The sequence below is a fragment of the Pezoporus wallicus genome, unplaced genomic scaffold, assembly GCF_028554395.1.
Source record: "Pezoporus wallicus isolate ANWC-B61680 ecotype Strahan unplaced genomic scaffold, APGP_CSIRO_Pwel_v1 contig_3952, whole genome shotgun sequence".
NCBI lineage: Eukaryota > Metazoa > Chordata > Aves > Psittaciformes > Psittacidae > Pezoporus > Pezoporus wallicus.
Window position 1 is genome coordinate 9,933,041 of NW_026635034.1, and position 112,804 is coordinate 10,045,844.

Sequence of the window (112,804 nt, forward strand, 5' to 3'; positions counted from 1 at the left end):
AGAACAACTATATGTCCTCTTGAGATTCCTGCGGTGCCCACCAGTATTAAGCATATGATCTACCATGCTGAGAATGTGAAGATCATAAATGTAAGACCAGCTTTTGAAGATCACACAATGAGCTGATCCATTGTTGTGTGTAGATACACCTTATTAAAAATATTAACACAAAAAAATAAAGGAGAAAGATTTTAAAAGTCTTCAGTTACAGCTGCTTGTATCCTCCTCACAGCTTTATAACCCAGTTACGTATCAGCCAGGGACACAGCTGGAACACAGCTGTGCATCATGCAAAACTTGCTGCTACCACGTCCTAGATGAAGAGTTCAGTTAATTTTTTATATAGGACTTGAGAAGGCAACCATTTAGTCTTGATGATAATGAGACCCACATATCTAACTCACATACCCAGGGTTTTTTAGTCCATTGTTGCTGCAACAGTAGCAAGGAAAGGAAAAAATATTTCTCCTACTTTTCACCAGGAAGTTTTGTGCAATCATGAGTGTTTTCTATAAAGTCTGTTTTATATTTTATTTATATTCAATCATTTTCAGAGATCATTTCCCCTATCACAACAAGTAACTTTTTAAGTAAAAAAGAATATTGTGAACATGAAACAGACACAAAACCAGAAAACATGCAAAGTATCTGGAAATAAAAGATAATACTACATGGAATTTTGTAACTGATTTAGGACTATTTCCTGATCTATTAGTTGTCCTCTGAACACACATGAGGTCTCAGTAAAGTCATCAGGACTCCAGCAGAGCTCAAACGTTTGCCCAAATGGCCCCCACAACAATGAAGCCACCAGGCTTTAATCTTCACATAACCATAAAGGCAAGGCTGCTTCAGTGGGTAGTCTGCAGCCTCCACAGATACCAGCATATTTTTACTTGGGGAAAGAAAAATAATTTCAAACATTCTTTTTTATATACATCTTACAGAGATACAGAAAATGCAGCAGATGTAATTTCAAATCAGAGTTGATCTCGGAGAGGATTCTTATCTAAGCAATACTCATATTGTGACAATCCCACACACTTAACTTCCCTCCCTTTCCTCTGTTATCCTCAGCCCTCTCCAAATTATCCAAGTAAATATGCCAGCATAGTTTTACACTAAAAAGGGATGAGAGAAGGGGACTCTGGTAGTAAGCCACCTAATAAATGAAATTGGTGTCATACTGGAAGGGAGCAAACATAGCAAGGTTGACTGAAGAAAATGAGCAGCATGCCTAGAATGGGAAGGGCAAGGGTAGCTATTGCAAGGAGATGAAAACAAAAGGAAATTATGGTACCAGAGGAAAGGGGACTACTTTGATATGGAGACTGTAGAAATGCAGGTAGGGAGGGAGAGAAGCTTCTTGCAATATGCTCGAGCCCAGTGAGCTCTGGCGAGCAGTCTCTCTAAGGAGTAGACTGGGGACACACAAACCATACCACAGTTATTAAAATCTAGCAAACTCATGACCACAAAGCAACACAGCAGTAAAGGATGTCACATGCATCTTAATCACTAGTGAATATGGACATTATGGAATATTAGTTAAACTAAATCTGTCTTAAAATCTATACAACTCTAAGGCAGAGCTGGATCCCACATCTACAATCTCCCAAGAAAAGGAAAATACAGGCTGAAGTCTGGAACTTTTGAAATTTTTTTGTGTACGTGGAGAATTTGCTGCCTCACACGTGTTTCTGAATCTGGATTTGGATAGGGACAACCATAAGAAGCTGATCTCTGAAATTACACTTCTAAGTTTCTTCACAGTTTCTTTCCCATGTCAGAATGCAACAGGCAGTCAGACAGCAGCTGGCAAGCAAATACAAAAAACAAATCACAGGAACTCAGACAAGTGAGACAAAATAAAAGACAGCTTCCTTGTGTCTATAGCTCTAAGGAGACAGAAAATAGATAACTCACTCCCAGAATCCTGTTCTACCACTCTGGTGGCTCATTTGCCACAATTATTCAAGGATCCAAGAGTGGAATGTCTCCAGGCACCCAGTAGCTGAAATACAGGAATCCCAGCATAAAGCAACTCCTGCAGTTTCCAACCAAAATGAGTGGACTCTTCTTCAGTCTATGTTTATGCTTTCCTTTGGGTACACTAAACACCATATTTTGAAGTCTGACTTTGCAGGTGATAGGAAAGCAAATCCAAGTGCCCTCTTGTGAAGCACCGTTTTTGTAGTTACTGATGAAAATCTGGTTTGCCCTGACACAAAGTAGTATTTTGCATGTACTGCTCACCAGTAACCGTCTCTGAGTCTAGGTATGACCGATTATTCAGGCTAATGGCTTGTCCACAAAGTGAATCACACTGTTCTAAAGTAAGAGTAATTATTTTAAAACCAAGTTAATTATTTCAGTATAGAAGGTTAAAAGGAGCTGAGTTTAATTCAGATGCAATTTTATTTTAGAAGTCAGTTAGGAATATGTTGATGCTAACCTGAAAAATCAGAGTGATGAACAAAGGAGTTGCAACCAAACAAAATCAATCAAATCAAGTTTACACATAGGTAGGCCTATAAAGGCCATACTGAGGGTAATAATTTACTTCACTTATTTTAGCAAGTGTAGCAATTTCACATTTAAAACTCGCTCTAGTTTTAGAGATGCTTTAGAGGATCACTGTTTATATTCAAGTGGTTTTTTATCCTGCCTGAGGCCTGAAGGTCAGTAGAGTGATTCATGAAATCATTTAAGTATCTTTTTTTCAGAAACTCATAATATTTTCTCATATACAAAACTTCATTTAATCTAAAAAACTCAGATTTCCTTTTGCTGCTTTAATTACAAATTAAACACAAGTTGCAAGGCAAGGCAAATTTTTAGGGCTGCGATCAGCAGGAGGCAGAAGAGCCACTTGCCTGTCTTCCCCAGGCAGTTGCACACAATTTATACTCTGCTTGTAAAAAGTTGTTTCCTAAAGTCTCATTTTTTAATGGAATATGTTCCAATTTACACAGTCTCCCAACTTAATGAGAGCAACATTTAGAATTTAAATAAATCACTCTTTAGTGTGCTATCATGGACAAAACTGCTGCAACACCAAAGAGAAAAAAAGCAACAAACCGAGGACTCAGCCTGAATGCAGGCTCCTAGCTCTTTGAATGAGAAAACAGCTACAAAATACAGATCTGAATACTTCCCAGATGAAAATACAAACATCTGCATCAAGTCTTTGCATCTAACTAAAACCATTTATTTTATATTTTTTACCATTTAATTTTAAATGCCACAGCTAATCTTCAGGGGTTTTCAACAGATTAAAAAGTGAGACCAGTCAGGTTACTTGAATCTGAAAAAGGGCAAATGAAAATTGCATGTTCTCTTCACAGAATTAAAAACAAACCAACAAACAAACAATCAGGCAAATAATTCCCTCTGCAGACTCCTGGTGTACTATCTGGCAAGAAGGAACACATATATCTTAATTGTTAATGGCTTCTGTATAACAACTTCCAAATTTACATTTCACAAAGTAGGAGAACTTTAATCTTGAAAAGCCTAAGTCTTGCATCATAATGTTATCGCTTGTGGTGACAATCGTCAGGATCTGATGGGACTCTTGATGATTTACTCAGCTTTCAGTAGAAAACTGATCTAGTTCCTGTGTTAGTCCTGTCAATTTTGCATGATATTAAATGTAGTCATTTTCACATGATATTAAAAGTCATCAGAAATTAAAGGAAGCTTGAATTCTGAATACCAGCTTCAAAGTAGATAGCTTGACCTCTGGTATCCAGTGAGCATTTAATAAACATCAGCAAAAAAACTGTGCAAGGAAAATAAAATGTTGATTTGACAAGGAAACAAGTCAGAAAATTAAAATTTGCAAGACAGAAGATAGAGACTTGATCAAATGATTAAAACCAGAAGTGACGCAAGCAGGAAGAGTTAGGTATTATTACCATGCTGATGGTCTGTAGTAGCCTCACGTGCTTGATTCTATTGCCCAGTCATGAGAAAATGAAAGACTTGAGCATAGACAGCTTAGAGAGTGACTATTTTTCTACCAATAGTTCTAAGAATGTCACAGCGGGCTGCTATTAAAGCAATTACAGCAAAATGTCTTCTCTCCTTCCCAGAGCAATTTTAGCTGCTGTGGCAACAGCATTTTAATGTTGCCTCTTTATTAAGAATGGTCATAAGCGTGACACATAGAATCATAGAATCATAGAATAGTTAGGGTTGGAAAGGACCTTAAGATCATCTAGTTCCACCCCCCTGTCATGGGCAGGGACACCTCACACCAAACCATGTCACTCAAGGCTCTGTCCAGCCTGGCTTTGAACACCACCAGGGATGGAGCATTCACCACTTCCCTGGGCAACTCATTCCAGTGCCTCACCACCCTTATAGTAAAGAATTTTCTTCTTATATCCAATCCCTGTGCCCAGAGATTGCAGGAGGACAGGTACCCCTTGGTTGGAAAAGGGGTTTTTTGTGACTTTAGCCAGTCATGGTTTGCAGTGTGACCAAACAGCATCTAAAGATGAACTTTTTTTCTCAGCTGTTTGTGTTATTGCTCAGCTGTTCAGCCAGATCATCTCTATTTTCCAATACAGTCTGCATATTTATCAGTTAATTCAGATGATCTGAATAACTGACTTTCACACAGCCTCACAAAGCATCACAAATTCAGAACAGAAAATTGGAAATGTTTCTATATTCTTTAATAATATTCTAATTTTGAAGTTCATCTTTAAGAAGGTGTTCAACTTCTCTCCCTGGATTTTTTTCTATATTCACTACATCATCAAGAAAAGTCATTACACTACCAGTGGTCTTTCATGGTTACTTGTTATTTCCTTCTCTCTAATATTATGTTTATTCAGTCTGACCTCACAAAAATGACCCTGAATAATTTGCAAATGAAGTAAATCTTGTAAAACTTTCCCTGGAGTTTGCTCTTTAGGCATATATATACATACGAACACATCCATTCTCAGGTTTTGCTTTTCTCAGCCAACCAAGGCTTCCTCACAATATATATTCTCTGCTCCCTGATGAGCCTCACAATTCCTCTGCACCTGCCTGAGCCTGAACCAAAAGGGCTGCACATACTTGCACTATTAAGGGCTTAGCAGGGCCTTAAGCAATGGCCCTTAGAGTCACTTGCCTGCACCCAAGGTGAGAGGAGAAGCAGCAGGAGGCTTGAGCAGCACAGGAGAAGCAGGTGAAGCCCCACTAGTTTTGCAAACCTACTGCAGCACAGCTGCAGCATTGACATCAGCAGGGTCTTGCTGATGCTCTGGGCTGTTACAGCATCCTCCCCATACCAACGTGTCCATCTGGCACCAGCTGGGCACTGAGCTGGGCTGCATGCAGCAGGGCTGACACCAGGAATAAGACTAAATCACTCACGTCGGACCAGTTCATGTAGCTCAAACTTGCCATAGGAGCTGTACAGCCAGATCTCAGCAACACAGGGCCACAGCTGACACATGTTGCCAGAGCCAAGTGGGATCCATGCAGTGCAAAGCCTCTGATAGTGTGACCCCATCCACCTGCAGCTGAGGTTATTCGTCCATGAATAACAGAGGGTCAGCTCTATGCCCCTTCAGAAATATCTCTGTAGACCTTCATGACCCCATCACACTGATGTCTCACACCCACCCTGGGCTGCTACAGTGCAGAAATCAAAACCAGTATATTCTGAAATTTTGTATGGGGGTTGGCCACTGGTTCATTTCTTCATTGGGTTATCAACGGAAAAAATAAATTTGTCTGGATTACAATAATAAATTCCTTTCTAATCAACTATTGATTTTTCAAGATGGCTGTTTCGGGACAGTAGCCAACCCTACATGACAGTAGTCAGAAATGTCTGAGGTGGGTGCCAGCAGGTACATCTTCCATGTCATCCCAACACTGGAAATGCAAGACCAACACAGCTGAGCTAGAAGGAGACCTTCTCTCTTCAACCCAATTCTGCTAGACCCCAAAAGTCTTATATAGTTCTTTCACTTACGTTCTTATGCTGTATCCGTCACTGTCATTTGCACTTTCATAAATACAGATGATACGTTTTATAAGCTGCAGTCTGCATGCTGGAGTTTGAAATCCTTTAGCAGCTGTTTCAATTGACAATAATGCCATAATGCATCAGGGTGTTGAAACAGTGGTGTGTACCTATATGTCCCTCTGGCAACACCCATCTGGTGTGACATTTGCCTTCTGCATCTTTCAGTCTAGTAGAAAAGCCATCCTCTCAGTCACTCTGTGTTCAGTAAAAAGCTATGCTGCAGGAACTAAACCATCAGGCAAAAGGAAGAAGCTGAGACTAGCTACATGCTGCCCATAGCTGCTGGCCTAAATTAAAGTCACAAATAGTCTACCACTCTGCAGGGACAGAGCAGTAGAAGGTACCCTAGATAAAGGAAGGGTATATTCAGTGCTGGAAGAGATAAGAGAATAAATAGGGGAAGAATGCAAAAAGAAAACAGAAGAATGGGATTTGTTCAAATAAAAATGGGGGGGGGGGGGGGGGGGGTGGGGAATGAGGGGGAGGAAAGCAACAGAAGAGTAACAAAAAAAAAACCATGTAAGACTAGGATGGGGATTTGAAAAGAAAGACAAGTGGCTTCATAAACAAAGAGGATGAGTCAGGAAAGATTCCTGATCTCATTTGCAGAATAATTCCTTACAAAGCTGAACTAGCTTTGGCAGCCACATAGCTTGAGATTGCAGGCCTCCCAGGTGCAAAGGGAACAGGAAACTTTGCATGCTATTGAAACAAGCTGAGGGGGAATTGCAAAAGGAGAGCCGAGACTCCTTCATTCCACAGTTATATGCACACTAATTTCCTTCATTCCTGTGAGCAGCGGGAAGAGATCCTTTGCAGTGGCTGCAGAACAAGGCAATCTCTTTTGCAGGAAGAAAGTTGTATTTTAGGAGGTCTCAAAATTCAGAAAACAGAAGCCTGTTTTGCAAGACTTTACCAGTTTAGTTGTCATTTCAAAAGGAACAAAAGGGAAGGTCCTATTACTGCCTAGGTGCTGAGCATGACAACATTCCTTTCAGTGGCAGCTCCAGCATTAGCAGCTCCTACCAGCATTCTGGCTGCTGCTCATCCCTCTCATGCCAGGCTCCCTCTCCTGATCTTTTGGGACAGCAGTCAGCAGGACCCGTGTGAAACTGGCCTAGAGAACTAACCTGCCTTCAAAATCCTCACTGCTGTCAAAAGAAATACGCAGACATGCACCTTTGAATTCAGTTCAAACTCCAAAATCATTCAAGAATAAATTTAAAATGTTACTATAAAAATTAAGGATTTAATCCTTGATGCAGTGGGAAGAATGGCTTCATGACTAAAACGCAACTCAGTTCCTAGTTCTGCCCATTAATACTCTACGACCTTGCCACTCTCCTCTGTGCTTCTGTTCATCATTTGTACACTACAAGCTTCGCAAGAACACATTCAGGATTGTTTAGGCATTCACACTTTAACCATGACAGCCAAAGGCAAGTGCACCAAGCTTTCAAACAGGAGGAAAAATTCTGGGAATGAAAAAAAACAACTGCCAAGTGCACAGACAGAAGTGGGTTTTTTTGTTTTTTTTTTTTTTTTGAGCAGGAAACCAAGAGTATGATGAGGAAAAGGAGGAAAAAGAAGGAAGAAGAATGAACGCATCAGAAGTGCTGATTATTCAACCCTGACAGGGGCCACCCTACAGAAGAACTGCACACTGTGAAGAAGCAGTGCACGTGTTTAGGAGCCAGTTTTTCCAGATCAGCACTCTTATTGCAGTGTTAGCTGAGATAACAGACACACAGGTGAAACGGCAAGTTGGATTAAGATTAAATAACAAGGTCTAATAACAGAATGTTTGCCAGTGTGGTGGATAACATGGGAAACACTAAAAGTGTTGCTATTTTCACTCACAAGAAGAACAAGCAGTTTTTTCTCCAAATCACTGGCTGCTAACAGTGTATAAGATTAACACAACTAAAGCCTACAACTACAGACTAAATTATGTAGAATACAGTTTACATCAGCTGAGGAACTATAAAATTATTACAAGTCTAGAAATAACGGCACATATCCTTGGTGGTGTCAATGAGTACAGTTCCCTTTGTTTCAAAACCAGTTTACACCAATTAGCTCCTGTGAATGACACCACCAAACATGCGTGCTAACAGTAATACCAGGCACACAGAATCATAGAATAGTTAAGGGCTGACAGCAGGCATGCTAATCAATGAGCCATTTGTTCTAATAACAGTGGAGAACCTGAAAAACAGGGAAACATGGAGAACATTCATCTTTATAGAAGTCTGCATGAGAAACATGGAATGGTACGAGTGTATAGGCATAGTCTGGAGAAGGGGAAATTAAGTCTAGTGCTTTTTTTCACTTCTGTTGGGGTGTCTGTTCAGGGCTGGAGTGTGAACCCTTGAGGAGACATCCAAGAATTGATCTGTGAAGTGAGATGCAGGTGCCTCACTGGAGGTTTCACCTGCCTGACTTTTTCTATCACAAACAAGTTGAGCACTGACAAGAGGCTGTCTCTTGGCACCAAGGCAAACCTTTCCATTTTTCCTATTGCTGGCATTTATCCTCTTGCTCTAATAAGATTTGCAAACCAGTAAAGGAATTCTACTAAGAAGTATCTTAACTTCAATATGGGAAAAAGCAAAACAAAAGCATGTGATGAAGTATATATTTGCTTCAACAAAGCTGCATCACTGCACAAAAGATGCAAACATCTTCCTCACAACCCCAAGTTCTGCTCTGCAAGCAAACTCACTTTAAAACTATATTTCAATTATACATGAGAACAAGACAGTCTATAGTAGAAATTGCCCATAGAACTGCAGTTTTAATCACTTTCACACCCCTTTCCATGAAAAGACACATTCCTCTCCCTTTATATTCTTCTGGTTGTGCTTTTAATGTTACTCTTCCTCCAACAAGATTATTGACATCTTTTTCTAAGGGAAGATAAACGGGAAGGATTTCCCTGTCCTAGAGAAGATCCACCAGCAATAACACTATCTTTTTAATCACAATCACCACTCAACCAATGTGTGCTTCTAATGAAATTGCACTTCCCTTTGATAAACTTTTCTATTATTTTTATCGAGGTTTTTCCCACAGCTGATCTTGGCTGATACGCTTGTAATTGACAACTTGACAAAAGTCAGGACCTTTTCTGAATAGTAATCATATAGTCTGCTCCCTAGTCCTTAGAAATGTAATGCTAAAAACTAAAAATTTTATTTTTCTCCTCTCAAAACACAAGAGATATGGTGTCAAGATTTTTAGGCCTGATCTGCAGCTGCAGCAATATTTAAACTAAAGGAGCTTTGCTAAGCCTCACCTTTAGGTTGGCAAATCACTCACCAATATAGTCAGGAGGGGGTAACACTGGATAGTTTGGGACAGCAGAATCAAGCTCTCAAGGACTACTCCCTCACATTTTCCATACTTACCATCAAGTTACATCAGTATTTTCCCCTCAAGACACAGGAAAAATTGCTTTTTTCTCTAGCTACTTGCCTCCTCGGCAGTGAGATCACTCCTTAAATGGGCAAAATTCCCAGGGTCAGAGGAAGATTCTGCAGAGTTCATGAAACCAGGCATCATGAAATACAAAATATCAGTATGAGTAGTATTTCTTTATTACTCATTCCCAGTTCCCATTTATCAGAGGACTGGTTATCTCTTCTGACGCCCTAGGTGCAATATACTTTCAGCAGTGTATTGTAAACAACCAGCCAAGGCTTTTTTTAGCTCTGTAATTAGAAGCCATTGTTTCTCTTTTGAATTTCTCCTCTGCAAGTACAGCTCCCAGTCATTACCAGATGGCTATTGTTAGTCTTATTACTGACCCTGCTGTCTAACTACCTACTTACACTTATTATCCACTCTTATTTTTCTAAGTAAGGACCTTAATGAGGACAAGCACAGTTATTATCTCTACAATTGTTTATTAAATATTTCAACTTTAAAATTCAGATTGCAAGAAGGGAGAGAGCACATGTTCAGGAATTTTTTTAAAGACCTCCTTTATTACAGTGTCAAATGATTCAGTACTGACGATATTTTTGCAGTCACTAGAATGCTGATGTTCTATAACCTCAAACTTATTTATTGTACAAGGTTTATTTCCTTGGATTTGCTTCAAAATAGCTTTTGGCTGTTCAACAAATTTAAAAGATGCTGAAAAAAAAAAAAGAAAGAAATGAATCCTCTCTTGTCTCTAGAAATGTGTTCACATCCTAAGCTTCTTTTCTTAAAGGTTGCTATTCCCTTTGACTAATTATAATTAAAATTCAATACAAACTGTATTTTATTTCTCCTACAAGCTCCTCTTAATTATAAAGATTTCCTGATCTTCTTTCTGTCACTATCATGGGGATATAGAGGAGCCCAAACAAAAAGAAATATCACCTCATTACTTTCAGTGACCATGACTTCCACCCAAGCTGTCCCTGCTGTGTCAGCCAAAAGAAATGCAACATTTCTCCCCATGCGCCAGCACTATCCATCACTGCCCTTTCTGCCACGCTAAATTCATTTGCCTATCCCTTTGCACTTCAGAATTGAACATCTGATGGCAGCTCTGAACAGCTTGGTACTGAGCTAACCTACCTGACTTCATGGTAGAAGAGCAGGGAGAAGAAACACCCAAGGGCACCCAGCTGAACTGGCCCCTGCACTGGGATGGTGCCTGGAGGTGAGCCACTAGCTGCATACACACATACCTGATGAACAGAAGCATGTGATCTTCCAGGGAACAAACACTTTATCTAAGTGGATAATCTGCATTTGTCAGCAACTCACTATCAGCTGTGATTTAACAATGTGCCAACATGAGCTGAAAGCTGTAATTCTATTTGTATTCTTGAAGTTTGGAATACAAAGCTCAAGATTACATAGCAAGAATTTGAAAGATTCAGAGGGAGCATACTCGCAAGCATAGGCAAGTTTTAGCGATATATAAAAGCATATTTTGACTATGCTCATAGCTTGGCTATGTTTGTTGTGCCAGTTATACTGGATGCTTCTAGGGAGGGGATTGAATATTTTTCTTCATTTTTTTAAATCAGATCTTCCTGGCAAAAAAACTTTTCACCACATGCTGCCTTTCATATACAGGGGAATATAACAGTAATACATGAAAAGAACCAAGTTACATTTGTTACAGATTTTATGCAGTAAATACTAACAAGCACCATTTTCTGCTTTAAACACGGCCTTCCCTCAGTATTGGCCTGGGAAACTTAAGGGACAATTGAATTTATTGCCCACAAGAACCCACACTGAGAAGATGCTAATCTTCTAATTACAAAGGTGCAAATGTTGAAGCCCTAGTATCATCTTGTACAGGCCACTGTACAAGACAGTGAAACCTGTTGAAGACTTTTGAAACCTATCCACATTAGCAAAACAGAGGAAAGTACAGACAAGACTGTCAATACATATATTGTATATATGTATACCTGTGGGGGTTGGAATGTATCGAAACTGTCAGAGACCATGGGAAGAGGAACTACAGCAGGCAATTAAGTGACCCATACCTGACTGGTACCTGGAAGATGTTGGAACTGGCAAGGAACAAGCACATCAGAACTGGAAAGAGGATGTCGATAAGAAAATCAGATAGACCTTTCACCTGATGTAACCGCAAGGCAAACACAGATGTGCTTAGCTAATTGCTTGGAAGCATAAAAATATTGTGTAACCTTTGCAATAAATGATCCAGCTTGCACTCTGCCTCTGGGTCCGTGCCATTCCATCCTCACATATACCTGACATATTATCCCATGAAATTTATACATCTCCACTTCTAGAAGTGCATAATTTGTCTACAAGTCACAATTCATCAGAGCTACAAATTATTTCAGGACAGCCTTAAATTCTCCTCCCCCACCCTCATTTAACCTAAGCTGTTCATACTGCACATCACTAGCAGTTACACAAATTCTCCTCTGTTTTTGTTTCAATCACAAAGGTACTTGCTAGCGTCACACCAGGACATAGCATGAATACTTACAAAAAGATTTATTAGCTTAAACAGGTACATTTATAGATTCATTTGTTTTTGTCAAAACAATTAGTACTGTTCCTTCTAATTCCTAACCTGGCTAGCTCTTGCTGACTCAGAAGCTTGCATTTGCAATGCCTTTCCAACTGGTTCCATGCTGAAATATCCCCGCCCTGCATTAAAACCAACCAAACAAAAAAATGTCCTCCAAAAACTTGACTCTCCCAATTTTATTGAAATTTCTCCTACCCTTGAATCAGCCAAGAACAGTGCTTTCACTGGGAAGCAGAAAGAAAATTCCCCTCTCAGTAACATTACGAAGATGTGCTCACCTATTCAGCAGTGACCTTGGAATTAGAAGAACGTAAAGCCTGGCTCTGACAACAGTGTGAATTAGGTGATCTTTAAGGTGCCTTCCAACCCAAACCATTCTATGATACTATGAATCAAGCAAGATTAGAGATCTGATGATTCAGTAAACTAAATTTCCATAAGGTTCTAATTTCATTGACTACATTTACATCACCAGAAGAGAAAATCTCAGCAGTCATAATGCAGATTAATGCAGTCTAATGAAGTGCACAGCAGAGGAGGAATAAAGTCAATTTCCTTTATTTTAACCAGTCATTTGATTTACCAGCAAGTCAACAGAGTTCTTGGTCAAAACCTCTGGGTTAAGTATTTTGCCATGGGTGCAGACACAGGAACTGCCATTGAGCAGGAAGCCCCACAACACGGAAGGCAACATGTGGGCAATATACAAGCCCTTTATAGGTTGCACTGAGAAATGCAGGGCATCAATCATGCACTGAGACCAGGGCCTATTCCCACACCTCCAGCAGCTGCCTCAGTGTGTGAGATAGCAAGCTTCTCCCCACTCTTTGTGGGAGGCCCCAGGCAGTCAGAACCCACGAAGTATGCAGAGAGCACCTGCAGCTATCGCACAGCCCAGGCAATGGAGAAAGTTAATACACAGCTTAATTCAGTACCAGAGGTGGCAGAAAGGCAGAACTAAGATGAAAGGGAAACACCAACTCAAATTTTCTTGCTATTTTAATTTTTTTTTACATGTCAGGGTAAAAGCACAAGTTCTTTATGAAATGAAACCTCTGTTTAAAATCACTCCAGTTAGGAGAGCCAGGGCTGAAATAAAAACCACTAACCAGGACAATTTAGGACTCATGAAAGGCTCCAGCCTGTAAATCTAATCTCTAGCTGTAACGTCAGACCCAAGTAACAGTCATAATTCAAAAGCCAGAAGCAGAGAATTTCCTCTTTCTCAACCCCAATGTATGGTGGTGGGTATGTATCACCTTCCTGCAATTAAGGCCTCTGGTCCTACCCCAGACCTAGAGTCCTGACAACAGAGTTAGCAGCACTCTCAAGAGGACCCAGACCCATCATGGCTGCTTGCAGTCAGCCTTGTTGCCTGGAAATGGCATCTCCTCCTTCTTATATCCTAAATTCATTCTATGCCCAGTTTGTGCACAGTAATTCTAAGGGAACAATAAGTCTCCTGTAGTCCACCTGCCTTTAATTACAAAGTCACAACCCCTGCAAACAGGCTGTGCTCTTTTATCTTCAGTTTACTGCTGCCATAGTTGTTCTTAATCCCTTTTTCTTTCCAAGTACACTTGTAAAGGCATGGAAAAGAGAATAAAGCAGAACAAGTTCCTGTTAAAGCTTAGGATATTTTTTGTCCTAACCAATAGGTCAAATAGCAGACCTGCTTTGAACTGCTGGGGCCTCCTCCCTCCTTATCCTTTGATGAAATGGAGATCTGCATGTGGAGACTGGCTGAGTGAGCACCCAGCAACCTGTTGGTGCAAAATGATTGCAGGCAGAGGTTACGTACGCCTTATCTCTTCATTTTCCGTTCCAAGTGGCCTACCTTTAATACTGATCAATGAAAAACAGAGGAAGCAATTATTCATACAGGTCTTCTCATTTATCAAAGCAAGAAGCTATAGGTTCAAAGCGCATTAGATCAGAAGGCAGACTACAGGGAGCTTTCAGCTTCTCCCAGCTACCAAACCTGTGATTAAATTAATTGTACCCACTTTTCTCACACAGCTGGGCACCCATCAATCACAGTGTGTCGTGTCCCCCCCCCCCCTCAGTAAGTCCAGTTCCCTCAGTTTATCTCCAAAGAGCTGTTATGCATGCACATTAGCATGTGGTAGTTAGTTCTGGTAGACTGCATGCTGTTAGCACTCTGTTGAGAGACACAACCACTGTCCGAGCAATAATCACTCATTGTTCAGACCCCCACCACTCCCATCCTGTCAGCATAATTAAAAATCTGTTACCTGCTCTGCCTTGGCTAGCAATGGGCAGCTCCTCACAACAGTGCTCAGCAGACACAGAGCTTTAACAGATGGCAAGACAATGACACAGTTCAAAATCTAAACGTGATGCCACAAGATCAGAGTGGTGCAGACTTGGTAACAAAATGAAAAGCCTGAAAATTGTGGGATCAATAAGACATAGATGAAAAAAATAAATTAAATGAATCTCTCATACATTAGGGAGTGGGTGTAATTCATTAAAGGACAAAAGTAATAAGCTTAGTTCTCTGGTATGTTGCAGTACCTGCAGAACCTCTTTATATGTTTCCCATTTCCCTACTAATGATGCTACAAAGCAGTATTATTCAATAAGATAGCTCTTCATACTAAACACCCAGACACTAAGAGTTAAAACACATAGTACATAGACTTAATTCAAGCAGTTACAGCATACATGCCGTCAGCTCTTTCTTATGGAAATCATGTACGACAATGGAAAATGAGGATTGCAGCCGTCTTAAACACACTGATTTTTGATTTTGCACCTTGCTGCTTCGCTAGAAGTGAAAGCATGTGTAAAAAGATGAATTGGACCTTCTGTTTTCATCTCTCACTACCAATATTAGAGAAGGCTAAAACAAAGACTAGAGAACATGTGAGATCAAATCAGGATAACTCAAAAGAAATGCTCCAAAATGGATGTGAAAAACAATGTTAAGAATTTCTTCTCTTATTTATGAGGTTGTTAAGTTTTAATCAAAACCATTTAAAATACCAGCAACTCACACTGTGCTTTCTTCATATCAACCTACAGGAAATTATGCCTTTGGTTCTTGAGCTTTTTGATAAACAACCAATATTCCACATGATGGATGAGTACCTAAACACGATGTGAAAGATTCCCATAAAAACACTAAAAATACATTACATTTCAGCACTTTAAGCACGTACCAGGTCTACCCTCATCTAGAATTAGAGGGAAAGAGCTCCACAGCAATTATTTCACATCTAGCTCTTAGGACCTAGTGATTTCTCCTGCTGTCTTTCACCACCTGAGAGTGGCATTAAATAACCCAAATCATGCAACAACAGTAAGAAAGTTACCATGCAGAATTTATTACCCCTATAAAGATTTCTGGGCTGTCAATGTGTGAGGTTACTGAGTAAGATGGAAGATGTAGAGATACAGACAAGTAGAGCACTGTGCCCTTGCCCCAAGGGAAAACCGCATCATACTGTTACTGTGTTCTGTTACTGTGTTCTGCTGAGACCCACCTGGGGTCAGCTCTGGGGCCGCAACACAAGAGGGATGTGGACCTGCTTGAGTGAGTCCAGAGGAGACCATGAACATGATCAGAGGACTGGAGCACCTCTGCTATGGAAAGAGGCTGAGTTGGGCTTGTTCAGCCTGGAGAAGAGACGGCTCTGAGGAGACCTTAAAGCTCCCTTGAGTAAGGGAGACTCCCTTGAGTAAGGGATACTCTCAGATCCAGTTTGCTTCCTTCTAGCTTCAGGAACGACACATCCAAGACAGGCTAGATGTGATCCTTTCAAAATATTTATCTTTAATTTTACAGGTATAATAATGACAGTAGAAAGGAATCCCTGTTGCACAAAACCCCTGCAGCTGTAGTGCTCAGGCTATCAGTGCTTCCTCCCTTCTCCATGGCTCAGCCTCCACATGTTCCACCCAAGACTACTACTGATGCTCAGGATCTTGAATTTGTTTTCTGAAAATTGATGGTGCCTCTAAGGATTAACCAGGCCACTCTGCCTCTCACCTCAGGGCCACGCGCTCTGAAGGATTTGAGTAAATTATATTTTATCTTCCCTGATCTCTGTGACCACATGTACTTTGTGCTCCCAGGGGACTCAAACACCCAGACTCCCTCCATTCCCTCCCCAGGAAAGCCAACCTGCCCCAAGGGATCCTTCTAGAGTACTGTAAAATCAGTTAAGCTGCCTGAAAACAAGCAATTGAAACAGATTCCACACAGCATTCAAAAATCAATCCTTAATTACAAATTGGCAACCTCAGAAAGGTCAGACTGAGGTGGGTGAAACAGCCTCACCAAAGAGCCATCAAAATTGATTTAAAAAGATTAGAGGGTAAAAAAAAAAATACCAAGAAAGAGAAAAAAGAAAAAATAAAGTTAGGTTTGTTTTGACAGGACTTCTTCCTTCCACTCACCCATTGCATAAAATGTAGGACTGGGAGAGTTGATGCTGTAACTGTCTCAAGCTCATCAAGTATTGACACTTACTTTTTGGAGCTCTTCATCTTTACATCCACCCACACTGTCTCCAGAATTAAAAATTCTAAAAAAAATTCTGCAAACTCTAAATCCACAGAACAAAAGGTTTTTCCGGGCATTATTCCCAATATATCATACAGGTATTGTGCGTCCTCTGCCCAGCAGAAGTTTCAGAATATTACAGTGGAAAAGCTGCAGCAAAAAAACTAAATGGGCACCTGACAAAACCAAACAAACAAGGAGTAGAGCTCTTTGTTAATACACAAATTCAGCAAAGCAACTTCAAGGAAGAAGAAGAACTTGAGTAGTTTAATTTAAAGTCTTTGCTGAACTGAGGTCCCACACACAGAGATTTCCTCCTTTTACCTTTCAGAAATATATGCGATTTTTCTGAAGTTACATGAGCACCTTTAAGTATTCAGCAGAAAAGATTCCGATCGCAAGACAAGCTGAAATACCATCAGTAAATTCAAGTTTTTGATAATGTTTACCTCATTTTCAATTTCAAAGTACACAGAATGCCATATCCTGCTCGCTTTTCATACGTAATTAATCCCACCAAAATCCTTTGGGACTACTTCTGAAAGTAAAAACGAGCAGGATTTAGTTTACAATCCAATACCAACAGAAAGGGAAAATATGATACAGTGTTTTATCCCTAGCAAAGACCCCTGCCACTAAATCCTCATGAGTACAGTGTCAGTGTGTATTCTGCAGCTAATCTGGCAACAGGGCAATTTCCTGTTTGTATTTTATATTTTTGCCCAAATGACTCTATAGAGACAGATGGTTACAACAAAGGAGACAGTTTTGGAACGATACCACCTTCCCTCACGAGTATTTCACAAGATCAGTTCAGAGACTGCCGAAGTAAGACTTTTTGCCAGGCAGCTGAATACCCTGAACACCTTCTTCAGTTCTGGCTTCTTTATCAAATTCTTAACATCTAATAAATATAACACTGAGGAAAGAAGAGCAAAAACACATTTCTGTGACTGGACAATGCTTTGAATGTCAGTGACTGGATGTTGAGATTCATTTCAAGTTTTTATTGCCCAAGAAAGCAAAGCTTTCCTGACTGCATTTTCTGCATCCTTAGAAGTATGCCCTAGGTTACTGATTATCTGGGATCCCATCATCAAGTTTTCAAGAAAGATACTTGTTTCCTTCAGGCAGCAATGGCTCAAGCAGATCAAGTTTCTAAAATGCAGGCCACACAAATCTGATTTCAGCCAAGGGCTTTATTCTCCCTCATAATTTTCCACTGTTTTCTGCCACTGATTAACAGGCCTTCTTTGTTTTGTTTTAAACCGGAAATGAGGAATTTTTAGAGTTATCTACAAAAAACACATGCTAGAGTTAGTACAGCAACCAATACATTCTTTATTTGAATGCTGAATTTGACTTTCAACACCTTCAGCTTAAAATCCTTCAGGGTTATCAGGTAGTAAGAGTGATTTTTGGACAATGAGATGAAATCAAATCAGATGCTGCTGTGATCGACAAACCGGAAAACTGCCAGTTTTGATTTTGGTTCACCCAAGTTTCAGAATTAAAACTGCACTTAGAATAGTGGAAATCTATCTCACCTTCTATCTATCTGTTTTGCCTGTCTGCAGACTGAATAAGACATCACTTCTTCAAGGAATCATACCTGGCCGAGATACATTCCTCATAAGCTCAAGGGCGAAGGGAAAAGTTCGTAATTACATTTTAAAATGCTGGATTACATTTCATGCTATAAATCATAAAATCTGCAATGCTGGAATCAGGAAATACATGTGACTATGTCATCAAGTGACTAGTTTGGGAATATTTCAGCTCTTTTTTCCCGTCTCCCTGGTGAAAATAGATATTTCAGTGCTAAATTTGGTTGCTTATTGCCTTATGCTGGTCAATTAGGATTTCTAAATTACATAAGCAGAGAGTTTCTGAAACATTGCTAAAGGGGAAAATCATACAGAATACAAAGTGTTGCTAGATATAACAACTGCTAGAATTCCCAATCATTTAACTTCAGCAAAAGCAGAAATAGGTAAGATGTCCCACACGTTAAGTATTCACCTAGTAAAACAACAGCCAACTTCTTGTTTGCATAGAAGCTTCTTTATTCCCAGTCAGGTGCTTGGGGTCAGACTAACAGTGATTACTGAATGGCATCATATTAATATGATTCATATTATACTGATTTCTATCAGGCACACACATTAACAGTCAAGTAAGACTGCCTCATGACTGAGCCTGGCCCTAGAGGTCCCAGTTAGCAACACAAACCTATCAGAGCTGAGAAAGTAAGATTGACATTAGATTAACAATGTCCTGTAGGCTTCCAAGATAAAATTAATTGCTGGGGTAAGTCTCACTTTAGTCCCTTACTATGCTTGGCAAAATTGGAAGAGAAGGAATGCACTCCTTGGGATTAGGTAGAACATTTTAGACAGGACTCAGAAAAGCTAAACAACTTGAATAAAATCACTGAGGAAAGCAGACACAGGAATAAAATTCAGGTCTGCTATCTTGTAGCTGTCTACTCATCGCTCAGCTATTGCATGTAATGAGTAGAAATAAAAACTGCATTCTATGTAAGATGTCAGAATTTCCTTCTAAAAAGGTAGATGAATTATAAAACTCCATACCAGTGAACACTTTCCTGCATCTATCATCAACTATGCTTAATCATTTAAGAAAACAGCACCAAATTTCTCATGAATGAAGTGCTTTTAAGGTGATATTCTAGGGTTGTTAAGAGCAGCAGATGCCCATCTGTTGAGATCTGTTTTGACAGAATTTAAGCCCTTTGCAGTTCTTTTTTTGCATGTCTATTTTTTTATAATGTTGTCTCTTAAAAGCAAACCGTTACCTATGACACCGATGCGTTCAGCTAGTCATGGACCTGTATGTTAACTAAAGATTTAGAAAGAGAAAACATAGCAAATGACCTGGGAAGTTATAAATCAGAAGAAATGTGAACAGTGAAAGTTATTTTCTGCCTGCAAAACATGCAGGAAAAAGCAAGGGGTATCAGTTGAAAAGAAACAAAGAACAAAGGAGAAACAGTGTAGATACCCAGGGCACATCCATATCTTGAATATTGCAAGAATTTCTCATCATTCTATCCCAACATACCATACAAGAAGAGTGGATGTAAGAAAGAGCAACAAAAATGCTAGAGGAGTATGTTTTCCTACAGACAGGTACAGATTAGGACCCTTTGATTTCAAAAATATGTAACTGGAGGTCCACAACACTGCAAACACTGCAGGGGGTGACAAGAATGATTATTCAGCTTCTTGCAAGACCAGAACTACAAAAACCCTAATGGTATCAAACCCAAATCGTAAGTTCATTCTTCTTCACAATAAGCAATTAAGCAGAGTATTCCTCACCACATTACATTTGAGAAACTAAAGTATAGAGGGGTTAAAAATTGTTAGATACAGTCACAGTAAACTGTAATTGCTGGTTCACCAGCAATTTCCAAAGAAATCCCTAAATGACTGTTTGAATTTATAAGAAAACCATGGAAAAGGTCACTCAGACGCATGCGCTGTTGCACTTCTCTGAAAGGATCTGTCATACTGGCCACCGCTGGTAGTACAAGGTTAAATGAACTCTAGATGCGAATCATCACAAAAGTTCTCCTATTTTCAGTTTAAAGGCTTTAAAGGTTTCTAAACTGGATTCAATATGACTGTCATAAAAAAGTGAAAAAACTATTAGCAAATTTTGGACAAACAGATGAAACTCATACAATTAAGGGAGATATAAATGAATGCCAAAAAACTCCACACTCTGGAAGAAGTAGTTCAGCAGAAGTTGGCATATCCTTAGAAAACAGAGAGTACTTTTAGATGTTCCGTATATGACCAGGTTCATGTAGATCATTACACATGATACAATAAGAAAGTAAACTGAACTGAGTGAAATGCAGACCCTGATGATCACTGGAAAAGCTTGCAATATTGCTGCCTGCAGATACTATTTTCCTTTAATCAGAGGAAGTGGATAAATTTGTTGTTAGAGGCCTACAGGATTTTACCCTGCTCAGTCATCTTTAGTTTGAACTAAGAATGTGTCCTGTGTTCACAGCAGTGTTTTTAAGCAGAACCTGAATTCTATATATCTGCTGTAGAAAGCCTTCGACAGCCAGCAAAAGCAATTTTCAGAGGGCAATCTCCTTCCCTTTCAAAACAAATGAATCTACATCAGCTGTGAAAATTGAAGAATGCCTCCTGTCACCTTTGTATCACCACTTTCTAACAGCACCAGTGACAAAATGTGGCACACAATCTCCCCCCAGGTCAACACAAGACTTGGAGGTAGACATCTATGGACAAAAAGCATAAGTTCTTAAAAAGCAGCATAGCAACATTCCCCAGATATCCCAGGGATCCTCTCTGTGAGGCAGCTCAAGCAGTAGCAAGGACATGCCCTAAAGAAATCTGGATTACAGCATGTTTTGTGCACAGATCATTCTAAATTTATTCCTAGCTTAAGGATAAATACTATTTCTTTCTAAATATCACACAGGAATTAGGATCACATTATGATATATGGTTCTTCTGTTTCAAAGGAAAGATTTTCCCCAGAGATCATTCACAAACTGGGTAGAGCTAATCAAATTAGCCTTGAATGGCTTCCCATCTGTACCCAGGCACAACTGACCAGAGAAGGCAGAAGCAGCCCAGAGGGGCAGCCTCATTGGTTCTTTCTGATTCCAAACCATCACCAGTTTGTTAGGCTTGTTAGAAGAAAAAGCTGTCTTCACACAGCTGAGTTTTAAGACTGCTGCGTTCAGGTCTGCCACCTTTATGAATAAAGCTAAATCTGTATGCCCTCTACTACTCTGTCCCTGAGTGTTGTGTCTAAAATGCATAAAGCGTGAATACATGGGATTTGAAGTCTAATCTGAACTTGCTTAATGCTGGGAATGTCAGGCAATAGTCCCTGTATGAAAAAAACCTATTTGGTCTTTCCACATCTTACCTTACCCAGTCCTAGAGACAATTTCCGCAGCCAGGCTAAAAGAATTACATTACCTTAGGAACCATCTTGCATAAACAGAGATACTGTAACCAATGTTAGCTTCAACACAGGAAAGAATTTCAGACAGCTTTTTATTTTCTCAAGTACTGAGAAATCTCTCAAATTCTCCACTCAGCAATCACTTCAGTCAAAGAGGATTACACCAGAGCAATTCTCTTAATCAGCAAGCCTGGTGCACAGTGGAGTCTTACAGAAAACAGCTCATGTAACTGTAAACAAGAATTTCTTGTCAATTACACAGAGAGCCCTGCCTTGATTCTAGGTGGTAAGTTGTGGGTGCACAATATTCTTGCTTGTAAATATCACGTCTATTTCCATTCAGGAGTCAGTTCCCTGTACTGAAACAACGTCACTAATAAATCGCAATGATTGTAGAGCTAGAGCTGATGTCCCCCTTCACCCATTACATACCTTTACTACCATGTATATATGTGTGCAAGATAAAATGGTCTCTTGAGTACTTTCTGAAGGTGAAACAACAGCAGTTTAAGAAACAAGCGTCTTTACCAAACCAAATGTAATATGAAATACAAGAGATGTTGTATTATTTCATTTGTGAGAAAAAACAAAAAGGGGAAAAAAAAACAAACAAACAAAACAAACCAACCCCAAATCCAAAATAAACCAAAAAAACCCCACCAAACAACTAAAACCAGCAAAAAACGTCTTCCAACTCAGCTACCTCCACAGATCCTTATTTCTCCTTCTGTTCCTACCTGGTCTCAAGTCATGCTGCTTGTTCGAAACACTATGGCTAAAATCAGGCCAATTAGGTCACTGTTAGGAAAAAAAAAAACCCACCTTCCTTGTATTTAGCAAAAACCACCAAAGACTAATTATTAGTTATACTAATGTTAAAAATCATAAAACCAAACAAACTTAGGCATTTCTCTGCATACAGCCTTTAAAATTGAGATCTAAAAATACATAGACAACAAGCAGACCTCAACAATTTTATCAGCGGTTGATTTATTTTGGCTTTCTGCTCTCCCTGGTCGCAGTTCAGTGCAACCCATAAATAATTTAGGCCAGTGAAGGAGATTGAATTTTTGAGCCCAGAACAGTAATTGAGGAATTGAACAGCCTGGAGACTGCAATACCGTCTCCAGGGACATAAGCCTTTGGACCTATTAGCAGCTGTCTATATTGCTTTTCCAGCCATTGACACATATGACCATGTCAACATACTGATTTATATTTCTTTGTGTCGCAAAAGGACAGATCTTGTACGTGTTCTGGGCTCCATCATGCTGTTACTTAAAGAGTACCTCAAGAATATCTCAGACTGAAAAGTCAGATCTTTCAAAACTATGGGAAGGCCCAGCTTCCTGTGAAGAAAACAAACCTGCACCAGTTCAGCACAACTTCATTACACAGAAAGCAGTAATTTTCACCTTTTCCACAGAGTATTAGTCAGCACTTGCAAAGGGAAGACTGAAAGGGAAGCCTGGGAAGGTTGTTGCTTTTTTCTTGAAACAAACCCAAGCAAAACAACAGCCCCTACCACCACCCACCACTTCACTGTTCTCAGGATCAAAAACTGACAAGAAAACAAGAGACTCCGCAGACAACTGAAGCAACAAGTGGAAGATTACAAAACCAACCCATAACCAAAGGCAAAAATAAGTATCTCCAGCTCTTACTCTGTCTGAGGACACGGAAACGGCCTGAGCACAACCGCGAGCCTGTGAGGTCCATGAGCTCTCGTGGGCACAGCTCCTCCCAGCGCAGCCTCAGGGCCTCTTCCCCTCAGGAGCGAGGCCCTGCCCTGCCCTGCCTGCCCTGCCACCAGCCTTTGGTGGCAGCTCCCTGGGCGCTCCCACCACATAGCTGCTGCTCCACCTTCGGTACACACACACACACACACACACACCCCTGATCCACAGCTCCATACACACAAATAAACACTTCTTTCCCTCCCTAACTCGCCATCCCACAAAACGTAAACCAAATGCTCTAAAATGGCGCCATTCGGCACGGCCCACACGCTTTCCGGGCGTGACAAATGGTTCCGCACACACCACCCCGAGCAGTCAGGTTTTGGAGAGTTACGATGACAATCACATACCAAAAAAAAGAGTAAAACTTGATAAAAGATCCCAAAGGCACCTCTGAGGGCTCAGGGCAGTGCTGCAACCTCTCAGGGCCACAGGCCTGCTCAGAGCCCTGCAGTCAGAGGCAGTGAGGCAGTAGGCACCAGGTTACTGTGCCTACTACAAGGTTAAGCTTCTTCTGAAAACAAAGCCAGCACTTAACTTGAAATCATAAAAGTGATGGATTAAAAAGGAAAAGGGGAAATATGAGAAAAAGCCAGTTAATAAATCACCATTAAAATCCACATTTCCACGTTTTGCACAGTCAGAAAAACACATCTGTTTTTGTTTTGCAAGAAAAGATGATGGCAACTGAAACTAAACAGCATTTCTTAAAACTAGGGTATCACATTTGTACTGATTGAGCCCATGATACTTTGTTTTGAAGGGCTCCCAATGGCATCAAGTACAAACACGAAACAGCATTTGTTGGATCTAGTAAATGCCAAGCAAGACAGACTGTATACTAGGATTAAGCACTACCTGTTATTCATACATGATTTCTCTGATTAAATGGTGACTCAAATGGACACATCATCATCATCAGTCTTGTAACAGACTGTACTCACAGCGTCTTGTGCTCCATTCCTACAAGATCTCAATACACACAGGATCAGTGACGGGGACATATGTCACCAATAGAGATCTCTATGAATAATGATGTGCTGCTCATAAAATACCATCTCTCTGATGTGCTCTGGGGGGAACTGATGGAAGGTCCTGCTTCCCCAGACGACTGGGCACTGATCAGCCCCACGGGCAGGCAATGGACAGAGGCTCCCTGTTTGCACATCACCTGCACATCACCCACTCCTTCGCAAGGCAGCATCTGAGCTAAAGCTGTTCAAGTGGAATGAGAAATGTGTTTACTTCCTGATATTTGGCAGTGTTTTTCCATGACCACCAGAATACCGCTCAGCTGGGACATTTTCTCTCCAAGCCTTATAAACAAAATGCAAAACCTGAAAGAATTTTCAGCTTTGGCTTAGTTGAAAGTTTTCATCCTCAGGACGCTAAGAAAACAACAGTTCTCCATCAAAACGTCTCTGAAGAACAATTCCCGTTAGAAATGTGGTTGGACAGCTAAAAAGAAAAACCCTGACTCTTTCTCAGCTCAGCAGCTCCTCAGGAAGATCTCTGCAGCTGGTTATGCAGGGACGGGCAGGATGGAGGGTAACTAGCCCCATGTTGCTCAGATGCAGTTCTTCCCCCTCTCACCATGTGCTGCCTCAGCAGCATCCTGCTCCAGCTGACACAGACAAGAGGACATCATAGCAATCAAATTAACATACTAACACTCCCACAAAACACAAGGGTGCCTTCAGAGCAGGTGCTGTAAGCATGTTGCTCATGACAGATTTTTAATCTCAACTACCTATGTACTCACAAGGTATACCCAGCAGGCTGCAAGTCTCTGCTGCTCAGGAGAATAGCACACATGCTATTCTTCAGTATTAATTTTCAAAGCCCATACTTACAATTATACTACTATGCAGGCTGTAATGAGGTACACAGGTTAAGCAATTCATACAACTGGCAGGATGCTTAGGATTTATGGCTGTACTCCCCAAACAGCTCTTCTCAGCTGCCGCACAAAGACTGCTTCAGTTACAAACCTTCCAAGGAAAGCGTTAACAATCTCACAGAGACACTTTTAGAGAGCACACAAACAAATTAAATATTGCAGCTCATTTAAAGATACATGGTCAGAAGAACTACAGATATTATGTACAATAAATAATTTAATGCTAAAAAAACTTCCTATGAAGATTGTATATAAATATGACACAATATCCAATGGGATTCACTGCCTTTCTCTGCAGATTTACTTTACTATTTTTGGAGAAAATTAAAACTTGGCACTCAATGAACATCACATCTTAAAAGCTCATTAAAAAAAAACTATAATAATATTTTTAAATAAATTACCAAGCTGAAATATTGAGTTCATTTGTATAGTCACACATAAACACACTAATTAACATTTTGTGAAAGTCACCCTTCACTATTTGCAAGCATCTTAGTGTATATATAGCATGCATATATATATATATATACACACTGTATTTATACTGTAGCATCTTAGTGATTTCACCCCACTGACGTATGTCTTCTGGCCAACTTACCGTACGCTTTTCAGATGTTACTTATATTACAGTTTACAGGAGAGATACTAATATTACAGATTCAAAATACTTCTCGGCTATCACATTATCAGCCAAGTTGAAATGACAGCAAAACTTTTAATTTTATGAAAATATGAATTATATTTTTATTACTAGAATTCAATTATTTTAGCTCACTAAAATGTATCATTCTAAACATAATTCATAAACCAAGAGATGAAAAACTGAGTACAATCACTGTTTCTTTCACACGTACCCGTTGCCTTTTTTCCTACGTTCAAATATGACTCTCTTCTGAATAACACAATACACATGTAGGTGGTAGTAAGAAGTTTTCCAGTGCTTGAGATAGCACATATTCAAGCTTGGAACAGAACTACAGATTACTGTTTTTCAGGATAACTAGCACTCACAAGAAAGTAAATACTATCTTTAATGCCTTTGAAAGGCTTCTCTGATCACACCGTTGTAAATAAACTGCTGACAGTTGAAAAAAGCAAGCGTATTTATCTCAGTACTGATGACACACTGAATAAAGATAAATACCACCAAAATACTTTAACATCATCATCTTTTCTATCAAAATAAGCTCGACTGCTAGATAAAACAGTCAAAAGTGTGATTTACTGATCATCACAATCAGTCCGATTACACATCACATTTGAATTTTGGTATATCACGAGGATGGCAGGTCCAACTTCACACCGAATGTTATCACCATGACTGTTTTCCAAACAGCCCTAAGTCCTATGCCAATGTTAGCCTTGCCAGGCTTAAGTGTCAACTGCAATGCAATCCTGGGGAAACTGACTAAAAAAGGAAATAAAACAAACACTATATGCATTCATAACAAAGCAAAAAAACATCAGAATGACAAGAATGCAAAGAAGTCCGGACTGCACTGAACTGAAGAAAACAATACATCCTGCCCTACCCTGTAACCATTAAGATGGATTTTTACCTACTTTTACCACTTTGAAAGAACAGATAAAATAAGACAAAATACGAAAAGCTCAGGGCCAACATCTTTTATTCCTGGAATTATAATGGAAAAGTTATGCAGAAAGTGTAACTTTCCAAGGAGCACACAGTATCTCAAACAATATGCTTTATTCTCCATCCTGCTGATATGTTCTCAAGTTACAGAACTGCAAGCACTGCCCAAAAAGGCATCCCTCTTACAATTTTTTTTTATAAAACCAAACTGCAAATTCCAGCTACTCACTAAAAAGTGTTTTTCTTCAACCAGAAGGATAGTTTTGAATGATACTATGAGAGGCAATAAAGAACTGTTAACTGCTGTAGAGATATAAATAGAAAATAAAAGTCTTTTAAGAGTCTTCTTCCATAGCCACATCCTCTTGTAGCTGCTGCACCATTTTGTCCTCCAGCTGTTTTGGTGTGCCTTCAAAGCAAAGAAAAAAGTTAAATTCAACATGTCTCTCTAAACACAAGTAACTGTTGTTCTCTGGACAATGTCTATTCTAGGAGTTTAGGAGTAACCCATCAAGCTTACAAATATTTATGGCTAACCTCTATCACCACCTAAAATTACTCAAGGTTTCAACAGAAGAGCTGATGCTGGTTTTATGCAAAATCTAAAAGCATATATTTTCATGTACTATGATGAACTTTGATAGAGCTCTTAGCAGAATCTTACAAAGGACTATAAAAATGCATTACTTTTAACAGATCAATGGCCTTCATCCATTAGTTTTCATACCAAGATTTAAGCCTTCCTGAATGCTGTTTTGGATGACAATTGTGTTAGCTCCCCATAATACTATCAAAAATAATAAAATCCAGGGCTGACATTTGATTCTGCTCTCCTGAAGGCCCAGCGGGAATTGCAAAGCACTGAAAATGTAGCTGTAATTTGACAGATGTGCTGCACACTATTGTGCATCATTCAGTTACCATAAGCAAAGGCAAACAACCAGGTTTATTCTTCTGAATTCAGATCTTTTTACATTTTCTCCTTCTTCCCTCAAACCAAAGTTTAAATTTATCCTAACAAAAGCTTGTTTGACACAAAAAACCACGGAGACAAAACCACTGGTTATTTTTATAAAACAGTAACTAATGGAAACTTCCCTCCATTACACTACTTCATTACCTGTATTTTATAAAAGACATCATCTTTACAATCCATTTTATCAACATCCTCTAACACAAGGCAGTGCTTGTAATAGTTTAGAAACCAAAAAATTATTTAGGAGAAAGAGATTTCTCCATCTGAAAAACTCAGTTCACTAACAAAGCATACACATTATTATACCTGAAATAGGCACAGATTTTGGTGAAAGTTTGCAAAATTTCCATGATATTTTAAATACTGCTAGGCTTACACTGAAGAAACAGTATTTTCATGCAAGTTTCACTATACACAGTGAACTACAATAAAACCTACTCTCAAAATTAGCTAAGAAATTCAAAAAGCAGTTTAACCACTGAATTTTGTATCAATCAATGGTATAGTCTGTTGAGTTCAAATAACCAGTTCAAAGGAAAGACTTAAATAGATGTATTGGGTTAACAAACACACAGTACATACAGTATCAGATGTTGAGTGCAATTTAAAATACTCAAATAAGGAAAAGCCCAGCATGCAGAACTGGCTAAGTAAAATGCTACATGTGACTCAGACCAAAGGCACTGCTTATGTTTAGTGGCAAGAGCTATTCTTATATTCAATAGACATATTAATTATAAGAAAAATGCACAGGATTTTGATCTGTAGAATTAGTTATATAAAAAAAAATCATCATTAAATTGTATACATAAATTAACCTAAGATAACGAGGTAAAGCAAGTTCTTACCTGCATGTGGAGCACGAAGAAGGTGGATATTCTGTTTGACTTCTTTGATGTCTTCTGCCTTCTGCAACTCTTTGCTCTTCTTTAATCTGGGGAGGGGAGAAATTAAATTCCATTACCTTCAAAGAGAAGATGTGTATTTTTGTTCCACTGCAAGACACATCTTTAGCTAAAGGTACGAAACTGTAAATAACTATAATTATAAGGAAATAAAGTATTTGAAAATGAATTCAAGCATATACTGGACACAAAAGAAAACAAACAAACAAAAAAAAATCAACAAAAACCCAACAAAAGCCACTACTACACCAACTTTTACCAGAAATTTGTTTAAATCTAAGACTGTTTTACAAACAAGGAAATATAACTATTATCAGGTGTACAAAACTACATTTCACTGAATAGCCAATGAAGCATAGTGGTTTGGTAGCATAGTAGAGCCCACTCAAACTATTCCACCCCATTGCTTGGATGACTGTGTCTGTACAAAGCAAATAACCATTTACAACTTTCAATAATCGTTTCTCTGGAAAGACTGACTGACTAAACAGGTTTGTAAGAGCTCCCATAATATAAATAGTTCTCCTCACCTGTTCATAATAAATCTAGCTTGACGTTTTTGCTTTATTTCCTCCACTCTCTTCATTGCATCAACTGAAATAAAGCAGAAGTTGTTTTAAGTATGCTTACATACCTACAGTTGAAAACACATGCCAGTTTGCGGAGCAACAGACACAGTATTCCATAATACCTCTATAGCAGAAGCAACTGTCATAGCATAGAGGAAGTTATTCCTTTCTCTGAAGAGCAGTGCAGAGAATATTCCATGTAGCAACTATGGTAGATTGTATTTTCAAACTTATTTATACTTCCACTTTTGTGTCTACATATATTTTCTACAATTAACCATCAATACAAAAGACTCTTACTCTCCTTGAGGTCAGATGCAAGCTACCACTTTCTCCTATGTGGCATTTGTTCATGACATAAGTAATTCTTCTACTTTATAGCAATTGATTTATTAAACCAACTGAAGTGGAATGAGTGGGAAGAAAGAAACAAGTGCATCAGTATAACGGTGTACACTGGAAGCCTCTTAAAAAGCTGGAGAACCACTAAGGTTTTTTGAAGATCATTCAAAAAAAACAGTTTTGGGGGAAAACAAAAAAAACACAAAGAAACAAAGAAAAAAAAAAAGCCCAAGAAACCAAATCCCCACCCCCAAAAAAGCCCCAAACAAGGGCAACTCCACATCTGTTCACAACTCAAACCTCCTCCACATATAAGAATCTGGTCATTATCCCAATAATTTCACATACAATTAATACAAAGTGTATCTATGAAGTCTTCTGAAAACATTTTTATATACAGTGAGTGTTCACTCCCCAAAGTTCACCTCTTGTCTTTTTCTACAGTGACTCACCAGTCTTGTTCCATAACTCTCTCTGGTATTTCACTGGTTCATTCCTACGTTTTTCAAACTCAAATGAATTATCCTGTATTAAGAAAAAGTAAATACAGATCATATACAAAGCATATTTAGATCAATACATTCTTCCTATAGCACTCACTCACATAACTTGTATTTCACGTGGTATTTTTCCTCTCTTTCAGAATCTCAATTTCTGTACTCTATTTCCTTCTATTTTATAGTAATCCCTAAAGGTTGTTAGAGTAGAGAGTTTGACCTCAAAGTGTCAGAAGCCACAGTGATTTGTCTGAAGAGAAACATTCCCTCAGCTATTTTCCTTTTAGCGAGTCAAAAGGAACAGAGAAGACCAATGTGAAGTGGGAAATACAGAGTAGACTAGACAGGTGGAAGGCAAAATTGGAAGCATGTAGAGTAAGAAGCATTTAATCCAGGTCAAGTAAGTTCTGCTCAAGAGCCTGTATTTTGAAAAGGGTAAAAAAACCCAAAAAATCCAAACCCCAAAACTATTTCATTTTAAGAATATTGACACAATACAAATTAATTTGAAATTGTTGAATATTTCCTTCGAGGACAGTGGAGTTGGGACAGCTGGAGGTTTTTCTTTTTGCTGTTTAGGATTTTTTCCCCCAAGAGCTTAAGATGGAAAAATAATTTCCTCACTTTTTTTTTGTTAGGCATGCTTAGCTTTAATCCAAATTTATCTGAAGACTTTTCCCTCCCCAAAGGTTCTTTCTTGTAGTGGAGAAGCAGAGTTATCAGACCAGCTGCTGACCTTTACTTGAGCAGTTCCAAAGACAGAAACTACACAGAACAGCAAGAAATGGCACAAACGCACTCACAAGCCATGCTTTATTGGCAGATGAATGCTAGTTTTCACTAGGGGATAGCATTAAGCACATACGAGCTGCAGAGCACACCGTACACTAACATCTACATGCCACTCTACCTCTTACCAAAAAAATAGTCAAAAAGAACCTAAAATTCATTTTCAGCCAAGCATGACACAGCACCACATCAATTCACCGCAGTTTATCCCAAGTCAGCTTCTACATATTTATAACATATTGTTCTGTATCCTGAGAACACACCACAAACAGCAAAAACAAGTCCCACAAGAGTACAGATGTTCAAAGTGCCAGCGTCTTCTAACCTACACCCACAGAGATAAACTACAGCTACCTCATACTGGCCAGTGAATCTTTTCAATTCCAAGTATGAGGGGACAGACTGACCAACTCTGCCTCATTCTGAGTGACAGAATAAGACAGTCTTCCAAAAATACCTGATAGGATTATATCCTCCTTCAATTTTTTTAATAAATGTATATATATAAAAACAACAAAAAGGCATAAAACACTTGAAACCCATGAAAACAAGTATGTATTTAACCCCTTCCAATGTACCCGCTTAAAGCTGCAAGAACTGTCACCTTCCTACAAACTACAGTACTTCCCATTGTCACAAGCCTATTTAGACAGTTTCCCCAAAGCTGCCTCCTGAAAGAACAGATACCATCTGAACTACAACAAAGCACTGTGTTTCTATATTGATTTAACTCTTAGCATATAATCTCAAAACTGGAGCATACTGTCACCTATTTAGACATGTATAAAAGAATTTTTAATTACGTTATTTTCAAAAAAGGTAACTTAACTCAGCCCAAAACAGCTTGAAAGCAAGAAATATAATTACAGAAGGTTCCAATTAATCATGGCTTCTCAGAGTCACATTACAAAATAAAATCGTATTCTTCCCCTTGGAAGACCCACAGAAGGCAGCAAATCAGTGTCAAAATACTTACTAAATTGTTGATTATCTGTTTTTTGACAGAACACTCAGTCACAGTAATTCTTGAATTGTTTAAGAACTGCCCCATGAAATATGAGTATTCAGTATTTTTACCACTGAAGTAATTTTTGTTTTGATATTGTTTCTAAGATCTCACATGCTGGTTTTGAAACATGCCTACCTCTGCAAGGACTTTCTCTATATGCTGATTATTTTAAAGATACTTCAGAAGGTAACCATCTTACTGTGTCTACACAGAGAGACTTCCTGGAGTACCCAGTAACCCAGATTATCTGATTGTGCAGAAATACAACTACCAAATAGGTATATACAGAGGGTAGAGCATTTATATAGAGAAAAAAAATGCCTCTGATGTGGGAAGCACCATGTGTTACTGATACACCTGATACACTGGCTTCCACACCAAAGCTGAAACAGGAAGTTCCATGTTACAGTCAAGACGAATGAACAGCTCACTCGAGAAAACTCTCAGGTCACTGCCACAATCCCTCTTTTCTCCACTTACTGTCTGTCACATTCAGCCGACTGACCTAACCTGTTTGCAACTGAAGAGGCTGGATTTCTGCCATTTTAGTGAGTTAAGTGTAAACCACGACAACTTCTTACCACTGTCAGTTCTTTGCCAGCTGCCTTCCGGAATGCTTTGGTCCACCTCATCTTTCTGGGATTTCGCTTCCTTTTAAAGTTTCTGTGGCACTTTGATTTGCAGAATCTAAATATCTTCAAGAAGATGCGGAGGAAGAGGAACAAAACAAAACAAATGCTTACATTCAAATCGTAGAATCTTTGAATAGTTTGGGTTGGAAGGGACCCTCACCGGTCGTCTAGTTCCAACCCACCTCAATGGGCAGGGACATCTTCACCTAGGTCATGTTATATCTGCCCCACTGCAAGCATGATATCAAACGCTGAAGTTTCTCTAACAACATTGCTCATAAAAAATTACATTCATCCCACAAATGTCAATACTTTTAGTTCAAATACCGCTATTAACAAGAGGTTTCAAGCATATCCTCGTTCTTTCATTTACAGCCATTTTCACAGTTCTCAAATATTTACAATTAAGCTGATTATAAATAAAATATAGCAGACTTGTGAGAATCAACTGCAAAAATAACTATAAAGCCAAACCTGTACTATGAATAAACAATTGTCTATACCTGTCAGCACTTTCTAGACACAGCACCATCCTGACAACAAAAAATCCTCATACCTCTCACATAATATTTTTGAATGCAATACACACACACACACACAAAGTCTATCTTCTGGAGTGTAGCTTTAAGCCTTAAAGATTACCCTGCAGCAGGACTCCTAAGCACATCAGTTAAGTCCTGGATTGAATTTAGTGAAAGCTATTTTAAAGCATATACCAAACCATTCTAACTGACCTTTTTTCTCACACACGCCCTTTCCATTTTTCTACAGATTCTAGACTGATTTTAGGTACCTGTCACTGCCTGCCATCAAAGCACCTTATGCTCATCTGGGTGATGTTTTCAGGCCCATTAAAGATGCATTAAAAACTTCACTACTCATAATTTAAATTTCCCCTTTGCTGGTACTGCAATGATGTAATTAACAGCCAAGCTGGAGAACAGCCTCTACTGCAAACTGTGCACATCCAACAGAGATTTTCCAGTCAAAAACAGTACGCGGCAAGGTGCCAGTTAGGGCATGGGGGGAGGAGGGAACAGGCAATACACATAATCATACCCCTATCTGCAGTTCTTAATATTCCTTAAATCTGCGCATCCCTTGAACTATCCTGGCCTGGCTGGTATCCAAAGCAGAGCTGGAACTTGACTTCAGAATACTAAAAATTAAATTCGTTATTAATGAGGTTTTGAAAACCCTATTTTCTTCAATCACACACTCCTTCCCATCTAAAGTCATTTCTAGAGAAAATGAATAGAAAATATGAAACTTATAGAGAAGAGAACCAGCTTCGAGTAACTGTATTTTATTAAATGCTTCTACCATGTTTTTTCAGCTTACCCCAATCAAACCTGCCGTTGCATTCAGCTCTTTCATATGTTATCAGTTCACAACTCTCCTGCCATTGTGCTACTTTTTCCAACACACATCTTGTGGCCATTTTCTAGTAAATGGGACTGTGCCAGCCTACATATACCTCTAAACTCCCAGAAACTGTACCTCAGAAGCTGACCCAGGCTTTGTTTTGACACCCAAGCACGGGAAGGAAGCTATCCGTAAGCTTCGCTGCACCCTGGGGCCTGCAGTGCCCTGTAATGAGCTCAGCAGCGGCCGGGAGACCACTCACAGTTTTACACAGGACTGTCGCCGCCTCGCAAAGCCCTCAGTGCAGCGCTCGTCCCGCCGGCGGCCCCAGCTGGGTGAGTCCCACCAGGTACCCGCTGAGGTATCGGTCACCACAGCACGCGTAACGGCCAGCGCGGGCCGCGCGGTGGGTGAGGCCGCCCCATACACCTCGAGACCCCGGCACGGCTGCGCTGGGCGGAGACACCGCGGCTCCGGCAGCACGAGGGAAGCGCTGCGCCCCCGGCCGGGGACCCCGGCAACACGGGGGGGTGTAACCGAGCCGCGAGAGAAGCGCACACGGGGGACGGGGATAAGGCCGCTGCCCGCTTCCGCAGCGCGGCTGCCTTCGGGGCCCCACGTGTGACAGGGGAGGCCTCCCCGCAGCTCCCGGGCCAGGCCCAGCCGGGCAGGCGGTGAGAGGCAGCGGGAGCCGGCGCTGCCGGGCGGTCAGTACCTTGCAGTCGTTGCGCACGAACATGACGCCGTGCCCCGGGTAGATGGGCCCCGAGCAGAAGTAGCACTTCTCGATCCGCATCGCGCCGCGCGCCCCGCCGGAACCGCGCGCTCAGCTGACCGGAGGCGGAGCGGCGCCGCCCGGCAGAGAGGCCACAGCACCCCCTGCCGGCCGCGGGGCGCCAAGCGGCGGTGGAAGCGTGCCCGGGCGGGCGGTTGGGTTTGAGCTGGGAGGGGTGCACGGCTGTGCAAGGAGGGAGACCTACAGCGGGATCGCTACGGAAAGTAAAGCAGGGCAGGCATACGGGGAAGGGGGAAGGCATTACTGCTCCGAAAGCGAGAGAAGGGGCCACAGGGCCAGCCCCTGCACAATGCTGGGGCCAGGTTGTAGGAAGTTCTCACTGCTGTGCTCTGGGGGAAGCTATAGGAAAGTCCCACGCGTTGGCTGACTGGAGCCACAGTTGCTAAGTCACTGCACAGAGGTACTGGGGGCAGGGCTGAGAAAAGCAGTAAAAACGCCAAAAAGCACGGACGTGTTATGTTGACTCACCGGATAGACCCATCAGCCCCAGACATGCCAGGTGCAGTCATGACACCGAGAGCATGGTCCAGCCTTTGAATGCACTAGAGAGAATCCTGTTGAGAGCTGGGAAATACTCATGCCCCTGGAAGCATTATAAAACCTCAGAACCCCCGGAAAACAGAAATGAACCCCATACACAGAAATGAAGCTGGGGTAAACTCTCAGACAATACTGCATCTCCAAATCTAAGCTGACTTTTCTCTTTCCCAAGTGACCCTCTGCTTCCCTGAAACACGTTTGTATCTTAGTATGGAAATCAAATACAAATGAAAAGATTTTGTGATCAGCTTGTGTTTGATCCCTTCTGGCTTCTCATTATGAATGCTATGTTACAAATTAATGAAGCTGAAATAGCTCAGTATTAATATAAGGATAAAGACGGTAGCCCATGGAAAGGGAGTCAGACACAGATTTTTAAACCTGTAATTGATTTACTCTGGAATTCAGACAAATCAGTTTCTGCTCCATTTCCATATTTGTAAGATCCAAGCTTCCTACAGGGGAATTAACTTTTAAAGCAAAATTTGAAGTACTGTCTAAAAGTGATGGCTCTGCATGCATTACCCTAAGGAACCCGTTGCTCCTTCTGGTCCCCTCCTACAAAGTTACCTGTTTATCATGAAAGGTTCTAAATCCTAGGCCCTGTACCTTCCTAAACTGTTTGCAGTTGGAGCTCTGCAGTTTTAGAGTCTGACATCTTCCTCACCACATAAGGCTTTAAAACCATAATTCCTGTTTCTCCATTTAAAAGAAATTACCTGAGTATTTGGTAAAAAAAAAATCCACGTGTTGAATTGCATGTTCCCTAAGGGCAGTTTTAGCTTTCTGGTTTCTAGAACGACAGAAAAAGGCAGTTAGCTTGGGGCTATATGAAGAAAAGATGGAAGAAAATAAAAGAATAGCCTTAGCTCAGTCATTAACCTTATCAGCACAGAACTTGTCTCCAATCTATTTGCAAACCAGACCTCAGCCACATCCTATTGCAGGAGACAGAGGCTAGAGCATATGACTTGTGACTAGCACTCACCCCCAGCCCTGAGGAACAACAGCTCTGAACTGACTCAGAGCCAGAAAGCAAGATAGGACTGTACAGGATATTAGCTAGGCTCACGCTGCACGCCGGAGGGAAGGCTCTGTGGCTGTGACAGAAGATGGCAACCTGGCTGATAAGAGGCAATAGTAGACACACATACACAAAGCAACTTTATGAGGGAAACTACGAAGACACTGAGTTTACAGCTAGAGGCAAAACCAAACAGTAAACAAGTTTGCTTAGGTCTAGGGCTGCTGTGCTTTGGCATATGCAATTGCAATCCTCTTTTTCAGTTTGATTACTTTGAGTTTCCTGTTCATGTGACTTTATTTTCCCCTATGGGCTGTATTTATTTCACTGAAAACAGCTTTTTCTGGCGGAGTACTGTATTGTGAAGTCTTTGGTGGCTTCTACAATTTAAGCACTGCCAATTACAGACTGTCACCAACGCCTCCAGCAGACAGATGGGATGTGAGAGCACAGTGATACTACAAGCATTTGTAACTAGACTCCCCTCAACACCTTTCTTCACACCAAGGCGCTAACCTCCTCTTCAAGTACAAACCATTGTGCTGTGGATTGCAAGTGCTTATTCCTGATCTAAAAGCAATTTATACTGAAGGTTGCTGGAGCCAGAATCCAGTTTAATTATAAAAAATGAACAAGTACTTCTACTCAATTAAGTTACTCACAGACAGAATTAGGTATCCAGCTGACAAACAGCTTCACTGTAAGAGATTCTGCAGCAAACTGAGCTTGTTTAATTTCTGACACAGATTACCACAGCAAGAATTGTTTCACCAAACATCTCAGCTTCATACGTTAAACTCATAGCAAAGGTCTGGTCTGCAAATATTTAGGTACTTGTCCAAGTTTCTTAATGTAAGTAAACATTCATATAAACTGTTGTGTACAACCGTATATAAGAACTGACAACTGTCAGGCATGTGCACTTGTAGGACAAAGCATACAATCATGTCAGTTGAAAGACACTTCTCAGGTCATCTAGACCAAAATCCTGCTCAAAGCAGGGCAAATTAACATCAGGTGGCTCAGGGCCACATCCAGTTGAGATTTTGGTGTCTTCAAGGATGCAGATTCCATAACTTTCCTTAGCTTCTGCTCCAGATTCTAACTACTTGTATAGTTACATTCTTTTCCTAACAAGAACTTTTCTCTGCTGCCTCTCTCCTATCCCTATTCTATGCCCTCTGAGATGGGTCTGGCTCCAACTTCTGTATACCCTCCCATTGGATAGTTCAAGACAGAGGAAAGGTCTCCCTTAGTTTCCTCTTCTAAAGCTAAGCAAACCCAGTTCCCTCTCCTCTTATCCCTTGTTCTCCAATTCTCTGATCCCACAGGCATCCACTGCACTCGCACCGGTGTGAGTACATTGGGGTGTCCAAAACAGAATGCCAGATGTGGTCTTACAATTACTGGAATACCCAGTCATACCTGCCCTTGTTAAAATTAATGAGGTTTGGTTCAGCTCATTTCTCTCACCTGTCAAGGAACCTCTGAATAGCAGCTGTGTCCTCCAGCATATCATAACCTACTTAGTAATACATGCTGCTCTTGATTGTGAAAACTCAGGCTCCTTACCTTTGTGGAAGCTACAGATTTTACAAGATGTACCGTGTGATTCCCTTTGCTCTGAACATGCTACATGCTCACATTAGCAGCTTTTTGAATGTTTTATGAATACAGAAGTGTTGCCTTTATTTTCTTCTATGGGTCCGAGCTCCTTCTGGCACCACCCAGGATGCATCAGGGCCCCATCTGACTGGTTTGGTCAGTGCATCAAGAAGTACCAAGGCCACAGAAGAGAACTGAAAAACCCACAACACATAGGGACAATGCAGAAAGACACAGACTGATACTGAATTGAGACAACAGGAAATGTTACAATTCAATTCAACAAATGCCGACAAGATTCAGGTCAAGAATGTTTAACTATTTTATATTGGGAAGAAAACCTGGGACAATGCATCATAATCATTTCCAAAACTTTGTTCCATTACAGATCCATGTTTTGGTCTGATACTGAATAGAGACAGCTTTTCTAGAAATAACAGTTTCTCATCACATGAGAATTCTTATTTGTTTGTTTTGTAAAACCAGGACTAGACCAGCAACAGTAGCATAACTCACTGTTAAGGAACATCTACCAGGATCTCTCATGAGAGTTAAAAAGGGAACAAAAGTTTTAACACAAAATAATTCAAACAGATAAATCTTATGGCACATTTCAAAGGCTGACATCGAAGCAATTTTATGTAGACTCTTTTTATATAGTAAATAGTTACATATAATATCCATGACAAAAATATTACAGCTTTTGTATTTAATATCCAATCTAAGTATTCAAAAGAAAATATTTTTACAACATTTCAGTAGTCACTTAGCTCAGTAGTTGGTTGTAATAATCCTTAATGTTTTCAGGAACTGGATGGAGCTATAAGCACAAAAACTCCTATTAAAGTTAATACATGACAAAGTTCCACTGCAACCCTCTGAAAAGCAAAGAGTTACATTAGAAGAAATTCAGACACAGAAGTACACTGAAATATGTTGTGTCCTACGCAGAGCCGGATACTCTACTGGTAAGAAACATGATGGTAACTTCACAAGGCACTCTGAATTAAACTACAGTAACTCCAGTCCACAAGCATTTTAGAATCTTGGTATTGTGCAGTATAAAAAACCCAGACCAACCCCACACCTATATTTATTCAGTATAAATTGGTTTAATCTCTGTCCTAGCCCCAGAGCAGTCAAATTATATTGCACTTATAAAATATTCTGTGTAGGCTGTGATAAAATCTAGTATTTACACACTGTGTTTGTTAAAGAACAATGCAATGTAAAATATTTTAAGAACCAAGATTTAACACTAATTCTTGTATTACTGATATAACCAGAGGCTACATTAAAAAAAAAAAAAAAGTATATTTTATTAACTCCTATTCTAGAAACATTTTTGGTCCTTCAGAAAACTTGTGCTGCAATTCATGTTCACAACTGGTATCAATGCCAGCCTGAAACTGCAATAGTCAGAATATTTAAATAAATAAAAACATGATTTCTGAAGACGTAATAGCTTCGGAGTTCTGTAAACTGGCTGCTGAGGAAAGTCTGTAACAAGACTCAATTTGGCATATGTTACTTTAATTGGCAATACCTTACAGTTATACAACCTCTGCCAGGGTAGAAAACAGTTTGGTAGGCACATCTTATAAATCTGTCTGGAAAAAAGACCCAAAAAATACTGACTGTTCCTTAGTTATATGAACAATTAAAATGATCAAAGAGTAACATGATCCACTGAAACCAAAACTGACATTTATGTGATTTGGGGGTGGCGAGGTGGGGGAAAGGGGGGAGAAAATTCTGTCTGTTCTTTTTTAAATACAACCTAAAGGAAATGAACAAACCATAAATGAATATATGATAAACATGAAGTACAGGACACAAAGGTTGGCAGAATAAAATGGGCATAATAAATTTATAGAAATACTGATCTAGACAGAACTGGTGTCGCAGCTGCAGCTCACCAGCAGACAATCATAATTTTTCAATTGAAATTTGAAGAAACTTCCTAAATCTGTGTTTGGTAAAACAAATTCAGTGCAACGCACTAGCTCTGATGAAACTTTGCTGACATCTAAGTTGCCCTACATTCCCGTTAAAACATAAGTGGTAACAAAAGAAAAGTAACAACAGCTGTAGCATTATACCTTTTATATATAAACATATGGATATGCATGTTTTAGAAATTCAAATGATGTCACGAGGCCTCATAATCTGTGCTGGGTATATTTTATATAGTACAGTTGTAGTTTACATGTTCAATTTCATGACATACCCAAAGTGCTCTACACATGCACCTCTGTGCTTCTCTGTAATTTTTATTCAATATAGAATAGCTTTCCTTTGGTTTTCATCACTGAAAACTGGTGGTTTGAGAGAGCAAGGAAAAGCTATTTGCAGGATTTTATGGAAAACACAGGATTTGCTCTTTCAGATTGTTACTGACTGATGAAATGACTAAATGTTTCTGTTCAAAACCATGAACCATGTTGGTAAGCTTTCTGTTAGAGACTAAGAGCTGTCACGGTACCTAATTTAAATGCCTCCTCTGTGTAGTTCATGAAGGCTTCAAAGGGCAACTGAAAATCCTTCAGTTCAGAAGCCTACCCTTTCTCATTGCCAATACAGAAAGATGTTTCTGCAAGTGGCAATGAAAATTCCTCTCCCTTTCCACAGTACAGAATTAGAGGAATATCCAGTGCTACACCTAATTAAACCTCTGTCCCATCACTAATAAACTGCAAGCAAAGATGAATGTTGAGAGGAAAAAACCAAATACTAATATCAAGGACTAACATAGCTCATTAAATAACTACAGTGTGATTTGTCCATAAGTTAAACAGTTAAGCTGCAACTGTACTATACTTGATATAAACTTAATTGTAACTGAGTTAACAGCCACATTTGCCTTTTTCTTGCTCCTCATTCAGTTGTTCTGTAGAGCTGTGCCCATTGGAGCGTACCACCCCTTCTGGGATCCAGGATTTATCCACACACCGTTCCATGCGCTTCATAATGAGGTCAAGCAGAGTTTCAATAGCTTTGCTTACATTATTCCCGTTAGCTGCACTGGTTTCAAAATACGGTATTCTGCAGAAGAAAAAAACCACAAACTTGCATCATACAATTTGTATTCATAGGAGAAAATACATGATTACTGCCATATACCAAGAAATCACATAAACACTGTCATTGCATAGCAGAAACACATAAAATGATCAGTGGTCTGCAACCCAAAATAAGTTAATGAAATGATCAACTCTGTAGGTAAGACAGAAGGAAAAGCTTTAATTTACATCCTGGAGTCCACAATCTAGAGAGGCATTGGTCAGTATGAGTTCCCAAAGTTATGCTCCTGATGTCTGCTTTTTTCAGCCCTGTTCCCCACAAGAGATACAATTACTTTATGTGACCTTGTGTGCATAAGCGTTCTCCTTACCAACTTCTACCTACATCAGGTAGGGAGTCATTGCAAGAGAGTAACGCTGTAATGCACATTCCCCTGCAGGCAAGGCAGTAAAGGCTCCTAATGCAATATTCTTACTACAAAAGGTGACTGTTTCTTCTGTTGACACCTTAACTATAAACTCTCTTACCTTAAAAAAAAAAAAAAAACAACAAAACTCAGTGCTCATACCACTTATTTCTTTGTTAATCAAAGAACTGAAAATACACTGCTACTTTTCATGATTGTGGAACAGGGAATTTCAATGGCTTTGACCCTCTGCGCTCAGAGGGTGCAGAGGCTAGCACCACATGGTGGTGCTAGAGCGGCTGCATTAGTGTTCCTCCCCAAGGGACCAATACAATCACTTCAGTTTTAACTATTTCTTACTTAACTTGCAAGATTCGATGAATGGTGAAAATATTATCTTACTGTTGCAGGGTGAAGGCCTCCTGCAGCCATTTTCAGAATACATCACTTACCAGTACAAGACTTTTCCACAGAAAGAGGGTAATCACTATCTCCCACTTTAGTTACCAGAAAACTGGTTTTGCTGCAACAGGATTTACCTTGCTTCCCCTCAGGAATAAATGACTCTTAGCAACTATCCCTTCTTACCTTTACAGGGCAGAGAACTTTGTAACTGTCTACAGATTGGACATGATCTGTACCTCTGATTTTATTCCTAAATTAAGTTGGCATTTTCAGTCACAAAGAGAAGCATTTCAGAAATTATTTCAAAGTCACACACAATGATCTCTTTCAAATCTTTAAGAAATGGCCACATGCAATCTGCTACTGTTTAAAAGTTTTTGCTCTTTCACAAGCAGCTGCTTAAAGTACCATATACACTTGCTGCTGTTTGTGTGACATCGACATCAAACAAACATTTTCACAGGGGAAGGAAAAAGAAAAGAGTGTAATATTGCACTAAACCTATTTGTCTCTAATAGATAGATTGCTTCTGATCTGCCTCCCATGAGTTTTCAAGGTCAAGGAAAACTAATTTGTGGCTATGTAATAAGAAATAGCATGGCACAACAGGACTAGACCTGAAGAGCAAGCCAGTTAGCACTGAGGACTAGTATTCACACAATGCATGTTTTGCGGGCTTTACTTTGGATCAGCTCTGATCTACTCCTCCAGACAGGATGCAGATTACAAGTCGGAGCACATTGTCTAGTTTAGTTTTCACTTGAGAAGGAATCCAGTTCACATGCTAGAAACCTGCTCCACTGTGTGAATTAAATCACAGTAAATGCATCAGAAGACTTGCTTCAAAAGTGCACTTCTGATCCACACTGAAATGCAAACATAATCCAGAGAAAAATCCCATGGAAGAGTTAAGTGCGTATAAAAGTACTATGGGATTAATTAGTATTCGATAGGAACAAAGATTTCAAGTAGTCCCTTTAAGGACATGGGGAAGGGCAAGGTTACCCTGTCTTCCTGCTGTCTGACTTGGTTTTCAGTCAGGGAGTCTGTGAGAATGCAGATGGCCTGTAAGAAACCATGACTGACCCCTCTGAAGATAAGTCACCAGGCATGTACCTAAGGTACAGTCCTAACAAAATTGCTTGAACAGTTGAGGGAAGATTGATTGGGCAGAGGAAACAGTGGTCTAGACCAGAACTGCTCTTCTGTGGGAGCCATCCAAACACTGGTGAATGTGCCCCAAGGCTCTCAAAGACACTCCATGGCCATGCCAGACAATGGCTGCCTTAGAATGAACTTCTGTAAAAAAACTCACCTCGTCAATCATTGCTTGGTATTATTTTTGCTTTCCCTACAATCTGATACGACACTGATCACATCACCAAATACTCTTTTGGATTTCACTTTGTAAGAGACAAGGGTTTTCTGTGCCTCACAGAAAGCCTCAGCACATGCAAGATCAAACAATTAGACACACACCCCCCCCCTTCTTTCAACTGCATCTCCAGCTAAATGATATATCTCTTTTCCAGAATGTTTGTGAAAATTCACTTTTTTCACTGACAAGGAGATTAACCCATCTCCAGTGCAAGACTGCTGCAACACTAAGTATGAACTTTTAGGCAGTGCAGAAAACATTAATCTCTTGACAGAAAAAAAGCTACCGTACTGGCCAGTTAAGCACTCTAAAATGCCTATTCTCACAATAACGTTTGAGTATACAGAAAAGGCATTTAAAAAGGTTCATTCTGCTTTAAACGCAGCAATAACTGGAAGGAAGTCAGTTACCCATATTTTCCTGCAAGTTCCTTCGCTTCTTCTTCTTTCACCACTCTTTGGTCTTCCAGATCACTCTTGTTTCCACATAATACAATGTCAGGGTTTTCACAATATGCATGCATTTGTAGCTGACCTAACAGCAACAACATGAATAGGGGTCACAATTTGCAATCACACACGAAGCTCACTAAGAACACTACCATATTTCAGGGAACACAAAGTCCTTCAGGAAAATGACTCTTTGAAAGACAGAAAACAGTGTGTTCTCTGGTACCTCACAGGACTTCTGCTATTGCTCTGAGGAGCCAGAAAACAGGCGGCCATCCACTATCACATACCCAGTGAAAAAGTCGGAGGAGCAGAAGCCTGACAAAGCTAGCATGAAGCTGTGTATTTGTAACTTTAGGAGTTATGCTCACCAAGCATCTTCAGTGAGCTGCCAGGAAAGGATATACTTCCCTCTCCTGAAGGATGATGGAGTCTGGGAACTCCTCTGTCTAGGTGCACCAGCCTAGTAACATTCGCCTTCCATTAAGTTTAGCTGACAAAGCTTAAGTTGAGTCAAAACAGAGTTTTGCATAGGCTTTCCACACACTAAAATTACTGAATATCATCAGAGCCAGGGATATGATTTTCTCTCAGCTTGCTTTCATCTAGGTTAAGATTCAAGTTCAGCTGGCAAGGCTGAATTTCAGGTAAGCACTAGAAGCCACTGCTAGCAGCTACTATAATTATGAATGCAACATTTTCTTTCTTCTACTGAGAAAGCTATAAGAAACAGTATTTCCAGCTCTATTTCTCAGTGAGACTCTGTATTTATAAAAACACAACCCTCTCCCCACCCATGCTAAGAAAGAAAGAAAAAAGAAATGCCATACTTATCCAGTTCCTGACATTCAGAAAGCTTTGCTCATTTGTCAGATCAAAGAGCAGAAGAAACCCCATGGCATCTCTGAAGAAAGCCGTTGTCAGGCTACGAAACCTAGACCAGTGAAAGTAAATTCGTTGGTTCATCTGACAACTTACTTTGAAAATATAATAGCATAGAGGCATAAAACTGAGGTAATTTAAGACTGAGTTAACTGGAATGAAGTATTAATCATAATTGTTCTGCTGATGTAGGGACGGCATAACAAGAACTTCTAACATTACTATGGTCTAATCAAGGCCTGAGGAAGTCAAGGAGACACTTCGCTCTCACATGAGAATGACTTTAGACAAAGTCTTCTACTATAAAGCATGACTTGATCAAGATTCAGGAATTTGGTCCCTAATCACATCAGTTCTTGATTTTAAGACTACCAACCACTACACTGCTAGTCTTTTGATAGACAAATAGAAAAGAATCTTTTGAGGCCATTTCATCTGTCTGACTTTCCCAAGACCTCAACATACTTGCATAAATTTAAGGAAAACTGATAGAAAAAAAAGCTTTAAAAGCATCTCTATGTATTGATTATGAAAAAATAAACTGAAAGTTTCCAAAAGCCAAAAAGCAACAATTACAGTTTTAATGTTCTGCAGTTGGAAATTACAATTGTAATTTAATGGGTATTCATAGGAAACTTTCTATTGCTGTTAAAATGAAAGTAAGCACACTTCCCCATCCCAAGTCATACAATTAAAATGTAACAATCAATAAAGAGAATTCATGCACTCTGTCCCATTCACAACTAGCTTGATGACCCGTGCCTTACTTGCTAGATGTGGGATGGAACATACCTTTCCTGCCCTGCAGTATCCCAGAGCTGAAGATGTATCCTCTGTCCTCTGCCACCAATGCCATCTGGCCCGTTGGGTCTATATACCTGTAAAAGGTAAATTTGCAAGACTGAATGTTAGAGGTCCAACCCCTATAGAACACAAAATAACTGACATTTTAAGTCGCTAAATGCAGCAAAACTAGCACTGTCAATGCAAAGATCCCAAGTGCAACTCAATCCATCTGCTTTATAAGACAAAAGTAATATGGGATGCACTTTATTCTGCATCCAACTGAATATTTAAAAATAAGGGTAAAAGTGAAATTGGCAGTTTCATTACACAAGCTTAATTTTACTATTTTTGTTTTCTATTTAACTGTTATCTTGTATCAAATTGCTTTACTTCCATCTTGTGTTGAAATTAAAATATAAGAAAGCAACAATGGGATCCTGCAACCAGGCAATATACTTGTACCACTACAGAACTTCATTAGCAAACAGAATTTACTGACAATGACATCTTATCTTAGCTGCCAAAAAATTGCTGAGAAAGAGCTGAGGGTCGATCTTATCATATCATAGCTTAAAAAGCAGAAAATGGATAATAATAATAAAAGCTGAAGTGTTTACTCAGCATGAAAATATAAATAAGGGCATCTGTTAGCTTTGGAAGGATCAGATAAGAACTGAGTAATTTCTTGTTTAGAACACCTCATTGTTAGGTCTTCTTTACTTTCAACTGCTGTTGTACCCATGTTTGTAACTCTTGTTATCTTATCTTTAGAGACATATAAACTTGCTGAATTTGTGGATTATATGATTCAGGTTGTGAAACCTAAGTCTTAGCCTGAGTTATCAAATACGCTGATCAAGTAAACACACCATGTTCAGTATCCCACAAAAGGAGCACTAACTTCTTCAAGAGATTAGTTTTGCATTTCACTGAGATGGTTACTGCTTGCACTACTGTGGTGCATGTCATCCATCAAAAGCCAGCCTGCACAATGCTCTTTACAGGTTTCTGGACACTTAGTAAATCATCAGACTACACTGAAAGGCATTTAATACTTCCACATACAAATGAAAACCACTTATGCTGAATCAATTTCTCAGTGCAGTAAGGACTCACAGCCAGTTAGTTATCTCAATGCAGTGCTCAATTTATAATCAAAAGTACACTTCCCTAGTTTGAAAAATTCTGAAGTTTTAAAAGAAAAAACAAACTACCTACTACCTGATTTTTCACAATTCTTCTCTGGTAGCTGCTTAGAAACCCGGTTCAGCTCCATGTATCGTGACATGCCATTTCATTCATGTTTTAAAACTGTTTTAAAAAGCAACACTGCAGTGTTTGTTCACTAGCTATTCGAGTTCACAAGCAGCAAAACCACTTTTACTACAGTTCAATCCTTCCTCATAGAGGTCAACAATAAAAGTGCTACTCCAGGTACTATAAGCACAACTCAGAGAGTAGGTACACTCATTGACACTTGCTGAGCACTAAGAAATTGCTGCTTAGCATCAGCTCTTCTTATTTCAACTTTGGGGGAAATGGGAGGGACAACACATGGTAACAAAAATAACCAGGTAAAATGAAATCATTTCCTTGTCACAAGATTAAGTCCACAGTAACTACTGACTGCATGACTACATGTAAGGATTGGCAGGTTAGATTTAAAAACAAACAGATTCTACCCATCACCAGACCAAATACTACTTGAAAGCAGCACAGCATTTGTGAAAACTCACCACTCTCTTTTCCCGAAAGTCAATGCCCACCGTTGTGATAAATTTGGAATTGAACTTGCCATCTGTATATTGGTAAAGAAGGCTGGTCTTTCCTACTCCAGAATCACCGAGTGCTAGGAATTTTATGAGGTAATCATAGTCCCCATCAGACATAGTGAGAATTCAGGATACACCTTAAAAAGCAAACCAAAAAGGATTAGTCAGTCAACAACTCCGCCGAGGCTTATTTCGGCAAATGTTTAAAATACAAATCACTACTTGAGGTACCAAGCATCCAGCAGTGAATTCAGTTCTGTACTCTTTTACACTGATTTCACCTTAAACTCCCAGTTATGCCCATTATCAATATCAAATTCAGCTGTGGCTGAAAAAGTGCACAGTTAATTTTATTATATTCCTCTTACTAGAAAGAGAAAGCAACACACAATTTTAACTTCTTCAGAAAGAATGAAAAATCAAGGTCAAAGTACTCAAGCCATCTAGAACACAAACTGCAGAACTGCCTTTAATCTGTGTGGAAGCTGACAAAAGCTACTTAAACATAACAGCAGTGCAACTCTGAGCTCACTTTCACTGTGACATTATTAAATAAAAATGACAATGATTTTCTATTAATAGTTACTTTTCAGTCTTGAAAATGGTTTTCATTTTTTCATACAAAGAGGGAAATTAACCCTGCTAGATTTTGGTTTTGTTGTTGGTTTTGTGGGGTATTTATGTTGTTTTAAAACTGTGGAAATTGCTCCTGTAAAGTTTTAATCATTATGCTAGCTAATCATTTAAGCTAAGTCTTCATCATCAATCGTCATAAAACAACACACACATTTTCCTGTGGCCTACACACATTTTCTCTCTATTCTTTTTGTGCCTTTGAAAAATAACCATATTAAATACAGCCTGATTGAAGAGCAATAACAGCTAGAATGTGTAACAAAAATCACTGGCAAATATCCCATATGCTAGAAAGAATGATGTAAATGCACTAGTACTTTCCTGTTGAGTAGCTACCCAAAATAAACAGCAGACAGCTGCCTTATGTTGTGTTCAAAGACATGAACATGAAAAGATAACCCTAAAACAACCATTTTAGAAGCAACATAAAATTGGCATTCTCTTATCAAGGAGGGAAACAGATTTAAAAGATACGATAGATGATGAAAAAAAAAAGAATTTAAAAAAGTAAAATATGGTGGTTTAACTGTTTGTAAGTATTACTGGAACTATTTGTAGCTGGAAATAGCTTTGACTTTATTCAAATCAAACATTGCGGTAGTCTGCATCAATGGCAAAAACACCAATAAATTTCTTAAATACAAACTCACAGCTTGAGGTTTGGAACAAACTCAGTAGCTCAAGTGTGTGGGTGGCAATCACCACCACTAAGCTAAAAACCATAACTATCTTCAAAGCTTCAACTTTATGTTAGTAATGCTCCTGGTTACACGACATAACTGTGCTTAGTTGATTTAGCCATGACTAGATTTACCACAACCAACTGCACACAGTGGTCAGATTTATGCCCAGATACCTCCAACTGAAGTCAGTGGAAAGCATCTGATGCTTTTTTGCAATTTCCAGTTTTGAGTCTCCCTTTCCCACATTTTGCATTATGACTTCCATGACAGTAAAACCTTGCAGGAAAGGAGTTTTAGGTGACAGAGTTCACACCACCTTACCACAGATTGCTAATTTACTTTTTTCCACTGGTATGTTTTAATACCAAGTTTTCAGTAATGGTGTCCTCAACATAAAAGTGTGTCTTCACTTCGTTAGAAGGACAGGGACCTGCTGCAGTAAATCCAGAGGCGGGCCGCAACTATGATCGGGGCTGGAGCACCTCCCATATGAAGACAGGCAAAGAAAATTGGGGCTGTTCAGCCTGGAGAAAAGCTGCAGAGACCTCATAGCAGCCTTCCAATGTCGAAAGGGGGCCTACAAGGATACTGGAGAGGCAGTCTTCGTCAGGGACTGTAGTGATAGGACAAGGGGTAATGGGTTCAAACTTAAACAGGGGAAGTTCAGGTTAGCTATCAGGAAGAAGTTCTTTACTGTGAAGGTGGTGAAGCACTGGAACAGGTTGCCCAAAGGACTGGTAAATGCCCCATCCCTGGCAGCCTTGAAGGTCAGGTTGGACAGAGGCTTTGGGTGACATGGTCTGGGGTGACGTGTCTCTGCCCATGGCAAGGGGGGTTGGAACTAGATGATCTTAAGGTCCTTTCCAACCCAAACCATTCTATGATTCTATGAATAGAATAAAAGATTGAAACAAAAAAGCCTGCAGTAGTAATTATCAGTGAGTGTTTCATATAAATACACCACAACCGCATGCTTGCATCAACCAGAAGGTCTGAAAGAGCAGAATATTCAAGTAAGCAAGTTGAAAAGGCAGCCACATGCTGACATAAGAGTATTTTTAGAACAAACTAAAAGCCCTGATCCATTAGACACACTCACACATACCAGCAAAAGGTTTTTTGGGGGTTTTGTTTTGTTTTTTAAATCAAACCCCCTGTTGGGGAAGGAAAAAACCCAGGTATAATCTGACTGTCTACCTTGTAGCTCTACAAAGTCTTTTCATTGAAATGCACTAGTAGAAAGGAAAAAGTATTTTAAATAGCAAACAAGGAGGATTTGACTAAAGACTGGATTTGATTTAGACTTCCATCTCGTGTATGGTGGGTTTTTTTCTATCATGTTCTCCAAGAGTAAGAGGCTGTGTAAGCTCCCACTCAAGTACATGTTCTTTCAGTTTCAATACCCCTAATTAACTGTTGCTTAAAAAGGTTCTAATGGAAATCTTAGGGCGAGTATATCATACAAACACAAGCTACCTTTGCTTCTTTTACTGTGTCATCCCACCTATACAAAAGTATTTGTCTTGTCTTGGTGGTACTTTGTTAGCTAGCTATAGGTATATAGAACATACTTTTGATATATAGAACTTACTTTTATAATAACAGAAACCAATTACAGTGCTGCCTAATCACCGCTTATCTATGTTGTAATAAAACTAATTTATCATGCACCCTGTGCAAAGGCCTTACAGAGGAAGAAAGGGTGCTACAGCTTACTTGGAGCTGTAAGAAACTGTTACAGTTCAGCTGCACCCTTCCACTGGCCAGAGCTGGGTGAAAGCTCCAGTTTAAACAGAAAGGTCGCACCTTGGGGAAGCAAAGCCTAAAGGCATTCCTACTGTCATGTCTGATTTGTAGAGTTATCAGTTTGCACAAACACACCACATCATTCGGACCACCTGAACCTCAGTTCTCCCTATGGCTGGTAACAAATACAACTTGCAAATGACTGATGGAGGACTAGGAGCCCTCCACAGGAAGGACATAAAACGTCTTCTAAAGGATTTGCTCGAGAAGGAAATTTTCTTCTCTGGCTTTGGAAATGCACACACTTTTCACTGCACCCCACAGGGTCAATCTATTATTCAGGTATCTCCAGGGAGTGGTTCTTATGAAACCCTGTGCATTTAACCTATCCTTGGAGACATGCAAAGAGCTGTTTTCAGAGCAGTTTCAAGCCTTGTCCTCCTCCCTGTACAAATATTTAGAAAGTGATCTCCACCCTCTACTTCCGAGACCTGCAGTTTTAAGTGCCCAGATACATCCAGCTCCACATAGCAAATAAGAAAATATTCACAACAAAGTGAAAACATAGCAAAAATTGTTGTAGAGTTTTTAAGTCATGGTCCCATTACTTCATAGCTTCACACCTTCCAGTCTTTCCTTCCATATTTCTATAATTCATGTATCAGGGAAGTGGGAGGTAGAAAAGAATCAGAGGACATTTATGATACAATTAAACTTCATGAGGTCACCAAAAGAAAAAATGTGAATTAATTTTAGAATGATCCTCCCCAAATCTTGCTTCTAGGAGCAACTGATGGACACAGTTTTAGGCTCCACATCAAGCCCTCCACAGGGTTTTGCCTTTTGTAGACCCCTCCTTAAATCACATTCAGCTCTGGCTTTGCACTTGCCTAGCATGCAGATAAACAGGGGTCATGAGCAAGCGCTGGGAAAATTCCTCTGGTCTTTTCCACTGCTGACAGGACGCCCACAGCCATCACTTAAGCTGTGCCTGTACACCTGCCTCTCTGGAGGCTCCACATACACACACACAGCCAGACTGTGCCTTGCCAAGAAGGAATGCTCTGCAAAGCAAGCAGTCCTCTTGTTCACTGGATTTCCTAGTCCAAGGTACTTTCACATTAACACGCATCACCATTAGAAGGTTCATATTTTTGCCTCCAGGACACTACTATCACATCCCTATTGTGTGATGAAGCATTTAAGACTATGGCAGTATTGTTGCTGTATAAATGAAGGAAATTGACTTGGCATGCAGGATTTCCCCTGTGCAGCATGGGGACAGGGAATATGCTTTCTGAACTGGCCTTGCACAAAACATGCAACTCCTGTGCTGCTGCAGAGCTGATGAAGGGGAGAAGGAAAAAGGAAGCAGGCACAAAGAGTTGAGTAAATGAAAACACAAGCCAAAAAAAAGAAATCAAAACAAACCAAAAGACTCAACAAGCACTGAGCTGCAAATGAAAATGTGTACACACGTACAGGGAAAAATCCTGTAAAACTGAACATGCTCCTAATCAGACAGTCCTCAAGCACATCAATTTAAAGCAAAGCACACCACTTACCCCAAACTCTGCTAAAGGAGTAGTTAGGGCACAGTGGAGAGAGCACTTCCAGTAGGAGTATTTTTCTAGCACCACCTCTTTAGCACACAGCCAAGAGGCCTACGTGTCACCTGTTTGCATTCGTGTTGATGGGTGCTCAGAGATAGAGAGGTGTGCCTCACATCTCCATGTCTAAGGAGGGCGCTGCTTGACAGCATGGCTGGGAAGCAATTACACAGTTCACATGTCCCATTTATTCCTAGAGGCAAACAGCATTTCAGAAGAGATTTGTGCATGACATACCTAAAAGCAGATCTACTCAATCACCCACATGCCTTAGTAAAATTACATTGTTCCTAACAAGTGGTTTCATATAAAGACGTATTAATGATGGAATATATGGATCAGTTCCGTTCACAGCTTTACATCCTTCTCCCTCAGGTGTGAGGAGGATACACTAGTGTCTAATGCAAACTGCTGGTTGCTTTCTCTTGTACAGGCTAAAGGACACAGTGCTGCTCAGTGGGTACCATGGTGAAAGCTATGTTTACCATAGACTTCTAAAGAAGGGAAATATTAGTCTTTGGCAAAGACTTGAACATAAGGTATTATGGCTGACAGAACTTCAGATCACACTTGCAACACCACCCCATTTCACACAGAAGCAATACATGCTTAACAGAGGAAGCTTTTGGGGGGTGGAGTTGTCCTCCCCATACTACACCACCCAGCCAACCCTCCCAAGAGCAAAAAAGCCACTATTCTGTATGAAACTACTCAAATAAAAACATTTGTATGACTCAGCCCACTTTTCCCCCTCATACAAAGTGAAATGACTCACATCACCCCAGCTCTCAGTCTGCTGTGTAGCCAGCCATAAAGCCAGTGACTAACAAGGCAGGAGATACCACACAACTCTAAAGAGACATCCTAATTCAAATTTGCCAAAACACAGATATTAGACCAATAATTCATATTTTAAGATACCAAAGTATTTCATCACGTTGTCCTTTTGGGGATGGACAGCAGACACTCAAGGTTTATAGTTAACTTTTAATAGTGTCCACCTTCTGCAAGTATCAGCTTTCAGACAGATCTTACAAACTGTCTTGGCCTTGCCTTTTTTGCTCAGGAAAACCAGACCCCAGTGGCACAGTGGGACAGTCAGCCAGGCTGTATCCTATGGGTAGAAGCCAAACCACAGTGAAGTCTGCATATTCCCCCTGCAACAGAGATCCAGTCCTCAGTGGACAGAGGGACATGCTGAAGGGGCTACATCCTTTGGCATCTAACATAGCAAGAGGAGCACACAGTAGGTGAAAAAGCTGGGAGTCAGCTTAAGAAGGTTCCACTGTATTCATACATAATTGAGCCGTATTTGTAAATATACCATGAAAAAGTCAGTGCTACTTAGGGTTCAAAAAATGCTTTGCAAATGAAGGTTTCCCTAAATAGGGCTTTACTCTTAAAAAGCAGTTGAGGCTGCATGCTTATGACTGAAGTGTTGACATGGCCATTGGGGAAAGAGGAGTCCAAACCCCAAACAGGCAGAAAGGGAAGGTACTCCAGGTTTCTTGATGGCCACTGTGTCAATACAAGTACATGGTAATAACATATTTGTAAAGGTAATAACATATTTGTACGCTCTGAAAGTGCAAGTAAACGCATACTAAAAAAGCTTCTCACCTGGGCACTACACAGGCTTAAACAACTTCAATAGCTGTTTAATACATCTCCTGATCTGTTACAGCAGAAGCATCAGGAAAGCGATATGGACCTCAAAGGTGTAAGTTCACTTATCCTGTCATACCAGCACTCCCTCCACGCTACAGCAATGCAATAGCCACATTCTTGCCTAGCGTGGGTGAAGTGTAGCAAACAGCCTCACCCTGCTCTAAGGCTTCAGTAGCACCTCAGTGCTTGCAGAACTGGTCACCATCAGACACTTGCCAGCTCTGTCGAAACAAAGGACTGAGTTAAACTCATTAGAAGTGCCTTTGGCTAAGAGCTGCCAAATATGCACGTATGCAACAGAAACAAATTGTGACAACTATTCTTTATAAACTCAAGTAACTGTTACACAGGGAGAAGAGTGTTAATAAAGAAATAATGAAATATTCTGAGCTGCACTATTTTTTATTTTTTTTAGAAAATACCTGACCTGGCTTGCTTTAAATTTGGCCAAAATGACACTTTCTGCAATCTCTGGGACTTTACTGGAACATAAATAATAAGAAGGAAAATATCCCTTCCTCTGACCAGTGAGAGGAAGAACTTCCCTTGCTCTGACCTGGTTACTCTCAATTGCTTTACTTGACATCTTACCATTATGACCTTTTTAGTTTCAACTACAGACGAATTCTAAGGAATTGTAGGATCAATGTCTAAGGATTGTCTCTTTCTTGGAAAGAGCTCAGTGATTTTAAAGGTGCTCAGGAAACAGAAAGGAGCCTGCCAAAATAAATGCAGAAACAAAATAGGTTGCAAGGCTTTAGCTTCCAAATGCTGATGTCACTTCTGTCCCAGCTGAAGGTGCTGTAGAACACTTCACCAGCTGTCAGCTTTGCTAGAACAGCAGAATTTTGGCAGAGCAAGAACTGACAAGCACACAAAGCACTCTGAGAATGAGCTATAATGGAAGATGCCAGGCATAAAATTGTCATCCTACCCAGAACGGGACACAAAAAGGGTAAGTGAAGCAACAGGTTTGCAGATGTGGCAAGAGTCTTGCACAACGGGCCAGGCAAGGAAACAGCAGATTCTGGATTTTGTTTCCAGAAAGCCATGGGAAACTGGGAATGGAGAAGCCAGGAAAGAAAACAATTTAGTTTTGCAACTACATCTGCATTTCAGCATAAATAAACCAATGAAAAGGAGGCAGAATTTCAAAGCGTGACCTGGTTACATAAAGGAATGAAAGACAGCATGGAACTGGAAAAAAAAATGGAAAATAAACCCAGTAATGTTGCGGGTGATACTCCAACATCGCCCATACAGAAGGCTCTCCGTGCAGTTTCAGCTTCTCTGCAAAAGCACCAGGCCATTTCTATTCCCTCACCAGTTTCCAACATTTTTATGCTTCATCATAAGAAAATACCATAGATAAATAAAGATTCACAATGTTCTCTGATGTAAACAGTTGAACACTCTCAGAGGATCTGTCCCCCTCCTGAGAGAGCTTTTGCCTCCCAAGTTACCTCTTTGTACTTGCATCAGAAGTTGCTTTCAAGCTGTAGCACTGAAGCAAACATCTGTGCCATGTCAATGAACTCCAGAGGAGACTGAGAAAAATAAAGAATTTTTTTTTAAACAGCTCCATACTACTTACTGCTCCCTCAACCATTCAACTGTTCCTCTAATAAATGCTTTAAGCCACAACGCCTTACAAGTTAACATGCCATGCTCTTTCACTAACTTATAAACAGGAAATTCAGAGCAATGCCCAGCATTCTTCCTTGATGTGACAATTCTGACCCCTTTGGAACCCACCTCAGAGTTTAGGAATTATAAATGACAGTCTCACATAGATTAACAGTTTCCAACTCTTTCAAGCCAACACAGGACCACCAGAATTTCACCTCCACAGCTGGTCATACTCACAGAGGTTTGCCTACCCACTCATTCAGCAACACTTCCAACTGCAGAAGGGTAAAGGAAAAAGAGTACACTTCTATTTCTGCTCTCAGAAATAACCTCTGAAAGATAAAGGAGAAGATAACAAGAATCACAGAGGATCATCAGAGTTGAGCATTTCTTTAACGAATGGTTTGGTTTTCTCAAGATAAAAATCTCCAGAATACAGCTAGAATAAGCAGACACATGAAAGAATAGAGTAAAAGGAAGAAGAAAGGGTAAAAAACCCTAAAAACTGAAAAAGGAATCAATTTCCTAGTTGCAGTTAGAGTAAGTGAAGCGACACCTCAGGGAAAGCATGTGCATGCACTCATAATAAAGAAAGTATTGTACTTTATGCTCTGCTAATACGGGTGATTCAGTAGGCTGTGATACACATTAGTCAGGCCAGGTTCTTTGTTTAAGCCCGGTTAAGCACTCACTGTAAACAGCCAGAGGAAAATATCTGCAGCTTCTTTAAAAACTTTAATTTTTTTAATCTCCTCCAGGGCAGGAAAGTTCTCGGCTGCCTCCCACCTTGTTCTGTAGGACACACACAGATAGAGTCTCCAAAAGGTCACACCACCAAGCTTAGGAACATACGTGCTGCATTAGAGGGAAACAGTCTGGAAGAATAAATTATCATGATTAGGTCAATTAAAAGTCTACAGAGAAGGTCAGGCAACTGACAACCTCAAGGTCCTCGTAGTCACTGTTAGATAAAAGCGAAACCCACACAAGTATGATACAAATAGGACTGTAAAACTGCATCATTTATCTAACATGATGTGGACAAGCATACAAAGGGATGAGGCAGGAAAGAACTTCCATGCAGAATTTACTGCACCTTTTCATCCTTTGGATTGGGAAATACCTGCTTCCTGTTTACTACAGGAAGTTAACTCTGTTCCTTGTTAACTCTGGTTTTTGACTGGAAGATGCAACAGAAGTCACTAGTTTTTTGGTCGTTTTTTTTTCCCAGCTGCTACCATTCTTTAGCATTATTGCTTTTCTAGAATATTGTGACCTGTCCTTATTTTTGGTGCAAGTTACTTGATCAAGTTCAACAATAACTCATAAGGGACATAGTATACAGCATTTCCTACATTTTGTTTTGGCTATTCATTCCTCAGGAAGTTAAAGGTTTTCTCATTAGTTAGATGACATGCATATAGCCAAAGATTAAGTCCATCAGAAGTTAGTTTGTCTACACCTGCTGAATAGTAACAGGTAACCACAAGGCATCCTGGCCTTTTGGAGCAGGACTGATGTGTCAGATCACACTTCCAGCCACCAGTCAAACATCCTGCTCCTCAGAAATTTTACTGGTTATCAAAGTTATTGACTGAACTACTAATCAATATCCATTTCTAATGAGCTGGGAAATCCCTATTATCTATAAATATTGGTCATGACATTAGGAATAATAAGAAGTTACTTGTGGATATATTTCATCAGAATAGTTTCTTAAACGGATCTAGCAAAAAGAGCAAAATAAATTTATAGTTACCTGCGGGAAAGCAAGAGAAACCACCAGCTAAGAAAAACCCTATCCAGTAACTAGAAAAGGTTATTCTATTCCTTTTACTCCTTAATCTCAAATCCAAAGCGACTGGATGTGAAACCCAGAGGTGCTAAGCAGGGAAGTGATGCACATGGACAGAGATAGAAGGACGTATGCAGACTGATAAAACTGAGGCTCACAGCTAGCATTCAATTCTCCCAAACTTTAAAAGAACCTTGACAGAAGCATCCTTGCAGGTGCTGAATTCACTGGGCCTACGTTCGATCGTGCTGGCAACCACTGCAGTGTAGTCAGAGCACTGCAGGCTGGCAGCATGACACTTTGAAGAAATTGAGATAGGTCAGTCACGAAAAATCTGCTCTTACGAGGTCTCAAAAAGGAACTGAGCCTTTGATTTCAGAGTATGTAACACATACAGTCCAAGAAAGAGATCTTCAACAGTACTGGGCAGGATAAGTGTATGTGATGCTTCCATGTTCCATAACTGCTTTGAAAAGGGTAGAAATAACTTGCTGAGAATACTCTAAGCATAATTTAACTTGTCTATTACATAACAGATTACCACTTCTGCCTGAAATAGAGCCAGGCAGTATTCAACAGGCAATGACCTAAAAGTCCCTTCCAACCCAAGCTACGATTGTGCTGTGGTTCAAAAATACCACTTTCAAACTCTTCTAACAAAGCAAAGCTAAAACCACAGGTCTTTTGGGGGGTTATTTTTATTTTTTTCCCTCACCAGAATTGAAAATAAGCCTGTAAATTTCAACAAGCCAATGAATCTTCCCCTTGAACAGCTCCAGAGCTGCAGCATGTATTAACACTGTCCAAGCCGAGGCTCTGCAGTCTGCCAAAATATTCAGACAGTGCTTTGGCCAAATGTTTGCTTCAATTTATATCCTTGCACAGCTTCCTTTTTAGAGCCTCAGGGAAGGAATAGTTCAAAAGAAGCACCAATTAAGCAGGCTGAACTGCACAACACTTCCATTCAAAAAAGCCTGCTGGTTTTCAACCTGACTTGCCAGCACTATTTATCTTACTGCTCTAATCAGAATCCCATACTACATCATGAATTATGGTTAAATCCTGATATAAGTGACAACTGCTCAGGTAAACAGCACAGCAAACTAGAATTTCTTACACTAATTCTTGTCATTGGGGTATGCATGAGCCCTGCAAGGAAAGCTAAAATAATCACAAACCTAATGCCAGTTTGCCAATATTATTCTTTTTAGTTATTCCCAGATTGAGGGAGGGTACCAAGATGGCTGTAGCGTAACACCCCTGGCTGAAATCTGCCAGCTTTTCATGCTGTAGACGCCTTCCTGCAGAATTCTTTCATAACATTTTATGCAGACATAGTGCCTTCAAGTTTCACTTTAGCTGACCTACAGTAACAGGTAATCTGCTACCTCTCCCCATAGAAGAGTCTTCAATTTAAATTATTATTCAGAATGCTTTTGCTATAGGTAATAAATGGCTTAGCAGCAGTGAGCTTACAGAACAACCACCTCTACAGCCCAAGTTTCAGGGAAAAATATACAAAGTTCTTCCAAGAAAATAAATCACCAGTCAGACTGCTCCAATTGATCCAAGCAGTGCAAGTTCCCTGTAGAAAACTGTGTCAAGGAAACATATGTGTAGTTTTCATACCACAGTGGATTCAGACTGTGCTTTCTTAACACTAAGTCTGAAACTCTGCATACTTACAGAAAGCCTCATGCAAACTGACAAACCCACTTCACAGAACAATCTGCATTTTTTAAAGTCCTACATTACGATTGAGAAAGGCAGCAAACCTCTGAAATGAAAAATGGGATATAAAGGGTAAGTAGATATGAAAGAATCTATTCAGCTACACACTTCTGTACACAAGTCACAAGAAACTCGGAGTATGCAATGGTACTGTCCAACAAGAGTTTATATTTGATAAGACTCATTAAAGTAGCTGCTGGTGTTTCATCTTTTAGTAAGAGACTAACTTTGGCTCACAGTCTTTGGTTTGATTTTGAACCAATGCATATGATTTCCTGTAGAAGGAAATAAAAATCTGGTAATGAGATTTCAGTAAAACCAAATTCAGTATGTGAAAAAAGAAAATCTCAGCATTAATCAATACAGCCACAGTGCCTTTAGCGGAGCTATGCTAACATATGCCAACCTACTCACTCACAGAGAATTCCCACCTCACCAAGATCCCAGTTCTGCTTCTCTTTACACCAACAGTTGTACTATAATACATCAAAACTCAATTTTTTAAAAGAAACCTTATTCCCATGACACAGTTTTTAAACAGAATTCAGAAGCAGGAGCTGTATCGTTTCCTAGTTACAAAGTCAAACATTTAGACCAAAGAAAAGTTACTCTAAACTTTTTCTCTTTAAAGTTCTTTCCACTTAGACTAGAGTTTATTTCCCTCATTGTACTACGATCTGTACCATGTCTTTTTCCATTAACTGCTTTTAAGGGTTTGGTTTGGTTTTAGTTCATTCTTCAAATTTTGCATAGTTTCAGAATTTTTTATCTTTATTTTCTTCATTGTATGTTTTTAAAGGCAAATAAAATCACAATTTCTCTTTGATGCCATTCTTAGCATGTTTAAAGAATCACACCTAAAACAGATTCCTAGTTTTTCTTTACCATGTTTAATTACTAAGGATGTTTTGTATAAGATAGTGCTGTGAACAAAAGACATGCTGGAAAAAAAGCAAATATACTGAAACCTATTATATGGTGAGGGAAAGGAGGGCAGTACCACACGCTAGAATACTGGTTTGCTGTATACAACAAAATCCCAACATTATCAAAATTTAATCCTCAAATAACTTAGGCTATTAGAAATCAGTACCCTAAAATGTGCTAGAAATCGTTTCTGGAACACACAGTCAAAATGCACATGTAATGCCGTAATTGAAAATCATTATATAATAGTAAATTACCATGAAGCAATTTTAACAACCAATCCATCCATCACAGCACAGAAAGAAAACTACGAAGTCAAGCATCAGTGTTTACAAAATCCTTCCTCCCAGTTATTTTGTGCAAGTATTTTCATACACTTAGAATGTCTATAAGGAAACAGCAAGAACACATATTTACTTAACTACATTTATGAATTTGCCACTACTTTCTCACAAACACGTCAGGAGTGTTGATCAGGACTAGAAAACATCATCTTATGATACTCTATGGTAGATATTAATTAAAACTCTGGGAAAGCCTTGTGACCTTCCACAGAAGTGGAAGAGAATACTGTTCTTTGTTCTCTAAACAACCACCCCTTGATTATTTACAGTCTACAAAAACTGGAGATTTGGTCTACGAGCACCAGCAAAGACACAGGCTAGAAAGGATGCCTGATTACAGATTCATGCTTGGGGTGGCAAGGAATGACCCAGTCGGATGGGTACATACATTTTGAGTTTCTTCCAAAGGCAATACAAAACACAGTAATAACATCCCACCTCATATTGCCTTCACCATCATTAATTGTAAGATTGAAAGCATTGCTACATGATTGAATAAGGAATGTGAACTAGATGAGCTCTCATGGTTCCTTGCAGTCCAATTTCTTTTGCTAATTAAAAATAACAGACTGTGAAACGCCCTTTTTATGCCTTTGATCGATACATTTAGTACACATGAGAATAAACACATTGGTGTGTAACCAGTTAAAAACCCCTACCATTCTAAAGGAGTGTTTATTAAGTATGACTTATTTTTATACGTTAATGAGAACACATGACTAAATAGAGGGGGGAAAAGTTCAAGAAGTATAACATTTAAAAATACTGAGTTACTTTGTTCTGTATTATGAAATGTTATTTATGCAGTACACTTTATTATCAAAGGTCTAATTCAACCTTCTAATGGTAAACCAAGTTTGACTTAACACAGAAGGAAATGTCGGCTGATGATGTGGGACCAGAAAGGGCATCTCTGTCCCCTGATCACAGGTCACTGCAGTCATTTATTTTCATCTTATTTTACCCAGGTTTCTCTTTAAATCTGACTGATTTCTTTGTGAAAAGCAATGACCAAAGATGTACCCAAAAGCTGCAGTTATGCCATTTAAACCCAAAACATTTGGGTTTTACGTAAGCCAGTATTATTTCCCAGTCTTAAGTTTACTTTTCCCCCTAGAACATGAGGATGCAGCAATGCTGAACCGTCTCTCCAAATCAAAGTATTTCAGGCATTTTGTCAAAAGTACAGCAACATTGTTTCAAAACTCTTAGCAGAGGAACAGCTGGGACACAACAACTGTCAGCTCAATGAAAACAGTGTAAGAAATGTTATGACAATAAATAAAAAGTAGAAAGTGTTTCATACCTATGCTTAAGAACTGCAAACAGATCTCTAGCTTTCCAAGGGTACTTCAGTGACAAATTTCCTGTTCAGATTTCTTGAATGCCAGAGTCATGCAAAAGGAGCCATTTCTTATCTGCAGGTAGCATCCGCAGAGGAAAAATAATAAACCCAGAACAGTGTAGTTGAGACTGAGAGCTTTGACATTCACACTCACATGCAAAGCTCTGAGCCCCACACCACCACCCTACCCACCTAATTACATTCAGCTGCTTGTCATGTGGTCTTGTTGATGGATCAAGTGATCTCTTTTCCTCCTTCTGGCACTAAGCAACATACCTAACTAGATCTTCCTGAACCAGGTAACAGACACTGAGCCTGCGTGCAAATCCTCCTCCTTCTTGTCACAGGGAGAAGAAGTTGCAGGATGTTCCATTACAAAAAAATAAAGTAAAATACAGCAAGCACATACTGAAACACAGCAAACACCAAAACCTCCCCAAACCTAATGGAGAATTTCAGGTTTGAGCATGGTTTTATTTTACATTTTTACAGATGGTGGAAAAAGGCACAGATGCCCGAATGAAACCACGCGAGAAGGAGCTGGAAGGATTTGGGAGGAAGTGGCCCTACAGGGCTTTGTGGGCATCCACATCCAGCCCCTTCTGCTGAACCGCTTCTGATGGCAACAAGCTCCAGCAAAAGACCAGAGCCAAGATGTTGCCAGAAAGTTTCTGAACCACTGCAGCTGAATCTGCACGGCTGTGTCCCTGTGTGTGTGTCCCAATCCTAAGAGATACATGCAGACATTTTACACATTTAAATAATCTGAAGGAAATAAAGTTACTGATTTAACATGTAAACCAACTCTCCTCAGCAGGGAAGTCCATTCATCAAGGCCTCTTAACACCAGCACTCAGTGGGCAAGAGTCACGTGCCTGGCCACATTACAACGCTGATGTCTGCAGCAAGGCACTTGCTGGACAAAAGACCTTGTGCTGGGTCCAAGGAACCACAGAGCTGCCTTCAGTCACCATGAGGCCTCGTCCCTCTCACAAACCCCCTTCACGTTGCAGATGCTAACAGCAGAGGACTGGAAGGTGTGGACAAAGCATTTTGCACTCACCATGTAAGACTTAGCAGATGCACGCTTTTACAGAAGAAAGGCTCCCTTGCACAACCATTACTTGTCTCAGTTTATTTCCTCACAGTGTTTCAAGAGCAGACAAATAAAAGAAGGAAATTAAGGTTTCTAAGACTACTCTCCAGTCTTACCACTTAAGAAGTGCTGCAGACAGCCTGTTACAACACTTAACGTATCCTTAAACTCCACAAGCTCCTTCATTCACTTGTTTCAGTGCTCAACTCTCCCACCACCTTTCCTGCAAATCAAGGCAATTTTTATTGCCCTTTCTCCAGTGAACATCCAAGTTCTGTTATGTAGAGCTGGAACACCTTTTCATGCCCTAACTTAAACATTAATCCAGATTTTACTAAAACCAACTTCGACGATTTTTTACCAGTTATAATGTTTAAAACTCTACCAACTCCAATTATCTATAAATTTCACCAGTTTCAGAAGAATACAGAAGTCTCTTTTTTGCTCTCACATGCAATTAAAAAGTTTGTGTTCTATTGTCAGCAGTGTAAACATTTCTAAACTTTAACTGCTCCTCTGATCGATACCAGCACATCTGCTTACTGTGAAGAAATATTCAGACCACAAGTCTGTTAGTTCTGGTAAGTGCTACAGAGAGCAGGAGGAACAGGGTAAAAAGTGTTGACAGATAAAGCAACAACTCTTGTGCCACGTTGCAAACAGCCCTGAAGGGCGGCTACACGCACTGAGCACAAACTGCCTGTCTTAAAGTCTCAACCAGCAATGGAAATGGAGTTCAAACTCTTCCACATGGTAAGATTTCCAACTTCCCGAAGGGGAAAAGAATTCATAAATAATTCCCAGACTTCAGCTTTTTATTTTGGAACAAAAATAAAGCTGCTTAACTTGTCTCTTACCAATTGGTAGGAGGAATACCAACTATTTTCCCCTTCCTCTTCCAACAAAAGGTTTTATCCCAAAGAGTAAGAATTTGCTAGGAAGGTACAGCTGAAACAAAGTTTATTTTCTGAGGGTGAAGTTATATTGATTTCAGACTGCAGAGTTAGTACCAAAACACAGGGCCTCAGTTTACAAACTGGGAGAACATCAATGTTCGGTTACTTAAAGTTTCTGACTTTAAACAAACACATTTGCAGCTTCCCAGCAAACAAACAGCTGAGCCAACCCTACTGCAGTGGCAGGAAGCCAATGGTAGAGCAGCAGCTGAAGCAGGAATCACTGCAGCCAGCCCAAGGTAAGCCTTCCTCTCGCTGCTACCCAAATCTTAGGGGTTCAGAAGAGCTTGGACATCTTCTAAGTTTATGGAGGGGATCAAAATAACACCAGTGAAATCCTGACACTGAAATGTAGTTCTGAAGCTAGAGGTCTACAAAGGAATGGCCACCTCTTTAGTTATTAAATCTTCCTGACGTTTTCACAAGCAAGTTTTATGAACAGATTGTATGAACAAGATGACCTGCATGCATGGAATTTATGGCTTTCTTGTAAAAATGATCTAACTTATAGAGGCCTAGGAATGTAGGAGGAAATTTGAGAAGAGGTAAATACAGTGGGCAGTGTGGAGCATTCTTCATCACTAGCATCAGAATATTTGCCTTCACACATTCCATGCTCTTGAGTGTTTGCAAGTGTGCAAACTGTCCTGTAGCAGGTGTTTCCTCTAAGAAAATGCTGCAGTGTTACCTGTTTGACCATGACTCTTGAAGGAATTAAGACATCTGGCACTGGAGACAGAAACAGGGGAACAAGAGCAGCAAGCAAGTGTCCATTTCAGATAATGCTACACAACTCATCTGTTTTCAAGGCATCAGTGCCAAGTGCCTCCATTCTCCCCACTCCCCAGTTACCCAACTCTGCTGCAGTCTCCTCTTCAGCACTCAGCAGTTAATGGCATTTTCCAACACACACTAAAAACTCAGCATGCTCTTACCAACAGCCATAATTTTCACACATGCATTCAACAGATGACCTTCAGGTCTACAGAATGAAAATCAGCCAGCAGGCAGCCAAGGTCAGTGTTGTTAGCATCCACAAATCTTATCTGTGCCACAAAACCTCTGCTGGCAGTCAAAGAGTTCTTAAAAAATGCCAGAGGGGGAAAAGCAACCACTGGGACACACTGCCTATGAACTGATGCACATATATGGTGGTAAAACTCAAGAGGAGCCAGACTACATACTATACAGCCATTATTTCTCAGTGAGAAAAATACCCTACAAAATACAAAGAGATGAATAAAGTAATTGGGAAAAATATTAACATATTAACTGTTACAGGCAGATTCCAGAACTGTAAAAAAGAATAATAGTTGTTTCCTTGGAAAAAAGGCAGCTTCTTACAAAAAGACACTGGAAAAAATTAGAGGGACTGATTGCACTGCAAAGGAAAAGTGGCTGTCATGTGAATGAGCTTGCTACTTACTGCTGCAGTAGCCCACAAATGCAGTAATACACCAATACTTTAAGACAGAACTAAAAAGACCTGAAAAGAGGAGACAAAATTCTTTATATTCTTTTTTTTTTCTGCTATCCTCTCACCAATATTCTTCCAAGAAAAAACGAAAGACAACTCACACTCAGATAAGCTTTTACACCAGAAATGTAACAGCTGATATTTGCCAGCATCAAATCATGAAATACCCCTTCAGTGATTAATATGAAAGTAGGTCAGGCATGCCTTCCTGCTGCCCAGAAGGCACATCTGCTAAATATTTTGTAACACTATAGATTAAAGGAAAGCTTTCATGTTTTGGGGTTTTTTCTTCTTTTTCAACTACAATCCTATCTAGGAAGTTTCTAGTGATGGTGACAGAGCTTTTATTAACACTGCAAGAGATACAGTATTGGTACATTGGCCAAAGAAGTGGTGAATGCTCCATCCCTGACAGTGTTCAAGGCCAGGCTAGACAGAATCTTAGGCTACACGGTCTAGTGTGAGGTGTCCCTGCACATGGCAGGGGGTTGGAACTGGATGGTCCTTTCCAACCCAAACCATTCTGTGATTCTATGTTTAAGGTCAGTAGTGTTTTACACAGAAAAGAGCCTAAAAATAGCCCCCGTCCCATCCCGTTCCCCCACCCCCCAGAGGTTCTAGATGATTAACTTCCAAGAATTACCAGGATCTGTTCAAGAATAAAAAGTTAACACTAAAATAATTGATATATTAAAAGCATCAATTTTGTTTTCATGAACCATACCTACCTAAAGAAATTCTTCTGAGCAACTGAACACTCAACATCAGCACTTTGGAAAACTTCAGACCAAACTGTCACCTTTTCCATAGGAAAAACATCAAAAATCTGCTTCCTGAAATAAAATGTGCTTATATTTGAACCTGGGAGCATCTCAGAAAATACTAGTAAAATTATCACAAACAAGCAGATCTAACAGATTTGTCAGTTCTGTGGAACTACAAGTTTCCTGCCTCCACATCACTTTCTATTCATGTCAGTATAGGCACAGTTTATCCTAAGGGAAAGCTAAGAATGTAGGTGCTTGCTCAGGCTCTGAATGAAAAAGGGAGTGGAGGGGATTAGTTCCTGAACCAGGTTCTCCCTCTCTCTTATTCTAGTTCTGAAATATTAGAAAGAAAATAATAGAAAAAAAATACAGTATCCATATACAATGCATAGACATGGTGAATAAAAAGTTATGTATTTAACATGGCAATAAAATATGTTAGTGTAACAACAAACATGATTATTCATTTTGCCTGAAATGAATAAATTTGATCCTTTTGTGTGAATTATTCGACATGCTACAGCTCTTCTACAAGGCTTATGCTGGTCCCATGTTTTGTAAAACATAAGTGAGTGCCTGCATGAAAAGAGCACCTAGAACAGCAATGCCTGCAGATAGAAGTGTCCCTGCGTTCTGGTAATATGCTGTAGAAGGATGCTAATAATGTGATGTCTCTATCTACAGTCTGAAGAGTTACAAATCTCATTTCAGATCAACGATCTTTATCTATGCATTAAAAGGGTTGATGAGTAAGTGTATTTCTTTAATTAAAAAAAACTGTAGCTTTACAGAAAGCTGTGGCACCAATGTAAAGGAGCATATGCACTATCCTAGAAAGGATTTTCAATGGTTTACAATCCCTTAATACTAATACAGTTTTGAAAGTTGTTTTCATATTTTTATTCATGCTTAAGCTTTAGTAATATGCATCTGTTCTTTGCACTACGTGATCCAGTATCTCACTGCCAAGTAAAAGACTGCTTTTCAAACATGATCTCAAAAGAGTTACAATTTGGACACAGCTGGGTTTTCTTTCCAGCACAAGATGACCCTGTTCACATCTTCTGTAAACCTACTTACCCAGGCAAGTGGTCCTTCATTCTGCTCATAAGCTGACAACAGCATTTTTTACACATTGCATTTGCTCTCAGGAGGAAAATGGTAAGGGTAGTTATTAGCACTATTTGACAGATACAGAAGTATGCCTCTTATATTATTGTTTGATCTTCCCTGCAATGAAGCATATGAAACCTAACTAACCAATTGTGATGCCTATTTTTCTCCTCTACCATCTCTTAAACCATCAACATCATTACCATCAGAACTCCTTCATTTTCACATTTATTCAGTGACTCCCCACATTAAGTATAACTAACCCAACTGGCTGATCTCATTTCCTTCAGAGTGTGCAAAAGGCATGTATGGGTGGTGATACTGGAGTATGTTCCCAAAGCAAGTCTTTCAGTTTCACTGGCGCTATTCCACTCCCCGTGTAACTCCCAGTTAAAAAAAAAAAAAAATATCTTACTGCTCCCATTCCTCATTATCCCTCGGGATGTTAGGCTGAAGAAAAATTCCCTAAGGCTCTACACACCACACTGAAGATTATGAATACAATGAGGTCTTCTTGGAGCAAAGCTCCAAATTTGCAATGCAAAAATAAAACAAAGCTGAAATGAGGACATGCCTCTTAGCCTGGTTTCCTAAGGAAACAAAGCTTATTAGAGAGAGGGGGGCAGAGACATACAATTTTTGTCATTTCTGCCTTCTCCCCAGCATGTCTGTTGATCAGTTTTAACACTCCTTCACAAAAGGGGAAGAAGTTCCTATATGAAGTTCCTATACACTTTGGTGAAAAATTAGCCGTTGGATAAAGGAGAGAGTCAGAAGCCTGCCTCCACTGAAAGTTGGCTCTTAACAGTTCCTCAGGCGTGTAAGAGGCACCCATGAGCTGGCCAATTGTACATGCACTGCTCCAGACTAGCCACAGCACATTCTGCGGCAATCATTCAATTTTACATTTACCTCAGTCTGCATTTAAAGACATTTTCTATTTAAAAGCAAATTAAGTACATTATTATTAAAAATAAAAAATTAGCAATAAAAATCAGTTGAGTTTCACTTTATTAACAGTACCAATTTGGAGGGTTTGTGTTTTGTTTTAAAACCTAATAGCCAAATTCTACTTTTGCAGCACATTCTTTCTATAGGTCTTCCAAAGTCTGCCCTTCAGCTTCTGCTAACACACAGCAGGATCTCAGGCCCTGTCCTGTGCAAACTAACAATTCTAGAAAACTATCAAGTAAAGATTTACAGTCACCTCTTCTACTTCACAACCAAACACCATTAAAAAAACTACTACTTTAATAACACCAACTTACGGCTACATTTATCCAAATTGACATTATGGGAGCTTTGCTATCAAATTCAGTAGAAATAATCAAATTCAGACAGTACTGTCTTCAAACGTGGATGGCACCATCTCTGTAAGGAGATGTCTATCCTGACACCATTCTAATGCAAGAAAGGATATGGAAAAATTAAGTACAGCCAGACAGTTCATGCGCCAGCAGAAAAGACTTGTCAAGTTGAATCACTGTTAGGAGAAGAAAGTCAGTGGAGCATGTGCTGTTACGTGCCCAGGATCTTGAAGTGCTGGGTAAGAAACACTGTATTGCAAATGGATGATACCAGCAGGGATAGAACCTAACCTGATACCTGTATTTTGGGTCCCATTCAGTCATGCATAAAGTTTGGAACCAAATGGAGGGTGGATTATGATAAATATTTGCAATTTAAAGAACAACAAAACCCTATCCTAGTTTTTGTTCTAATTCTGAATGGTAGTTAGACTTCAAAGTAGACTTGGAAAGCACCATCCATTGGCGGTAACTATAACAGCAATTCTCATCTTTCATGCAAACATTGCATAAACAGTTTCAGAGCACAGGCAACTCCCACGGCTGCTACCTCTGAGTGATAACCTGAAGTTTTCAAAATGTACCACACTCCATGCTAGTCATGCAATTAGCAACAGGTATTTCCAGGAGGAACGTAATTTTCCTCAGGAGCTACTAATTTGAAACACTACATTAACAAAACTGGCAGACACACACAACAAAACCAGAAATCTTGCATTTTTTTATCATAAAAAGAGATTCAACTTTTCTTTTCCTCCTACGCAACATACATGTTTTATTAGTCCTTATCATTACTTGCAACCTTCAGTCTAGTTCAAATAATCCTGTTCCCCAAGGATGTTATTGAAAGAATTTTCTTCCTTTTCAGTTCACAGAGCAACCTTTTTCCTCATAGCTCTTTGACTGAGCAGCCAAGAGGACTAAATTAAATATCCAACACTTACAGAAATAATGAGATAGGTCCTCCAAGTGAAACTTGGTTGACTTTGAAGAGCACATGCTGCTCACTTTCAGGCCTGCAGAGCAGCACTGCCACTTTGAAATGTTTAAATTAGAAAATGCCTTTAGAACAGTAATACTTCTGTGAGAGCGCCTTCATCGCCTTCTAATGACATATGTATGCTGCCTGGTGGGTTAATATGAACAGAAGTACTATAAAAATCCTTGATCAATTGTTTTCAATTTTGTTTTGTATTCTGTTGTTTATAATTCAAACCTGAAAGGGGCTCACCTACCTGAAAGCTCACCTACCCCTTCCAAAAACACAAGCTGGTCTAATAGAAGGCATTACTTCTGCCCATAGAACCCACCTTAAGTGAAAGGATTAAAAAAACCCAAACCTGAATTTTGAGCAATGCTTAACTATTTTGCTATTTATTCCTTTATCCTTTTATCACCTTTTCAACCAATAGGTGCACACACAAGTAGTAATATGGCCAGTTGCAAAACTGAAATCAAACTCTGAAGTTAATCTGGAATCACCTACTTGATTTGTGCAGCAGCTGTTCTTATACCCATCGGGCATTTTATTTGCATATAAAATATTTCAACTTGGGTACAATCCTTACAGTCTGTTCATTCACAGAACTCTTTTACACAAAAATCACTGCAGAAGCATAGCATGATTTTCAAAATACTTTACAAGAGCTCACAAATTTAACTTTTAATTCAAAAACACTGCTCATATATCTACCAACTCCTTTTTTCAACTGAAAACCACAGATTTCTACAAAAACTGTACTCCTCCTCCTAAGCTTCTATCTTCATTGCTTTCTGCCACTCTTCTACCTTACTTCCAGCCATCATCTTCCAGACGTGCCTTTATCTAATATGGGGTTTTTTTACCAATTTCTCATCACTAAAAGGATCAGACAGAGAAAGGGAACAGCAATGGGAAATGGGTTTGCTAACTCAGGAAAATAACACTGTATTGGTTTACACTTCTATATTATCTTCAGAGCCATAAAAATCAAGGATATTTGCCTTTTCTTTTTCCCCTGCAGGAGTTTTAAATACTGAAGAACTTGTCATGTCAACTCCAAAGTGTTGGCCAGTACGTGAAAAGGATTCCAACACCCAGTACCCAAAACTATCATATATACATCACAGTATTTTCAACTCATTGAAGCCACAACATCATCACAGGAAAAAATTCTGGTTATATGTCATATTTTAATCTATATTGCATAAATTAATCTTCAAAGCTTACTAGACTGGAAACTAAATCACAGATGTTGAGACTACTAATTACAATCATAAAATCATAGACTAGTTAGGGTTGGAAAGGACCTTAAGATCATCAAGTTCCAAGCCCCCTGCCATGGGCAGAGACATGTCACCCTAGACCATGTCACCCAAGGCTCTGACCAACCTGGCCTTCAAGACTGCCAGGGATGAAGCATTCACAACTTCCCTAGGCAGCCATTCCAGTGCCTCACCACCCTCACAGTAAAGAACTTCCTCCTTATATCCTATCTAAACTTCCCCTGCTAAAGTTTGAACCTGTTACCCCTTGTCCTGTCACTATAGTCCCTAATGAAGAGTCCATCCCCAGCATCCCTATAGCCCCCCTTCAGATACTGGAAGGCTGCTATGAGGTCTCCACGCAGCCTTCTCTTCTACAGGCTCAACAGCCCCAACTTTCTCAGCCTATCTTCATACGGGAGGTGCTCCAGTCCCCTGATCATCCTCGTGGATCTCCTCTGGACTTGTTCCGACAGTTCCATGTCCTTTCTATGTTGAGGACACCAGAACTGTGCACAATACTCCAAGTGAGGTCTCACGAGAGGAGAGCAGAAGGGCAGGATCAATAATCAAAAGTAAGTTCTGCTGTATTATGTGTGAAAACAAAACAATATAAGGATGTTACAGGAAAGAAAGCGGGGCTAGAATTTCTCATTCACTATAGTTTTACCTCCACTGGAGATAAAAGGATATGATCTCAGCTAATTTAGCATGGTTCAAGTTAGCCCTGATTCCTAACAGGGATGCAGTTTTCAGACTAAGACCAAAAAGAAAATGATGCTGTTCCCAGAGGAAGACTGGGGGGAAGAGGGGGAAGGGATGGAGGGAGGGAAGGGAGGAGGGGAAGAAAAGAAAAACAAAGTGTTTCTGCTATAAAAAGCTGCCTTTGGGTTAAGTACTTGCTAAACCACACTGTATTTCGACATCATGCTATGTGTGAAGTCAGTTCTGTAAACATGACTGTATTTCCACCATGAGTGGCATCGGCAAGACATGAGGAGCGAAAGCAAGTCCTTGAGCACTCAACATGCCCAGCCCAGCAAGTGCTTACCTATCAATATGTAATCTTTTGAAATTACTGAAGAACAAAGTTGACTATCTGCAGGACCTGATCACATGTGCAGTTGAGTACAGTAACACAGCTTTACTACAGAAAAACATATCTGATGATTAACTATTTAAATCATAAGTTTAATACATTTTAAATGCACTTTTTTATAATTATTTGCTGAGACATTAACAGGGGAGAGTTGTCATTCTTTATATTCCATCTCTAGTGCCAGTGTTGCCTATTTCTAAATCCAATCTTTACTAGCCCTCTGCTCACTAAGACTGTGCTTAGTAAAGGCATTGACCTGCAAGCTCAGGGTTATGCTGAAAACTGAAAGACTCACCAATGGTCATTATGCTAGCACAGCAGGTACCTGGCAGAACAACCAAGAATCCAAAGAAGACACAAAAAGATTACTGCTCATAATACTTATTTCTGTAAATGCCAAAAGCTACTTGAAGATATTTTTGTCTGACCAATCTTCTCTTTGAAAGAAAAGGAAATGTGTAGTCAAGTGATAAAACAATGTGTTCCCATGTTTAACGATAGTCATGAAAACAAACTTACAGTCTGGTTTTCAATATCTGGTTGCAGATGAGAAATTTTATTAGCTGCAAAAACAACAGTGTAAGTTGTAGCATATTCTCCCCACCCAGAGCTCCTTTGTTAAAGAGATTAAGCAGACATAAAACTAGAACCCTGAACTAGAAACACAGGAACACGTTGTTCTCTTTTCCATCCTTTTAACCATGCTTTTGAGACATCCATTTAGCATCACAAATACTATTCCTACAATTATGCATCAGCATTTGAAATGCATATTGTATTCTATGCCTTTCCCTGGCTGGAAAATACTTGAAACAGTCACATAGAACAGCAGTCTATGAAAAGAAGGGCTGAGAAGACAAGTCTATGTAAGAATAAACTTCCAGGAAAAGGCAGGCAGAATAGACCGAGTAGTGCCACTAACACATTTTATGTGTGGAAATCAATAAACATTTTCTAGAGTTTCAGCAAAAACTCTAAGTATAGAGAAAAATCAGCTTGTCAGTAACACCTAGCAGAACTCCTATATCCAAACATGTGTATGTGTTATCCTGATGAAAAACTCATAAGCACTAATCATTAGGGAAAGTGTTTGAGGAGTCACAGGATCAGAAAGCTCAAAATACATCTGATGCATCTCTAAGGAGAGATAAAAATTGAAGTTGGGTGATCCTTCATGCTTTGCTAGCACCATTAAAAATACCACTTACATATTAATATAATGTAGTTACTTACAGGGCTAGAAGAAACAAGACGTATTTCTGATGAATTTAGCTTTCTTTAGATCCAAGATCATCAAAGCGTTACTTTATCCCAAGCACTGCAACTCAGGCTGAAGAGACGTCCTGAACCCTCTCAGCAAGCAGACTCTGTCAGACAAAACATGCAGTGTTCAGAAAGAAGCAACAGATCTGTTGACACTCAAATACAAGCTTTAAGCTCTGGGTAAACACATAAAATACACTTGCACAGCTCCCTTAGCAATTCAGCTTTTTAAAAGGCTTTGTTGGTTTTTAAATCAGACCTGCTATCCACTTTTTTACATCAGAAATGCACGTCTCGAGCCGTGGGAAACTTGCAGGTGCCACAGCTGCTACCTGCGGCGGCCTCAGAGGGGTTCTTGGTGCACCCGTGCTCATGGCAGCAGTTGCCAAGTTAAGCACTCGCACGGGCAGCCGAAAAGCGAGGCTTAAGGCTTCTTCCCCTAATATCACAAACGAGGGCCCACTGTTCCAACCCCCACGCCGCTGGTTCCCACTGCCGCCGGACCCTGCCACACTGTCCCGCTCCCCTGCACGCCCTGCAGCGCCGGGAAACCCCCTTTTCCCCCAGTATTTCGGGCTTCCTACCCGAGCCACTTATCCCGACATTATTAACCCGTTTCGCAGCGATGTTTCTCTGAAGCCACCCCCAACCCGCGCCTCCTGCAGCGGCCCCCACGGAGGGTGACTGGGCGGCGAGACCCTGCGCTCCGCTCCGCTCGCCGCCCTCCTACCTGATCCCCTGCCCGGGCACCGGGGCTGCGCAGCGCCGCGTCCCACCGCACCTGCCCTTTTTTGGACTGCAAGCGTGACTTTTCCGTCAAGGCAACATCACTTCCCGTGAGGCCCAGGGCGAGCACGGCCCCTCCCGGCCGCGGGCAGCTCCGGCAGCACCGCCCCGGCCCGGCCCCTCCGCCCCGAGGAAGCGGAGCGAGCTACCTCTGAGCGTCAAGGCCGGCGCTGCACGCCGCTTGCCTTGCGCCAAGGCCGGTTTACGTTAAGGAGGCTGCTCGCCAGCCGCACTGCCCCCGCTTTTCTGAAAGGTCAAGCGCCGCTAAGAAAAACTCAGGAGGAAAAGCAGGTTTAGAAAGGAAAACGGGAGCTGCCAGGCTCCCGTCCCTCACCGTGGATCCAGCGAGTTCTTCCTGCCACCTGCTGGCTGCCTGCCCTCGGAAGAGGAAAGCGCCTCCTCGACTCCATTAGCACACTTTACATCCGGCAGTCTCCAGAACCCGGCAAGCAGAGCCTGCAGCTCGCTGCAGCAATAACCCTTTCTGTCTGCAGCAGTTCGGGCAGCCCGTTTGTTGGGACTTTTCAAAATCAACTGCCATCCAGCAATTACGGTTACAAAGAAAGTGCCTCCTGAGCTTCAGTTACACCTTCTTTAAAACAGCCTTCTCAATACGTACTGGTCTGGTAAACAGAGGAAGCTGCTGGAGTCACCACTGCAGTTGTGTGTTTCCATTCACCACAGACTTCTGACATTTCCTTGTGTCCAAACAGGATTTATCACACACTCAACTGTACCTCCCAGTCCACCTTCTGCTGCTGCCCTCTCACCTCAGCTTCTGTAAAGTCTGCCTACAGCTGTTGCATCTTTCCTGGCTTTAAATGAAAGCACATCCTGGAAAGGATTTCTTACCTCATGCTGCCCGAAACAAGATTCTGTGTTAAAAACCATAATCTAAGAGAAGTTCCTCCCAAGATCGGCAGTTTGTTTCTTTTTAGATAGACTATAAAGTCTTCTCGTATCTACTGATCTCAGTAGTCTGAGTTGCAGATTCTGTTGTCAGACTGATCCAAACCTATTGCAAGATGAGCAGTGTCCTACTGAGCTACACGCTGAAATACCTCTCCACGAGCAACCTTTCAGGCAACCTTAGCTACAAAATAGCCACCCTAACCTCATTCTGTCAGAAATGAAAGATACGTGCGTGGTACATGTGCGTATGTGCGTGTGTACAGGTACCAGCTAAAGACACCAAAGCTGGGTGCAGTTCCCTCTTCAGTCACAACTGCATTTTCAAAGGAGATGAAGTATTAAGAACTGAAACTGTGACAAGGAGGTAAATCATTTGGAGGATCAGATCAGAGGCAATCCCAGAACCCCGTGAAGTGTAACTGAACAACAGTCAGTTTCTTTTTCCAGTTCCCCGGCGGTTATTTAAACTTAGACGTGAAGACATACCTTTGAACACTCAGAATTTTATGTGTATTTCGACATTCACGTCCCTATAGGCTGGTACCAAACGCACACGTACGCAGCGACACATTCAAAGGGCGGATCGCCTCAGAGCGGGGCCGAGCCCGGAGGAAGCCACCCGCAGAAGCAGGGCCGCTCCCCTGCAGGCGACGAACACTCCCAGTTGCTGGGGGGCGTGGGCGCCATTTCCTTCAGCGGGAGGCGCGGGCCTGCGCTGGAGGCGGTACCGGGGAGCGGCGCCAGGGCAGCGGCACGGTTCACACGAGTCCCTCAGGGCCTCTTCTCCGGCGCGGCGACCGCCGGCGACCGCGCAGTGCCGTCAGGGGACTGCTCCGGCCCGGGCGGCTGGAAGATGGGCCGGTAGATGTAGAGCCCGCTGACTACGCCGAGAGCCACGGCCAGGGCCACCTGCGGCAGCGGCAGCCGGCCCCACATGTCGCCAGGCGGCGCTGAGGCACCCACACACGCGCGCGCGACGCCTCTCCGGGCCCTTCGCCCCCAGGCGGAGACAGGCGAGGCGGGAAGCGCGGCAGGGAGCGCGGCGAGCCCCGGCCCGGTAGCGCTTCGGTCCACGGCCCCAAGCAGCGCCGTGGCAGCCCCGGCGCCCCTCACCTGGAGGCAGGGAGACCACAGAGCCGAGGCCTCCCGCTCGCTAGAGTGACCGGAAGGAAGTGGCGGCGGTGCGGAGGCGGTGCATGCGCAGCTGCCGCAGCCCCGCTCCGCCCATGGCTGCTGCTGGCGGGCTGCTGGACCGGGGACGGCGAAAGGAAGCGGTGCGGCTCCGCAAGCGGCGGTCGGTGCTGTACAGCGACCCCGGCGCAGCCGCCGGGCGGGCGGGAGCAGGTAAGCGGGGCGAGGCGGCGGAGCGGTGGCCCCAGCGGGACCCGTGACTGACAGCCTTTCCCCTTGCAGGCGCTGCGGGCGGGCCGGCGCGGCTGCTGGCTCTCGCGGTGGCGCTGCGGACGCTCAACTGCTTCCTTGTGCAGACCAGCTTCGTTCCGGACGAGTACTGGCAGGCGCTGGAGGTGGCGCATCGCGTGGTCTTCAGATATCCTTCCCCGCTCCCCGCTCCTCACACCGCCTGAGCGCGGCAGGAGCGCTCGGGACCCCGCAGCTCTTAGGCACAGAGGTAGACGCCTCCACCCGGGCAGGTCTGAGAAGAGCGCTGCTCGAATGAAGCTTAACTGTAGTTGTGCGTGTCTGTCCTTAACATTAACAATTATGGCCACCTCACTTGGGAATGGGCACATGGCTTAAGGAGCTACTCGTACCCACTTATCTTTGCAGGCATCTACAAAGCTTTGCAGCTGCTGGCTCGCGATGATGTTCAGCTGCTGGTGAGTGCATCTGCTACTGCAATTAAATTTAAAAGCATTGCATTTAAAATTCAGTGTGTGTTTATCATTGCCCAGGTAAAAGACAAAGCCTTGAATCTGGCAGTTAGAGATGTCTGAGCACAGAGACCTCACAGAAGCATTTCATATGAGTAAACAATGCTTTCATAGGTCTCCCATCACAGCAGTCATGCCTGTGACTGCAGAGCATCATTCTTGGTCTCCATCTCTCCCTGAATTTCATACTGATACTGTTTGTCACTGCATCATAATTAGTGGCTCAGTTTTCTGAAGTGTTTAATAATACATATTTCTACTAAGCTCACTAAAAACAGCCCCTTTTGATTACATTAGAGATAAATGGCAAAAATTTTTATTTCTAATTTCTAAACACTTTCAGTTGAACTGTACCTTTGTTTTAGCAGAAATGCTACTCTAACCAAAGGATCTTACTATTAAAATAAATGGGAAAAAGCTATAGTGAATATTCACTGATTGACCATTTTCATATCTGAACAGTCAGTCACTAATTCAGTAGCCCTCTCTTCAGACTTGGAAGTGAACAGGTTTTTTGCAAGTGAAACTTTCTCTCTGATGACACAGATCTGGGTCCCTAGACTTGCACAGGCAGTGCTGGCAGCTTTTGCTGATGTGAAGCTTTACTCACTAGCACGACACCTTGAAAATGCAGAAACAGCCAAGTGGGTGGTGAGTCTCAGCTTTTAAAAACAATTATGCATGTTAATAAACACTGTTTGCTGCAGTGTGAACAACAGCAAAATGACAGTCATTTATCATTATCTCCAGAACAAGCATTATCACCTTCATTTAAACAACAGTATTTAACTTTTCTCCCTGTGCATAAGTTTGTTCATCATTATTTTCAGTACTTCTGCCAGCTGTGTTCCTGGTTTACATGGTATTCCTGTACCAGAACTCTAACAAACACCATGGAAACTCTTCTTACCATTTTTGCACTTTCATACTATCCAATAAGAGGTTCGAAGATGGGGAGCAGGTGAGCAGCTTTCTACTAACAGTACTGATAATTTTTTGGCTTGGAATAACACTAATCTGCTGACACTGTTTAAAATGCCAACTTTTATCTTAAAATGTAAGGCAATCAAAATCACCTGATTCCTGTAGCAAGAGCTGTAGATCACTGGGGGGAAGAGCAGTTGTATTTCCTCTAAATTGAAGCCATGATAGAGCTGGTATTTAAAATAACTATTATCCAGTTCCCTTGTGCAAATTACTACTTTATGGAAAACTTTAAAGTGGACTTTAAAGGATTGGAATTTGTGGTAACTCAGGAAAAGATAGCTAGAGCTTGCTTGGGTTCAGATACAGGTGAATTCATAGCGATTACTTTCCTTACCAGCTATCTATTTTAAGCAAGTATGTGCTTCTAGTTAGCAAATCCACTGCAAATAAAGCAGTTATGTAGTTGGAAGCCTTCCAAGGAAAAGTTATCTTTTTTTCTCTTGTATCTGCAAGATACAAGAGTATTTGCACTGAGAGAATCAAGAGGTATTTGCAGCATGAAAAACTTTGGTGAGAGACATGATGATATTTAAGTTGTTGAGACTTCACCGTCTGTAAAAGAACTGTCTTTTGGTAAAGGTATGTTTTTCTTATGTTCCCTCATTCTAGCTGCAAATATTTAGCTTTGATAGCACTTGCAATTATTATTCGTCCCACTGCTGTTATCCCGTGGATACCTTTGGTCTTCAGTCATTTTTTGCAAGAACAGAGGAAAGCAGACTTTATCCTACACAGCTGCATTCCAGTAGGGTAAGTTCTTTCTGAATTTAAACTTGGACTGTGCACAGCTGTATTTTAAGACTAATTTCACTACTGCAAAGGCAGACAACCAAAAAAATCTGATTCAATAAACAAGGACAAAAATAGGATCCTTTGCAAAAGCTGAAAGAAGGAGCACGCTTCCTTTCAATTAATGTATACATTGCAAAACAGCACTAGAAGAGATTTCATGAGGGCAAGCCACGAACACCATTCCAGCTTTATCTGGGATTGTGCCAAGGATACCAGGTGATGGCCAATGGCCACAAGTATGGATAATCACAAAAAGGATTAGGAATGAGGGAGTTTTGACAGCTATTTGGAGAAGAGTAGAATCTGGTGCAAAAGCAATCCAACCAATATCAGTGCAACCAACTTTCCATTTTTGCAGATTGGTCACAATAGGAACCTCTTTAATAATTGACCGTGTGTTTTTTGGTGAGGTAAGTTGTTTTAAATTTGATTTACACGGAGAAGGTTGGGTTTTAGCATTTTAACACAGGCAGATTTTTCAGACTTCTCTAACTTGTTACTTCTCTGAATATTTGGCCTATCGCCTCTAAATACATCTTAAGCCATAAACCTCCTTAAACACTGACTATTCAGTTATTTTAAATGATGGACTGTTACTTAAAGTTGGTATATGCTCAGCTCTCAATAAATCAACAGTTACCCACAAATTACAAAACTTACACATGCCTGTGTTTAACTGCTAAATGTAGGAAATCTGTGTGACAAGTCCTAGTAGAAAGTAAGTATGAATGAAAATACTGTATCATTTAAGGCCAGTGATAACTGTAATTCAATTTAGCTGCTGGTTTTCATTCTGGATTTGTATTTAACTTCTCCCCTTCCCCCAAATCTCCCAGTGGGTACTGGTTCAGCTGAACTTCTTGAAATTCAACGTGCTGCAAAATTTTGGAACATTTTATGGATCTCATCCTTGGCACTGGTACTTCACTCAGGGACTACCAGTCATCTTGGGTACCCATCTGCCTTTTTTTATTCATGGCTGTGTGTTGGCACCAAAAAGGTATCGCATCTTCCTAGTGGCAGTGATTTGGACAGTGTTGGTGTACAGGTAATTTCTCCTAAATCTGTAACTATTGTCTTTCACTGGTTGTGTTCTTTTCAAAGCTAATGTCACCCCTAGAACACAAAAAGCACGGCATTCAGGTTAAGTGATAGAAAACTTTGAACTATTCAAACACTCCAAGAAATGCAGCCAGTTATTCAATAGTGTCTAGAATTTTACGTAATCCTATTTCTTGTATTGCTACCAAGCATGCATTTTTAGAATTGATTAGACCCTTACAGAATCAAGTACTTCTGCATCAGATACAGTGGAGGGGGGGGACACACGACCCAAACCCTAACAAACACAACCAAGCACTTAACAGGTGTTTAAGCAATAATAGAACTAGTTAGGAAACTGTATTTACTAGATAACTATATATTTACTGTTAACAAAAATACCATTGCATTTGGTTCTTTAATACTTCCCCAGTAAGATGAGGTGTTCTTAGGCCTCTAAAACTTACTCTATTCAGAAGTCTACACACAGCTGCTAAAATCTGTCATATGACTGACTGTAGATCTCATTTTAAGGTGAGAAGTACAGAAAAGGTAAACTGTTTCTAAGCATCTGAATTAAATGAGAGACACTAAGACAAGAAAAGATACAGCAAATTAATAAATACCAAATAATACAAAGTGATAAATGATATTAGATTACATATTAGCAGAATACAGCAAAACAGCAGGAAGGCCGCAAATGCCATCTCTTCTTACTGTCTGACTCAGAACTGGGTGTAGCTGTATTGGATTTAGGCCTTTTTTACTCCCTCAGTTTTACAAGAACCTGTTCAGTTACCTGACATGAGTCTTGCAGTAATCCCCAAAGTATCTCCTAAGTTGGCTTGGGAAATTGTGTCAAGTTGTATTAGCAGAGGTGAATTTTACTTTGTTAGATATGTGTACTTGAATCTTAGCTTCTCACCCACACTTTTTATTGTGTTTTATTACAGAAAGCAAATTGGTGAAGTGCTAGCTAAGTTGCATCTTGCAGTCATAGATTCAGCCCACTTAATTGCTAGAGTAGTAGCCAGGTAATTTTATTAGTGCTTGGTTTAAAGTAACACTTTAACTGAATGTACTCATTATGTTCTTAAAAAGTGACAATTTGGATTTTTACTCTAAACTGCTGCCATACCAAAAGCTTTTTAGTACATGCAGGTGCTTTTTCATCAAGCCCTCCATGCTCTAAAAAACACATTTTGTCAACAGAACTGACGCATGTAACTTTCTCACTGTAGTGTTGGTATGTTTTATTACAGCACACTGAGCCACAAAGAATTCAGGTTCATCTACCCAGTACTGCCATTTTGCATATTTTTTTGTGGTAAGCATCCTTTCAAATATCTTGCAACCTTCCCTGTATAGAATTTTTACCTAAAGAGAGACCATTAATAGTCAATGTAGGTATTTGACAAGGATTCTTAAAACTAGCCCAACCTTTTCTTACAGCTAGGAAAAGAAAGTTAAAAAAAATTAGGAACAGTGTGACAGAAGCACAGATGGAGAATCCTTAGCACGGATAAAATAATACAGAAATTGCCTCAGTGACTTCTAACTTTGTAGCAATGACACCCTCGCAGTGAATTTTGTTCCCTGTCTCCTTTGTAGTATTTTTCCACCCAAGTCTCTCAAATACACTCAACAAATGCCTTTGAGTATTGATTAAAACCAAGTATTCAAAACTTAAAATTATCACTGATAGATCCAGATGTGTTAGTAGATGGTGCCAGAAGTATTTTATATTTAAGAAAACTAGGTATTAACTACAGTAATGTATCTATAGGAAAAGTAAAGACGTAAAGTCTAGGATGCTGAAAAGTTACAAAGGAAAGATTAAAACTTCTGAAACATGAAGCTGCATTGCTGTAGTTTAAATACAAGTTCAAAACAGATGAACCAATGAAATCTGTAGTTTTCTTTAACCTGCTTGGCTAGTCTAAACAAAAGTAAATCTTACTTCAATAATCCTGCTCTCTGATGAGCTCAGATACGTAATATGTCTTGGCTTAGTTCAAGAGCAGATTTAAGATGAACCATTTCTACCTCACATGCGGAAAAAATTCCAATCAGACCACATTTGTTTGTTAATATCCCTCAACTTTCATGTCTATAGGGCACTGATCTGCACAATTTCTCAAGAGCTAATTAATCACATTTGGATCCTGTAGTAAAGAAAAAAGTAACTAAAGTTATTTCTGGTAACTCAGTGGTTACAAAGCAGTCTTTAAAGTGCTCAAAACATTATAAATAAAAGCAGGAAAAAAAACAACCCACATGAATTTTGGAGTCTTTTCCAAGCACAATTAAATTAAGAGTGTTTCACAGAAGTAGTAAAAAAACTGCCTATAATACAATATTTCCACTTGAGCTTAAATCACAGACTAAATAGGGGACTTTGTTTTCACCTGAGATTAAGATCTGCAATTTGTCAGAACAGACCAGCTGAAGGCTAACTTAACTTACTTGTTACTGCCTTCTGAAACAGGCCTATTCTAACTTGTTTCTGTGATTCATTAAAGGTGGTCACGGGGCTAGGCTGCATACAATATTTTTATCTCCTAATACTGACAAGCACATGACTTGATGAGTGTTTCCACACTGGCTGCAACATGAAGCTGCCTTCTGTGCCAGATTCATCTAAGTTGTGGTTGTGAAAAACAGGTTTATACAGCTATCTCCCACCAGAAGAAATGTCTCACCCTGGTATTGGCTCCTTCAAGAAAAGCGGGGAGGAAAGGGCAGGGATGAAAGATGGGAAAAGATAGAGGGGTAAGCCTAAGGATAGTAGCCTAAAACCAAGTAACAAAGGAAGACCACCACAGCCATACCAAAGCACGTGTAGTTGCCATTTATTCTGGCTCTACTTGCACAAGAGTGAATCAGAACACATCAATAAGTCAACACATATCATTCATCCAAACTACTGAATGGACTATTTTTCCCTACAAGAAATTTAAGCTCTAAAGAGACAAAGCACTGGCTTTGAGATCATACCTCTGTACTTCAAAAAACAGGTATGGGCTTAACATTTACACTGTTAAATACAGTAGTTAATAAAGGCAAAGTCTAACCTTTGAATTCCCATTCAAAGAGCAAAGACCAAGAACACTATTAAATTACCTCAAAGCAAGGTATTTTGTTACCAACCAAGTAATGGGGTTTTAATAAGTCATGATACTTTCAAAAATATTGTGTGGAACTGTCTTTCTTTCTAAAACCTTCTCAAATGTTTCTATAGGATATTCCTTGAAACACTTGAAAGCATGGAAGAAATCTGCAGCAAGTTTCCTGCTTTTATCAAACTTAGTCCCAGCCCTGTACACAGGCTTGATTCACCAGCGAGGCCCTCTTGATGTTATGAGCCACATACAGCAACTTTGTAATAACTCTTACCAGTCCCAAGCTTTTGTCTTCTTCATGATGCCGTGCCACTCTACTCCATTTTACAGGTATTAAAATAGTTAACGGTGTACTATATTAAAATCCATACATTTAAGCAGAAATTTAGGTGGTTTTTTTTTCCTAAGGATAGACCTATACAGGAAGTTTTAATTTTTCATACAGCTAATATAGAATGAATAGGGGAAATAGGCCAAATGCTTATACCACAGAATAAAATTTAGTATCTAAGCTTTATTCAGCTTTTGTAAAATAGCTTTGTATGAGGATATACAGTTAGTCTTATGACTTCTGAAAGTAATTCATACTTCTTTTATCTGTAGCAAAGCTAAAGAGTAATTGTTAGAATCAGTCTGTTAATTTTAACTTCTGCTGCTAGAGAGTAATGTAATTACAACATGCAATGACCAAGGTCATTATTCCAAAAAGTTTGTAATAGATCTTGGCAAGTAAACAAATGTTAAAGCAGATACAAACAGTGAAGTTGGTTGGAAAAGTACCTTTTCAAGAAACTGATGTTATGCAGATGGTATTTTTATTAAGATAAATCTGCTTTCTGTGAACTTCTAATAACATAGTCACAACAGTTTGGAGGTGAATCCACTTGTTCTACTTTTGCTTTCATATGAAGTACAGAGGGAAGAAAATGGGACTCGGGGGTAAAAAAAAAAAACAACAACCAAAACTAAGTATTTGATTTTGGCTTTGACTGAGGTATCTTTAAGTGATGAGTCACTTCAAATCTTAGATACTGGTCAGTTTATTCCGAAATGTTTGTTTTGTTTGTCTCTCTAGTCATGTTCACTGTCCTCTAAAAATGAGATTCCTTCAGTGTCCCCCAGACCTAACTGGAAATGAGAGCTATATTGATGAAGCAGATGTATTTTACTCTGATCCACTTGGTTGGCTTAATAAGGAGTTTTACAATGATACGTTATTGCCCAGTCACTTGATCTTCTTCAGTGTGCTAGAACAGGTATGGAAACTGCAAAATCAAACAAACTAGTTTTAAGGTGAAGATACAAAATAAATTAAGGAGGAGTTATAGTTTGGAAATTGCTGTCCATAACTTTTTATAACAGCTTAAATTAAAACTAAACCGTCTAGTCTGTAATACAGATACCATTCCAGCGATATATATACTTCACATTCGTGTATGCAATCTCCTCTGTGCTGTGTCTAGATGCCATAATGTTTTACAGAATTCTTCTCAAGTCATATTAAACCAAATATGCAGTCTGTTCCCAGAACCATGCACTTTTAAGTAAGCAACAGTGGCAAGCAAAAATGCCTGCAGTTAGACTACCTTTTTGCCTCAGTTCAATGGTGTCTAAATTTCCACACTGGATAGGATCAATCAGGATTCGTACCTCTTTTTTCTAGTAGTCTTTCTTAAAATAAAGATAAAACTTCCAGGGGACAGTTGAATTGATAATTTCAGAGGAGTCTGGAATACTATTCTGATGCTTCCAGCTGTGCTTTCTGACTGTGGAAACCAATGTGTCTTCATTTACAGGAAATATCATCATTTCTAGCTTTAAAGGGCTATGAGAAAACAGCCACTGTCTTTCACACTCACATTCCTCAAGGACGAACTGGAAGCCACATCTACATCTACAGGAAAAATACTGAAGTGAATCACACCTGAAGATCTGTTTCTAGACTTAAGACCAAATGAGATCAGTTTTGTGTAGCAGTACTATGCTTAGAAGATGTTGTACTTCAGAACGGAGCGCGTAGTGAGTCTGAAACTGGGTAAGTCAAATGGGGAAGTCTGATCAGGCAGCCATTGCCTGTCCGGAAACACATAAACGTGTTCTTGAAGGCAACTACAGTAGTAGTGTGGCAGGGTGGGGCTACTGACCTACATTATAACACTGGAAAACATTAGGAAGACCGAAATTGCCATATGACTATTTAAGCAATAAAAAAATCAGACAAGACTGGACCATTTTTATAGCACTGTACAGCTATGCTAGGTTGTTTTATAAATAAACACTTCTACCCACAATGTCTCTTTATTTTGTTCTACAATATGCAGATAGGCAAGACATTTCAAGTGCTTAAATCAGCAAGCTGATTAGGATGCAGCAGAGCAAATTCTTCACAATTCAACAGGCTCTTGAACACCCCCCCCCAAAGACAAGAAGCAAGTGTAAGATTACAAAACACTAACAAATACATTACCGTAATGTAGCCATAATGAAGACCTATTTTTTGAAGGATGAGATGAAGTTAGTATATCAAACATTGGAGTTAATTATTGGTACATTATGCATGACTCAAGCTTGAACTACACTAATGGAATGCAATTAAGCGTATTTTTCACACACAAGTCACTGCATGCCTAACTTCTGGAACAATGCTGCTGGCACCCAACTATCGCTTCCAAAGAACAGTTAAAGCAACAGTACAGAATATGCAAACTGGAAAGCTTGACTTCAGCCTTTTAACAAAAATTTGTAAAAATCAAATTATTTAGAGAAAAGAACTTGCATCTTGCTGCTTTGTTTAAAAACAATTAGTTGCTGGAGAGGATGTGAATTCTGATTTCATTTTTACCATAAATTACTCAGTATTTGGGATCAAAGGGTAATTGCCCCAATTCTATTTCAAGATTTGCCATGTGTCTTCCATTAGTGCGACCATGTTTTTGCCATTTACCTTCTCTTTTATTACGGTGGTGGTACTTCTGAGCTTGTCTTTCATGTCTGGAATTTTCAGTTTGTGTATAAGAAGGCCTTTTAGGTCGACTGCAAGGAGTAAACAAAAGCTTATTACCAGTCTTACAAAAGGCATCTCTAAAAGCATTTTCAAACACAGTTACATTGCCAAGAACAGCTTTTAACATGCTGAGTATGACTGAAAACCCCCTAAAATTAGTATCAAAGTAGTCCTTTCTCTTGTAAGCAAAATGGGGGGTGGGGGTGGTATTTGTTTGTTGAAATCATCAATAAGGTGGTACATTTAAAAAAATCCTTTCTTGAAAGAAAAATGCTTTGCAGCTGCTTGCCCAAAGTTCTTTTTAGAATAAAGCCAGGTAAGCAGCTGTTTGATTACCCCTTCTGTGATGCTTGAGTAAGGTCTCAATCTGTTTTTCAGTTGCTCTATTCTATTCTGCTCTATAAAAATAATGAAAAACTTCACAAACCCTCAGGGAAGCATGCTTTATGCACCATGGGCCCTTCAGGGATTTTCATATACAATAACTACATTTATGCAGAGAGAGGGGGCACTGACAAAATACTGATGCTCACTGTTGCAGTTTTTGATGTAAACAGTGCAATTATACTACATGCTGTTACCATATGACCAGTATCTCTAGCCTTCTGCTAAACTAAATCAAGACTATTTTCATCCTCAGTATCACACAAACATCTGTATAATGCTATAAGGAAATGAGTAAGTTCTGTTTTTCTGCAAACTGAATTAAAATGCTTAAAATTTAAGTATTAATTAAAAACAAACTTCATTTTAGTGATAAAATATTCAGACTATAAATAAAAAGAAAACTTACACCATATGTTTGCCAAAACCGCATATTAAAAAGGCTCTTTGGTAGCTGATATTAGGAGTATCATCCTCATGGTTGAACTTTTGACAAGTACTACCTGACAATCACTTAGTGACCCCAAAGTGGCTAAATGTTCATTTTATGCTGCAATAAACACATGAAGTAATAAGTCCAGAAGAGAAACCTGACTCAGGAGCTGCACCTCGATCTAAATACTAAATACGCTTTGCACTGAATGCCAGCACAGGGAAAAGTCCTATTATGTCTACAAGGACAACTTCTTGTGTATTATACATTAGTTACCTGATCAGAATAAACAGTAGCACAAGAGACTATATAGCCAATTTTGTAATAGCAATGATATTAAAAGCCACATAAAACATACGCAGGTGTTCTAGAAAGAGCAAGTTCTACACAGTATGCATGCTTAATTTTCTTTCAGCAAAGTCGATGCAGTAGAAAGAGTCTACCACATCTAGCTCCATTGGGCCAGTCAGGCAGCACATCACAACTGCTCTGTAGAAGCCCTGAGAATACCATTAAATATGGCAAAGTAATGTAGGAACCAATTCATGCAAGGACCTTTGTAAGCAAGTCTGAACAAAATTTAGTTAGGGTCAGAATCTGAACAAAAGTCTACCATTTGAGTAGCTCTGCTCTGAGCACACAGATTCACTATTACAGTAAGCTAGAACAGAGTAGCAAAATTCCTCAAAAGCCAGCAAGGAACATCCCTGCTAGAATGGGACTTTGAGACCACTCAAATATATCCCAAAACCTTGTCATTCAATGAAGGACAACAAGGAAGTCCTAGTTAATGCTTCTCCTGAGATAGTTATTCAATCCATCAGACAAGCAATCATAGCTGTTCAATCTAAAGTAATCCCACTTGCAGTTACAAGGTTTTCTGAAAACCTCAATAGAAATACTAGCTTGTGTTGCATACAGTGAATCTGTAGTGCCTCCCAGACTAACATCCCACACACAAGATTTACAGGGTACTACAGATCCACTTAACACAATCTAGTATTCCTACTGAGCCCTTCAGAAAATCTTCTAGCGTGTGTATGCACACAGACACACATGCAACCTACAAGATACATACACACCAGAAGACTGCCTATTAGGAAAGAGACACTAGTTGACTTTACAAAGGCTACTTGTGTTAAGTTCAGGAAACATGGAAACAAACCTGGGTCCATACTGAGGTGAATTATCATAATGAAAGTAGTATCTGTAGATGTATTTGTCCAAATCCTCAAAAACCTTTTCATTATTATTTTGGTATTCCTTCATATCTTCCAGGTAATCCTTGACATCATTAACAAAATCAGTGAAGAGCATCTGGTCATGTATAAATACCCCATTATGAAAAAACTTATCAATGAAGTTTTCTAGTTCTCTCCAGTGATGGAAGTTATGTACAACTTGTTGCAAATACTTTTTCATTAGCCGATTAAATTCATCCACCCTGATAGGATCCGATACTCTGTTAAAGAGACTAATGAATTCTTGATGAGCACATTCAAAAATACCGGAGCAGCCCTTTAGGCCAAACTGTTGTTTTCTATTGCACAAAGGATCATTGAGACATCTCTGTGAATCTGCATCTTTTTCAAATGTTGTAAACTGATGTTTTCTTCCATCTCTGAATTCTTTTGCCACGTTAGGTCCCCTGTAATGCACGTGCTTCGGATTCTCATAAGAGGTATGTTCTCGATAAAAAGTTCGAGCTTTCTTGTTTGCCTCGTATCTTCTATCATTTGACTTCTTCTCTTTTTCATCAAAGATGTTTTTTGTGCTATCTTTGAAGTGTCTGAATGTAGACTTGACGGAATCAGAGAATTTTTTTAGGTTTTCTTTCACTGCTTCTTTAGCCTGCTTAATCTTTTCTTTATGGTGTCTTACAAACTCTTTAGTGGAATTTTTCATAGCATCAAAAGTTTCCTTGACTGAACCAAAAAATGATTCCTTTGATTTCTTTTTAGCCTTACTTTGCCCCTTAGCACCTTTCTTTTGTCCCTTTTCATACATTTCTTGTTTTTCAGTTTGGTCTTTGGCTTCAACATACAGCTTCTCCCATAAGTCAGAGCGTTGCTGCTCGAAGTTTAGTTTTTTTTCTAGTTCTACTAGTCGTCCTCGCAGAGCTTCTATTTCTTGATTTTCTCTTAATGTATCGTCATCTTCATTAGCATTGTCAGGTGTTTGACGAGAACTTAACTGTTCCAGTTCTTTTTTTAGAGCTTCCGTAACATGACGTTCTTTGTCCAGTTCTCTCCTTAACATCTGTGCCTCTGCAAACAGAGTTTCCTTTTGCCTAAGAAAGTTGTGGTTTCTTTGCTTTTCCTCTTCTAAATGTTCCCTTAGTTTTTGATTTTCCATTACAATAGACTCCGTGCTAGTACCTTTATCTTCCAAGTTTCTAATTTGTTGTCTTAGCTTCCTTAATTCTTCCTGAAGTGAGGCCAAAGCTTTTTCTTCCTTCTCTAGAGATTCTCTTAAGTGCTGATTTTCTGCAGCAAGACTTTTTTTTTGAGATTCAAAGGATTTCTTCTCCACTTCAGTAGAGGACAAACATGTGGCAAAATCTCCCTTGAGTGACTAATACAAGCGAAAAGAAACAAGCAAAAATACTCCAATTAGAATTACTACAATTTCAGGTAGAAAGATGAAAGACCAAGTGTCCTGGTTTCAGCTGTAACAGGTATTTTTCTCCTCCCTAGTAGCTGGTGCAGTGCTGTGTTTTGGCTTTAATGCTGATAACACACCAATGTTTTAGTTGTTGCTTACAGTAATGCTTACTCTGATCAAGGACTTTTCAGTCTCTCATGCTCTGCCATTAAAAAGGGGTACAAAGAAGCTGGGAGGAAGCAGACAGGACACCTGACCCAAACTAGCCAAAGGGATATTCCATATCACACCACATCATGCCCAGTATATAAACTGGGGGGGGGGGGGGGGGGAGTTATCTGGGGGAAGGGCAGATAACTGCTCTGGTCAGGCTGTGTATCAGTCAGCAGGTGGTGAGCAATTGTACTGTGCATCACTCGTGTTTATTGTTGTTTTCCTTTTCCCTTACAGTTTCATATTCTCTTCCCTTGTTATTTCCCTTATCATCATTAGTAGTAGTAGTAGTAGTTTTGTATTATACTTTCGTTATTAGACTGTTCTTATCTCAACCTGTGGGGTTTACATTCCTTTGATTTTCTCCTCGCCATCCTGCCTGAATGGGGAAGGGGTGGGGATGTGGAACTGCATGGTGCTGAATTCTGGTTTCGTTTAAACCATGACACCAAGCTAGCCCAGGCAGAGTTTACTCATCATTTTGGATGCAGTGACACATGTTGCAGCAAGATGCAAAAACAGAGCTAGCTTGTTTATCTTGGATATGCACACAAACACTTCCTTGGCAACAAAGACCGTGTGAGAGGCTTCCCCTTCTAACCAGGGGTCATCATCCCTCGCTTGTATTGATTTAACTAGGTAAAGGATAGTAAAGTAGGTATATGAATGGTAACATTTTAAAAGGAACTGAAAATGTGCCTGTTTGATTTTTGTTGATTTATGTTCAGCAAACTGGGTTTACAGATTACAAACCAAATTATATTAGCAGAAGCAAGGGCGTTGAGCAATTGGGACAGAAATTCAGGAACCGATTTTGAATCAAATTTGTTGTTGAAGATAGAATATTGTTACATGAACACCTAACTCAAAAAGTTCTCCCCAGACTCTTTGACATCCTTGACAAACTCTCAAACTAAACAGATTGAATTATATATGGATGCTGCTATCAACAACATAAACGAAAAAACACTCGAACCGCACACACACACACACACACACACACACACACACACACAAAGCACTCCCTAATCTTCTCTTTGGGTAATCTAATAGTAAAAATCTAAGAGAGTACAGGTCAAGTATTAAAAAAAATAAATAAACTTTGACAATTAAAAAACAAATTACAAACTTGTAATAGTTTTTACCAGCCTGTTCTACTTCAGCTGTCTTCATTAATGACAACCTGGCATTATGTCATTGGAAAAGAGACAACCTCTGTGTCTGAATAGCTCCCAGACTACATACATAAACCCAGTATGTTTAAACACATTCCAACAACAAATTTGAAAAAAACAAAAAAATCTTTGTCAAGATTTCAGGGGAAAGGAAAATTACATTGTCAGAAAGAACTTGCTATAGAAAAATATGTAATGGATTTGTGTGACAAATTAATTTCACTTAGTGTAAGATACAGACATGACAGAATAACCCTGCAGCTTTCAGTTAAACTCATACCTACCCCCACTTTATGATACCCGTTATCTCCTTGCTCTTGTTGGCACTGGTAAAGGTCCTCTTTCATATCTTTTAATTCACGTGTCTTTGTCACCAGCTGCTGACGTTTCTGGACCTGTATTGTACCTACAAAGATAAAAAAGCTTTTCTTGATAGTCTGACTTGCATTAAGCAGTTAAAAGAAACCACTGAACCCAAACTTCATTTTCTCTGCAAGTTCAAAAGCATTCTTACTTTGCAATTTCTGCCCATTTACTTACTAGCAACTGTTTAGCTGCAAGAAAATAAAGACTATAAACCCAGATTGTTAAACAGATTGTTACGTATTGATTCTATTTCTCCCAGAGATAAACGATTTCTCAAACAGACCCAAAAAATCCACTATTACAGTGTCTTTTCTTCGATGACAGCAAATGAAGGAATTTTGGAACACTACATAGAAATAAGTTAGATATAACACAACAGAAGTTATTGTAGGAAAGGATACATGCAACTTTTCTGTCAGTTTTTAGTAACGTGCAAGCCAACCAGGATAAAAGGGAGACCATTAGTCCATGCATTACCCACTTCAGGACTACAACATTTACTGTTAAGTTACGTGAATGAGAGGATATTAGCACAGTATTTAAATTTCCATGCAGAAACACAGTTACTACACACTGCTTACAAGGCAGGAAGTATTTGCAGGCCCTGTTTTGTCATTCTTGTAATGAGTGAAGGCTAAAGAGTAAGTAAATATTTTTCAATTGTCAGATAGAGGCTGAGACACACTGTTTTTTGGAAAAGATCTCTTCATTGTACTAGCCTCCAATTTTTTCCATCAAGTAAAACTTATTTACTGGTACTTTTTTACCTATCAGTTTTTAACACTGATGCAGTTTCTATTTCTTTGCTTTAAAAATTCTCTTGAATTGACCCTACAGAGCAGATGGCAACAGCAAGTTTTAGGTATTTCTTTCAAAACCAGTGCAGCATATGCAGAGTTCTATTTCTGTATTTAAAGGCAGGGGCGTGTATTATTAAACAGAAGAAATTCTGTAATTACTATTACGCCAAGGAATTTTTTGTGTTCTAAATTTCAATTTAATGTATTGTCAAGTATGACCTTAAAAATAGACAATGCTCTACTAAACCAGCTGAACCTTGGTTCAGCTAAGGGAAAGCAATGTTTTTAAGTTTACACAGTCCTAATAAACTCTGTGAGCACAGATCTTTGTGTAAGTGAATTTGAGTATACCGACAGTAAATTTGATTTCCGAATTCATGTTTTATAGATAACTCTGAAGAATTCCATAGATCCTAAGAACCTGAAGACTGCATCTGAAGAATCCTTTAGTGTAAAGAGTTCATGTTAACAGGAGCCTGAATTACAGAAAAACACTTGAAACTGTTTCTCTCCTTATCAATAATCATAACTGGTAGATACAGTAAGACATTAAAGCAAAGAAGACATTAGGCAACACAGAAAGAGTATCAAAGACACTGAAAATGCATGTAATGAGGTACCATCCTTCACTAATTGGTTTGTGTTCCCAGCTGGTACTCCAAGTCACAGTACCCTTTAGGTTTTGTAAGTAATCTATCCAAATCCCCAGCAATACAGCAATGTTCCCTTTTTCAGATCTTGGTTAAACAGAAAAAGAAGTACCTTATTGTCCACAGGGAGAAATTTTTCTGGCAAGGGCTTCCTAACTTTAGCTTTTCCATTTACCTCTGCTTCTAGCATGTCAATAGACATTAGTGTTTACATCAGCTACTAGCTGCAGCTGCTACATAGTATTTTACATGACTGGATTAGTCATTCCTACAATCCTGCATATACTTGTAATTACTAGGACTTTATTTATTTATTTTTTTAATATAAGTATGCATACGTACATGGATGCATGTGTACACATACACACTATTTATAAAGTAACTCTGAACGCAAACACAGCATCCACTCATGACTTACCTTCAGGTTTACCTAAGGAAAAAAGTGCCAAGTGAAAATTAGTATAAATCTCAAATGTCAAAATTTAGACCCCTAACAATCAGCCATAATCAAATGCAGTTACAATCATATTCCCAGTTTCAAACGGAATCACAAGTCTTAGGAAGGCACACTTCCATATAAAAATAAATCTACTTAGGAAAAAATACTGTTGAAAATAAATGCCCTCTAAAATTTTTATCATTGCAGATGCATCTTAGAAGATCAGGATTCCACTACATAGATTTAGGTCTGGAACGAGTTCTGTTGTTTTGTTAAATGTAGTAACAATCTGTGTAATGCTTAACTTTAGGCAACGCACCGAACACAGAAAAATTGCTGCTCTCCAGAATTCCCTAAACCACTCTGGAACTGCAAAGACAACTACAGCATATTTTTCCCCAACAGAGAGAGAAAAACAGTGATACTATGGACTCTCGTAAAAAATATGCCTTGCTTTTTATGGTACATTTACCAATGAGTACATATGGGGCAGAAGCCTGAAATAACTCTCTGAATGCTGTTACAAATGGTAAAGCACTACCCCAAATTTATTTCAAAAGGAAAGATGGAAAAATGAAGGGTACACACTGCAACATGAGACAGTAAGGAATTTCCATCTGGAAGGCAACCAAAATTGACTTATTTACTTTAATTTTAAATTAGCATATATTAAATACAATTGCATTGCTGAAGGGCCTCTATATTACCCATACATTGGCAGTTGCTTTTTCTCTTTTTTAGGCTTAGACCGTTAACAGAGAACACTGAAAAAACAGAGTCACAATAAAATGGTATTTTTTACGTTAGATGTTAATTCTGTGTATTTTGTTGTCTATAAACTCACCATAGAAGTGTCCAAAGCCCATGCTGATTGCAATCACCAAAGCCAGTATGATGCATCTGTTAAGGCCACTACTGAACTGGCGTTTGTGCTGCTCTTCCCCAGGAGGCTCAGACTCTGGCTCAGCAGGTGACCCCCCCTCACCCTCGGAGCTGGGGATCAGCCTCTTCTTAGCCCGACGTTTTCGTACTGTGGGACCGGACTGATTGCTTGGTTCATCACTACTTGATTCATCATTGCTAGCCTGAGATGAAAAAACTGAAAACCAGCACAAAACACTCGTCAAAATTCATTAATTGTTGCTTTAAAAATCAGAGTACCAAAACCCATCATATTTATGCAACATCAATTTGGAATTTATCTTGGCAAACGCTAATGAAACAAAAATTGTCCATGTAATATTTTACGCTGGATATTATGCAAGGAATGCTTGATGTCCACCATTAAAGATTCATTTTTTCAAAGGAAAAGAGAATCAAGAAATCATGAGCAAAAACCTGTGTGGTACTTCCCCATACTGTACCATTCACTCATTAGAAAATGTTTCTTTCAGATAATGCTGCCTCGTACGCTGTCTCTGCAAATTCTCGTGAAGTAAAAAGGTTAAGAATTCTGATTTCCTTTTCTTACAGATATTGCGACTGAACTATTTAATAATGAAAGAGCAACATAAGGGCTTGCTAAAAGAAAGCCTCCTAAGAAGCTATAGACATGGTTTTCTTATAGTCTCTCAAAAAAACTCCTTCTGTGATCTACATGCAGCTGCAGACAAAATTCCATTAAAGTTCCATTAATGCAGATATTATAAATACCCAAAGGTTTGTATTGCACATTTATTTAAATATGTAAATTTGTTTACTTTAATATCTACCATATACTACCTATAAACAGGTGCTTCTGTGTCTGTCCCTTCCTAAGGGGGGAGCTCACCAAGCCACTCTCCATCATTTATCAGCAGTCCTGGTCTAGTGGGCAGGTCCCAGGGGACTGGAGGTTGGCCAGCGTGAGATCTCTCTACAAAAAGGGCAGGAGGGAAGACCCCAAAAACTTCAGGCCTGTCAGCCTGACCTAAGCGCTGAGGAAGGTCATGGGGAAGATCATCCTAAATGAGATCACACAGCATGTGAGGTTTGAAAACCAGGAAATCAGGCCCAGTCAGTACGGGTTCATGAAGGGCTGGACCAACTTGTTCTCCTTCTACAACAAGGTGTCCCACCTGGTTAATGAGGGAAAGGCTGTGGACATTGTCTATTTGGACTTCAGTAAGGCATTTGACACTGTCTCCTACAACATTCTCCAGGAGAAAGTGGCTGCTCATGGCCTCAGCATAGTTGTGTTCTTTGCTAGGTTAAAAACTGGCTGGATAGCAGAGCCCAAAGAGTGGTAATAAATGGTGTCACATCTAGTTGGCACCCAGTCACTAGTGGTGTCCCTCAGGGATCAGCGTTAATGCCAGTGTTGTTTAATGTATTTACTGATGATCTGGACAAGGGGATCAAATGCACCCCAGTAAATTTGCAGATGACACTAATTAGATCAGGAGTGTTGACCTGCTGGAGGATACGAAGGCTCTGTAAAGCCAGACAGGCTGGATCCATGGGCTGTGGCCAATGGCATGAGGTTCAACGAGGCAAAGTGCTGGGTCCTGCACCTGGACTACAATTACCCCTTGCAATGCTACAGGCTTGGGGAAGAGTAGCTGGAAAGCTGCTCATGGAAAAGGACCTGTGAGTGCTGACTGACAGAGCTGAACATGAGCCAGCTTGTGCCCAGGCAACCAAGATGGACAATGACACTCTGGCCTGTATCAGCAATAGTGTGCCCAGCAGGGCCAAGGAAGCGATCATCCCTGTTTACTTGGCACTGGTGAGGCCGCACCTCAGAACCTGAGTCTAGTTCTGACCTCCTCACTACAAGAGAGACATTGAGGTGCTGTAGCAGGTCCAGAGAAGGACAAAGAAGCTGGAGAAGGATCTGGAGCAAAAGTCTGATAAGGAACGGCTCAAGTAACAGGGGCTGTTTAGCCTGGAGAAGAGAAGGCTCAGGGGGACTTTGTATCACTCTCTACAACTACCTGAAAAGAACAAGGAGAAAGGAGGTGGCTGGTCTCTTTTCACCAAGTAAAAAGTGATGGGACAAAAGGTAACAGCCTCAAGCTGCACCAGGGGAGATTTAGACTGGATATTCAGAAAAATGGTGGAATCACTGACCTTAAAGTATTCAAAAACCATGTAGAGATGAGGCACTTAGTGACATGGTTTAGTGGTGATAGCAGGAGTGACATGGTTTAGTGGTGACTTGGCAGTCTTGGGGTAAAGGTTGGACTTCATGATCTTAAAGGTCTTCTCCAACCTAGCTGATGCTATGATATGATTCTAACAGTCTGAATCCAAAACACTTCCATTACCTACCAATTTTGGAAGACTGAACTGGCCAAGATTTAAGATAAGACCCAATTCTAACCATAAGAAAACCCTTTTATATTATTTTTCTAAAATGTTGTTTATGATACCATTTGTATGATCACATTCCTATAGCCCAAAAGCCATATATTCTAGCTGGGAAAATAATAACAGAGCTGTAATTGCTTCTTGTTTAGTGATACAAATGCATGCTGCATGTACTGTAAATAAATGTATATAATCCAGTAGGTAAGTAATGATTATTTAACCTCTCTCCTTTGAAAGCATTACTTTCAAGAGTAAGGCAAATACCAAGGGAAAGCAGTAGCAGGGTGAAAAAGCAGCTTTCAAATATCTATGTTCAGGAACCTAATTCACATGCCCAAAATAGATTCAGTGTGATCAATGAAGCCTCCAGCACACGACAAAGTGCTCGTGCTCAGACACTAAATTTGATGCCCACAATTACACAATGCTAATGCCCCTTCTAGATGTATGGCTGTTCATCCTCATACCAGAGATCATAACTCAAATGCAGAAATATAAATACAGAGTTACTGTCCTTGAACATTTCACAACTGAAAATCATTTGTTTGAGTGAAGCCATGCACATACCACTGAACAGACAAGAATGCCAAACAGTGCTGGCCATTATCTATAAAAAGCATTACCATCTCAGATCCTTCACTTAAAATAAATTCCAACTTAATTGATGTGATTGCATCAACCCCAGAAAAGATTACCGATTAGTATCTGGAATACACATCAGATTTCTGACTCCATGGACAAGAAACATGTCACATAACAAAAGATAACTTCCCCTCCTAAGAAAATAATCCACTTCAGTCAATTAGTCAAACCACACTGACCAAGCAGACATTGCAATAAAGACAGATCACTTTAACTACTAATTGACATGCAGATTATTTAAATGAATTTATATAGCTTGGCAGAAAAGGACAGTATTTTAGAATCAGTCATTGAAGCAGATGCATACTTCCTCAACCCTGCACAATGAAGACAAGCATTCTGAAATTAGTCAGGAGAGCAGCATTCAGAATTTACTAGAATGCAGAGGTCAGACATTATAAAAGATTATGCAGGACATACTTAATAAGTGAAGATGTTACCATCACTTATTTGGGTTTTTCAGGGTTTTTTCAACAACCACAGAAGCTTACACATATGGAATACAAAAGTGGTTAAGGAACAAGCTGCTTCTAGCCAAATGGAAAAATCTTTTGATATACACTGGACAGCAAAGAATAGGAAAGGAGGAAAAAAAAAAAACAGACAATCAGAAAGCAAAGAAAAAAAAGCTGTAAGACACTTAGGGCCATTCAGAAGCACTTACTGGCAAGTTGTCAACACCATTACACTTTCAGGCAAGAATGACACTGCCTTACAGGTGCTGTAAGAATTCAGTACAAAGCTGTACCCTCTAACATTCACAGGATGAAAAGGGGTATAAATGAAACAAAGTGTGACCAAAAATTCTAGTTTCTGCTATGACTTTGCAGTGTCAGAGCTACACTAGAAACCACATGAAGTAACAATGTCAGTGATCTGTTTGTCTTTCTGACATTTCCGCACAGACACAACTCAAGCCTAGATGCAGTTTATTTCAGCATATGAAAGCTTCTTCTAGTTAACTTTATTCACGAAGCAATATTACAACATTTCTGTCTGCACGGTGAAGACAGCCTGACCAGGAATTGGTTTGCAATTAAAAGTTTTAGTATCTATATAAGGAAAATCTGAAGCTCATCCTTTTCCAACTCAACAGAAAACTCAACAAGCAGTGAATGGCAAAGATTCCCATCACCAAAAAAGTGGCATGAAAACTTTGACTGCTAAAACTCTGACATTTAAAATAAATGCAAAAGTACTCCAGACATTTTCTGTGATACATGGTCAATCAAATGCACAGCACAGAAGACCATGCTGAAATCAGCTTCAGTGAGGAGGAAGAAATTCTTTTTGCCAGTCACACAGATTTGGAATCCAACAAGAACGATTCATTTAAAACAGTCAAGCACACATATTAAAATGTATTACAAAGCTTACTGATGCCCATTCCAAATCTACATGTAAGTTTAACAATTTTCAAAAAAGCAAATAAAACACTGGCAGCTTAGCCAAATTCTTCAATGAGGACTGGCTTTTAGCATCTGTTTGGAATATCACTACTACAAGATCAAGTCAGATCGCTACTGTTAATTTTAAGAACACTTCATGCAAGCCATAAGCAATCAGCTTTACAAAAGCTGATCTGATTTAATCACACCACCTTGGAAAGGAAGACTGCGAGACACATGCTCTTTCACCTCATTTCCCCATCCCCTTACACAATCAGGAATCTTCCTCAGCTCCTCCAGCCAACTGACTTTTGTGTACAAGAACATGGGGGGGAAAGTAAAAAAAAAAACAATTTTAGAACTCTGCTCTAAAAGAAAAGTCAATAAATTTTATATTTAAAATTAAGTCATGCAGAAGACTTTAAGAAGGTGACAGCTTTGCTGTGAATCATCACTCATCGTATTTAGATGCTAAGCTGTCATTTTCTGATCCAAATGGATACTATACAGACAGATAAATGTTTAACAATGCTCTATTCTACTTCTAAAATAAAACAGTATTTTAAGAAGAGTCCTGCTCTTGTAATAAACTCACTTTGAAAACCGAAGATCACTAACACAAAAGTATTATAGAGAATAAAGAGAACAGAAAAGACTACAAATAAGCAGCAAAACAGAATTAAAAAGGAAGACTAGAGAAGGGTAACACAAGAGTAAGTATTTTTGTTTAGGTTTGTTGGGTTTTTTCTTGGGTTTAATTGGCCAAATATTCTTATCATTCCTCCTGAACACAATGCATTGTGTATTTCTGCCAAGTACTGTGAGAATCTTAAAAAATATATATACACTCTTCGTAGCTATGAAGGTAAGAAAAAGTTTTTGTAGTCATGCTGCTATTAGTCCTCATGGCCCCAAAAAGTCAATTCTCTCTCAGCTGCTAGTTATTTATGTCAGTTCTGTAGAAGCCTTTAAAATTGCCAAGAGAAAACCTACAATTACTCTATGAACTAAAAGTAATTTTAATTCTCAAAAATATGCTAGCAATTTACTTTCTATTTAAAATAGCAAGCACTTATCGGGAGAGAATGCTTTCAAACAGACTGCAGACATACCTTTGGACAAAGGTTAAGATTTAAGGTACCTAAAGTTCTTCTAGACACTGCAAATACTTGGACATGTACTCAACAAGACTGATTATCTTTCCACCTCTCCACACACAGAAGGTTCCCTAAGCAAAAACTGCTTTATTTTGGTTTGTTTTTTTCCTGGTGACATTTTTTGCACACAGTTGCTTAGTAATTTATTGTCCTTACCAGTTTCTAGATGGGAAAATGCATACTGACTGCTAGAGGAGGAACCCATGTTAAAATCATCTGTACTTCGAGCTTCTTCACCATCAGCAGGAGCTTCCTCCTGACTTTGAGTTTCTTCTGATTTTGGAGCTTCAAGTGTAACAATGTCAGAATCATCGCTAATAGTTCCAATGCCAGAGCCATCATCAGGGATTTTTTCTTTATTTCCCTAGGGAAATGGGCAATGTAAAAAATATTCAGATACATCCAACAAAATAATCTTGAAACATAGCAAGAATTCTCAATGCTTTAAAAAAAAAGGAAAATCTGTATCTTCATTTTAATGTCTTCAAAACATTGCTTGGCATTGTCACATGGGGCTTACAGAAGCTTTTTGAACAACATAATGCAATTTACCTCTGGAACTATTTGAGTTTCCTCAAAAGCAGAAAGAGTGTTATCTACCACTGGTATCTCTTCATCATTGCTGCACTGAGCTATATGAAAAGGAAAAAAACAAGCAAACATGGGATTAAAACCAGTAACCACAAATTATGCTCACTCATATATAATATAAAAACGTGTGTAATTGTGGCAGATTTCTATTATCAGTGAAGTTTTTTCTACAAATACACTAAATCTCATTTTTAATAACTCTCTTAACAAAAATCAGAGTCCAATTTGTTATTACACAGTACAGTGGTTTGGAGGATACTTGAATTCAAATGCTCATCCTGATCATAATGCAACTAACCTCTAAATGAAATGCAGAGTTAGGTAAAAACCAACACTGTATCTAAGCGGCACCACAGTACATCCATATGCTAGGATAATAAAAATATTTTCCAGACAGTCACTGGAGTTTGAGTGTCTAGTCCTATTTGTACAAGGAGAGATTATGAATCTGGAAACATGGCCAAGCTCAAATTTAGTCAACTGCACATTGAACCTGTCACGTCTGTGTTCTCATGCCAACGTTAAAAAATTTAGTATCAAATTTAGTAATTAAAGTGGAAGGATTTTCACTTTATTAATACGCACCAGGGTTAGACTTCCAACTCAATAAACGCTAACACAACACATTTTTTTTAGGTGTAAAAACATTGACGGCTCCTTCCAAATTACTCTTATTTGACATTATACTCTATGACATTATTAAGGAATATTTCTTTTATCAACAGCACTTCTATAAACTATCTTCCAGCAACACCAGTGCATACTGTTCTATAACACATCTAAAGTATTGACAAAATGAAAGACATTCTACTAATTTCATCTATTTCAAGAAAAAAAATACTTTTATAGAGCTGATGACTGATTATTTTCCATACCTCCGATGAAGCAAGTGCTCTGACAGAGGCCTATAAACCCTATTAAAAATGCCAGGTTTTTGCCAATGCTACAACAGATACTTAACTATATTTTGGAACTACTCCTCTTTTGTATCTCACCTTGCAAGTCAGTCGGTTGCTCCTCTTCTTGCAAAGAAACGTATTCTTCTGAAACAAACTCATGGTTATCATTTGTGCTTCCATTTTCTGAAGTCACTGTCTCTATGTCAGAACCCTGGAGTTGAAGAGTTTTAAACAAACATCACAGATTTCCATCAGTAAAGCAGAAGGAAAGGCTTACAAAGAAAACAGAACTCTAATAATAAAAACAGAAGAGTAATATCTTTTAAAACTGAAGACTTTGAGCAAAGAAAACAAGAGAAATACCAAGTAATTAGCTAGAGGGAAACAACTGTTGGTGTGTTACGACCATGACTGTAAAAAGGTGGAGAAGAACAATTGGGGGGGGGAGGGGGGGAGGAATGAGGAAAATTAGCCATCAGTTAATAACTATGCTGAGTATTTTAAATAACTATTTCCCAGTAGCTTTATTAGATCTATTTATTAAATAGAACTTAGAGAAATGGGAGATTTTGAATATGGGATCTAATTCTTGCACACATGTCCATGTATTGTACGGAAACACACACACCTTCCCCAAAATGGGGCTTCCAAGAGTGCCACCATGTACTCTACTAAGTACCACTACCAGGAAAAATCATCTCAGTTCCTGTTGGCAAATTTGAATGGCTGTTTTAACAGGACATCTCTGACACCAGGAAAACAAATATTTATAGAATCTCCAAGTTGGATTTCTGTCTTTAATCCAGAAAGGAGCCATAGCTATTAGTCAGCTGCTAGTCAGCAACAACCTCAGAGCAAAACAGGCACTGAAGATACACAATGCTTGGAGACTGCAGGGTACTAAAGGTAACCAGTATGGCTGGCAACTCCAAATATTTAATTTTCATATTGTAATTTTTGTTTAAGAGAACTGATGGAAGGCAAGCAAGTTAGTAGGAAAGTACAAACGTGCAAAATGTAACTGAAAAATACAAAGTCATTCTGATCCATAAATAACTAGAGCTGTTTCTGTAAACAGAGGGAGTTATTTTTGCCACAGCAGGTGTGAAATTACAGTAGTAGTAATACTTCCAGATCAGTTTCGGGACTCAAGTAAACATGTATGATTTTAAGAGGAGACTGTACTTGAGGAAGAACAGATACCTCAAAAAGCTACATAAGATATATTCTACGACCACATTAAAGCCTTTTTAAAAGGCTTCAGAAGCTAATTGCTTTAGCAATCTGAAATACACTTTGTATCGTTTGGCTATATATCACAATTTTATTTGCAAATGTTCTGCAGAAATTCGCCACTCAATAATAAGTAACATATTAAAATCTGACTGAGATCTCAGGAAAGAAAATGTAAAGTTAAATACTAAATGCTAAATACCTGAAAGAAAAAAAAAAAGAAAAAAAAGAAAAAAAAAAATTTTACTACACCCACACCTCAGCCCAGATCTGTAGAGATGCAAGAATCCTCAGGACTACAGGGGAAAAGTATATTGGAGGTCCGCACTAAGAGGTGGGGCCTCTCAGAGCTCCTGAGCAACTTCAGCCTGACTTGCTCACTGCTAGGGGAAAGTAAGATAAAACATTAATCTTATCTAACTTCAAGGGTGAACACCTGAGCAAATTGTTGAAGGCACCTTTACAATCAATACAGTGAGTAAAGTCAAGACAGCAAGTCATTTCATCAAATGGAAGTGTTGATCTTAGCGGAAGAATTACTGCTCTCTAGACTCCATGGGCTGTATTGATTTAATCTGTACAATGCAAACTTAGAGACCACCATCAGATTCACATACCTCGCCTGTAGACATCTATGCAACAACAGAGCCCATCCCAACAGACCTTTAATTGTTCACTTTTTTCTCTTGTCTCAAGCTTTATTCTACTAGGAATTAAAAGTTACTTTTGTTTTAATAAAGCCATTGTCACTTTATACAACTAGTCAAACTTCAGAAGGTAGGAAACACAAACACTCAAATTAAATTAGGGCTATACAGAAACAACAGTGACTTTATAAAAGTATGCTTAATAAATGAAGCTATGGCAGAGCTCAAAAGATGGACAGAAACACAAGTGAAGTCATACAAATCTGACAGAGGTCCACACATGAATTGAACAGGTCTTAAAAAGACAAGAATTTTGAACCAAGAACAGATTTTTGCCTTTCAGAGTCTGTTCGCTCTTTCCACTTGCTGCCACGCAATCTACCATCACAACTTCTTTACACAGTAATCAGATTGCTTTTGTATGTTTCATTATGAAAGATACCTCTTCAGTGACCGTTTGCCCAATGGGGAAAAAAACCTCCAGAACATTCCCTTAGCTGCTGCCACTAGCTCACTCCTGCACTGCCACATCAATTCCTCCTCCACAAGGTGCCAACATCCAGGTTATTTCTACATATTTTATGCCTTGCGCTCTCCTGCCTGAATAACAGGGCCAAGGAAACCCAGAATTCCAACATGAATTGCAAAGAACTTGTGCGAAAAGCTGCTGTGAGTCCCTGGAAAACACAAAAGAAAGTCACTTCAAAACTCAGTCCTTCTTAAAAAAAATTTCTTACCACCTCCAAGCCTTCCAGGCTGTTACAGTTTTCAAGACCCTTCAAGCATAAGTATGGCAAACCCTCAGCAACCAGCATTTGAAGCTCTGAGAAGGCTCATTCCTGACCTTACAGTACAGATGTGAGCAGAGTTGCCCTGCCCTCCCACCACCTTCATTTCTCAATAAATCTAATGAAACGTTGGCATTCCTTCACTCACTGTAGCTTCCACCAGACTCCACCTAAGGCAAGAAAGCCTGGGAAAACCAGTATTGTGGGTATGGAATATATAATTACATACTCTCTGTAACATAACCTTCTCTAAGGGATTGCCAACCAGTTTTTGCAATGCCATTAATTCCTGGAGACCCCAGACCCTCTAAACTCCCCATATCTTTCTTTCTCAATGCAGAAGAGCATTCCACACATGGAAGTGCTTGAAATCATGCAAGTAAGACCCAGTAGGTCTGTGTGCATATTTCTCCAGACTGCATAAGCATTCTGCAAGCAGAGTAAGGCAACACAAAAGATTAGAGGCAGCACATCTCACAGTTGTCTTTATGCCAGTCCTCAGTCTCCTGACCTCAGACACTCAACTTAAAAGACGGAGAATGTTGCAGTCAGGAACAAAAGCAGTTGGTTATGTGCAAACTATAGCATTCACATGAGCCTTCAAAATGCTGCCTTCTAATATTCTAGCCCTTGTGCATAAACTTGTCCTTATCCTATTTTTAACTAATAGGACAGATGGAATGTAAAGACAGAGGCCTGCTGTTAAACAGCAGCTGTTGAAGCTAGGACTAGATATGTCAGTGGTAGAAAAGACTTGAAGAAACCATAGAATCAGTTCCCTTCTGCACAAGATATTTTTCCTGCGCGCTATTCCCAATACTTCTGGGTTTTTTTTTGGGGGGGTAAGGTGGATGGAAAAGAAATATATTAGCAGCAACAGACAAGCTACACAGAACAACAGTGTTTTCAGGAAAGATGGAACAGAGGAGATCATCTCACTAAAATTCTATCAGTTCTTTAAAGTAAAATCTTTGTAGAAAAAAATTCTTTTCAATAACACAATTTACAGCAGCTATATAAAGGATACACATTATTGAACAGTCGTTTTCTTATTTATAAACCTCTCTTCTATACTCTCTCTTAATATGTAAAATCTATATAGTTGAAATATTTTACTGCATACGGCTAGTCTTAAACTGACAGAACTTATTAATTAATGTCAAATCAGGTACCTCATGGTTGATGACAGTCCAGCCACAAGACGAATCACTGTCACTCGAATTTTCAGACATTTTCAAAGCACACTGCAAGTAAAAGTAGATTTTTTTAACATGCAACACATAGAATGTCACTGCTTTCAAGGAAAAAAGAGAAACAGAAGAATCCAAATCATGACATTACAGCAGGACCACACTGATTCACAAACTGTTACTCTGGAATTGAAAAAAAAAAAGAAAGGTAAGAAAGAAAAATATATTTTTTTGTACATGTTTCCTGTTACCTTTTTTATATTGGGAGCAATTATGGCTTTGCTAGGTACATGCCTATTCTGGCCAGCCAAAAGAGCTCTTAGACCAGCTGAAACCACACATACAAGGCTAGCCAAAAAAATCTATAATCAAATTTAAAATGTGTCTGTAGCATCATTGTTTAAGACATGTTTCAGTAGGTGCAGTTATTTCTGAACTGTTACGTGCACAAAAACTACAGCTTAGTCAAGAAAACCATAGTGGGGTTTTTTGAGGAGACACAAAATAGGATTTTTGGAACCAATTCTCTTCAACTACTGGGCAAAACAATGTTTCATGTTTCTTTCACTTCTTTCAAGTACTCTCAAACATAGTTACTGATTCTGAAGGAAATTCAGAGAGTACCTTGGGAGTACAAAAACAGAACAAAAAGTAATGAAGAACCAATTTCACTTGTTACAATACTACTGCATGACTTGGCTAGTTACTTTCAGAAGAGAGCTGTCTGGCTGCAGCTGCTTGTTTATTCTTTTCTCCTGTACCAGGAATACAGAGTATTCACTATTGGTATATGTTCTGATCATTTTTTAAAGTTCTTAAATAACAGAAAGACTTTAAAAAGAAACTTAATGCATTTCCTATAATTAAAATTAAAATATATTGAACTGTTAAATAAAATTTACTATGGATTTGTCTTGGGGAAAAAGAAATTCTCAAAAATAGAACAATTTCCAGTCCATTGTGTGTTATGCTATACATCCTATTTCAAAAAACAGCAAAAGAAATTGTGGTTCAATAAAGCTTCTATAAAATGATGATTATATTGACAAAGCAGATTGTTCTGAGATCTTCAGACATCTGCTTTATTTCCCACATCACGTTACTTCTAGCGAGGACACAGAGAAAAGCACCTATTTGTTTAAATTTATGTACTCTCTACTTCATTATCAATCTTGTTTGTTAACACACAAAACATACACAACCCTTGGATAAGAACACCTACATATGCTGACGTGGCTAGAAACCTGCACAACAAAATATAAAACTTCCAATTCCATTTAGGTTTCTTACAAAACACAGTAAATATTTGTCTCATGCCTTTACATTATGTTACTTAATTGTATGTTTTCCTAACATGACACTTTTTCCCCATCAACTTCAACTAATATATTTGGGGTTCCTCTGTAAAAAAAGGCAAATGACAATCATAACAGTTTATAAAGCAAAAATATTCACTAATAATCAACACAGGTACCAATATCAGAGAAACTACATTTCCATTCATTATAAAGGCCTACTTCGAATTTGGTTGTCATTTTCCTTTAGATCTTTTTCTTCCTTCATTAGTGCTTTTCCTGGAATCTCAGCTGGGGAACACCAGGAAGGGGGTGTCACTTTGCTCTGGGTTTTTTTAAAAAGCTACTGTACTCAATCATCGATTTTTATTTTTTTTTTTTAATCATACTTCTTCAATCTTCAAAATAACAAGTGCCCAAACGGCAAAGACTGCATTCCAGAGCTCCCATGAGATGATAACATCTGCTTGCTGTCATTAAATGATGTTGCATTTGACTAGGTGTTCAGCAGCAGCATTCCTTTCAGAGGAAGGCAACAACCAGTACCAGCATTTGCTACCTATCAGAAACATGGCTCGCTGTATTGCCAAAACTGCACTGCTGATCTGAAATTAGCTTGGCAGAATTCTCTTTGGTATAAAAACATTCCCATTTAATTATTCTACAGTTCACTGAACACAGCAATCATAAAAGCACCAAATTTATTGTCACTGAAAACCAAGTCTTTTGCATAACCACAGAAAACACAGCTTGGGGCAAACACAGTACAGGCAGTCCCCCCCAGCCCTTACTAGCGAGTCTGATCTCCACTGGGGAAGAAATTCAGGCTGCGGCTTCATAACATGGCAATTCCAGTTTTGGTGCATCTCAGTGCTAGATGAAAAGCAACGAAGTCACATAATGCAAATCCTTTAACAGAAAATAAATAAATGAATCTGCTGATACAACTGCATTTGCAAATCTTGGAAGGGCAAGTTTCACCAGCAGAGCCTTCACTGGAGACTGCACTGTCAGTCTTCCTCCAGCTAATTCAGCATTTCATCACGGGCCCTGGCTAACTCAACATAAATGCTATCGTGTTCTCCCTCTCCATCCAGATCACAGCCTGACAGACAAGTAACCTAGCACTGCTTAAAACCAATTCTACTCAATATACAACCTTGGCCTCAGGCTTCATGAAGCATTGCACATTTGTCTTCCCTTCCCAAACAAAAGCTTCAGGACCTCACTATGTGGGCATCAGCATAACGAAAATAAAAAAAACCCAGAGGAACACACAAACAATGATAATTTTCCCTTACTTGCTGGCCTTGATAAATTGCCTCAAAAGTCACTTATCTTTTATTCAACCAGAATGTTACATTAATACTGCATATCTAACTTTATACAGGTGACCAATCTCCAAAATAGAAAAGATTTTCATATCAGGAATGAAATAAAAAAGAATAATTACAAAAACATTGAGAACTGCTAAATTTACCAAATTTATTGACAGATAGATAGCACAGCATCAGACTGACTGGCAACTCTAGGGTCACTACATTCCTGTAAGCACATTAAGCAAATATACATGTGTAAAACAGTTACCAAAAGCAGAGCATTCTATTAATTAGAAATAATTAGCTCTAAAAGGGTTAAACAGCCTAAAAGGCTTTTATAAAAAAAAAAAAAAGAAAAAACCTAGGTACAGTGTTCCTAAACTTCAATCATCAGTTAAACAGCTTATTTCTGCAAAAGATTAATAACACACACAGAGCCAGAACTAAATCTGAGGTCACATCCAGTCCCTTAAGTAAAATGAAATACAGAAGACTAATCTGAACCCAGTGACTAAACTGAGCTCAGAACAAAATCTTCACCAGCTTGTATTCACCACCACCACCAGATGACAAAGACCAACCAAGACCCTGTGTGCTTCTCCCATCAGCCAAAGGTGCTGGATACATTGGCACTGTCTTTAAAAAGAAAGCTTTAGGCAGGAATCAGTAAGACACAAACCTGCAAACTTCCTAACAAATCAAGATGATCCTAATGGGTTGTAGTACAACGACAGCAGGGATAAGTGGAAGATACAATAGGGTATTCCACATCTCCTGTGTATCAGGCCAAGCCAGAAGGAAAGATTGAAATGCAAAGAAACACACCACACACACACCCCCCCCCATTCACACAGCTCCACTGGTTTGGCTCCTCACTACATACCTTCATTGCCACTGTTTTTCAAAAGAAAGTGACAGCTCAAGTTCTTCTGTACCCCAGTTTTAACTGCAAAGCTGATCCTAGGCCCATGAATGTCCTACGCTATCAGTGACATGGCCTCTTACATTTCTATAGGCAAAATAAATACCCATTACATTCAGAGTTCAACCTTTATGTAGCTGGGGGAGGGAGAAGGGAATCAGAGCTACTTTCCTAACCTTACTGAAATGCAAACCAGAAGCATGAGATGTAAAAGCTTACAGCCATATGGACTGTCGATAATGTTATCCCATATATCTCTATAAAAATAAATATGAGATACCACATCCTGCTTATCTATTCTGAAGCAGAATAAATACCAGTCGCAGAAAGAATAAGCATTCCAGTCTAAACAAATCCCTAAGTTCTTCCATCTTAATAGAGGATTTCCTAGACTAAAATAATTTCAGTGAGCACTGACAAAGATGAATAACAAGGCAGTAACAGGAATCGGTGCTCTCTAGAGCTTGCTGTGCTGTCATTCCAAGTAAAAACTCAGTTCTCTCCTACAGTGGCTTCTTTGTTGCACAGCAGAAATAAACATGTTATAGTGGTATTACACTTTGGGGTTTTCATGCAAGTTTTTATTTCTACTGAGCAATATAATTTCTTCCCAAAGTAACCTTTTCCTCCTCCACGACCATATTTAGCAACCCATAAGACTATTTCCTCTCTGATCTCCAGCAAATGTGGCTTCTAAAGGCAACCCGCCCCAAAGCCGGGCAGCCAGCCCCTATTCACCGTTACTTCCCTCGCACAGGTGTTACTGCATCACACCTGAGACGGAAAGCGGTGCGCTGCCGGCGCAGTTAAAGCAACAATAACAAGGTTTACGAAACACAACACCTTGCATCAGCCGGAGGCACACAGACAGATGACGGAAGCGAAGGAAGTTGGCAAATGCCAGCGGCCAGGGCCAGGGCCAGCGCGGTGCTGAACGCCGCCCGCGGAGCCAGTTCGGCCGCCCCGCAGCACCCGGTTACTCGCTCCCCGCGACCAACACCGGTTGTCCCAGCCCGGCCCCAGCACTCCCGGGCTTTGCCCCGCTCCAGGCAACCCCTCCGCAAGCCGGGGAGCCGCGCACCGACTCCAGGCCAGGCCGGAAGGCCGCAGCTCCCCGCGGCGCCGGTCAGGTCCCGCCGCGCCGCCGCTTACCTGAGCGCGGCCCCGAGCGGGGCCCGGCACAGACGAGGGGCCGGGGCCGCGACCGCCGGTGACGCCGTCAAAAACAGCACCCGGCCCGCGCGGGACGGCGCCTGCGCGCGGCGGCGCCTCAGCACCCTGGCGAGCGTAGTCCGCGCCCCGCCGCCGCCCAGCGACTCTCGCGCAGCCACAACTACAGCGACCGGCGTGCACCGCGGCGGGCGGCCCGCCCCGCCGGCAACCGCGCCTCCCGCTGCTATGGCAACGCCGCGCCGCGGCCCCGCACGCTGGCACCGGGCTGGGCTGGGCCGGGCTGAGCCAGGGACAGGGCCGGCGTGGCGGGTCCGCGGAGTGAGCCCGCGAGGAGCGGGGCAGCAAGGCGGGGCCAGTGTTTGTCCCGGGGGAGCGGGCTCAGAGGGGCCTGCAGCGCGGGGAGCGTGTCAGTTGTGGTCACAGGGTAACCCCGCCGACACCCGGCTACGAAGGGACGCGCTCCTTTAGGTGCGGATAGCGCTGGTGCTAAAGGAAAGAAAAGAAACAAAACGGCCCCAACAAAGCACATCCGCTGGCACACACAGGAAAAAGAAAAAAAACAGTGCAGCATATGGACTAGGAATACTTGATCCTTGCACCTGAGGATGCCTGTGAATTAACTGATTTGGACAGTGGCCCACCAGCTCAGGCTTGGAACAAGATGCCTGCACCCTGCGCTGCTCAGGAGAAGCTGTCCTTGCCCCTGGGGGACAACACACAGAGTACATCCAATGGCCAGAGACAGCCCCAGCAGTGCTGGAGCAAAAAACGATCAGGAGACAAAAACAGGCCTCAAAACAAAGTAAAGGAAAAGTACAATTTCTTACCAGTGTTTTACCTCAACTGAAATGTTTTCGCCATCCTTCCTGTGACTGAGGAACACAGGAAAAAAGATTTCATTGCACCTCTGAACAACAGCAGGGTTTGGGCTTGCACAGCCAAACTAAGGCAAGGGAGTACAGTCATTGAGATGTTTCTTAAGGCTTAGTATGCACATTTCTGTATGTTAGAAAAAGAGGAGTCAAAACCAAAATAAAGCATTCACAACATCTCACTATACTTCTACTCTTATTCATGTTTTTATTACCCATTCTAATTATTTCTGCCACACATATCCAGGTAGATGCAAATTCTAATTTTTAATCCACTTCCTTGTCAACATGAGTCCAGTTATCACTGTCCACAGTTTACTAAATAAAGTCAAAAGTCAGTTCCTCACTCTCCCCCACCAATGTATTTCAATACACGTCTTGAGCAATGTTTGCTCTGACCACAAACACTTAACAAATTTGAAATGCTTTGCCATGTTATTTGAAATCCATCTCCTTATGGGGGCAAATAGATGACTTCTGCCAAGAAACTGCCATCAAGTCCAAGCACTGAGCAAAACCAGTCTCCTCATGGTGTTTTGATGTGTGCTGGAGCCTGAAACATGACCAATGGTTCTCTTAGAACACCTCAGGTTTTACTGTTTAAAACAACTGCAAGTGAATGTAGTGCCACCTATGGTGGGACCCTGCAGTGGATCTGGTGGATCAAACCTCTTCAAACCCCTTACTTATGGGTCATTTCAAGATACTTAAACACTGCCATTGACAGAAGTAGGGTATATGATTATCCCCATTTCCAGCATACTCTGTAAAAATGGATCTCCACCTTTTTGTCATACACTTAGACATGTAGCTTTAAGAAAACAAATCTTCTTTCAGTCATTCTAGGAATAACTGTCAGCATCTGATTTACTTCGGTTTTGCTGGGTTGTCATGGGTTAACCCCAGCTGGCAACTCAGACCCACAGAGCCACTCACTCCCTCTTTCCCAATAGGATGGGGGTGAGAATCAGAACAGTAAAAGTGAGAAAACTCATAGGTTGAGATAAAGACAATTTAACAGGTAAAGCAAAAGCCGTGCACACAAGCAAAGCAAAATAAGGAATTCATTCACCACTTCCCATGGGCAGGCAGGTAGGTGTTCAGTCATGTCCAGGAAAGCAGGGCTCCAGCATACCATACCCTGATGTTTACTTGGAATAGCAAACATCATCACTTTGAACATCCCTCCTTCCCCTTCCTTCTTCTCCCAGCTTTGTATGCTGAGCATGATGCCTTATGGTATGGGATATCCCTGGGTCAGTCAGGATACCCTAAGTCCCCCTCCCAGCTTCTTGTGCACCCCAGCCTACTCACTGGTGGGGCGAGAAGCAGGAAAAGCCTTGACACTGTGCAAGCACTGCTCGACAGTAACTAAAACATCCCTGTTATCAGCACTGTTTTCAGCACAGCTCCAAAGCAGAGTCCCATACCAGCTACTGTGAATTAACACAATCTCAGCCACAACCAGCATGTGGGTTGAATAAGATGTAGCAAAAAGGATGTAGCCCATCTTTCCATCTGACCTAAACCCACAAAAATAAAACTTTCAAAACTGGTATCACAAATGTGGAACTCTAATTTTCAGAAAGAGTTAAGTACAAGAGTCATTGACCTGAAGGTTTATTTGTTTTAATTACAATATTTTCTGTTTTCAAAACTTAAAGTACTCTCCACATTTCTACATCTCAGGACACTAATACCAAAAGAAAGCATGACTTGGACATGGTGTACACATTTATCAGCTCACGTATTGAAGTCAGAAGTTTAACACCCATCAATCCCAATGCCATCAGATGAAACAGGCAGATATTGTTAATGCCACCAAGCACATGTGCTTCCCTAACCTTTAAAGGAGGCACTGTTCCTATTTCATAGCAATAGAAAAAGTTGCCTACCTACAGGAAAAAAACAACCTTGAGTAGCTGTAACAAACCACTACAACAGAACTGGCCTATACTAATGCATACAGATTGTCCTAATAGGCTCTGGAACCAAAACAGAAAATCAGGAGCTTATAACCAGTGTCTGCTTCTTTGCATTTTCTTTTTCCCATTGCCACTGTCTGTCCTCCTCAGCCCCCACCTCCTCTCAGTAATTATATATATAAAAAGAAAAAAAGCTGTATTTTGGTGAGTAAATCATTACATTCAACTGAGGCAACTAAGGCTCCCGCACTGCCCTCCTTCCAACTACTATAAACAAAGAATTTTCACCCCCTTCCATTGCAATGCATTAGATACCTGCAGAAAAGAAGGAACAGAACCTACCCCAGACATTTCAGACTCACCTCAGCACTCCTCTCAAGGCTCTAAGTAAAGCAACTGGAAGCAGTGCCTGCCAAATCCTCCCTGATCCAAGAGCATAAAGTCTGCACAGAATAACATATATCTGCATAACAAATATTTTCTCCTAAGGACAAAAAACAGCCACACATGATCATCAGGAAACAGACTGATGTGGAAAATTCACAAGTCTGCTAGAACAGCTACTGGAGGAGCGTAGCTGAAATGGTCACAATTTGGATAGAATGCCTAACAAAACAGAACCACTCAAGCCCAGGGCTTCAGGCTATCACAGTAATAAAAATGCTAACATACATATATACACATACACACACACACAGTACAATTCTATATTACATTCTTCCACTGTCCAAAACAAGTGCAGGACTTTAAAGCACAGTGTCACACTTCATGTCATTTTATAGCACGTGTAACCTCACCAGGATGGTCCCATTTTTGAGAACCTTTAATCACACCAGTATTCCTGAGATATGGGCCAGTGTCAACAGAATACAAATTAAAATAATAGCTCAAGAAAAATATACATTCTCATGCAAATAACAATGGTTTTATTTAGAATATTCTTTACAGCTACACCATAAGTTTACTAACCATAGTAGGATGGAAGATGTCAGTCATAGTCATTGATAGGAGCATTTATCACAGGATCAATTTACTGCTACACTACAATAGAATGCCACAGGTTTATAATTGTTCCACTTACCTTGTCTGGTCAGTCCAAATAAATTTTTCCAAGTAGTCTGAAAATATTCAATGTATATTAATGCTTAATGCTAAAAAGAACGTTCTGCACTACATAAAATCTACCTCTATGCTTACAGGTAGAGGTTTGCCAAATTAGATTCCAGAATATCTAAACTCACTGTCTTAGGTAGAGATTTGCCAAATTAGATTCCAGGATATCTAAATTCACTGTCTTAGGTAGAGGTTTGCCAAATTAGATTCCAGAATATCTAAATTCACTGTCTTAGTTTCAGATGTGCCAAACACCATGAACAATAAGAGGAAAGCACATAACCACAACCATAAAACACACAACTGTTTCAGCTTTGGTGGAGAAGAGAAAGATAAGTTAACAGGTGTTGACTATACAGAGCT

The 112,804-nt window shown here is 39.9% G+C and overlaps 5 protein-coding genes across 15 annotated transcripts; 1 reads left to right on the forward strand and 4 right to left on the reverse strand.

The window, feature by feature from the left end:
- Positions 1-26,826: 26,826 nt before the first annotated feature.
- On the reverse strand, positions 26,827-34,767 carry RSL24D1 (ribosomal L24 domain containing 1). The gene is made up of 6 exons (XM_057397849.1): positions 34,609-34,767; positions 32,478-32,591; positions 30,054-30,126; positions 29,221-29,284; positions 28,634-28,719; positions 26,827-27,218 (listed from the first exon to the last, which is right to left on the reverse strand). The coding sequence occupies exons 1-6, from the start codon at positions 34,687-34,689 to the stop codon at positions 27,145-27,147; spliced, it is 492 nt and encodes a 163-aa protein (XP_057253832.1). The 5' UTR covers positions 34,690-34,767; the 3' UTR covers positions 26,827-27,144.
- Positions 34,768-40,160: 5,393 nt separating this feature from the next.
- Positions 40,161-74,703, reverse strand: RAB27A (RAB27A, member RAS oncogene family). 7 transcript variants are annotated; one of them, XM_057397865.1, is made up of 7 exons: positions 72,367-72,459; positions 49,477-49,511; positions 46,925-47,097; positions 45,195-45,280; positions 44,351-44,454; positions 43,482-43,605; positions 40,161-40,903 (listed from the first exon to the last, which is right to left on the reverse strand). In XM_057397865.1, exons 3-7 carry the CDS (start codon positions 47,075-47,077, stop codon positions 40,705-40,707), a joined length of 666 nt encoding a protein of 221 aa, XP_057253848.1. In that variant the 5' UTR covers positions 47,078-47,097; positions 49,477-49,511; positions 72,367-72,459; the 3' UTR covers positions 40,161-40,704. The 7 variants fall into 7 exon arrangements, with proteins under 7 accessions (XP_057253848.1, XP_057253873.1, XP_057253865.1 ...); XM_057397890.1 differs by lacking the exon at positions 72,367-72,459 and adding an exon at positions 51,591-51,842; XM_057397882.1 differs by lacking the exons at positions 49,477-49,511; positions 72,367-72,459 and adding an exon at positions 74,581-74,703.
- Positions 74,704-74,847: 144 nt separating this feature from the next.
- Positions 74,848-75,071, reverse strand: LOC130593061 (protein PIGBOS1-like). Its single transcript, XM_057397912.1, has one exon. The coding sequence runs from the start codon at positions 75,028-75,030 to the stop codon at positions 74,866-74,868; it is 165 nt and encodes a 54-aa protein (XP_057253895.1). The 5' UTR covers positions 75,031-75,071; the 3' UTR covers positions 74,848-74,865.
- A 249-nt stretch (positions 75,072-75,320) lies between these two features.
- On the forward strand, positions 75,321-84,219 carry PIGB (phosphatidylinositol glycan anchor biosynthesis class B). Its single transcript, XM_057397973.1, has 12 exons — positions 75,321-75,438; positions 75,508-75,640; positions 75,812-75,932; positions 76,533-76,637; positions 76,817-76,947; positions 77,583-77,723; positions 78,124-78,175; positions 78,602-78,813; positions 80,069-80,133; positions 82,048-82,258; positions 83,004-83,184; positions 83,725-84,219. The coding sequence occupies exons 1-12, from the start codon at positions 75,321-75,323 to the stop codon at positions 83,854-83,856; spliced, it is 1,602 nt and encodes a 533-aa protein (XP_057253956.1). The 3' UTR covers positions 83,857-84,219.
- Positions 84,208-108,674, reverse strand: CCPG1 (cell cycle progression 1). Of its 5 annotated transcripts, none has more exons than XM_057397926.1 (11): positions 108,511-108,674; positions 103,805-103,876; positions 100,061-100,175; positions 99,027-99,106; positions 98,631-98,838; positions 97,530-97,625; positions 92,841-93,095; positions 91,976-91,987; positions 90,026-90,147; positions 86,915-88,323; positions 84,208-84,961 (listed from the first exon to the last, which is right to left on the reverse strand). In XM_057397926.1, the coding sequence occupies exons 2-11, from the start codon at positions 103,862-103,864 to the stop codon at positions 84,781-84,783; spliced, it is 2,538 nt and encodes an 845-aa protein (XP_057253909.1). In that variant the 5' UTR covers positions 103,865-103,876; positions 108,511-108,674; the 3' UTR covers positions 84,208-84,780. The 5 variants fall into 5 exon arrangements, with proteins under 5 accessions (XP_057253909.1, XP_057253919.1, XP_057253937.1 ...); XM_057397936.1 differs by lacking the exon at positions 108,511-108,674 and adding an exon at positions 108,202-108,380; XM_057397954.1 differs by lacking the exon at positions 97,530-97,625.
- Between the last annotated feature and the right edge of the window lie 4,130 nt (positions 108,675-112,804).

Bases quoted from the DNA above. Each gene is read 5' to 3' on its own strand.
- RSL24D1 (XM_057397849.1), bottom strand. From the start codon at position 34,689: ATGCGGATCGAGAAGTGCTACTTCTGCTCGGGGCCCATCTACCCGGGG. The intron at 29,285-30,053 runs GTGAGTCACTGT...GCTTTATTTCAG, and splicing joins AGAGTTATGGAACAAGACTG to TTGATGCAATGAAGAGAGTG. The intron at 27,219-28,633 runs GTAAGAACTTGC...TTTGCTTTGAAG, and splicing joins TCTTCGTGCTCCACATGCAG to GCACACCAAAACAGCTGGAG.
- RAB27A (XM_057397882.1), bottom strand. From the start codon at position 47,077: ATGTCTGATGGGGACTATGATTACCTCATAAAATTCCTAGCACTCGGT. The intron at 45,281-46,924 runs GTGAGTTTTCAC...TACCTTTTACAG, and splicing joins ACTTTCGGGAAAAGAGAGTG to GTATATAGACCCAACGGGCC. The intron at 43,606-44,350 runs GTATGGCATTTC...TGTTGCTGTTAG, and splicing joins GAATGTCAGGAACTGGATAA to GTCAGCTACAAATGCATGCA.
- LOC130593061 (XM_057397912.1), bottom strand. From the start codon at position 75,030: ATGTGGGGCCGGCTGCCGCTGCCGCAGGTGGCCCTGGCCGTGGCTCTC.
- PIGB (XM_057397973.1), top strand. From the start codon at position 75,321: ATGGCTGCTGCTGGCGGGCTGCTGGACCGGGGACGGCGAAAGGAAGCG. The intron at 80,134-82,047 runs GTAAGCATCCTT...ATGTTTCTATAG, and splicing joins ATTTTGCATATTTTTTTGTG to GATATTCCTTGAAACACTTG. The intron at 82,259-83,003 runs GTATTAAAATAG...TTGTCTCTCTAG, and splicing joins CACTCTACTCCATTTTACAG to TCATGTTCACTGTCCTCTAA.
- CCPG1 (XM_057397926.1), bottom strand. From the start codon at position 103,864: ATGTCTGAAAATTCGAGTGACAGTGATTCGTCTTGTGGCTGGACTGTC. The intron at 98,839-99,026 runs GTAAATTGCATT...CCATTTCCCTAG, and splicing joins AAACTCAAATAGTTCCAGAG to GGAAATAAAGAAAAAATCCC. The intron at 88,324-90,025 runs GTAGGTATGAGT...CGCTTGTATTAG, and splicing joins ACGGGTATCATAAAGTGGGG to TCACTCAAGGGAGATTTTGC.